Source organism: Panthera leo, chromosome B3 (genome assembly GCF_018350215.1).
Source record: "Panthera leo isolate Ple1 chromosome B3, P.leo_Ple1_pat1.1, whole genome shotgun sequence".
NCBI classification, from domain to species: Eukaryota; Metazoa; Chordata; class Mammalia; order Carnivora; family Felidae; genus Panthera; species Panthera leo.
The window spans coordinates 5,951,113-6,068,819 of record NC_056684.1 but is presented as its reverse complement, the minus strand read 5'-3'; the positions used below and the strand labels follow the sequence as shown (position 1 = coordinate 6,068,819).

General features: G+C 48.8%; 4 protein-coding genes and 1 long non-coding RNA gene across 25 annotated transcripts; 1 reads left to right on the top strand and 4 right to left on the bottom strand.

Moving 5' to 3' along the window:
• Positions 1 to 11,713: 11,713 nt before the first annotated feature.
• Positions 11,714 to 41,780, bottom strand: PLIN1 (perilipin 1). Of its 9 annotated transcripts, XM_042941006.1 has the most exons (12): positions 31,540 to 31,629; positions 29,633 to 29,766; positions 25,652 to 25,781; positions 24,798 to 24,925; positions 23,867 to 23,925; positions 20,912 to 21,116; positions 19,135 to 19,217; positions 17,548 to 17,812; positions 17,043 to 17,215; positions 14,901 to 15,089; positions 14,202 to 14,447; positions 11,714 to 13,195 (listed from the first exon to the last, which is right to left on the bottom strand). In XM_042941006.1, exons 5-12 carry the CDS (start codon positions 23,912 to 23,914, stop codon positions 12,836 to 12,838), a joined length of 1,569 nt encoding a protein of 522 aa, XP_042796940.1. In that variant the 5' UTR covers positions 23,915 to 23,925; positions 24,798 to 24,925; positions 25,652 to 25,781; positions 29,633 to 29,766; positions 31,540 to 31,629; the 3' UTR covers positions 11,714 to 12,835. The 9 variants fall into 9 exon arrangements, with proteins under 9 accessions (XP_042796940.1, XP_042796937.1, XP_042796941.1 ...); XM_042941003.1 differs by lacking the exon at positions 24,798 to 24,925; XM_042941007.1 differs by lacking the exon at positions 24,798 to 24,925 and having other exon boundaries at positions 25,660 to 25,781.
• Positions 27,320 to 41,774, bottom strand: PEX11A (peroxisomal biogenesis factor 11 alpha). 2 transcript variants are annotated; one of them, XM_042941013.1, is made up of 3 exons: positions 41,692 to 41,774; positions 31,540 to 31,655; positions 27,320 to 29,584 (listed from the first exon to the last, which is right to left on the bottom strand). In XM_042941013.1, exons 1-3 carry the CDS (start codon positions 41,745 to 41,747, stop codon positions 29,013 to 29,015), a joined length of 744 nt encoding a protein of 247 aa, XP_042796947.1. In that variant the 5' UTR covers positions 41,748 to 41,774; the 3' UTR covers positions 27,320 to 29,012. The 2 variants fall into 2 exon arrangements, with proteins under 2 accessions (XP_042796947.1, XP_042796948.1); XM_042941014.1 differs by lacking the exon at positions 31,540 to 31,655 and having other exon boundaries at positions 41,692 to 41,761.
• A 126-nt stretch (positions 41,781 to 41,906) lies between the features above and the next one.
• WDR93 (WD repeat domain 93) lies at positions 41,907 to 91,475 on the top strand. 12 transcript variants are annotated; one of them, XM_042940995.1, is made up of 18 exons: positions 41,981 to 42,134; positions 48,739 to 48,791; positions 49,682 to 50,026; positions 50,633 to 50,825; positions 52,440 to 52,504; positions 59,446 to 59,524; positions 61,231 to 61,346; positions 62,968 to 63,006; positions 70,558 to 70,642; positions 74,549 to 74,720; positions 76,163 to 76,233; positions 76,784 to 76,870; positions 78,152 to 78,271; positions 79,655 to 79,868; positions 81,594 to 81,657; positions 82,480 to 82,636; positions 82,958 to 83,156; positions 91,160 to 91,475. In XM_042940995.1, exons 3-18 carry the CDS (start codon positions 49,724 to 49,726, stop codon positions 91,254 to 91,256), a joined length of 2,061 nt encoding a protein of 686 aa, XP_042796929.1. In that variant the 5' UTR covers positions 41,981 to 42,134; positions 48,739 to 48,791; positions 49,682 to 49,723; the 3' UTR covers positions 91,257 to 91,475. The 12 variants fall into 12 exon arrangements, 11 of the variants coding, with proteins under 11 accessions (XP_042796925.1, XP_042796929.1, XP_042796927.1 ...); XM_042940993.1 differs by having other exon boundaries at positions 41,981 to 42,211; XM_042940991.1 differs by lacking the exons at positions 41,981 to 42,134; positions 48,739 to 48,791 and adding an exon at positions 41,907 to 41,941.
• On the bottom strand, positions 59,433 to 98,607 carry LOC122221611. Its single transcript, XR_006203330.1, has 4 exons — positions 98,529 to 98,607; positions 73,112 to 73,224; positions 61,057 to 61,308; positions 59,433 to 59,517 (listed from the first exon to the last, which is right to left on the bottom strand). It is a non-coding gene; the product is annotated as an uncharacterized LOC122221611 (long non-coding RNA).
• Positions 98,608 to 100,507: 1,900 nt separating this feature from the next.
• Positions 100,508 to 101,864, bottom strand: MESP1 (mesoderm posterior bHLH transcription factor 1). The gene is made up of 2 exons (XM_042940462.1): positions 101,160 to 101,864; positions 100,508 to 100,860 (listed from the first exon to the last, which is right to left on the bottom strand). Exons 1-2 carry the CDS (start codon positions 101,862 to 101,864, stop codon positions 100,786 to 100,788), a joined length of 780 nt encoding a protein of 259 aa, XP_042796396.1. The 3' UTR covers positions 100,508 to 100,785.
• Positions 101,865 to 117,707: the final 15,843 nt, after the last annotated feature.

Below are 117,707 nucleotides of genomic sequence, written 5' to 3'. Positions count from 1 at the left end.
CGAATTCTGGGGTCGCGGCGACCACCAAGGCGGGCCTGATTCTCCGAGCGGGAGAAGCCCGCCTGCTCATGCAATCTTACAATGCAAGTTGCAACAGGTGAGAAGACGAAAACTAACCAGGAGACTTTTTCGCTCCGCGAGGGGAGAGTGGATTTTCCAACTCTCGATTCTGAGTAACAGTTGGACTAAAGATAAGCTACTATTTGTTCATTAACTGATTCGTTCAGGTGCAGATCTGATCTCCTCCCGCCATGGCTGCCCCTCGATCCCAGCACTGCCGACGCCCCCCTGAAAGCTCAGCAAATCTCTCCCTTCCCCATCCTCGGGAAGCCTCCGCCCCGCTTTTATCCCTGATTTCACGACCCCTTCTCTAAAGCTGAGAAGGATCCATCCCCCTCCGCCATGAGATTCTGGAGACTGGGATGGGGGCCCACTCCACCCTGTGTGAACGGGCCCTGGCTGCACCTTCTGCACTCACACTGGAAACAATCGTTGCTGGGGCCCTTGTCTGCCAAGGCCCAGAGTGACCCAGACAGGGGGTGGATGGGTGAAGCCCCCAGAGAGCTGCTACTCAGGCCTTCTAGCGTGCCAGAGAGCAGGATGGAGCTGCCTCCGGGGGAGCCTCACCCAGGACAGGCCCTGACAAGGCCTGGCCCCACAGCGCTGGCTTGTAAGCCCCCAGTTTATAATGAGCAGGGGAACCACTGGTCCGCTGGTAGACCGCACTGGCACCCAGCCTCCGGTGCTGGATGGACAGCTGCCCCTGAAAGAGGCCACTGGGAGGTGAGGTTTGCTGTGGGGTTCTTAGCCAACCTCTCCAGTTAGGGAGCTTATGCTGAGTGAACAGCTCAAGGGAACCTTGCAGAGGTGTTGTTCATCCTGCATCTACCTGGGCAGGTGCTACCCGAGGCACTGCCCCCAAACAGCCCTTCCAGTGTGCCCCCCACCATCCATCCCATCACTCAAGCCGTCCTTGTCTCCTCCTCTTCTCTTGTCCAGGACTGAGCCCCTCCTTCCCCTCCTCTGTAGCTTCCAGTCCAGGCAAAACTCTTTGTCCTCTACGCCCTGGCCACCCAAGCTGCCACTATCCCTCACCTGGACCCCTGCAGAGCCTCCTCCCTGGTCTCCCTCCCATCTCTGTAATACCTGCCAGTTAAAATTATATTAACAGGGGCACTTGGGTTAAGCATCCGATTTCAGCTCAGGTCATGATCTCACGGTTTGTGAGTTCGAGCCCCGCATGGGGCTCTGTGCTGACAGCTCGAAGCCTGGAGCCTGCATCGGATTCTGTGTCTCCCTCTCTCTGCCCTTCCCCCTGCTCGTTCTCTGTCTCTCAAAAAAAAAAAAAAAAAGAAAAGAAAAAAAAAAAGAATAAACATTAAAAAAATTTTTTTTAAATACACATTTTAAAAGTTTTTAAAAAATAATAGAGTCCAAAATATGAAGGAGGCAGGTAAGAGAAGTCGATGTCTTGGAGGGTTCCCTTCCAACTCTTATTCTCTGTGTGTCTTAGTCCATTCAGGTTAATAGAACAAAATACCCCAAACTGGGCAGCTGATAAATGGCAAACATTTATTTCTCAAGCCTTGGGGGCTGGGAAGTCCAGGATCGTGGCATCGGAAGATTCAGTGTCAGATGAGGGCCCACTTCCTGGATGCCCCAGAGGGCCCACATCACATGGCAGAAGAGATTGAGCTAACTCTCTGAGGTGTATCCTATAAGGACATTGACCCCATTCACGAGGGCTCCACTTTCATGACCTGATCAGCTCCCAAAGGCCCCGCCATCAATACCATCACCTCGAGGGATAGGATTTCAACGTATGAACTTGCGGGGGGACACGCGCATCCAGACTCTAGCCCTACGATATACAAGCACATACGTATCTATTACACACACACGTATGATACACGTATTATCGCTGGTGCACTTTACCTGCGACACTGAGGTCCTTGAAAGGAGTGTGCCTTATTTACCTCTGTGTCTCTTGTCGCTGGCCCAAGGCCTGGCACCATCACTCTGTAGAGGTTTCTGGTAACAGTTATTGAAGAAAGGAAGGAAAACGTTTTCACATTAGCAGAAATACGGGTCACCGTGGCTCATGGTTTCCTGCTGTGGGCACAAAGTGACAGAGCGGTGCACAGGACATACCTGGAGAATAAAGGAGCATCCTCTTTGTGGCATCTTATGCTTTAGGAGTCAAGTCCCCCATCTGCAGACCGGGCGATCCCGTCCTCAGCTCAGAGTCCCTTCTTTGGTCATCTCCGTTTTCCTCTCTCAGTCCTGACCTCCGCCCCCCAGAAAAAGAAACCCAGCAGAAACGTCTACCTCCTCACATCAAACAAAAAAGATGCTTCTTCAGTTCTAAGTTTCGCATTTTTCTCACATTTTAACATTTGTGACATCGAGTTACACCTTGTAGTCATTGCCAAGGGAAACCTGGCAACAGGAGAGGTGACAGGTGTCTAAGTGCCACCTCAAGGAGAGAGTGTCTTCACCTCTGTGACCTCTGATGGATAGATTGCATTGAGAGCATCATGCATGGTTGAATTTTAATTAAAATCTAGAAACATATTTGTCACTTTAAATGTCGTTAGAAAAACTGAACCCTGATGCAGCAGTGACATTTAATTTATTATGCCTACAGAAGATTGCCTGTCATAGACAGGCAGTGTAATTAAAGGCTGCAGAGAGGGGCAAGTCTCTTTGGGTAGATCTATATTAGGAAGCCCTCGACCTCAAGGAACACACACCAGAACTTGAAGTGGCTTGAACAATAAGGCCGTTTCTTATCTCAGCTGAGAGATGGATGAGAGGGAGGAGGGCTCCGGGGCAGGCTGAGTCAGTGGCAACGTGACAAAGGACCTAGCTTATCCATTTCTCTGGCCATCATCACCTTCGACCATAAAACATGCAGAGGAGGAAGAGAGCACTGTATCATGAGCAGGCTCTTCGGATGAAGGGAGCTTTTCCTAGGAGCCCTAAGAGCAGGGTTCACACCTCATGTACCAAACAGCTGAGGGCTGCCCCCTGGAAGTAACCACCGGCAAAGGGGCAGACTGATTATGATGGCTTAGAATGTGCACCTGAGTCTGCATGGTGTTGGGAAGTGTGATGGTTCCCATCCTTTTATGTATTGGCTTGACTGGGCCGTGGGGTGCCCAGATATTTGGCAAAACATTATTCTAGATGTTTTTGTGAGGGTGTTTTTGAGTGAGATTAACATATAAATTGGTGAACTTTGAGTAAAGCAGATTGCCCTCCCCAATGTGGGTGGGCCTTGTCCAATCAAGTGAAGGCCCGAATAGAACCAAAAGGCTGACCCCGTCCCAGATAAGAGTTTTCCTGCCTGACTTTCCTTGCACTGAGGCTTTGGCTTTTATCCCACCTTCAGACTCAAACTGAGTCCTGAGCCTGCCAGCTTTTGGATTGGTCTAGAACTATACTATCGGTTCTCCCGGTAGTCGGGCCTTCAGGCTTGCACTTGAACAAACCATTGGCTCTCTTGGGTCCCAAGCTTGCTGACTCACCCTGTACGTATTAGGACTCGCCAGCCTCCATGACTGTGTGAGTTAATTCCTTGTAATGAATCTCTCTCTCCGTGTATATACATTTCCTATTGGTATATACTTATATATATACCAACAGACCTGTTGGATCCGTTTCTTTGGAGAGCTCTAAAGACAGGACGTCATCTGCCACCGTGTCCTAGATTCTTCAAAGATGAAGAGAGGCTGGTCAATGTGTCATGAACGTTCTTCATTCAGGTACCAAGCCTCTCTCCATCAGAAGCTGCCAGAAGATGTGGCACTTTCTGCGATATATAATTCAAAATATAATTCGATATATGCAATAATGTAATAAAAATTCAAGCATTTGGGAAAAGTAGGTGAACCCCCCCCCCCCCCCCCCACTTTCTCTGATATGCTGTAGAATTATATTGTTGGTCCCAACTATTCTAAAGCAGCTGGGGTCCTGAGCTGAAACGATACGGAGAAGCCTGTTACCAGAGTGGTCAAAACAATTCATTTAGGGGCACCTGGGTAGCTCAGTAGGGCGTTAAACTTCGGCTCCGGTGATGATCTTGTGGTTTGTGAGTCTGAGCCCCGAGTTGGGCTCTGTGCAGACAGCTTGGGGCCCTCTTTGGATCCTCTGTCCTGCCCTCTCTCGCTGCCCCAACCCCGCTTGTGCGCGCGCTCTCTCTCTCCTTCTCTCTCCTCTCAAAAATAAACATTAAAAAAAACCAAACGATTCATTCAGACTCTGAATGTGAAGAAGCTGGAGACTAAACTTGGACCTTCATGCACATAAATGTAACAAAGATTGGTAATGGTTGGCGAAACCTCATGTTTCAGAGAAGGAGGTACAGGGTTATAATTATAAGAATAGTTATTAAGCTTAAAGAAAATAAAATTAAAATTTTTACAGTAACAATTTGAGCGAATTTTGCGATGTCAGAGTTCACTGAAACTATCGATGTAAATTCATGACTTTGGAAAGATATACCTTCTTTCCAGCTCCTACTAGTGGATATGCAATGTTGTTTTTTGTTTTTTGTTTTTGTCTGTCGCCAATAGGCACATGGAACCATTGGATATTTGTGCCCCAGCGTCCAAACTTGGGCTCTGTCGTGATTTCCTATTCAAAGTAGTTGATTCCACACGTTAGGTCAAGAACTGGGATCATTTTTTTGCGGGCAGAAAACTCAGATGACTTTAAAATGTCTGTTGTACACCTGAAGGGAAAAAGGGTCCCAACTAATGGGGCCAAATTGTGACAATCTGAGCATCCGAGCAAAGGATAATTGTAGTCACTTGAGACAAGTCAAGTCTGTGCAAATTTCTTTTGTGGAAACTGACAACCTGGCTCTGTTATTTAAATGGAAAAACAAAGAGCCAGAAGTTGTAAAGACATTCCTACAGAAGGGCCAAGGGTGGGGTGGGGGTGCCTGCCCAGCCAGATATGAAAACATACTTTAAACTACTGTAATTCAGACGACGTGTTCATCCCACAGGAACAGACAAACGGAACGTGTTTGGAAACTTGATCTGTGGCAGGGCTAGCGGGAGGATCAGTGAACGAAAGCCCAACGAGGCTATACGTGAGCCAGAACCTGGTCTCTTAGCCCTATCTGGATGCAAGAAACAAGGAAACATCATTCAAGTTCAGGCGTCAGCAGGGCAGAAGCTCCCAGCTGACTTCCGAGGGGCACTCTTAACCTTCTCACAGCGTGCACTTCCACTGAGGAGAAACTAAAAATTCAAGAAATTAAGAAAAATATACAGGACCATCAGTTATCCGTGTGGAGGAAAGAAAATTGGATTCCTACCTCAATCATACAGCAAAATTAATTAAATGTAAAAAGCAAAACTATGGAAATATTCAAAGGAAATACAGGGGAATATCTTCATGACTTCATTGTAGGGAAGAGTTTTTAACACATAACTCCAAATCACAAAACATAAAAGAATTATGTTTATCCAGAAAATATGAAAAAAAAAAAAAAAAACCCCTCTAAAAACCAGTGAGAAAAACTACTAATAGAAGGTTGTTCTGGGATACCCGGGTGGCTTGGTCTGTTAAGCATCTGACTTCGGCTCAGGTAGTGAGCTCATGGCTCATGGGTTCGAGCCCCACATCAGGCTCTATTCTGACAGCTCAGAGCCTTGAGCCTGCTTGGGACTCTCTCTCTCCCTCTCTCCCTCTCTCTCTGCCCTTTCCCTGCTTGTTCTCTCTCTCTCTCTCTCTCTCTCTCAGAAATAAATAAATAAACTTAAAAAAAAAAGAAGGTCGTTCAATGTATGTCCACTTCAGTTTTTTTTTAATTAAAAAAAAATTGCTCAAAACTTTTGACGGATACTTCACAGAAGGGACACGTCACAAATACTAAATAAACATAATAAACGATGTTCAGTATCATTGCTAATCAGGGACTTAAATGCACAATGAGATGCTATTTTACACACTACCGATTTGTAAAAGTGGTAAACATAGACAATATCAAATGTTCGTGAGAATGTTGAGTAAGAACAAATTACAGTTGACGTTTGAACAAGGTGGGGCTTAGGGGCACCGACCCCCTGCCCAGTCAGAAATCCATGGGTAAGTTTTGGGTCCCCAGAAACATAACTATTAACAGCCTACTATTAACCGGAAGACTTACTAATCACATAATCGGTCAGTTGACCCAAATTTCGGATGTCATATGTATTATGTACTGTATTCTTATAATAAAGCAAGCTAGAGAAAAGGTTATTAAAGAAGTCATAAGGAAGAGAAAGTACATTTACAGTACTGAACTGTACTTATCAAAAATAAATCTGTGCATACATGGACCTGTGCAGTTCAAGCCCGTGTAGTTCAAGGGTCAACGTACTTGTAGTGAGAATATAAATCAGAACAAACACGTTGGAGGAAAATTTGGCAATATCTAGCAAACACACGTACCTTATGGCTTAGCAGTCCCACTCAGTCATATTCTCTAAGAAACTCATAAGAATGTTCATTGCCAAAATTATGGAATAGTAGAAATATAGAGGGGTGTCTGGCTGACTCAGTCAGTAGAGCATGTGACTCCTGGATCTCAGAGTCATGAGTTCAAGCCCCATGTTGGGCAGGGAGCCTACTTAAAAAAAAAGAATATGGAAATAAGCCAAGTGACTGTTGACAGGAGAGTGGTGAGGCAGAGATTGCATACCCCAGACACCCCCACCCCCGGGGTCCAGTTTCCATCCTTTTAAGGCCTCTGATTTAAAAAAAAAAAAAAAATTAATGTTTATTTTTGAGAGAGAGAGAGACAGAATGTGAGCATGGGAGGGGCAGAGAGAGAGGGAGACACAAAATCTGTGCCAGGCTCTGAGCTGTCAGCACAGGGCCCAACGCGGGGCTCAAACTCACGAGCTGTGAGATCGTGACCTAAGCCGAAGTCGGACACTTAACCGACTGAGCCACCCAGGTACCCCTAAGGCCTCTGATTTTTAATTAGATGCATAGCCACTCTGAATAAAGACTCTGAATAAAGACTCAGCCTCCTTTCCATCTAGATGTGGCCGTGTGACTATGTTTTGTTCAGTTACTTATAAGCAGAAGTCATGTGTATAATTTCTCCATCCCCCTTGTTTCTTTTCTGTGGCTGGAAAATGGAGTTGATGGCTGGGGCAGGAGCAGCCTTCTTGGCCTGTGAGACGACTTGAGGAAAGAAAATCACTGACAGCAGAACAATAAGATAGAAAGGCCTGGATTCCGGCCACTGGGGAGTGCGGTCCAGCGCTGGACCGCTCATCTCTGGGCTTTTACACGAGAGAGAAATAAACTATCGTATTTAAACCACGGTGTGCTGGGTTGTACTATTGTTCAGCAAATATTTGCTCCTCTCCCTCTTCCCCTTCCCCACTGGTGTGGACTTGGCTATGTGACATGCTTCGGCCAATGGAATATGAGTAGATATGATGCAAGCAGAAGGCAGTGATTTGTGTTGGGAGAGCATGCCCCAGATGGCCCCTGACCCTTACTTACCCGGGCTTCCTGAAATAGCACACCTAGAACAGATTTGAACCCATGCACAGCCCAAAGCCAAGTGCAGATGATCCACAGGCTGGAGCAGAGTCACTAGGAGAGCCACAGGGATGAGCTGAACCACGGTTGACCTGCTGACCCACAAACATAAGAATAAATGCACGTTGTTGTAAGCCACACTATTTAGGATAATTTATTGTGCAGTGTGTTATGGCAAAGGCTGACCAATACACGTTGTTATTTAGGGCTTTCTCTCTCAAAACTGAATCAATTCTGGGGCGCCTGGGTGGCTCAGTTGGTTAAGCGTCCAACTTTAGTTCAGGTCATGATCTCACGGTTTGTGGGTTCAAGCCCCGCGGAGGGCTCTGTGCTGACGGCTTGGAGCCTGGAGCTGCTTTGAATTCTGTGTCTCCCTCTCTCTCTGCCCCTCCCCCGTTCGTGCCCTGTCTCTCTCTCTCTGTCTCAAAAATAAACATTTAAAACATTTTAAAAATAACTGAATCAATTCCAATACAAATGACTAAATTACGGTATATTTAAATATACTTATTAAACATAAAAATGTACTTGTCTATTTGGGCTGCTATAACAAAACACCACAGAAAACAGCCTGGGTAGCTTATAAACAACGGAATCTATTTCTTACAGTTCTGGAGGCTTGGAAGTTCAAGGCCATAGCTCCAGCATGGTCACATTTGGGTGATGGTCCTTTCCTTGGCTCAGAGCCGGGGTGCCTTACTGGGTCCTCACACGGCAGAAGAGGCAAGGTTGCTCTCTGGGGCCTCTTTTACAAAGACACTAATCCCATGAAGCCCTCATGACCCTATCACCTCCCAAAGGCCCCACCTCCTAATATTCTCATCTTTGGGGGGTAGGGTTTCAACGTACGAATTTGGCGGGAGGGATACAATGAGACCACAGCAATAGTTGTACAAGAAAAAAATTTCTGGGGCTCCTGGGTGGCTCAGCCGGTTAAGCGTCCGGCTTCGTTCGGCTCAGGTCATGATCTCGCAGTTCGTGGGTTCGAGCCCCGCGTCGGGCTCTGTGCTGACGGCTCAGAGCCTGGAGCCTGCTTCGGATTCTGTGTCTCCTTCTCTCTCTGTTCCTCCCCTGTTCACGCTCTGTCTCTCTCTCTTTCACTCTCAAAAATAAAGATTTTTAAAAAAATGTTTAAAAAAAATTTCTAGTGAAAATGAGTGGCTCTCAGGAACTTCACTTTGAGCGGAAAAAAAAAGCAAGTCTCAGAAGAATACATATAATTCCACTTAAAGGTCAAAGCATGCAAAACTAAATACTGTTGGAGTGAGATATATGCATAGGAAAGGAATCTATAAAGAAAAGCAAGGGTATAGTAAACACAAAATTCCAGATTGTGGTTCCTGGGGGCAGGCCAGGGCGGGAATAGAGATGCCGCAAAGGACGTTCTGATGGTACTGCTTGCGTTCTGTCTCCTACATTGAGAGGTGGGCAGGGGAAGGGTCCTTCCTGCACTATGTGCAGCCTCAGCGCCCCCTTCGCAGACGGGGGATCCCCTGGAGGTTGCTGTCTGTAATAAGATGCCAGTGAAACATGCAGACGTTTCCACTGACTCAGGCCTTCTAGGAATGTTGGAAAGAACCTGACATTTTGTCTGTAACCGACATTTGGATATTTAAAATAATTTGATGTATGCATTCTATAAGTTTTGATTAAGTACAAAGTGTTTAAATGTTTAGGAAAATGATGCTCAACGCAATGAGCATTAAAGCCCAAGTTGTAGTGCTATTGGTCTCCAGACACAGAAGTCCTTTGGATATTAAGGTCCTAAATAATTATGGAAGATGAGGCGCCTGGGCTCATCCAGTTAAGCATCAGTTAAGCATCTCGGAGCCTGGAGCCTGCTTTGGACTGTGTCTCCCTCTCTCTCTGCCCCTCCCCTGCTTGCGTGGGTGCTCTCTCTCTCTCTGTCAAATATAAATAAAACATTAAAAGAAAAAAAAGCATCCGACTTCAGCTTAGGTCATGACCTCAGGGTTTGTGAGTTCCAGCCCCACATGGGGCTCTGTGCTGACAGCTCGGAGCCTGGAGCCTGCTTTGGATTGTGTCTCCCTCTCTCTCTGCCCCTCCCCTGCTTGGGTGGGTGCTCTCTCTCTCTCTCTCTCTCTCTGTCAAATATAAATAAAACATTAAAAGAAAAAAAAGCATCCAGCACATGACTTCAGCTTAGGTCATGACCTCAGGGTTTGTGAGTTCGAGCCCCACATGGGGCTCTGTGCTGACAGCTTGGAGCCTGGAGCCTGCTTCGGATTCTGTGTCTCCCTCTCTCTCTGCTCATGCTCTCTCTCTCTCAAGAATAAAAATATTAAAAAAAAATTTTTTTTAATTATGAAAGAAAGAAGTGGTAAATAACTGCATGGATAAATGTATTTTATGGTCTGTAACGGTCCTTTCTCCATCTCCAGATCGAGTTGAAGGTGCATTTCGTGAGCTGGAGAGAGGGGATAGGGGATAGGGCATTTCTCTGGAGAGGGGCCTTGGCATCCCAATGTGAAGTGGGGTGTTCTGAGGTCATGAACTACTGAAGATGAGTGTGCAAGAGCCTTCGCATCCATGTGCACAAGGAGGCTCGCCAGAGTGATGTCTTTCAGAACAGCGAAAAGTCCCACACCAGCCACTGAAGCACATTTCTTTCGTTTCGAGGAAATATTTTGCTCTCATTTGTCTCCAAAAAGTGTTCAGGAACCCCGAGAGCCAGGCTCTGGGTGGTTTGCTACCCAATCAAGAGGTTTTTAATGATAAAAAGAGACTTTTACAACTTAAACTGTTTGTTTCCTGGGCTATCCTGCCCCATACACTGGCCCCAGCACCCTGAGGGGTGAGGGGTGTGGCCTGGCCAGCAGCTGTGTTGACAGCTACTGCCTGGTCAGGGACCCAGCTCTTCGGGGTTGCTGAGAGGGCAGTTTTTCTGCTACTTGGGGTATGGCCTCGAAGGAGGAGCCACAGGACTATGGAGGAGTGGATGGTCGGAGTGTGGTTTCTGAAGCTCCAGAAAGAAAGTGGCATGGGCAGGGGGGGCCAGGACAGCTGGGGGTTCTCTCTACACATCCAGGCCTGAGGTCAGTGCTCCAGCAGCTGCCCCCGGGAGCCCTGCCAGGGCCAGGCGGGACTCTATCTTTCTAGCCCCTGTCCTATCAGCCTATTTATTTATTAAAAAAATTTTAATGTTAATTTTATTTTATTTTTGAGAGACAGAGCATGAGCAGGAGAGGGGCAGAGAGAGTGGAAGACACAGAATCCGAAGCAGGTTCTATCAGCACAGAGCCTGACGTGGGGCTCAGATCCACGAACGGTGAGATCATGACCTGGGCCAGAGTGGGACGCTTAACCAACTGAACCACCTAGGTGCCCCACATATCAGCTTATTTATAAGGGCCCCCCTTGCCAGATCACATTCCCTCCCCAGGGAACTGCTGGGGTGGTGTGGATTGCACAGGTGGGGTGGGTGCCAAGGCCAGCTCAGAGTCCTGGCCATGTCCACATGTGTATGTCACTGGCACTTCCATCCCCCACTCCGGGCATCCTCAGATTCCAGAACCATGGATCAAGGTCAACAACTCATTACACCAAAGCTCTGCCAGGACCCAGAGTCAGTTTCAGAAAGCTGGGCTCTCAGAGGTGCAACAGAGTGGGGGCCGAGAGGGTGCTCACAGGCCTGAAGGGAACCTATGGGGAATGTATATATGGACATCCAAAAGGACTGACAGAGGGGCATCGAGGTGGCTCAGTTGGTAAAGCGTCTGACTTTGATTTCGGCTCATGTCATGATCTCACAGTTCATGAGTTTGAGCCCTGCATTGGGCTTTGTGCTGACAGAGGAACCTGCTTGGGACTTTGTCTCACCCTCTCTCTCTGCCCCTCCCTTACGGGGGCACGCGCACGCACACACACACACACACACACACACACACACACAGTCGCTCTCTCTCTCTCTCTCTCTCAAAATAAATAAATACATATTTAAAAGGACTGACAGCTGCAGATGACAATAACAAGAAAAACTGAGTTTGGTTTGGAAGGTTACTTGGCATCATCTAACAATATTTAAAACGCACATACTCTTTTACCCAGCATGTCCTGGTTCCAGGTTATAAATTTCTCCTATAGATTATCTACACATCAGCATAAAGCATTTTGTATATAGACATTTATTGTAGCACTATTTGCAAGAGCAAAACAAAGGAAACAACCTAGAAGTCCATTATTAGGAAACTAGTGAAGTCAAAGATAGCACATCTATATCACGAAGCACTTACTGGATGGTCGTGAAAAAGAGCAAGGGGTATTTGTGATATGGATACAAAAAGATCTCTCAGATGTATTGTTACAGGATAACATCCCACAGCTGTGTGAACAAGGTGGGGAGTGTACAAAGTGGGCTTGCACACGCACAGCCTGTACCTGGAAGGATGCACAACAGACTGACAGCACAGTGCTTTTTGTGAAGGGGAACTGGAGAACTCAGTGAGGAAGACACACACCCTTTTGCAATATTTGAATTTTTAAATTGTACGTATCCATTCCCTAGATTTACCAAATACTGCCCTTTTCAAAAACAGGGCTTGAAATGAACCGTGGTCACAGAGCCCATACACACAGTCTGTCTAGGTTAGACTTCAAGGAGGTGAAAGGTCACCGTTGTCCCCCAGCACCAGGGCGCCAGCGGTCAAAAGGCGACGGAAGGGTGAACGCGCAGATGGAAGGAAGGCTAGAAGGACGCGAACGGAAAGGTGGCTGTGAGCCAGAAGGTGGCGCTACAGAGCGCAGGCCGGGGCTCAGCCTGGGAAGAGTAGCGGGTCCTCGGAAACGCGAGGCTACTCTTTACAGAAACGTACAACAGCTTTCGCACCTAATCGTTGCTCCCTTCAAAGGAGTCTGCGGAGAGCCCGGATACTCAGGGGGAGTCTCTGAGCTCAGGGCTTAAACATGGGTCACAAACTCCTGCTTACTATTGGTCTACGGATGCTGGATCTACATTTTGGAAACAAACGTCATTTGGCAACAAATCTGGTTAAAGAAGTGAGACATCGAGTCAGACAATCCTTTGGAAAAACAAAAACAAAAGGCATACAAGCAAAGCAAGCTGCCGCTCCGATGCTTCTTAAGAATAGGTTCTGACAGCTAAGCCCAAAAAAGGTGCTGGGAAGATGATGCCGCGGGAATGGGGCCCACTTGGAAGAAGTCTGCGCTCACTTGGAAGTTTGGGCTTTGTTTCTTGGCTGGAGAGCCCGCGGGGGCCTCGCCGCCGTCGGGGCCGGGGGCCGGGCGGACGGACGCGCGGGGCTCAGCTCTTCTTGCGCAGTTGGCTGTACTGCGCGCGGCCCAGGATGGGCTCCATGACGCTGGGCCGGAAGAAGCTGTCGCTGACCCTGCGCGCGGGCTTCTCGCGGGCCACCGCCGGGAAGACCGGGCGCGGCGCGGCGGGCGCGTCCGCCCTGTCCTCCTGCCCGGGGCCGGGGGGCGCCCCGGGACTACGCGCGGGCCGCAGGCTGCCGCGGGGCTGCGGGGGGCGCGCCGCGGGCTCCGGGCCCGCGGGCGGCGCCCCGGACGCCCTGCGCTCCGCCTCCCGGCGCTCGGCCTCCGCAGGCGGGTTATCGATGTCCCGGAATTCACTCTCGGGCTCCATCAGCGACAGCCTGGGGAGCTGAAGGCAGTCGTGTTAGGGCCCCGGCCTGGCCGCCGTCCCGGCGCCTCCCGCCCACCGCTTCTCTGGGACCCTCGCATCCACGGCTCCCAGGAGCGACCTTCGAGGGGGAGGGCACCGCCTGGAGTGTAGGACTGAGCCTTTAGTGCCCTGGGACACAGGCGGGGGGAAGGGGGGGCCCAGGGGAGATCAATGATGTCTTGCCCTCTCTCTCCAGTGGTCTCCACAGGCCAGACCCTTATGCAAAGCAGGCATCCCCTCCTCCCAGTTTCTGGACACCTTGAGCCTCCCTCAAGGGTCCCTCGGTGGAAAGAGAGTGGCTTTCCCACCTTTCCTTGGGGCGGAGTTGTGCACTAAGCATGGCCCACACGTTGTCCCCACCGGGGTCAGGGTGCCCGGGCCTGGCCCTGTTTGGGGCCCAAGGTGAACAGGCTGGCTGCCGGGACCCCTGGCCTGCCTCTCGAAAGCGAGTGACTCAGCGACCCCTGCCCCCCAAGCCTTGCTAGCCCCGAGGGGCCCGGCGCCTGGCTGGCAGCCATGGAGCCCACACAACCTGTAACTTGCTCTGGGAAGGGGCCCCGGGGACGCCCATGCAGACAGTACTGGTGTCTCTTGGTTTTTCCTGTTGCTGCTAGGTGCTAGGATTGGGATGGGGCGGCCACTGTGCCCTGGAACGTAGCCCAGCCCCCAGGGTGCCCTGGAAACCTCCCTCCAGCCCCTTCCCAGGAAGCAGCACACCCTTGCTTGCTGAGGTGAGGGCTGGGCCACCAGCAACCCCAGGCTGATGGTCAGAAGGGGGCATGTGGGGAAAGGTCTCAGGCCAGGGTCATGGGCTCTATACTCTTGGGGCTGGCAAGGGCCCCCAGTCAAGGCCGTGGTTTGTCAAAACGTTTCTGGGGCGCTGAGGATCCGGAGGACCGCCAGGGAGATTGGGGACGGGAAGGCCACCGCAGCCGAGTCAAAGCTGCTGTGTCCGTCCTTTCCAGGCCCCTGGGGCGGGACTCACCGGCACATAGTGTACCACCGTGTCCACCACGTTGTCAGTGACACCCTTCAGGGCGTCCGACAGGGACATGGCCCTCCCCTTGGCAGAGGAGACAGCAGGGGCCCCGGGGAGGTGCAGCATCCTGGCTGCCGAGCCCAGCACAGTTGCGGGCGCCCACATCACGGCCGAGATGGTGCTCTGGAGGGCCTTCTGCATGGTGTGGGCCACGCTGCCCAGGAGGCCTTGTGGGCTGGGCAGGGCTGCTACCTGCGGGCCAGAGCTAGGTCAGCACCTCCTGCAGCGGCTCCCCTGGCCCTCCCCCTCCCCACCACCCCCAGAGCTAGAAGGGAAAGAACGGGGGACACCAAATTGAAACAGCCGTAGGCTCTAGGCTCGTAGGCTCGGCTCTGCTCTGCCACCAGCTGTGTGGCCTTGGGCAGGTCACTTCCCCTCTCTGAACCCGCTTCTTCATTTGCAAAATGAGTCTGGCAGTCTCCCCACCTGCTGTGCCAGTCAGCTGAGGGAGGGGCACAGAGGCTGTGTGCAGGTGAGGGGAGCAGTGCAGGAGGCAGGCACTGCGTCTCTGAGCCCCGGGGGGGGGGGGTTGGGGTGGGAGGGGGGCAGAGACCCTGTTTCACCCTGTGCCTCTGCTTCTCGTCCCCTCACTGGGCCGCGGGACCCGGAGGCATCCTGGTCCCACTCAGCTTCCAGCCCCCTTACCTCACTGAGCTTGTTCTCCTCGGTGTCTGACTCCTCCTCCTCCTCCGTCTCTCCCTCTGTGTCCGTGTGGTCCTCGTGGTCCTCCTCCTGGGCGGCCGTGAGGCTGTGCAGCCAGGGCGCCCGCGCCTCACTCTCCCGCCGGGACACCACCTGCATGGCCGCGGACGCGCCCCACTGGGCCAGACTGCTCTGAGGGACGGAAGGCCGCGGGCTGCTGGATTCAGGGGCAGACCCCCTCACCCCCAGGGTCAGGCCCCAGCAGACTGTTCCTAAAACTTGTCATTGAGGGATAACTTCCATACCTGGAGTGCGCACATCGTTCACGTGCAGCTCGGTGAGGTTTCCTGAGCACACGCCTGTGTAACTACCACAGATCAAGACACAGACCCTTTTCAACCCCCCAGTCTCCCTGTGCCACCCACGCAGGCGGGTGGGTGGCACAGGGGGACCACATTTTGACCTCTACCACCATGCCTTGGTTTTGCCCATTTTTGAACCTCATATAAATGGACTCATCCAATGTGTTTTCTTTCACGAATGGCTTTTTATTCGACATCATGTTGTGAGATTCGTCTGTGCTCTTGCGCGTTCAAAATAGCTCCTTCTCTTCCCTGTGATAAGTCCGTGTACACATGCCATAATTTACACATTCTGCTGTTGATGGACGTCTGTGTTGTTTCCAGCTCTTGGCTAAGGATAAAGCCTGATAGGAACATTTCGATGTGTCTTTTGGGGGACATAAGCTCTCATTGCTGGGTGGGTCGAATCGATGGGTCTTAGGGGGTATGTGTGTTTAGCTTTAGCAGCTACTGCTTGGAGATCTTTAAAGAGTGAAAAAATCAACAGGGCCACAGTGTCCCATGGGCGGAAACAGACTTGGGCAGGTGGGCTAGTGTCCCCTTGAGGCACAGCTTGGCTCACTCTGGACCCTAGGGAGCTCCACAAACATTTATCATTCAACTCCAGGGGACACCAGTATGTCTTATGTGAACAGGGTGCCTGAGGTTGCACGGTACAGTAGGGTCTCCCGACTACACGTAAGGCTGGCGCACGGGTCCGTCTCAGCCCCCGCTGGGAAATGACCCCCCAGTACAGGGGACAGAAGGGAACTACCAGTCCTGTATCCCTACTGGAGCCACAGAAGCTGGCGCACAGCACGTTCTCAGCAAACATTAGCTTGAATGGATGATCCAGGGCTGATGAGCTTTTATTTTTTTTTTTATTTTTTTTTTTCAACGTTTTTTTTTTTTTTTTTTTTTTTTTATTTTTGGGACAGAGAGAGACAGAGCATGAACAGGGGAGGGGCAGAGAGAGAGGGAGACACAGAATTGGAAACAGGCTCCAGGCTCCGAGCCATCAGCCCAGAGCCTGACGCGGGGCTCGAACTCACAGACCGCGAGATCGTGACCTGGCTGAAGTCGGACGCTTAACCGACTGCGCCACCCAGGCGCCCCCTGATGAGCTTTTAAAAGTGTCACCCAAATGGTGGCTCAGAAATGGCTCTTTTGTTTGCTGACCTTTATGCTGTAATGTTGTTTGTGTTTCCTTTATTTTCCTTTATTTGGTCTTTGTTTCTTACGAAAAAATGCAGTCTATCTCTGCTAAAATACGCAGAGGTGGAGGGGGGTATGGTGGGGAGATAGCCCTACGTGCACCTAGAAAAGGAGGCTTTGCCTTAGGGCCAAGTAGGATGCAAATGAGAAGCCTCTGGAAAGGAAATTTTGAAATCTGGGGCGGTCAGGGATGCAGCCTGGCCAGGGCTCTCTCCCCAACAGAAGGAGCTTGGGGCCTGGATTATTTACAGGGGACACTCCCTAGTGTCTGGATAGCAGCCGGGGGCCTCTGCTCCCTCATAGGCAGGAGGGTCCACAGCAGGAGGCCCCCTAGGAGGATGAATTTGGGGGGCGGGACTCAGGGGGACAGGGAGAGACACCCTAGCAAGGCAGGCTTGCCCTTGGTTCATGTCCTGTCCTTTCTTTCCCCTTGCAGCCAGAGGACCGGCCCTCAACTGCCTTAAGGCCTCTTGTCCTTAGACCAAAAGTCCCAGGCCAGGCTGGAGGAGGGAATGTTCTTAGGACCAGAGGTGGAGTCGGGTGGGAGGGACCCAGGCTGGGGGTCAGCCAGATCAGGGCAGACACTCACCAGAGGTGCCACACCTGGGATCCACAGGGCCAGGGCGTGGCCCTGCTTCAGTGCGCGGGCTGTGGTCTGGAAGGTGTGTCGGGACAGGGTGTTGGCCAGGGCCCCAACCCTGCTCACGAGGCTCGGCTTGCCTTTGGGAGGCTTCTGGGCCTGCTGGTGTCCTGCAGCAGGGGCTGGGTTGGATTTGGGGGTAAAAGAGAGGAAAGCTGATCAGAGAGGGGCTAGGGAAGCTGGGCCTCTGTCTAGGGTTGGAAAGCGGTCACCCTGGTTCCACCACAAGTCTGCTAGTGACTCGGGTCACTCACTTGCCCCACTTACAAATGGGGAGAGGAGGCTATATTAGGATGGCTCCATCTAAATATCTTGCCAGAGCTTCCCTGTTCCAGAGCAGTGGCTGGGTGAGTCCTGGCTGCCTGTCGCTAATTCCCAGGCAGCATGGGTAGGCGCCTCCCTTCCCAGGGGGGTGGGGGTGGGGAGGTCTGCCAGCCCCCCTAACGATAGATACCTGACTCTTCCTTGGCGGAAGGGAGGAGGTACTCTACCACCTTCTCGACGCCACCCAGGGCCAGGTCGGCCCCTCCGGAGGCCAGCCGGCCGGCTCGGGTGTTAGCAGCATACTCAGCGGTGTCTTTGGCCACCCCCCAGGCGAGCTCGCAGCTGGCCAGAGCGGCCCCCAGGACCTTGTCCGAAGTGCTGGCAATGGGAACGCTGATGCTATTCCTGGCACTGCGAAGGCGGGTTGAGATGGTGTCCTTCAGCTCAGAGGCGATCTGTGGGAAAAGGGGGGAGGGGGGGTCAGGCCTGTGGGTCTGGTAGCCCTGAGCCCAGCTCCCAGGAAGGCCTCAATTAAAGGCCCAAGCGAGGGGCGCCTGACTGGCTTAGTCGATAGAGCATCTGACGCTTGATGTCAAGCTTGTGAGTTCAAACCCCACGCTGGGCGTTGAGCTTACTTAAAAAAGAAAATAAAGGCCCCGGGGACTGGCACCAATATCTGGGCCTCTTGAATACGCTGGGCTTTAAAGGGGAAGAGCTCCAGTTCTCCCTGTGCATGGATCTCCTGGCTGCTTCCCACCCCACTTCCGCCTGTCAAGATCCTCACCATCCTTCCCCCACGGAGGCCACCTCCTTGATGACACCCGTCTTGAGATTCTCATGCACACAAGGCACCTCCACTCCCAAACTCCTTTAATGCCTTCTCTGTTCTTCCCTCAGAACACCGCTCACATTCCCACCTGTGTTTATATTGCCTCAGAGATGTGGCTGCTCACCCTACCAGTTCTGTACCGAAATAATTGATCTTTCTCTCCTATTAGCCTGGGAGCCCTTTTGTGACAAAGGTGCCCTTTATCCGGAAAGATGTGAAGAGCACAGGCCTCTGAGCCAAGCAGACCCGCTCTCACGTGGCCTCCACTTACGGCTGTGCGGCCAGGGAAAAGTCACTAGCTTTCTCATCTGTAAAAAGGGGATCCCTGCCCTGTCCCAGAGGGCTGACAAGAGGATTAAATGGGAGGGCTCCACAAATCGTATCACGGCCCCTGGCACAGGGTAGGGCTCAGGAAATAGTTGTGGGATGAGTAGATAGTTGGTCAGTGGGAGGGAGCTTATCCCCAAAGCCCTTACCTAGCAAACGCCCAATGCACGTGTATCTAGGTAAAGTGACCTTTTCAGTCTCATGGTCCACAAAGGACTGGATCTTGAGGACATGGGACTGCAGTCCCGGGATCTGATGAGTGTGGCCCAGGATGTTAGGGGACTATAGTTAGCAAGTGGCCCAGTGTGGGTCCACCAGGTGTCATGGGGCAGGGCAGGGGGGGTGGTGGGATCGGAAGCAGTGAGACCCGCCCCAAGCTCCTGTTTGAGTTTGCCCCTGGGCGGGGCCTGCTTTCCAGGAAGGCTGCCTTCATTTGGCACCACAGGGAGAGGAGGAAGCCTGCTGTGTGGACTCAGGAGCCGGCAGCCACCCCCAAGCTGGAAAGACGCCTACCACAGAAATGAAAGACTGACAGTCATGGATCGTCACTCTGTGCCCTCTCCTCCTGAGCAGCGGGACAACGGAACACGGGGCACATTCCGGAAGAGGAAAGGGGCTCACCTTTTCAGGAGGGTACTGGAGGGCTGGGATCTTTTCCTCCAGGTGGTCCAGGCCTCGGCAGGCCAGCTCGTTGGCCGCTGTGACTGGAAGTGAAGGGCCATGGTGGGGTGAGCCGTGAGAACCTAGCAGTGGCCTCCGTGCCAGGGAAGGTGCCTCAGAGCCTTCAAAACCCCCAGCCCTGCTGCCTCCAGCGCATCTGGGAACCTGGGGCTCCCCTGCAGCCCCTCCAGTCTGCAGTAACTCCTGGAGGCCAGGCCCGTGTCTTCCCTCTGTGTAGGAACTCTGGAGTCAGGCAGGTCTGCACTCAAAGCCCAGAGCCTGCACCTGCAAAGTGTGGCCTCGGGGGAGTCACAACCTGCCCGAGCCTCCGGTTCCTCATTCGTAAGACGTGGATCCTACCTTGCAGGAGGAACTGGCAGAAACTCTGTGAATCACCAACAAATACTGGGCTCTCCCTCCCCTCCCTCCCCTCTCTGGGTGAACTCTGGGTGGGCACGTAGGAGGAGAGGGAAGGCGTGTGAGCAGGGGCAGCAGGGCCCTCCGGGGGCCTTGGTGGGAGTAGGGCGGGCACGGCTTCGTTCTGGAGGTGACCGACTCCTAGCCACGGCCAGCCCAGGCCCCAGACGGTCCTTGCCCTTCCTTCTGACCTCTAGGAGGAAGATGATCAGCAGCGGGAAGAGGGTCACAGGGAAGAGAAAGGAATTGTCCCCAGAGAGCAGGGCAAGTCCCAGGGGACGCAAATGCTTCTAGGAGATTACTGCCCAGGGGCTGCCGAAGATGTAGCCCTGCAGTCGTGACCATGGAGACGGGTTCTATATTCTCTCACATAATCTTTCACATATGCTTTCTCCAGATAGGTGACATTTCTTCACAAAATTCTCAAGCAGCAGAGAACCCAGATGACTTGGCCATCTTCTGATTGGGCGAAATGAGACCCAGGGAAATTATTTGAAGAGTTTGTAGGCAGGGAGGCTGCTGGCCCAGGGCAGAATCCTCAGACACCCATAATTCTCTAATCAGGATGGTGGAAGGTCCTAGACTTCTTGGTGCTGCTGGGATTTCCCTCAGCCCTGTCAAGAGCCCTGCCTTGGATGTTGTGATGAGCAGCGGGTGATGTATGGAATTAGTGAATCACTATCTTGTACACCTGAAACTAACATAACAGTGTATGTTAACCATGCTGGAATAAAAACAGAGAGAGAGCAAGAGAGAGAGAGAGAGGGCGCCTTGCTTTGGAGACTGTATTTACAAATAAGGCAGGACAATTTGAACAGGGGGGGTCTGATAGCAGGGGCCACATGGACTGTCACCGGCTGGTCCCATCAGCTCCTGGGCCCGGAGAGCTTCCTGTGCCCCCGCTCCCCAGGCCCTGCCGGGCCAGCCCTAGCACCTAGGGACCCTGCCTGTGTGTCAGACTCTACGAGTTCCTGCTGCCGCCAGATTTGGGGCCAAACTGGGTGTCTGGTCTACCACAGGCTTCACTCCCACCACGGCCCACACGGCTCTGCCCATTCCCCCCCCTGCCAACTCTCTGGCCTATCATGTGATCCCAGGAAAATGCCAACTTGGCGACAGACGAGACATGTAAGGATGAGAAGAGATGTATGTCCATATCTGTAGCTATTCTACGTCTGCATGATCTGTGTAATGGGATGTAGGTGGTAAGAAAGGCGGTCAGACAGACAAGAAGCTGCACAGACATGTCGGCAGACAGACGAGCGAGCTATCGATCGGACAGACTGACAGATGGTGGCCTGCAAGGGCCACGAAGACTCACACTGGGTGGACAGCCTGCGGACCACGGGCTCCATGCTCCAGGCCGCCAGGCTGCTGGCGCCCTGCACACCCTTCTCGTAGGCATTGCACACAGAGGCCACCAGGGGGTAGGCTTCCTTGGTGCTGGTGTAGGTCTTCTGGAAGCACTCGCAAGTGCCGCTCACCACTGGCAGCTGCAGGACCCGTTGCAGGACGTTCTCCTGCTCCTGGAAGAAGAGAAGGCAATCGAGTTGTCCCTCTGCCCTCTCGTGCCTCTCGGGAAGGCAGCCCAGGGTCACGGCGCCCACCGGTGAGGCTAGCCGGGGTCCAAGCGACCCAGGAGGAACTCAGGCCAGAGGGGGAACACAAGAGCCAGGCTGCTCCGCTCTCCTGGCCACAATCCAGGCTCTGGAGAGCTGCTGGGACATGGCCTCCCGGCCTCTACATGCCAGTCCCCGCCTTGGGCACTCTCCCCCTGCCCTCCCATGCCCCTTTCTGTCGGGCAAAATGCCACTCCCTCAAGACACGGCCTGAGGCTCACTGGTTCTGTGAGGCTTCTGACCCTCTTCCATCACGTCAGAAGCTTCCACTCCCTCCTGGCTTGTCTCCACACGCATCACATGGTGCTGCGATCATGTGTGTACCTGTCTCTCTCCCAGCCATCCGTCCTCTTTGCATCTCCAGTGCCTAGCCTAAAACCTGCGCAGTAATGTTGGCTGAATAAACGAATCAGCCGGGGCTGTACCTAGAAGGGGTGAGTTTAGATCGGAATCACGGAAGTTCAGATCTCCGGGAGCTTCTGCAGCAAAAATGCCTCCTTCCCATAGCCTCTCTGGCAGACTTGTCTCTAGATGTCTCCTTGGATGGGTCTTGCCCCTCCTAGAGCGGCCGTGGCCCTTGTTGGACAGCCAGTGCTGAGCTACAATGTGCCTTCACCCACTGCTCCACCCTCTGTCCTCTGGAACAACACTGAGCAAACCTATTTCATCATTCATGGGCTGGCCCTTCACATATTTGAAGGCAATATATATGTCTGCCTTTAGTGGTCCCTCCTCTGTGCTCAATAGCTCCAGATCCTAACTTAGCTTACCACCCTGGTCTGCTGGTCCCCTGCTTTCCTTCAATATATGCACTCACACTTGAAGACAGCATTCCAGATGTGGTCTGAGCACATGGGGTATAGTGAAACCGTCACTTCTTGTTATCGGGGAGCCATGTCCTTTCTAATGCGTGTCACCTACGCAGCAGTCACCTACACCGAATTAAACTGGAGGTCGCCTGGGACTCTCAGTGAACAAACACAGGTGCTTGAAAGAATGTGGACTCCAGTCATGCACAAGGGAACGTCTCCTCAGTGCCATTATACCCCAGGCACGGATCAGGGTGCTTTGGTGACAAGACCTCACTGAATTCTAACAGCGACCCTCTGAGGTCTAGCACTTTGCCTGCGAGGACACAGACACTCAGAGATGTGAAGTGACTTACCCGAGATCACACAGCTAGTAAGTGGCAGAGTCAGGATTGCAACTGAGGCCTGAAATGGCCTGTGATTTGCTTCAAAATATCGCAAGGCGGAGGAGTGAGCGAGCGTGTGGATGAGGCCAGACCGGCCACGGGATTGATGAGCGGCCGTGGCAGCTAGTGAGGGGTATTCTCTGCTTCTGTCCGCTCGCAGGAATGCTCAGAAACCGCCACATAGGAAGTGAAAAGAGAAAGCTCCCCCGTCTGACTCAGGCGTGGGGGCTCTCTCTGCAGTCGGATGTGTCCCTGTTACAGGGTTCTGCTCTGGAGGAGAGGACCTGGCCTCTCTATTTGTAGGCTGAGGTAGAAGACCCAGCAAGGAGACTCGGAACAGCAGGCCACGGCATTTCAGCTTTCATTTTGCAGGTGAGTTTGAAATTTGAACTAGACAAAGATTATGACTGCAAACGAGAATATTTTAACACTTGGACAGAATCTTCGGAGGTTGTTGTAGGCAGAGCCAAAGAGGGTCGATCCCGACCCCACTTGTTCATTTTATGCCTCTGTATTCTAGGATTTATTTATTTATTTATTTATTTATTTATTTATTTATTTATTTTAACATCCATTCATTTTGGAGAGACAGAGAGAGACAGGACGTGAGTGGGGGAGGGGCAGAGAGGGAGACACAGAATCTGAAGCAGGCTCCAGGCTCCGGCCTGTCAGCACAGAGCCCGACGCGGGGCTCGAACTCACGGACTAAGAGACCATGACCTGAGCTCAAGTCGGAAGCTTAATGACCTGAGCCACCCAAGTGCCCCTATATTCTATGATTTGATATAAAACTTAACGTGGTGATTCCAAGTGCAAAGGTTGGTTTAAATTAGGTCCCCTAATTGGGGACAAGATGGGCAGTATAGGGGTGCACAGTTTGTAAGCTTCATTGACTCTTTGAACTGTGCCTAAATCGGAGAGGCCTTGCACGGAGGCATCAGGTACACCTGAAGGTGTCAATCCACTCCGAGTTGCAGAGAAAACCAGCCTAGACACACAACTCTGGAAACACCGTTCCTCGGCCCCCTTCCCATACACAGCACAGGCTGTGCCGCGTGTAACTCAGAGAGGTGCCATTCGCACAGAACACACACAACGCCCCAGAGTTACAGAATACAGCGGCTCAGCGTCTCAAACGACACCCCACCTGGGTGGACAAAGCAGGGGCTTTTGCATCAGGGTTTAGAACTCAGTAAGTAGCTCCCTTCCCCTCCCTTCTTTACCTCTCAGCCAATATTTCTGTCCTTTCCTCCGAGGTGTTTAGTTTTCATTAGGCACTCCCCCGCCCCCTCCTCTAAGAGCCCCCTGCAAAAGGCAGTGAGGGTGAGAATAATGAAGACATAATGGTCAATGAAAGGTGAATATAATCGAGACAGATCTTGTCCTAAATCCCCTGAACCTGTCCTCCCTCCCCCACTCAGTGGTCCCCTCCTCCCTTCTCCTAAAGGCCCAAGTTACTTACGGGGAGGTCTCCATCCGGCAAGGCTGGGCCCTTGTTGATGGCCGTCATAGCTCTTCAAGCTGCAAAGCAGAGTGCCAGGTCCATGAGAAAGCTCTCAGCTTGACACTTGCAGGGCCAGTCCCCTACCTCTCATGACCACTGACGAGGCCCAGGCTGCCTAGGGGCTCCAGCTCCCTCAACAGAAGGCATCTGGTTGGAGGGTGAACGTCAAGGACTAGCGGCCCCTCCCTGGAGTCCCACTGGGAGGAGATGCCCCACAGCCTACTTGTCAAGACTGATGTTTCTTACAAGGGTTCAGGGTAAGAAATGAGAAATAAGGGTAGCTTTACGAGGTAAGAGGTTTTAGATGAAGAGGCTCCCAGATGAAGATCCGAAAGAGACTGAAAGAATAAGTTTCAGGTTTAGTCTTTTTTTTTTTTTTTTTTTTGGTGAAAAAGTTCTGCATTAATTCTGTTCTTTTTAAGCAAGCGTATCTGCCGGTCCTTCCCGGAATGCTCAACTAAGAAAGCAGTCACTCTTAAAACCAGCTATTTCAGCAGCGTTCTGGAAAAGCTAGTGCGCCAGGATATCTATCCTACACTCCTGGTCATTCACCTTGAGTAATCTCTCCCTCAGTGGTTTCCCTGCAGGCCTCTTCATCTTCAGTAAAATTCTCAGGACACCCTTACCCTCAGCTTCTTTCCTTTAACTCTCGGAAACAAAGCAGGTAAGGCAGATGTTCCTGGGCCCCTGCACTCACGCTAGCGGATGCTGCCTCGGTCCCACAGAGCCCAGGCTTCTGAGTGTCTCCCCAGAAGAAACCCTTCCAGCTGCTCCAGAGAAGCCTTGGGCAATGCTACTAACACCTCCCAGCTGGAGGAGGGCAAAGAGGAAGAGAACGTTGGGTCAGCCAGTTGTCATGGTTATTTGAGCCAGGGCCCCCTGAACGTACCCTAACTTCTGTAAGGAGATACGGCCAACTAGGAGGTGGACTGCAGAGCTGATGGAAATCCAGGCCGAGGCGTTATTATTCCAGAGCCATGAAAAATCCATTCTGTAACACATTTCTGGCCCCCGGTTCTCAAAACAAACAAAAAAACCACCTGTCTTCCAGAAAGAAGGTGTTGGAATATGTCATTAAACTCATGAATTCTAAAGGTCTATAGTCTTTGGTTCCTTTTTCAGAGTGTGCTGTGGGACTGTTTTCCACCCATTTCCCTCATCCCTTATTATTTACTATCAAGAGTGAATTTTGAACAGTAAGATTTAAACCTACGCAGGAACAGCGCTCACCCAAATGTACTACTCTCTCTCTGATACATTACTCTCAAGAAGAGGGCCAGAGCTGGGGGTTGACTCTTTGACAATCTAGCCTTTGAGGAAGCAGTTTCAACCTCTGTAAATTCCTAGATTTCAAGGAAGTTTATTGAATTCCACCCGGTCTAAGATGCCACCAGAATATGCTGTGGGAGAGCTAACTGGATTTTGCCGAGTCTGAAACAGTGTTGGCCAGGATCCTCTGACTTATTGAAGCATGCAAACAACCAAGAACTATCACCTCTCATCCCTTCCTTAGTACAAACCAGCCGGGGGCCCAAGTTCTAGCTCCTGGCTTCAAAGATGACAGAGTATGGTGGAAGCCAGTTTTCAGATTATCTAAGGGCCTCTTAAAATGGATATTGGTGGCGGTGGGGGGATTCCTGGCTGGCTCAGTTAGTCTTGATCTCAGGGTCCTGATTTCAACCCCCCTGTTGGGCTTAGAGCTTACTTAAAAATAATAATAAGATGAATAATGGGGGTACAAACTTATTTTCCTTATTGTTCGTCGCATTATCTCTGTCGAGGACTCTCGGCTAAGCTGTATGCTGTGGGCAACCAGAGAAGGGCAGGAGGTGAGGAGAAATGGAGCTTTCTCCATTGGTCATCAATTCTGTATCTGTGATATAATAAAGCAGGGAATGAGAGGTCAGGAAAGGGAGGAAAGAGTCACGCAGGGAGCCTCCAAAAGGAGTAATAAATATGCGGTATGTTCAGTACTTATTGATTTGACTGGGACTTCTATATTTAATTTTTTTACATCATGTTTTAAAACTTATTTTTGAGACAGAGAGCGAGAGAACACAGGGAAGGGGCAGAGAGGGAGGCAGAGGATCCAAAGCGAGTTCCGCGCTGACAGCAGACAGCCCAAAGTGGGGCTCGAACTCACGAACCGTGAGATCATGACCCGAGCTGAAGTCGAACGCTTAACCAAGAGGGCCACCCAGGAACCCTTATTTTTTATTTTTTAATGTTTATTTATTTGAGGGGGGGGAGGGGCAGAGAGAGAGGATGGGAGAGACTCCCAAGCAGGCTTTGAGCTATCAGCAGTTATCAGTGCAGAGCCTGAGGCAGGGCTCGATCTCTTGACCATGAGATCATGACCTGAGCTGAGATCAAGAGTCACTTAACCGACTGAGCCACCCAGGTGCCCCTGGACTGGGGCCTTTTAAAATAGAAGACAGTGATGGAGGAAAGGAAGCATTTAAAAATGGAAGCATTTAAAAACCTCGCCTCAAGGTTCAGGGCAATTCATCCATGAGGCTGTGTCTGGAGAGCAAACTGGGCCAAAGGGCAGTTCCAGGGCTTTGGAGCGGTGGCTCTGGGCCAGAGAGTACAGGGCTCTGTGCCTGCAAGCTCTGCTGACAAAGCTGGTCCTTTGGCCGCCTCGGCCGGGAGTGCGGAATGTGGGTGAGAGGGGAGAAGTGGTGAAAGGGCCTAGGATGGTCCCCCAGGAGCAGTCCATCTTCCAGCCACAGCTTGAAGACGCAGGTTTATTTCCTTTCCTCCTCCCCCCCCCCCACCTGCCCCCTCACCCCCCGACTTGAACACAGGGGCCTTGGTCCTCTTGTGCACAAGTGGATCCCCAAACTAAGCATGGTATTCAGACATTCGTTGTTGAGCTAATTCTCAGGGAACAATGTTCAGTTGTTCTGTGCGTCTATTAGGAATGAATGTCTTTGGTCTTCAGAATCCCTCATGAATGTGGAGGCTTGGAGGTGGGGATGGTTAGTTAGAAGCAAGAAAAACGCAGAGAGGGAGGTTCTGGGGTACCATTCAGGTTTTCACACATTCTAGAAGAGATGGCATTTCCCAAACTCCCCATCGCTCACGCTGAAGTGCAGAGGACAAAAGCAGCAAGCAGGACGCCACGGTGACAGGCGACCGCAGATTCGAGCCCCACTTCTCCAGGCAGAAGCCAGACCACCACCTGGCAGAGCTGGTCCAGAAGACCCTGTCCCGGAGGAGATCATCCTAGTGGTCTTTCAACCCAGACGTTCCAACCTAAGTCGTTCTTCACCCTCCTCCTCAGCCTGGACCTTCCAGGCGGGAGCTCCTTGTACCGGAGCCCTCTCTACCGTGTCCACTCTGATCGTCTCCGGATTGGCTTTCTTTTCGCTCTTCCTCATTCCCAGAACACATTCACAGAGTCAGGAGTCTGTTTTGTCTAGCAATTTATTAGACATAAGTAATCTATGACAGCAAAGGATCTGGACAAAGTAGAATTGGTTACTTAAACTTTTTACTTGCCCTGACCTAGCAGCTTTCATTTCTCTTAAAATTCCCCAAGTGTCTTCTCAAATCCCGTTATCTTGATCAATCACTTTAAAAATAAGAGAGCCAAGGACCTGAGTCTAGTTTTTAAGAATCTCATTCACATTCCTGGGAAATTTAGTGCACGTTTCTTTTCTCATTTCCGTTCAGGTAAGTGAAACGGCTCTACTGGCAGGACTGACACCGGCCTCCTGCCTGATGGCATCCTATTTTGCTATCTCACTGCCCTCAAATCGGAGGATCTGCAATCACAGCTCAACACCCAAGACGGGAAATAGGACACGAATAAACGGCCTTGTCACTGGTCCCTTATTGCTCTTTCCCACCCCCCAACCTCCCCACACACAGGAGGTCTGATTTATCATAGAAAATTATGGCATTCCCACATTCAGAGTATTCCCAAAAAGTTCTTAACTGCGTACACTTTGATGACAACGTAGCAGTGCCCAAATGATTATATGGCTTTAAATACGACAATCCAGCTGATAAATCTAGCTATAGTTTTAATTTTTATGTGAACCAATGACTAACAAAGTTCGAAAAAAGCCTTTTCGCACAGGATTCTGGAGAGTCTCACACTTCCACTCACCCAGGAAGGCAATGAAATATAATGGAAAGAACCCTGGACTGGGAGTCTGAAAGCCGAAACGCTGGCCTCACTTTTTTAGCCTCAGTTTCCTCATCTGTCACAGGCTACTACCTCCAGGCGCCCACCGTGACCTTCCATATTAAAAAAAGAATTTTTTTTTTTTAATTTTAGAGAGAGAGTGTGAGTGGGAGAGAAGGACAGAGGGAGAGGGAGAAAATCTTAAGCAGGCTTCATCCTCAGCATGGAGCCTGGTGCAAGGCTCGATCCCACAACCCTGGGATCATGACCTGAGCTGCAATCAAGAGTCAGATGCTCAACTGAGACACTCAGGCACCTCTCATGCACATTATTTTTTACCTCAGTCCTTTCTATGTGCTTCTGATTTTTGCTTACTCACTCACTACCTGAAGTCACAGTTTATACCACGAAGGTGGCTGATGCGTTTCTGAGTCTCCTTGTGGACAGAGGAAGGACAGGAGTGCAGTGATGCAAGGCCGTCAGCCCAGCCCCCTGCACCCTGGCATGGGGATCTATGCAGAGGCGGGGGGCGGGGCTGGTAACCGATCAGAGGAACAAGAGGCTCCTACTAGATCTGAGAGACAGCTGAGCAGCAGATCTACGGAAGTGAGGTTCTCGGCCCCAAAGTCACGGTGCATTAGTGTTCAGTGCTTTGGGCCTTTTCTAATTTTTATATATTCGGTAGACAGTAAGCTCCCGCTATGAGCACGAGAGAGGCTCAATAAATGTTAGATGAAAGGGAAATACTCGGAAATTCAGAAGTCACTCCAGCACTCTAAAAAACACGTGTAAATCTTCATGCAGTCCCCTTCTCCACTCTTGGCCCCGCCCTTGCTCACATCACTGGTCACTAAACGCTCACAAGAACCCGTCTTTAAGCACAGTCTGACATGGTCTGCGCCTCACGCAGATGTCCATCTTGAGACGGCGTCTTTTAAAGCAGGTGCCAGTCTCGAGCCCGAAACCGCTTCACTGCGTCTTCAGCTTCATGTGAGGATACGCCACAATGACGATGCCTGCTAGAGACGACACAAGGCCTCCGAGTCCAATGATGCCAGGATTGGACTTATAGATCCCCAACTGGTCCAAGGGGTTCAAGATATCGCAGAAGTTCTTCACCGTGTCCAGGAGCAAGGGAGGATGCTTCCGCAGAGACCGGAACAAGAGAAGGAGAAAGGACTGGAGCCACTCTGTCTCCTCGTCGGCCACGCTGTACCCCGGAGGGTCCTGAGGTGGTGATTTCTCCCTCTCTGCCCCGTCTCGTGCTGCCTGTTCCATCTGCAGGGAGATTTCGTACAGATCCCTGGCCAGGCTCAGCAGGAGAGAACAGCAGTAATGGCGGGCAGCCCACATTCGCCATTTCTCTTTGTTAACGTGCGAGGCGAGCCCTACGCTCCTCACCCAGAGGATGGTATCGCAGATGAAATAAACCACGCGGTTCAAGTTGGCTAACGTGAGGCAGAGGCGGGGCACCAGGGCAGTGGCGTGAATGCTCTGCTGAGTCGCCTGTATGGCATGGACCACGTTGCCCAGCCTGAACCCTGCAAGAGGAACCCGCAACAGTTAACAAATATTTAATTGGTATGTACCATGAAGGCAGAATCCCTGCCTCAGGGTGAGGGGCCAGCACTGGTGTCTTGACAGGTGGCTGCCATGTGAGGCTCAGTCTTTGTTCGGGAATAAGGAAGGACTTTACAGTACACGAAGGACACGGAAAATGATTCTGGAAGGCACAGAAGACAGTGACTTTAAATTTATCACCTCCATTCCAGTGGATACCTTAACAGTGGCTTACGATATACTTTAGGCAAGGTCAATCACGAGTGTGGATTGTGACGTCTGAATATTACCAGCTGTACGTCTTTAGGAGAAAAGTACTACGATCACAGGAAGTCTAGCTGTACCATTACTGCGACTATTATTATTATTTTCACATACGAAGCTTTAATTCACTGTGGGCATTTCTCTGACCCAGATGCCAGTATTCATTTGGAGAGTCTGATGCCTCAGATTTTACTTACTTTCCAGACAAAAGATTTGCTTTTTTATAAAACGCCGTTATCATCTTGCCATCTCTGTGGTTCAAACCCTCTTCAGCTCCCTACTGTCAAGAAGACAAAGTAGAGACGGCAGGATGTAGTGGCTACGGAAAGTGTTCCTAGTCGAATGAAATCAACCACTGTGAGGCATATCCTTATCTGAGCATGTAATTCGATGAATCTGGGATGTATCAATCGACAAGTATTTACCGAGCACCTGCTCAGAATGAGTTATGATCCTAAACGTTATGGACCATCCAAAAGAAGTACCTGTACCTTCATTAAAGGACTCTATCTTAGACTGAGCAAACGTTCACAAGTAGCTACCCTCAAGAGACTTACCTCAGAAGAATGCCTGGGATTACTGTGTCAACAATAACACAAAACAGAATATGTAATGAGTAATCCTGGGTTCCAGTTCTGGCTCTTGCACTAGCTAGCTGAATGACCTTGGGTAAGTCTTTCCTGCACCTCGGAGACTAGTGAGCTCTGACACACTAAAGAATCTGAGAACTTCTAATCCTACCCTTCAAAGCCATCCAGAAAAGCTCACCCTACCTTCCAACATCCCTCTGCTGGACAACTGAAGTCTTTTCTCTGTCAAACTCGTTTCTCATTGACCTTCCAATACAACAGTTTGCTCATGAACAGTTTTGAGCCTTCACGGAGGAAATCACCCTTCAAGAAGGCTCTCCTTCCCACTCTCTCTAGCCACACCTCAAGTTCCACCTCCTCCCAAACCTTTCTTTTCCTCTATCCTAGCCAATATATTTGGCACTAAATCTTACACCATTATTTACACCGTGTAATCTTAGTTCTTTCAGAAAGCTCAGAACTATACCTAAAGCAGGTGCTCCAAAATAACTGATCAACATCTGATTTCTACATTCCATTCTAACACCTCTGTCTACCTACTGTAGCAATATCTGATTCTCATCAAACCACTAAGATTCAGCCATGCGACTGTTATTAGAAGGATGGGTTTCCCAGTACGCTTTATTATTAAAGCAAATCAGATGAGTACAAAACACGGACTTCACTTTTGCCTTGAACGTGAAACCACTCCACAAACAGTCCGAGATCCACCTTAACCGTTTCCTCTAGTAATTCCTCCAGAGAAGAAGGGAAAAGGCAAGGAAAAGGCAAGCTATTCTGTTCTAGAGAACACAAAGGCCTTCCAAGAGCCGGAAGCTCATGTCAGGGATTGCCAAAACATTGTGTAATTCTAAGAACTACAGCTGAGCTAATACACTGCATGTCTGCAGGGTGTCTGTGAATGGTCTGCAGCAAAACTTCAATCTTCTTGGCCTGTCATCTCATGAGGGCAGCCTTACTGGTCAACCTCATCAAAAAACTTGATTGATTAGTAATGAATGATCTACAGAGTATTTTGTAAATGACAAGGTCTGACGATTCGAAACCAGGAGCCACTGTCCCTCAAGAGACAGGGTACTTACATTTACGGCCAGTGCTCACACTGGACTCCAGTTTCTTGAGCTTCATTACCACGTTCTCTTTGCCAGCTTTAGGCTCTAACAAATATCTAAGCAACATGCATGTGTACTGAGTGGCTCTGAAATGGAAAACAAAAAATGAGAATGATTGATAAACCAAATAAAATTTGATTCATGAAGCAAAGAAAGGAGAAATGTGTGTTGCTAAAAGCAAAGTTTCCAAGACAATTTCTCACATAAGCAGTTCTTACAAGAGCATAATTCTGCAACAGTGACCCCACAGGGCCAAAGGGTAGATACAGCATGTGATGCAAATGTGACACAAAGGTGATGAAAGGGAACTCTGCAGTTACGGTGAGCAGCCCCCCAAAACGCCTTTTGCTGGCACAGAGAAATGGATAGAGCCAAAGTGGTGAACTGCCCAAAAATCTCCCCCAGGTCAAGTCTGCAAAGATTCACATTCTTTATTTTCTCCTGTATAGTGACTTTTCAGATTCCTAAAATGAACTTTTTATCATGTAGTTAACCAAATACTTATCTAATAGGACACACACTCAAACCAGAACCAAATGAAAAGTTGTTTGCACACTGCTTAATTAAAAAAAAAATTTTTTTAATGTTCACTTATTTTTGAGAGAGAGACAGAGAGACAGAGTGCAACTGGGGAGGGACAGAGAGAGAGGTAGATACAGAATCAGAAGCAGGCTCCAGGCTCTGAGCTGTCAGCACAGAGCCCGACAGGGGGTTCAAACTCACGAACCATGAGATCAGTACCTGTGCTGAAGTCAGACGCTCAACAGCCTGAGCCACCCAGATGCCCCACATTGCTTAATTTTTTAGAAAAGGATCAAATACACACCAATACGTGAATAAGCCTAGATATATTTTTATGTTTGTCTTTCAAAACTAGTGTTTTATATATAGACTATTTAATACTAAATATTCAATAAAGTGATTATTGTTATGACTACAAATAATAATGCCTTACTAACACACGAGAAATTTTATATCACATAATCAAACATCTAAATGCATTTGGCAGCCTATTAACAAAGTAGGTGCCTGTTTCCTACAGTTCTGTAACTGCATTTGAATCCCTTTAGGCTACAAATATTATTCTCAATAAAAATGTGGCACATTTTCCAAAACGGTAAACTTGTTATTGAGGATGAAGTAAAAAGAATATCTTTTTGTCTCTCCTTTTTAAAGTAGCTTCCAGGGTGCCTGGGTGGCTCAGTCAGTTAAGTGTCTGACTTCAGCTCAGGTCATGATCTCACAGGTCGTGGGTTCGAGCCCTGCATTGGGCTCTGTGCTGACAGCTCAGAGCCTGGAGCCTGCTTCAGATTCTGTGTCTCCCTCTCCCTCTGCCCCTTCCCCACTCGTGCTCTGTCTCAAAAATAAATAGACATTAAAAAATTTTTTTTAAAGTAGCTTCCTGGCTAGAGGGCTCAAGCCAGTCACGGCAATGGGTCCCCCTTTCTCAGACCTGGTCGAAAAACAGGAATGCATCCAAAACCAAGGTAGTATTTTGTGAATGCCAGTTTGTTCACAGGAGCCATGGATCACCAAGGGCATCGGGAAATGAATACTAGAGATCTCAGATCTTACAGAAAAGTACATCCGAACAATTATTTTATTAACCAACCTCACTGATAAACCTTGCAGGGCACATTCCAAGTGCACTGAAATTGAAGGCTTCTATTTTAATGAAGCTCACATACAATGCGATCATTAAAAAAGCCCATCAAATGAATTACAACAGTAGTATGGGCTGGCCGTTAAAATGGTGGGCATTGGAATCAACTGTGTGGATTTAAATCTCAGCGCTGCCACTTAGGACCTATTAACCTTCTGCTTCGGTCTCCCTGTCTGCGAAAGGGGAATAATTCAGAGTATCTACCTCTTAGAGTAGTAATGAGGGTTAAATGAATGTACAGCTGTGATGCACTGAGAACAGTACCTGGCATAAAGTCAGCTTCCGAAAGTCCCAGTATTGGGGCTAGTCTTATTGGACTGTCTGTATTAGTACCTGTACACCCAGAAGAGAAGGGAATGCTGTCGAAACCTCAACCGTAACTATTCTTTTTTTTTTTTTTTTTTTTTATTGAGTAAGAATCAACCAAATTTCTAAAAGAAACATCATGACTTAATTAGGATTAAAGCACTATCTCTGCTTAGGATTTTCCGTAGCATGGCATGTATCTTAGAGGTGCTCTCCAGACTGTGCTCTGTTCCACAGTTCACAAAACTATTTCACACTCAGTGTCTTGCAGGGGCCAAGGGCAGGCTGCCCCAAAATGTGCCACTTTGCTATAATGATTATTTTAAACAATTCACTTAAGAAACAACGGTACAAGGACACTCAGCCCCTCCTCTGTCCCCCAGAAAGTAGGAAACACATCTCCCATGTGAAAAATACCCTCCCTCCCTGTACTAAGAAGTAAAAGACCTCCTCACTCAAAAAGAAGGCTTTTATATAAATGCTTTACATAGACTTTACAAAGGCATGAATTATTTCCTATTTTAGCTAAAAATCTCTTAAGGAAAAAAAAAATCAACCTGTATTCCTTCTCTGTCCCTCAGAGTTAAGACTCTTACCGTGTCTTCAAAATGTGAACACGGCCTAAGATAGCCTGAGACTGAAGAAAAAAGCAGGGGCAACTTTTTAAAATATAAGCTGCTTTGGGGGCACCTGGGTGGTTCATAGGTTGAGTGTCTGACTTCGGCTCAGGTCATGAACTCATGGTTCATGAGTTTGAGCCCTGCATCTGGTGAGTTGGAACCTCACATCTGGCTCTCCACTGACAGCTCAGAACCTGGAGCCTACTTCAGATTCTGTGTCTTCCTCTCTCTGTCTGCCCCTCCCCTTCTTGTGTGTTCTCTCTCTCAAAAATAAACATTAATAAAATAATAATAAATAAAATATAAACTGCTTCTCAAAAATAAACAATAAAATAATAATAAATAAAATATAAACTGCTTCCATAAAAAATAAAAATAAAATAAATTCTAAATAAAATTAAATTTAACTAAAAATTTAAATTTAAAAGCTTAAATAAAATAAAACTTAAACATTTAAATAAAATAAAATCTGCTAAAAAGAATATTATGCTCAGGCTCTAGCAACTCTAGTAAGAGACCAGTATGTCCCAAAGAGCCCACCATAGGAGGGGCACCTGGGTGGCTCAGTTGGTTAAGCATCTGGGTCTTGATTTCGGCCCATGACCAGCCATGATCTCGTGGTACATAAGTTCGAGCCCCACGTCAGGGTCTGTGCTGACAGTGCAGAGCCTGGTTGGGATTCTCTCTGTCTCCCTCTCTCTCTACCCCTCCCCTGCTTGCTCACTCTCTAAGATAAACTTAAATTTTAAAAAAATCTTTAAAAAAGCCCACTTTAGAAAAAACTTGGATACCTTCTCTATGCCTCTATGATACAAATTTTCTATCCCCATCCGCTTTAGGACCTAAGACCCATTCTTTAACATACAAACTTTAGAGGTGCTGGGTAGCTCAGTCAAACATCTTAACTCTTGATTTCAGCTTAGGTCATGATCTCACAGCTCATGAGATCTCACAGTCAAGCGCTGGTCAAGTGCTGTATCAGCTACTGCACTGTCAACGCAGAGCCTGCCTGGGATTCTCTCTCTTCTACCCCTCCCCCCTTAGCACACGCTCTCTCTCAAAATAAATAAACTTTAAAAAATAAATAAAATACAGGGGCGCCTGGGTGGCTCAGTCGGTTAATCGTCCGACTTTGGCTCTGGTCATGATCTCGCAGTTTGTGAGTTTGAGCCCCGTGTCAGGCTCTGTCCTGGCACCTCGGAGCCTGGAGCCTGCTTCAGATTCTGTGTCTCCCTCTTTCTCTGCCCCTCCCCTGCCTGCACTCTCTCTCTTTCTCAAAAATAAATAAACATTAAAAAAATGTGTTAGGGGCACCTGGGTGGCTCAGTCGGTTAAGCGTCCAACTTCGGTTCAGGTCATGATCTCACAGTCCGTGAGTTCGAGCCCTGCGTCGAGCCCCGCGTCGGGCTCTGTGCTGACAGCTCAGAGCCTGGAGCCTGCTTCGGATTCTGTGTCTCCCTCTCTCTCTGCCCCTCCCCTCCTCACACTCTGTCTCTCTCTGTCTCAAAAATAAATAAAAACATTAAAAAAATTAAAAATAAATAAAAATTTAAAAAAATGTTTTAAATAATAAAAGAAACAACTTTCAAGGAAAGTAAAATGTATGTTTTTGGTAAGAAAAAGTATGAAGAACGGAAATACATTTTTGGGGGGCAAAAAAATTTTTTATCCTAAAGTGAGGCTAATCATTTAAAGAGGGAAAACTTACGACAAAAATCTGAATATTAAAAAAAAAAAAAAAAAAAAGGTTGTAGAAAGTTTAGGGAAAAGGAACCTTTGAAAACAAATTTTATATGTGGTCAGTACTGGCTAAGATTAAAATAAACTTATCTAACAATGAGTTTTAAGGGGCACCTGGGTGGTTCAGTTGGTTGAGTGTCCTCTGATCAGGTCATGATCTCGTTGTTTGTGAGTTCGATACCCAAATCGGGTTCACTGCTGTCAGTCTGTCAGCCCAGAGCCTGCTTCAGATCCTCTGTCCCCTGTCTCTCTACCCCTCTCCCACTTGCGCTCTCCCTCCAAATAAATACATATTTAAAAAAAAAAAAGAGTTTTAATATCAAAAGTATACTGGTGCAAAATTAGAATTTTTCTCTTTCAAAAGGTAGAAGTTTTCAGAAACAAGTGTTGAGGATGTGGAGAAAAAGGAAGTCTTCTGCACTGTTGGTGGGAATGCAATGCAAAGTGGTACAGGCACGCACTGTGGAAAATAGTATGGAGGTTCCTTAAAAAATTAAAAATAGAATTACTATATGATGCAGTAATTCCACTACTGAGTATTTACCTAAAGAATACAAACACACTAATTTGAAAAGATATATGTACTTTTATGTTTACTGCATTATTTACAATAGCTAAATTATGGAAGCAACCCAGTGCCCATCAATAGGTTAAAGGAGACAAACACACACACACACACACACACACACACACACACACACACACACACACACACAATGGAATATCACTCAGCCATAAAAAAAAAAAAAAAAGAAATCTTGCCATTTGCAACAACCTGGGGGGAATCTAGACAGTATGATGTTAAGTGAAATAAGCCAGAGCCAAATACCATACGATTTCACTCATATGTGGAATTTAAGAAACAAAAGAGAGAGAGAGAGACAGAGAGAGAGAGAGACAGAAAAGACAAACCAAAACACAGACTCTTAACTACGGAAAACAAACCGATGGTAACCAGAGGGGAGGTGGGTGGAGGGATGGGTAAAATAGATGAAGGGGATTAAGTGCACACTTATCTTGATGAGCACTCAGTAATATATGGAACCATTGAATCACTATATTGTACACCTGAAACTAACATAACACTCTATTAACTATACTGGAATTGACATGAAATGAAATAAAATGAAAGGAAGAAGTTTTCTTAGGTTATTGGTTTGCTTTTTATAAGAAATTGTAAAGAGTTTTTTACCTTTCATGTAATCTGCCTAGAAAAACAAAGATTCAATGCTTTGTCTTTATCAGATCTTTGATTATTCAAAAAAACTGAGTCTTCTTAATACTAAAAAAGCTAAGTTTTGCTTACAACTATGTAACCCTTTGTATTTGTCTTTAAAATTTTTTATTGCCTGGGTGGCTCAGTCAGTTAAGCGTCTGACTCTTGATTTCGGCTCAGGCCATGATCTCATGGTTCGTGAGATCGAGCCCTGTGTCGGGCACTTCAAGGACAGTGAGGCCTGTGTGGACTGCAGGGAGCCTGCTTGGGATTCTCTCTCTCCCTGTCTCTCTGCCCTTCCCCTGCTTGTGCTCTCTCTCAAAAATAAATAAATAAACATTAAAAAAAATTTTATTGTCACTTTAGCTAAATTGATATTGTTTCATCATGATCTGTGATCTTATTTAATCAAATGTTTTGATATTTTTTGACAAACTTCCCAACATCAAATTCTAAAATCAAGTCTACAACTTAACTGAAATGTTCCAGAGGGTCCATGGAACATTTCAAAATATTTGGTCTCCTTTTATAAAAAGGAGCTATTACATTAATTAGGTTTATTTGTTGTGTTAAATTACATGAGAAGCATTGTCAAGTAAGTGATACTAAACCCTCTTAAATTACATTTGTATAGATATATATTACTAAGATATGTGTTCTAGAAATTATATGAAACTCCTAGAAATCTGATATGTACTGGTATAGAACTATCTTGAAGTGTTAGATGTCACAGAAATAAGTTTCCTTGTCAGTTGCACTGTAATGAACTTAAAGGGGTTCATGACAGGTCCCCCCAAAATGTACCCCTTTGGCATGTGGATTATTTTGAGCTGAAGGCACTTGAGACCCTGTGGGCTCAAGGGAAACTTCTGCCCCTTCCTTAACTACGTAGAATCCAAATTGAGGTTCTTTCCCAGAATAAGGGTGATTAGCAAAGATACATTTTATCTGAATGACCCTTATCTGAATGACCCATCTGTACCGTAGGGCAAACGTCAAATTACCAAACATCTGTTCTTACCACACTGTAAAAGTACATTCCTTTCCTCTGAAGCCCCAGACCCCTATCCCTTCTCCTTAGTTCAGAATGACATATATACCTCATCTTGCCTGCCTTTGGAATTTCCATGTCTACGTGGATCCCCATTATCAAATTTGATTTTTTTCCTGTTAATCTGTCTCATGTCAATTTGATTCTAGAAGGACCTCTGAGTGGACAGGAATTCTTGCTCCCTGACAAACTCTAAGCAGATCTGTAACCATGGCCATTTTTAATTCTTTTAGCATTTACAGACAGTTAATACTTTACTTGGATGCTTCTCCAAAAGCTTCCTGCAAATGCGTTTCATCTTGAGAGATTCATAAAAAGGAATTTTGACAAATGCAGGGTTCTGATAATTTTAAGATCATAAAACTGAACTGGGTAAGAATGTCTGGAACTAAAGGAAAAACTGAATTTAAGCAGATCAAGAATAACATAAACGAACTGAGGAGGATAATTATAAGTTTAATGACATTTTTGTTTGAAATACTGACTTTTAATGTTTTGTTTTTCCAGATTTAAGAAAAGTTTTTCTCTTAAGCTATGATTCACAACAATTTATCTTTTTCTCCCTGTCTGATCCCTCTAGAATTCAAAAACTCTCATTGAATTCTTATGTTTTTTTGACAACATATTTATTTGGGTAAGTTCAATGAGAGTTTGTTCTCCTTGCACAGGACATGGTTAGAAACACTGGTTATATTACCAAGGCTTTGACTGGAATGTCACATTTGGGAGACAGGCATAAATTCAGATATGGCTAGAAAGTTTTAAGGCACTAATGGTGATCATATGGAGCCAGTAAAGCCTTTTGGAAGAAGAGCCTAATACCTTGCTTGCAGGGCTCCCAGCAGGAGCCTCTCACCAGGTGAGTAAAGGAGGTCACTTCCTGGCGGGTGCAAGAACCTCAGGGTATTTGGGGGACCTCAAGAAGAGAATAATGAACTTTAACCTATAGGTATTACAGGTGAAGTCTGATGGCAAGTATTTGGCTTGGCTTCTGGCCTCAAGAGGCTGTTTAAAGTTCAACAGCAGATTTAAGTGTTTTTCTTCTTAATGTTTATTTTTAAGAGGGGGGGGGGGGGGAGGGAGACACAGAATCCGAAGCAGGCGCCAGGCTCCAAGCTGTCAGAACACAGCCCAGGGTGTGGCTCAAACTCATGAACCGTGGGATCATGACCTGAGCCCAAGTTGGATGCTCAACTGACTGAGCCACCCAGCTGGCCCTGGATTTAAAAGAGCCTGTGTGATTAATCACTATTTTTGCTGTACTTATGTAAATCATCAGGCCAAGTTTATCCAAACTAGATTCATTTGGCAAAGAAATTAGTCTTAATTTGGCTATCTCTAGTAAAATGAAGGTGATTATGGGAAAAAAAAAATGTCTCAGTAACACACCTCTGTGGATATTAGATTCAAATACAATTCATTATAAACTGGACTAGATCCTGATTTCCTTTTAGTTTCTTCCAATGCTTGGCTACAATTCTCCAAACTATTATTTTTGATATTTTCTATCTGTTTGACTTGAAATCATCTGATAACTAAGACCACGCTTTTCCCCGAAGCCCTGCAAACTGAGTATGAACAACTTGATGAGCACTTCAGAAAAAGCTCATACATAAACGATCTTCGTGCCTGGTGCTCTATGGGCCACGCGAAATGATCACCAGAGACACTCAAGTTACAAACCAAGAAACTCCACCAGATTGCCACTGCCTGCCCTCACTTTATGTAAACATGCTTTCGGCGTGACAACTAGAAACCCTCTGGACTGGCTACATTCAGGACTCAGAAACTGGTTTTACAACTTGATCCAATCACTGGTCATTATTTTTCTTTTAATTTCCAGAGAGAGGCCTTATTTATTACCCGGATAATTGAACCACAGGCCTAACTGTGAGAACACACTTGTATCGCCGCCTCCCGAAGTGAGTTTAACTAAAACGACCTATCCTCAGAACTAAGACACTGGTTCAAGCAGACGGGACAATTTATCAGCTCAACTTTTTTTTTTTTTTTTTTTTTTAAATTTTTTATTTATTTTTGAGACAGAGAGAGACAGAGCATGAACAGGGGAGGGTCAAAGAGAGGGAGACACAGAATCCGAAGCAGGCTCCAGGCTCCGAGCTGTCAGCACAGAGCCCGACACGGGGCTCGAACTCACGGACCGTGAGATCATGACCTGAGCCGAAGTCGAACGCCCAACCGACTGAGCCACCCAGGCGCCCCTCAGCTCAAGTTTTAAAGCAAGAAAACGTCCAGGGAAGTTTCAGAAAAGGGAACTGTAGAGGCCAAGGGTAGGCCACCCCAAAATGTGCCACTTTGGCATACAGATTAAATAAAAATTACTTAAGAAACAGCGGTTCAGAGACTCCTCTGTCACCCAGAAAGCCGGAAACACATCTTCCATGTGCAAAATACCCTCCCTGTACTAAGGAAGTAAAAGGACATCCTTGTCGCCAGAGATAGGGACTTCAAAACAGAGAAAGCTTCAGAAACGAACCTGGTTACTTTTTTTCTAACCCTACCAACTCAGCCTAAATTCTGTTTAGGATTCCCTCCTAACTGAAGTTTCCAAACACCTGCTTTCTTTATCCTGTCAATTCCTCATAAATGTATTGTCTCTGTGTCTCAAAAGAAGAAAAAAATCCCTGCCTTGGTCATTTCTTCAGGTCTCAATACCAGCCACTGTGCACACATCCTTGATTGTTTTGTTTTTTGATTTTTCCTCCTGTGAACCTGTTTTGTGTAAATTTAATTCTTTGGCTGGCTGAAAGACCTTGAAGGTAGAGGAAGAATTGTTCCTTCCCTACAATCTCAATGAGGTAGGCAGGACGATGATAAAAGATAAATACAATTTCTGTGTCTCCATAAGCGTTTTATGGGGTATTTGAAACCACAGCCAAGGGGTTGGCTTCCCTGGCCACAAATGCCAACCCAAAGTTCATCTTATAAAATTCCTGGTGGGGGGTGGCGGTGGGGGATGGGGAGATGGGGCAGTGCTGAGTGGCTCAGTCGGTTAACCTCCAACTTGGGACTTGAGCTCAGGTCATGATCTCAGTTTGTGGGTTCGAGCCCTGAGTTGGGGCTTTGCGTTGGCAGCCTGGAGCCTTGTAGCCTTTTTCAGATTCTTTGTTTCTCTCTCTCTCTCTGCCCCTCCTCTGCTTGTGCTCTCTTTATCTCAAAAATCAACATTAAAAAAAAAAAAAAAAAGTCCTGGCGGGGACACCTGGCTGGCTCAGGTGTAGCGGTGGAGCGTGGGGCTCTTGATCCTGGGGGGTGTGAGTTCGAACCCCATGGTGGGTGTAGTGATTACTTGAAAAAAAAAAAGAGGGCTGGGGGACTGGTCCACCACGGTGAGGGCCTCGGAGGCTGCCGGGAGGAGGCTCCGCCGGGGTCCCGCAGAGTGCCAGAGAGGGGCCGGAGAGCGGCTCCAGAAACGAACTCGGTCCCTCCTCCGGGGCCGAACCACACGGGACCAGCTCGGGTTGTGGCACCGGGAAGGAGTGAAGGCCGCGGGCTCCTGACTCACCTGAAGAGTCGGTCCCGGCCCTGGGTCTGGTTGGTGAAGCGGGTGAAGGCATCCATGACGCCCAGCCGAGGCCACGTGCCACCCGCGGCGCAGTCTCGAGTCCTCCAAGGTGTCGCCGGGTCCCCCGCGGGACAGATTGAGTCTCCCCGCCCCCGTGGGGGCGGACGCGCCTTCCGACCAGGGACTTCGCGGACTTCCGGTGGCGGCCGGAAGTGGCGGTTACTAAGGCGACGCCAAGCTGCCGGCGCAGGTGAGCGGAAGCTCGGCATTTGGGCTGGGGTTCAGCGGTTCCCCGCGTGTCCCCAGACGCCCTTTGATATCTAGGGTCTCCTAGAGGGGGGCTTTGCGGGACGGGGGGCCGTCTCCCCAGCCACCGGCTTTCCCGGAGACCCTGGGAACTCAGGAAAAACCCATGTGGCATCCTGAATGCAGATTCCCTTCAGGTTTTGCTTGGGGTCTTTGGGGCCGCATCATTTCCCACCTCTGTGCCTCGGTCTCCCTTGAGGAACAGCAGCTCCAGGTCTGGGGAAGGAAATGGTTAGAGCAGAGATAAGCCAGTTTGTGGCATGTGTTTCTAGCACGGAGAGCTGGGTAAAGTGAGAGAATTGTCTGCTAGGTTTCTTGAGTACTGTAAGAAGATTGCTACTTGAGGAAGTCCTAGAAGGGCTAACATGAACACAGTGGAGGCAGAAGTTAATTATGATGAAACTGCACCACTGAATGGCAGTTTTCTGGGGCCTGAAGATGTGAAATCCCACCCCTTCCATAGCAGTAATTTTATAATGTACCCCCTGTAATCAAAAAGTAAGGTGAGCTATTTTTGTAATCTTTATTCCCTTTGTCAGGCCTGCCCTTAACATTTGCAGGCCCCGGGGTAGGACTACAAATAGAGACCCACATACCATATGTTAATTAATTAATTAATTAATTAATATTAAAGATTTTATTTTTTTAAATTTATTTATTTAGAGAGTGGGGGAGGGGCAGAGAGAGAGAATCCCAAGTGGACTCTGTGCTGTCAGTGCAGAGCCTGATATGGGGTTTGATTTCACAAACAGTGAGATCATGGCCTGAGCTGAAATCAAGAACCTAATGCTCAACCAACTGGGCCACCCAGGTGCCCCAAAGATTTTTTTTTAACTAATCTCTGTGCCCAAAGTGGGGCTCAGACCCATGACCCCAAGATCAAGCCTCCTGTGCTCCACTGACTGAGCCAGCCAGGCGCCCCACACATTCCATATGTTTAAATATTTAAAAGTTTTAAGTCAAGGTAACCCAATTGTCACATTAGATATGTTCTGTTCTTCTATCTTGTCTTCTACCTTCTACCAGTGTCACATTCAGAAGTCTTGGGCTCCAGCAATAGCACTATTAGGAATTTATCCAAAGGATACAGGAGTACTGATTCATAGGAGCACAGGTACCCCAATGTTTATAGCAGCACTCTCAACAATAGCCAAATTATGGAAAGAGCCCAAATGTCCCTCAACTGATGAATGGATAAAGAAGATGTGGTGTGTATATATACACAATGGGATACTACTTGGCAATGAGAAAGAATGAAATCTTGCCATTTGCAACAACGTGGATGGAACTGGAGGGTAATTCTGCTAAGTGAAATAAGCCAGAGAAAGACAGATATCGTATGTTTTCACTCATATGGAATTCGGGAAACTTAACAGAAGACCACGGGGGAAAGGAAGGGGAAAAATAGTTTCAAACAGAGAGGGAGGGAGGCAAACCATAAGAGACTCTTAAATACAGAGAAAAAACAGGGTTGATGGGGGGGCAGGGTAGGTGGGAATATGGGTGATGGGCATTGAGGAGGGCATTGGTTGGGATGAGCACTGGGTGTTGTATGTAAGCGATGAATCATGGGACTCTACTCCCAAAGCCAAGAGCACACTGTATACACTGTATGTGAGCTAACGTGACAATGAATTATATTTTTAAAAAAAGGAATTCTTGGGCTGCTTGGAATACCTGGAAACACAGCTGGAATATGGTACTGTGGGGAGAGCTGGCCCCCTGGTCCTTTCCCACACCCCTTCTCTTCTCATTCCTGGCTGCCATTCACATCACTGAGAGGGGCCTTACATGCAATGTGTGGGTATTCCAAGCCACATCCAAGTTTGCCCCTGCCCCTGCCCCTGCCCCTGCCCCTGCAAATAGCCATGCCTTGGCCATCTTTCACGTCTAGGGGTGCACACATTAGCATCTGGGGCCTGCCCTCAAGAGAAAGCTGGGAAAGAAGTTTGTGCAGGCCTTGGCATCATCTGGGCAGTAAACTTCAGGGGTATAGGTACCTGAACACGGTCTAGACTCCAGAAGGGTGCATCTAGGCTCTGGGTGGGTGTAATCTCTTGGCCCCACAAATTACTCATCCTTTTCAGAGGGAAGTGCTTGGGAGAGAGACAGAAGTATCCTCTAAATTTATGTCCCAGGGTAGGGCAATACTGCAGGCAAATTTATTGAATGTTAGCCATGTCCCGACCACTGTGCTAAGCTCTCAGCCTAAGGTAAAAGGTTAATGGGGGACACGAGTAAATAGTAAACACAACACAATGATACATTAGATGATAAAGATGAGCACAGGGTGCTTCTAAACACAGATTTATATAGTCTGTTCTCCATACCTATAACTCTGCTTTTTCACAATATCAAATTGAATCATGTAGTATGTAGCTTTTTCTATCCGATTTTTTTCACTTCGCATAATCAGTAGTTTATAACTTTTTATTGTTAACTAGTATTCCATTGTATGGACCTACCATAGTTCATTAACTCTTCACGCACTGAAGTATGTGTTGTTTCTAGCTTGGGGCAATTATAAATAAAGGTGCTATAAATATAGCACAGATTTTCATATGAAATGTTAAGTTTTTCTTGTGTAATATGTAGGAATGGAATTCCTGAATCATAGGACGAGTGAATGTTCAACTTTGTGAGAAACTGCCAGACTATTTTCCAAAGTGGCTGTGCTATTTTGTATGCCCACTAAATATGGGATGTGACTGTCTGGGAGTTTATCTGTTTGCCTATTGATAAACATTTGTTGTTTCCAGTTTGGGGCTCCTACTAATAAAGCCATGATGAGCATTCATGTAGAAGCCTATGTGTGGATGTGTTTTCAGTTCCCTTATATCATACTGAGGAGTGGGATGACTGGCTATAGGGGTAGGTAGTATGTTTAACTTTTTTTTTTTTTTTAATTTTTTTTTTTTTACGTTTATTTATTTTTGGGACAGAGAGAGACAGAGCATGAACAGGATGAACAGGGGAGGGGCAGAGAGAGAGGGAGACACAGAATCGGAAGCAGGCTCCAGGCTCTGAGCCATCAGCCCAGAGCCCGACGCGGGGCTCGAACTCACGGACCATGAGATCGTGACCTGAGCCGAAGTCGGACGCTTAACCGACTGAGCCACCCAGGCGCCCCATATGTTTAACTTTTTAAGAAGTTACTAAACTGTTTTCCAAACTGATTGTACCATTTTACCTTCCCAACAGTAGTTGGAGGGATTCCGGGTCCTCCACATCCTTGACAACACTTGGTGTGATCTTTTTACCTTTAGGCATCCTAATACACATGTATTGTGCTTGTAATTTCCATTTCACTAACTAATGACATGGAACATCTCTTCGTGTGCCCATGTCCGTCGGTTATATCTTCTTTGGTTAAGTGCACAAACCTTTGGCCCATTTGAAAGAATTGAGTCATTTCTTATTACTGAGTTTTAAGAATGTGCAAAATATTCTGGACACAAGTAATTTATCATATATATGAACTGCAACCGTTTTCTCCCAGACTGTGGACTATCTTTTATTCTCTAAATGGTGGTTTTTGAAAAACATACACTTATTTCTGAAAGGTTTAAGTTACCCATTTCTTCTTTTATGGATTGTGCTTCAATGTCATATCTAAGAAATCTTTGTCTAACTGAAGATTGCACAGGTTTCCTCCATATTTTCTTCCAGAAGTTACATGGTTTAAAATTTTACATTTTGGTCTATGATCTACTTTGAGTGAATTTTTGTATATGCTGAAGGTATAGATCAGAGTTCATTTTCTTTTCCATGTGGATGTTGAATTGCTGCAGCATTATTTATTGGAAAAAAAAAAACTATCCTTTTCCCACTGAATTAGCTTTGCGTCTTTGTCAAAAATAAGCTGTCTGTTCATATGTGAGTCTAATTCTGGACTTTTTATTTGGTTTCACTGATCTATTTGTGTAGCTTGATGTCAATACCACACTGTCTTGATTACTGTAGTTTTATAATAGTCTTGAACTAGGTAGTGTTGGTCCTCCAATTCTGTCCTTTTTTTTCTAAGTTATTTTGGCTATTCTAGGTACTTTGCATATCCATATGAATTATAAAATGAGCTTCTTAATTTCTTAAAAAAAAAAAAAAAAAAGGCCAGCTGGGACTCTCATAGGGATTGTGTTGAATTTTAGATTTGGGAAGAATTGACATCTTAACAAAATTGAGTCTTCTAACCCACAAAGTATCTCAACCCATTTACTTAGGTCTCCTTTAATTTCTCTCAGCAATATTTTACAGCTTTAGGTGTACAGTTTATACAACTTTTGCCAGGTTTATCCCTATATAATACTTTTGATACTATTATAGTATTTTTTAATTTCAATTTTTGATTTTTGTTGCCAGTATATAGAAGTACAGTAGGTTTTTGTATATTGAACTTATATCCTGCAACCTTGCCAACATCATTTGTTAGTTTTAGTAGATTTTTTGGTAGATTTCATCAGGTTTCCTATGTAGATAATAATACTGAATAGGAATAAAGACAGCTTTACATCTTCCTTTCCAATATGGGTAAAACAGCTTCAGCGCCCCCCCAAACCCCCCTCATGCTATCCTTTTTTTAAATAATATTCTTCTTCCACCCATAACTCCTGGCAACTACTGCTCTGTCCCCCATTACTCATTTTGTCTTTTCTAGAATGCCATATAAATAGAATCGCTGCACATAAATTTTGAGACTGGTTTCTTTCACTGAGCATAATGTCTTTGAGATTCATCCATATTTTTGTGTATGTCAGTAGTTTTTTACTTTTTATTACCAAGGAGTATTCCATTATGTAGATACACCACTGTTGATTTATCCACTTACCCGGCGAAGGCTATTTGGATTGTTTTTTTATTTTTGGCAATTGTAAGTAGAGCCACTATAAACATTTGTGTACAGGCTTGTGTGTGAGTGTAAGTATTCATACTCCTGGAGTAGATACCCAGGAGCGCACTTGCTGGGTCATAGAGTAAAATATATGTTTAACTTCATAAGAAACTGCCAAATCCTTTTCCAGGGTGGTATCATTTTGTATTCCTGCCCACTTACTCTGCATCTTTATTAGTATTGTCAATACTTTTTTTTTTATTTTAGCCATTCTAATAAGTATGTGTAGTGATCCATAAGTTATTAAGAAGCGTGTTATTTTTGAGGTTTTGCATCTTTCTAAATCTCTGTTATTGACTTCTAAAATAATTCTGAGTGGTCAGAAAACACAGTTTGTATGACTTGAGTACTGTTAAATTTATTAAGACTTGGCTTACAGACCCGGATGTGATGTGTCTTGGTAAATGTTTCATACGTACTTAAAAAAGAAGCTAAACACTGCTGTCGTTGGCTAGAGTCTTCTAGAACACTGCTTCACTGCTCTCTCACTGGTGCTTTCCTTCAGGAAATCTGCTGCTCTCCTGTATTTTGTTCCTTTATTCACGTCTTTTTTTTTTCCCCCTCTGGCTGCTTTTCAAAATTTGTCTTTATCGCATCTTTAGTTTTGATCACGATGTGCCTTGGTATAGATTTCTTCATGTTTCATTTCCTTAGGACTTGTTTTTCTTCTTGGATCTGTGAGTTTATAGTTTTTATCATATTTAGAAATATTTTGTCTATTTCTACAGATTTTTTTTTGTTTCTTCCCTCCTTTGGGGATTTCAGTCATACATATTAGGGAACTTCAGGTAACTCCCACACCTCACTTCATTTTTTCTGGTTGTTTCTATTGCTGTATCTTCAAATTCACTAATCTTCTAATTTATTTTTCTCTGAAAGTTTGTGATTAATCAAATGTGTTCTTCATCTCAGACACTGTAGTTTTCATCTCCAGAAGTTCAGTTGGGGTGGGGCACCTGGGTGGCTCAGTCAGTTGAGGGTCCGACTTCGGCTCAGGTCATGATCTCGCAGCTTGTGAGTTCGAGCCCCGTGTTGGGCTCTGTGCTGACAGCTCAGAGCCTGGAGCCTGCTTCAGATTCTGTGTCTCTGTCCCTTCCCCACTCATGCCCTGTCTGTCTGTCTCTCTCAAAAATAAATAAACATTAAAAAGTTTAAAACTAAATAAATAAAAGTTCAGTTTGGGTTACTTTGTACCTTCCACATCTCTACTTGACTTTTCCTCTTCGTTTTTGAACATGTGGAATATATATATATATATGTGTGTGTGTGTGTGTGTGTGTGTGTGTGTGTATGTGTGTGTGTATATATATATATATATATGTATATATATATATATATAATGGGTGTTCTGGTTAGTTGAAGACTATACAGAAAGTCTTTTATATTCTGTTGTTATATATATAACTGTTTTTTCCCTGCTACTTCTAATAGCTGTGTTGACTATGAGTCAGCTTCAATTAATTGACTTTTCTCTTCATTATGGGTGTGTTTTCTTGCCTCTGAATGCCAGGTAGTTTTTTTATTGGATCCCAGACATTTCCTTCATTAGATGCTGGATATTTCTGTATTCCTCTAAGTATTCTTAAGCTTTGTTTTGGTATGCAGTTATTTATCAGTCGTTTGATCTCGTAACTTCTAAGACTAGATTGGCAATGCCAGAGCGGCATTTATTCGAGGGCTAATTTTCCCCGCTACTTGGCAAGACTCTTCTGAGCACTCCACCCAAAGCTTGTGAATTACGAGGCTTTCCATTCTCCCTGGTTGTTTCCACCAGGCATTACTCTTGGCCCCGTGGGAGCTCAGTTTACTGTCCCTACCAATTCTTTCAGGTGGTTCTTTTCTCTCCTATTCAGACACCTGGCTCCTCTACCCATGCGCCGGAAACATCACAGGTGTACCCTAGCAGGTGAGGAAAGATGACGGCCATGGGTTTTTACAAGACTTCCACGGCCCCCAGTGCTGACAGTGCAGGACCCCACTCTGCTACATGTTATTCATCTTAAAACAGACCCCATGTGCCACATTAAATGCCTTTATTTAACTATAATATTTGAAAGCCTTTTTTATAATTTGTACAGGTTTGTACAGAAACATGATGCCCACATGCAGGCTGGAGCCAGAAAGTTGCAATATTTTTGTGAATGATGAACAGTTTTGATTTTGCGGGGGTTTTGTCTGCTTTTAGTCAATTTTCAAGTCTCAAACATTTCTGTAGCCCCTAGAAAAATCTCACAGGCCCTGGGCACTGTGCCTACAGAACTCCTGGTTAGTAGCTGTGGGCTTAGAGAGAAAGGAGCAAATGAGACAGCAAGGGTTAGAAGTGCTTAACGGCATCTGGTCGGAGGTGAAAGAAACGAAGGAGAGCAGACGTGGCTCGCCACCCAGCTGGCCTGGGCACAGCCATTTGCAGAGATGGAAGAAGCAGGAGAACGTAGCGGGTAGGCTGGCTTCTAGTTGGCACTGAGACGGACGCTCTCTTAGCAGAAGGAGAAGGGCAACAAGAATACCTAAGTCCTCTCCCTGCACCATAGTGCACACACGTCATCTTGGGCCAGCCTGGAAGATGCGACTTGTCAATACCCGTTTCTGCTGCTCTCCTTACTAATATGAAAAGCATATATCCATACTGACATGATATCCATACTAATAGGAAGGGCCCTGTGTTAAATAAGGAAAGTGCCCGTCTCTAGAATAAACAGTCCCCATGGGCCTATTTTTGTGCTAGAAGGGATGACGTGCTGTCTTCTGGTAACTTGCCCTGTTTCTCAAAGTACCTTCGCTTGCTTCCTTTATCAGCTTTTCAGAGTTTCATAGAAGTTTCCAGGGCCGGCTTCTGTGATGTCAGCCCCCGGAGGAAGTCAAGTCCGTAAGATGAGGCTCTCCAGCTTTGTACGAAAGGTGCTGCTGGAGGTGCCGTCCCCAACAGAGCAGGACTGGCCTCAGGACGATGAAAAGGATTTTGCCTTCAAAGATTCAGAACAGGAGCTGGAATCCCTGCCTCAGCCTTACCGAATGATCAACAAGATGGTGAACCTTCTGTTTGACCAGGCTTGGGAAGTGATCATGAAGAGGGATGCGCTGAGGGAAGCGGAGCACAGCCGGGTCCAGCCCACCATCTACCTTCCGCTTGTAGAAAGCAAGGTACGGAACCGCCGACCAGGAGTCCCTGTTTCCCAGCTGAGTACTAATAAATGAAAACGCCTGATCCGGGGAAGGAATTCCTCCAAGGATCCTTCATTCAATAAGATGGGGGCATTTCTGAAAGATTATAAGCATGCTGTCGTTGATTAAAATGGGTCTCGTAATTGCTCCGGGGAAATGGATATTCTGGTTAGTTGAAGACTATACAGAAAGTCTTTTATATTCTGTTGTTATTTAAAAATACTTCTGAATATATTAATCACCCTTTTGCTTGATGGTTGAGAATCTGCCAGTGCCTCAGCTATAGCTCTTTCTGCAGTGTTCTACATGAAAAAAGTACAGGGAATGGGACCACTTGTCCACTCCTCAGAGGGCTCGTGGTCAGGGTTAGTGTTGTGAATGTGTACTTGTTTTCTCTGGCTCCTTTCCCCTAAAAGTAGAATGCTATGACTGTCTTGATGCTTGGCAAGATATTTAGATGAGCACTATTTGGGGTGATGCTATATCCAGGAAGGACCCACATGCCTCTCTGAAAAGTCAGCTCATATTCTTGCAGATGGGGGCAGCTGAAAAGCATTCCTTTCTTCTTTGTTTTTGTTTTCCCAGCTCAACAAAATGCCAAATTGTATGGCTGTTTCCCAAGACTATGTGTTCATTGGAGGAGCCAAAGGGTTCTCCATCTATAATCTGTACGATGCTAAACGACTGTATATTTGGGAGAAACTTAAGGTTGATGTCACTTCCATCTGGGCCGCAGATTTGGGAAGTGAAATACTTATTGCTCCTGTGGATGAAACGGGTACTCGTTCTTTTTATTTATTTTTTAGCCTAATTTATAAGTGTCTATAGACCGTTCAACTAAATCTCCCTTCCAGGTATGGGTGAGGCCAGACATGGAGAATTCTCCCTGACCACGTAGCATTGACTAACGTCTACAGAACAGGATGGTGTGCCAAGCACTATTCTAACGTTACACATAGGTTGGCCCATTTAACCCTCACAGCAGCCCTAGGAAGTAAGTACAGTTTATTATCCCTGTTTTTCAGAAGAGGCATCTGAGGCACTGAGGTTAAATAACTCACTTGAGGTAACATAGAAGGTAAGGGGTACAGGCAGGATTTGAACCAGCCAACGTGGACCCAGAGTCCCCACCCTTTGGGTACTCAGAAATCTTGCTGCTCATAGAAACCAGGGATTGGTTCTTTTCCCTCAGCTTGAGGATGAATCAGGCCTTCATGAGGACTACTGTATATGGAACCATAGAGAGACTTGGAGGGCCCTGTTTCTACAGGAGAGTGAGTGACCTGACCAGATTGGCATTTTAGGAAGGACACCATGGTAGCAGTCTGAAAAGTCAAAATGAGAGGCAGAGATGTGGTTTTGCAGTAGTTTGCTGGTCCAGGGTTGCAATTCTCTACTATTCCCAAATAAACCCATCTTTTGCTGCTTAAAAAAAAAGAAAAAGAAAAAAAGGGCAGGGAGGGAAACAAAGAAGAAGTGTTGCATTCATCGAAGAGAGAAACTATGAAGTTCCGAACCAAGGCACAGGCTGGTAAAATGAAAAGAAAAATGGTGCTGTGTTCATGTAAGATGTTATCACGGGGGAAGTGACGTGAGCGATATATGGGAACTCAACTATTTTCGCAACTTTTCTACAAGCCTAAAATTAGTTCAAAATAAAAAGTTTAAAAAACAAAAAGGTAAACATAATGGCAAAACTCGGCCAGCAGTGGAATATGCGTATGGGGTAGGTGAGCAGGGATGTGAGTGGGGAGGTGAGAAAAATGGTCCTCCTCTCTGCCTTAGATAATGGGGTGGATGATGATGCCATTCCTTGACAGCAGTCATAGGGGAATAAGGCCTCAGCGGTCTGAGCTGACCACGCGCAGCCCTGGGGCAGCAGGAAGGGGAATGTTGATACTCAGGAGGAGTGGGGCCTAAAGATGGGATCGCATCTATCACGCTGCATGTTTACTTGCTTTCACGTCCGTGTGACCCTCAGTGCAGTGCACTTGAGGGAAGAGAGTGTCTTGGCTGTCCCTGGGACATTTGTGGTCATGGAGCAGATATCCCTCAGATGTTTAGTGGGTCGAGTTAGACCTGCTTACAGGGTGGGCCCTTTGCCTTTGCCCTTCTGGATTATGGGTATTGGGGCAAGTTATGAGTGTTTTCCAGAGGCTTCCAGGACAAGAGGATGGGCCAGCGTCGGTAGGGAGGATCCAGGAGGGAGAACAGCCTGAACATGTCATGACAGGGGTGGAGGAAAGCAGGGAGACTGAGATCAGCAGGGGCTGTGGAGGGGCCAGGAGGAGGCCTAAGGACCCATGAGCGCACGATGAGAATTCAGAAAGTCAGATATAAAATTCCGGTTCTTCTCTGACTCAATGGTCTGTCACTGATTTTTCCATTTCAGGTATCGCTAGACTGTTTTATTTTTGTAAGGATGGTCTTTTCCTAATCAAAGCCATCAATGAAGTGGTAAGTTCCTGTTCTCTTACCTGTGGCTGGGCTAAGAGCTGTAGCAGATGAAGTTTACTTTTAATATGGAGGTGACGACAGCTGTCCTAGAGTAGAAAGATAGCGACTCTGGACAGAGCACCTCCTCTAAGAGATCCGATTAAAAGATGCCCCGCCATCCAAGGGCACATGCTGAATGCCTTGGATTCACTTACCATGTTGTCCAGAGAAGACGCTTACTAAGGAACTCCAGTCCAGATTGAGCACCAGACCGACACATTCAACAACTACTTACAAGTCCCTGAATTTTCCAGGCTGCTTCACATCCTGTTCCCTCTGCTGGGAGTATTCTCCTTGCCTCCCTGCCTACCATGTGCGCCTGTTAAATCTCCCTCCTTCCTTACATTTCCCTCAAGACCAGCTCAAATATATCCTCTGAGATACTTTCCCTCTTATGCCCCAAGGACCCGGTCTCTCCCTCCTCTGTCTACCCCCATACGGCACGACTTTCTGTCACAGTGTTTTCTCCACCCTCCATCCTATTTGTTTGTATGACCGCTTCTTCTCTTGGACATAACCTTCTTGAGGGCGGGGGACACTATTCACCCATGCCTCCCCTGCTCCTTGCATACTACCTGTATTCAGTGGGTTCTCAGAAAGTATTTTGTGACTCAATGAACCCACCGTAAAATTTTTAATTGCCTTATAAAAAATACCATTGTCTTATAAAGAATACCATTGATGGGCATCAAAGGAAGTCAGTGGGGAAGAGAAAGTATTTTCAACAAATGATGCTGGAATGCTAGAATAGTACGTGGGAGGGATGGGGCACCTGGGTGGCTCAATCGGTTGAGCGTCCGACTTTGGTTCAGGTCATGATCTCATGGTTTGTGAGTTCAAGCCCCGCATCAGGCTTGCTGCTGTCAGCACAGAGCTCGCTTTTGATCCTCTGTCCCTGCCTCTTTCTCTCTGCCCCTTCCCCACTCATGCTCTCTCTCAAAAATAAAAATAAACATCAAAAAAAAAAAAAAGTGGGAGGGAAAATGAACCTCAGCCTTACTTTATACCATATATAAGAATTAATTAGAGGTGTGCCTGGGTGGTTCAGTTGGTTGAGCGTCTGACTTCAACTCTGGTCATGATCTTGTGGTTCATGGGTTCAAGCCCCACGTCGGGCTCGGCACTGACAGCTAGAGCCTGGAGCCCGCTTCTGATTCTCTGTCTCCTTCTCTCGCTCTCTGCCCCTCCCCCACTTGTGCACCCGTGCTCGCTCTCTCTCTCTCTCTCTCTCACAAAATAAATAAATAAACATTTTAAAAAGAATTAATTTGAGGTGGATTATAGGTCTAAATGTAAAGGGTTCTTGAAGAAAACATAAGAAAATATATTTGCTACAATATTTCTTAGGACATGAAGAGCACTGATATATAAAAGAAAAAATTGGTATTGGACTTCATCAAAGTTAAAAACTTCTTATTCTCACAACAAACACAAAAATTGAAGTGGGTCATATGTCTATATGTAAAATCTAAAATCATAAAACCTCTAGAAGAAAACATAAGAGAAAGTCTCGTGACCTGGGGTTAGGCCAAAAGGTTTTAGCTACAACATCAAAAGCACAACATACAGGAAAAAACTGACAAATTGGACTTCATCTAAATTTAAAACTTCTTCTGTAGATGACACTGGTAAAAGAATAAAAAGACAAGCAATAGACTGGGAGAAAATAATTGTAAATCACAGACCCGAGAAATGACTTGAATCCCGAACACGTGATGAACTCTCAAAACACAAACTCGAAAATGAAGGATTAAAAACACCCAGCTTTTAAAATGGGCAAAGGATTTGAAAAGAAAAGACAGCTGACCAAAGAAGCTATTTGGAAAGACAGTAAGATGCTCCACATCCTTAGTCATTGGTGAAATGCAAGTCAAGATCATGATGACCTACCACTGTGCATGTATTAGCCTGGCTAAAATTAAAAAGACCGACCATACCAAGTGCTGACAGGGACACAGACACAGAACAGCTGGAACTCTCGTGTACTGCTGGCGGTCGAGTATAACGGTACAATCGTTGTGGTAGGTTTTATTTTTTTAACTAATTAATTAATTAATTTAATCTCTACGCCCAGCACTGGGCTGAAACTCACAACCCCGAGATCAAGGGTTGCTCACTGTACTGCCGGAGCCATTCAGGCGTCCTTTTGGCAGTTTTTTTGAAAAGTTAAACGTACGCCTACCATACAATCCAGGCATTCCACGCCTTGATATTTACACAGGAGAAATAAGAGCATATCTCCATACAGATACGTGCACATGACTGTTTGTAAGCAGCTCTACGCGTAAGAGCCAAAACCCAGAAACACCCAAAAGTCCATCAGCACGTGAGTGGATAAGCCAACTGCGGTATGCCCACACGATGGAATGAACTACTAATATTCAGGCACATGACGATGTGGATGCATCTTAAAATAATTACGCCGAGTGAAAGAAATCAGAAACAAAAAGAGTACATACTGAATGATTCCATTTATATAAAATGCTAGAAAATGCAAACTAAGGTAGTGATGGAGATGCACCGCCTGGGGTGTGGTGGGAGGAAGGTGGAAGGAATGATTACCAAGGGCAGGATGAAACTTTTGGGGGTGATGGATATATTCACGGTCTTGTGATGGTTTTAAGGGATATACATATGTTGAAATGTCAAATTGTACACTTTCAACGTGTAGTTCGGGGGGTGTCTGGGTGGCTCAGTCGGTTAAGCCTCATGATCTCACAGCCCCGCGTCGGTCTCTGTGTTGACGGCTCAGAGCCTGGAGCCCGCTGCGGACTCTGTGTCTCCCTCTCTCTCTGCCCCTCCACCTCTTGCTCTCTCTCTCACTCAAAAATAAATAAACATGAAACGTGTAGTTAGTATATGTTATTATATTTCTAATAAAGCTGTTTGAAAAGAATTAAAACTCCTCATCAAAAGATGTTATTAGAGTTCACTCTGTAGCAGGAACTAACTGGAGCCCTGAGAGCCTTGAGCAGCCCCCCTCCCCCACCACTGCCGGCACCAGCCCAGTGACCCTCACACCCCAGGAGGAGCCACCGCTGTCACAGCTGGCCCCGGACAGCATGAGCACAATCCCGAGCAGTGAGGCGGAGGCCCCTGCCCACACCACCTGCCGTGTTGCAGGGAGCACTGGCACCTGCTGGCGGGGACAAGGAGGTCATGGCAACGATGGTTAGGGAACAGTCAGATGGTTCCACATGGAGAACAGACAGGGTTTCATCAGCAGGAAAGACACCAAGGAGGATGTATTTGGACGGCAGATTGCCATAGAGAGTAACCCCAGGAAGGGTCCTTTCGGTGTAGGAGATGGCGAGACGGTGAAGTTTGGTACTGTTGGAGAAGAAAGTGTGTGAGGCAGCAGGTGTTAAGGCCCTGGTGGAATTCAGCACAAGACAGTACATCTGTAGGGGAACACAGCCACTGTGAATGCTGTCCCCGTCTACGGCTGGACCTCCATGCAATCACCAGCAGGATCCCACCTAGTGAGAGTGGGGGAAGGAATGAGGGGTCAGAAGGTGCCCCTGAAGGTCAGGCCCCGCAGCATTGGGCCCGGTGCAGGCAACAGTCCCTACCTGTGTACAGGCAGAGACCCGCCATACCACACCGACCCTCCTGCGCAGGAAGAATGGATGGAGGGGGTTGACAAGCAGGGCGCAGAACCAGGTACACCAGTGAGAGAATCTGTATTGGGGGAAAATCAAGATGAGAGCCAAGGTCAGCAGCCACCTCAACCCCGCAACTTCTGTTACTAATGCAAACGCCCAGAAAACCTAAGCCATAAGATGGCAGAGGGACAAAAGCAGCCAAGAATTCAGGTGAGACTTCCTGGTTCCCAAGGCGGAGCAGGGCGGGGCTGAGTAAATGCAGGCTTACCTACTCTTCCACCGCCCGCTTCAGTCCTCTGACAAGACGTGATCAGGAAAAATAAACCACCTGGATTACACCAAGATAAGAGGTGCACGGTGAAGGAATGCTTCAACAAAATGACAAGGCAGCCTAGGGAATGGGAGAAGGTATCTGCAAACGATACACCTGACAAAGAGTTTGGATCCAAAATAAACAACGGACTGATACAACTCAACACCCAAAACCAAATAACCCAATGACAAACTGGGCAGAAGACACGAACAGACATTTCCCTAAAGAAGACATCTAGACGGTCAATTGACACAGGCAGAGATGCTCAACATGACTCATCATCAGGGAAATGCAAATCGAAACCACAATGAGATATTGCCTCGTACCTCTCAGAATGGCTAGACTCAAAAAGACAGTAATAACAAGTATTGGCGAGGACGTGGAAAAAAAGGAACACTCGTGCACTGTGGGTGGGAATGCAAACTGGTGCAGCCACTCTGGAAAACAGTATGGAGGTTCCTCAGAAAATTAAAAATAGAACTACCCTATGATCCAACAATTGCACTAGTGGGGATTTAACCAAAGAAAATGAAAACACTAATTCAAAAAGATATACGTACCTCTCTGTGTTTCCTGCAGCATTATTTACAGTAGACAAATTATGGAAGCAACCCAAGTGTCCATCGACTGATGAATGGATACAGAAGATGAGGTATATATATACACACAATGGAATATTACTCAGCCATAAAAAGAGAATGAAATCTTGTCATTTGCAACAACATGGATGGAACTAGAGAGTATTATGCAAAGTGAACTAAGAGAAGGACAAATACCATATGATTTTGCTCATATGTGGATTTTAAGAAACAAAAACAAACAAAAAAGAGAAACAAACAGACTCTTAAATACAGAAAACTGATTGGTGGTTGCTGGAGGGGAGGGAACGGGGGGACGGGGGAAATAGAAAAGAAATGATTATGAAATCCCAGCAGTAAGGGGCAAACGAAAGATCAGAGCTGAAGACCTTGTTTTTCTACTGTTGACCAGACAACTGGAACTAGTGTCACTATTTATGCCAGCATCTGTTTTTTTTTAATGTTTATTTATTTAAAAAAGAATTTAAATGTTTATTGAGAGACAGAGAGAGAGAGACAGCATGAATAGGGGAGGAACAGAGAGAGAGGGAGACACAGAATCAGAAGCAGACTCCAGGCTCCGAGCTGTCAGCACAGAGCCCGATGCAGGGCTCGAACACACAAATCCAGAGATCATGACCTGAGCCGAAGTCGGACGCTTAACCAGCTGAGCCACCCAGACACCCCTGTTTGTTTATTTATTTTGAGACAGAGTGCAGAAGCAGGAGGGGGACAGAGAGAGGGGGGAAGGGGGAAATCCCTAGCAGGTTCTGCACTGTCAGGGCAGAGCCCCATGTGGGGCTCAATCTCACCAAATGCAAGATCATGACCTAAGCAGAAATCAAGAGTTAGATGCTCAACCGACTGAGTCACCCAGGTACCCCTGATTTTTATTTTTACCTGAAGATGTCTCTTTTTGGTAATACCAAATGGGTTTTTCAAAAAGCCTTTTTTTTTTCAATATACTTTTTTAATGGTTTTAAAATTGTTTCGTATCTAGCCAAGTTGAGATTTTTAAGCACCTCATTTTTAATTTGCAATAAAACATTACAACTTGATTTTTTTTCAAAAAGTCAACAAAATGCAAGCACCTGTTAATAAAGTTCTTTTTTTTTTTTTTTAATGTTTATTCATTTTTGAGAGAGAGAGAGAAGGCAGGGGCAGAGAGAGAGGGAGGCACAGAATCTGAAGCAGGCTCCAGGCTCCAGGCTCCAAGCTGTCAGCACAGAGCCTGAATAAAGGCCTTAAAAATAATAATACTTATCTTTGGGGCGCCTGAGTGGCTCAGTCAGTTAAGCATCCAACTTCAGCTCAGATCACGATCTCACGGTTCGTGAGTTCGAGCCCCACATCGGGCTCTCTGCTGTCAGCACAGAGCCCACTTTGGATCCTCTGTCCCCTCTCTGCCCCTCCCCTGCTCATCCTCTCTCTCTCAAAATAAATAAACTTAAAATATTACTACTACTACTACTAATTATCTTTGTTATTATAAAGATACAATTAAGAAAATTAAAAAGCAAGTCATAGACAACCATAAACATGGAGTCTCTCACCTGGCCTGAAATTCGAGTAGATTTCATACTAGGGTTACAGTCAGTCTCTACTTGCTATGGACTAAATGTTTGTGTCCCCACAAAATCTGGGTTGAAATCCTAATCCCCATTGTGATGATAGTGGGAGGTGGGACCTTTGGGAGGTGTTTAGGTCATGAAGACAGAGCCTTCATCAAGGACAAGGGCAAGGGATTAGTGCCCTTATATGAGGCCTAGGAGAGCTCCCTCAACCCTTCTGCCATGTAAGGACACACCGGGAAGGTGGCAGGCAGGAAATCTGTGAACCAGGAAATGGGCCCTTAGCAGGCACTGCATCGGCCAGGTTCTTGAAGTCCTTGGAAATCTTAGATTTCCAGCCTCCAGGACTGTGAGAGATAAAGGTTCATCGTTTGTGAGCCATCCAGTCTATGGTATTTTGTTATAGCAGCCGGAACAGACAGAGGCACTGCTAAGGTCCAGATGGAGCCTTTCTTCAAGTGGCTGACCAGAGTTTTCAGTAGAACTTACTTCATCTCATTTTGAATAACTGAGTGCTGGCGCAGGTCTTTAGAGTTTGCAGATATGACCAGGAGAACAGATAGTATGCAATCACCACAACCATCTGCAGTATTTAAAAAACCAGGAAATAAGTCCAAAAACGTTTAGGCAGAAAATCGAGTTCTGCTTCTTTACATATGATCTTGACCAACTCCTGTACAAAAATGGGAAATATGAAGCATTTCGAGACATCTTTTTTGTGTCACGAGCTTTAAAAGGACTCATGTTTCCTGGTATGAACCCCAAGAGACCCCGAAACACACTCCCGTCTGTCCTCAGGCTGAGCTCCCTCTTTCCGCCCCTCTCTTCTTCCCAGGACGATATCAGCAAGCAAACCACCTGTCTGAAGACGGAGATCTCCCATGGAGGCGACTTCGCAGCCTTCCTCCTACAAGGCAAGATTAACCAAAGGTGGTTGAGAAGGTTCAGATGTGTAGTCTCTTGCAGACGACCACCTTTTTTCCAAACGTTTTATTTAGAAATAATTTACAGAAACGTTGCAAAGATTTACAGAAGAGCTACAAAGATAGGTACAGAGTTCCCCTGCACCCTTCGCCCAGCTTCCCCAATACCGACATTTAATGTGACCATTTGTCAAAATTAAGCAATGACATTGGTACAATACTATTAACTAAAGTTTTTTTTTTCCCCCCAGATTTCACCAGTTTTTCCACTAATAGTTCTGTTCCAAGGCTCAGTTCAGGATGTCATATTATATTTACTCATCGTGTCTTCTTAGTCTACTCCCATCTATGACAATTTCTTGGTCTTTGTTTTTCTTGACCTTGACGCTTTTTTGAAGAATACCGATTAGATACTTTGCACTATGTCTCTCAATTTCAATTTGCCTGATATTTTTCTCAGGATTCAACTGGGGTTAAGGATTTGGGGGAAATGCCACAGGGGTGAAGTGCTCTCATCACTGTATATCAGGGTGTATGTGCTAGCGACATCACCTGCCTAACAGGTGTCTGCCAGATTCCTCCATTGATAAAACACTTCCCTTCCCATACTCTGTTAGAAGCAAGTCACTATGCCTGGACCACACTCTGGGGCAGAGGATTTAAGCCTCTCTACCTCTTTGAGGTAGGAGGATCAAAGAATTTGGAGGCATATATTGAAACCGCCACAGTAATGATAAACACGAGGCAACGCACGTATCCTGGGTCCCCTTAAAGGATGGCCACCAGTTCTAGCATTCATCTTGGATCCTACCTGCTGTAATCATTACTATGGTGATAGGACATATTTTATTCAAGTGACTGTTAGCTTGATTTTTAACTTTGGGCCTCTATTTATATTCTTGCCCCGGGCCCCTCAAATGTGAAGTGCTTGAGAGAAAGCGTATACTTCATAATGTTTTATGCATCAGAGGAAGCTTTTATACTCTTTAGAAGTTCCTGGGGCTGCCCCAACCAAGCACCACAAACCGGGTGGCTCAAAACCAAAGATATTTATTCTCTCACAGGACTGGGGGGCGGAAGTCTGAAATCCACGTGTCCAGATGATTACTTTCTAGAGGAAACACTGAGCCAGGTGCCCACACCATGGGAAAGCAAGCCTTCCCAGGTTGACAGGAATTCCGGATAGGAGCTGAGTGCGTTTCTATGATGAGTTAAAGCCCCACAGTCACTTCCGTGGGTTGTGACTTCCTCTAATATCAGCCAGAAGAACGCTCTTGAGCGATCTCTCCCAATTCTAGCCCTTAGCCATGCCCCTCTCGGTTACTGAGGCTGTTTATACCACCGTCCTCCCCAGACGGGAAAAACCGTAAGACAGAATGTCACTGGAATTTACCATTTGGAGCCTAGAAAACATGGGGACCGGCCAGAGCAGGCAGCTTGGTTAAAAAACGGTCATATCAGTGCTGTGAGTAGGAGGGGCCCTGTTTCCTTCAGGTGGCAGAGGCCCGTCGGGAGGGGCTCACCAGCTCTCCAGGAGCAAGGACTCGCAATGACATCTCCTTCCGTTTGTCAAAGTTGCCGTTCCGAGGGCTCCAGCAGGTCTCTGGGCCAGGGGTTCTGAGACGACAGGCCATCCCTCACAGGAGACTTATCGCCTGCTCGCGATTGCTCAACGGGTCCGTGGTTTCCCAATGCAGGAGCCGGAGATATTTGGCTGGATGTGTACAGATTGCCCAAGGAGTCTTGGCTCAAGGAAGTGGAGCACCCCCAACTTGCTATAGATCCAAAGAAGAAAGTCAGACAGTTGCAACTGGTAGGAGACATCTCCCTTTCCCACGGATAGGTTTCTCCCTACCCTTGACCCACATCCAAACTAAATCCTCCTTGGAATTTCAAGATGAAGGGGGCCCTACAGAGGCTGTAGGAGAGGACAGCAGGTGCTCCGGCCCACGACTCCAAAGTCGATTTGCTTTGGTTAAAACGAGATATTAAAAAATAGAGGTGTCTTCAGCAGTGGGAGCCCCACTCTGTCTCTGGTCTGAGAGTCGCCTCTGTACCAAAGCCGCTCCCAGGCATTTCGGGGAGGGGGTCATCTTTTATCCTGACTCCTGCTTCATTGGTAATTTTTTTCCCCATCTGGGCTGAAATAATCCTTTCATGCCTTGCATTCCACTGAATTTCCCAGATTATGGTATAAACAGGTTGTTCTTGATATATGAGAATACAGTATATATATTTTTCACATTATTCTTAGAAATCAGGAGCTCTACCATTTCAGGTTATTTATTTTTATTTTTTAGTTTTTTTAAAGTAATCTCTACGTCCAGCATAGTGCTCGAACTCACAACCCCGAGATTTTGAGTTGCATGCTCTACCAACTGAGCCAGCACAGGCCCCCACTTCAGTTTAATTATATGTGGACCTTGTGCTGTGTCTTTAAAATATAGTTCCTCAGTAAATATTATTCTGAGACCTGATCTGCTCATCCATCCAATATGCACTTACTAGTTTTTAACCAGCAACAATTATTAATTGGGTGAGCTTTTAAAACACACTGTATCAGGTGCAAAAGACTTATGAACTTATTAATATAGGAGAGTGAGTTTGAGACTCACATTCACCACTGAGTTCACTGAGTGGCTTCAAACAAATGCCTTTTCTCCCCAGTGAATGTCTTCAAAGAGGGGTGTAGTCCTGATCACTGGAAGAGTTACCAGCCCAGAGATCTTCCTCCTCTAAACTCTTACAGAATTTATTTCTCATACCTCTTTTTTGGCATTTCCCATATACTACCTTGAATTTTAGTTATCCTTTTGTGCATGAAAGTTTTTTTTTTTTTTTAATTAACTAGATGATAATTTTCTGGACTGTTAAGAACACACCTTCTACTCCTTATTAACCAACCACACAGTATCATACTCTGTATCCAAAAGATACATTTTTTTGAGGGCTTAATTTATTATCCAACTGGGAAAACTACCTTGGAAAGGGGATGTTTCTCACCATAATTCACTCAGTTTCCATAACTGAGAACCAACCAAATATCACCAGTCCCGGGGGTAGTCCTGGTACTGTGAATTACATGTAGAGTTGGTTAAATAAAATTGCCAACATCGCCAATATATTTTGCCAATCAGGAATATTCACTTTGACTTAGATTTTTATAATGGCTTCCTGACTGATCTCCTTACCTCTGTTCATTCATTTTTCCTCGTATCATTATTTCCAGTTTCCCCTACTACATTTTAAGATCTTAGACAGTAGGGATCGTGTGTTAAATATCCTGCAGGCCAGAGGACCACACAAATATCGGTCCTCTGTTTCTTTCTACAGGTCACTACTGCCAACAGTAACAGGGGAAGAAAGAGATTCAGAGGAGGTGGGGGGACGTACATCAAGCCTATTATGAATTAATTTCTCACTTTTTTCCTCAGAATACTCCTGATTCTGTGACTTCAGATAATTTGGAAATGGTAAGGAACTTTATGTATTTTTTTAATGTTTATTTTTGAGAGAGGGAATGAGGCAGAGTGTGAGCAGGGGAGGGCCAGAGAGAGGGAGACACAGCATCCGAAGCAGGCTCCAGGCTCCAAGCTGTCAGCACAGAGCCCAACGCAGGGCTCGAACCCACGAACCGTGAGAACATGACCTGAGCCGAAGTCGGACGCCCAACCGACTGAACCACCCAGGCGCCCCAATGGTAAGGAACTTCAAAGAAAATCTCCAGGGAGACAGATTCAAGTCGCATGCTATAGATTTTTATTTTGACTTGAAATTTACTTTAAATATTAAATATACTAGTGAAATGTTCCAACAGGGCACTCTTTTCAGATACTCTGTGACTTAATCTCATGCCTCATCCATGGAGAATTGTCCCCTATCCTTGAGGATAATTGACCCAAGTCAGTTGTCCAGAGATAGATTTCCAAGAAGACACAGGGGGTTAAATTTCAGGGCCCCTCACTTGTATGGCCCCTTCCAAGGCCCTGTGAGGGGTCTGACCAATGTGTTCACATGTATTTTTTTGTGAAATTAGCAAAAGTAATATTTTAACCAGTCACTTAGGACCACTGTCTGTTTTCACTCAAACTTCCCCTGTCACATTTCCCCCCATATTGGGTGGTATTAGGGTGGCTATGGGCATTTTGTGTTGAAAATTTTGTGTTCTTTCTTTTAGAGACCCCTAAAATGTATATACTCAGGTCCCATGAAACCCAATTTGCCCCTGCCAAAATAACAGCCCATTCCACCAAGCCAAGTTTCTTGGGGGGCTTCATCTCTGTATTGGGATACCTTAGAGAATAGAGTGGCTTCCCCGGGGCGGGGGGCTTCCCAGCTCTCCCTTTGAGGCCGAGAGCATACCATGCTTTCCAGTGTGTGTGTGTGGGGGGGGTGCAAACTAATGGAATACTATGGCATCTCATGTAATTTTCACTGATCTCTTCATATTTTTTTATTGGCCACTGAGGTTTTCTTTGAATTGCCTGCCTGTATCACTTGCTCATTATATATTTTCTTCCAGTTTGTTGTTTCCCTTTTTCCTTGGTTTATGTGCTTTTCTGTTGTAAAGAAGTTATAAGTTTTGATGCAGTTGGAGTTTTTTTTTTTTATACCCATCGCACGTAAGTAGGCTTTCCCTACCTCAAGGTTATAAATAAATTCTCCTGTGGTTTCTTCTAATAATCTCAGAGTTTCATTTTTGACATTTCCCTCTTTAATTCATAGGGGAGTGTCTTTTGTGAACAGAGTGAGGAAGGAGCCAACTTTCATCTGTTTCTTTTAAGTAGCCAATTGTCACACAAATATTTTTGAGTCATCTTTTCCCATTTGTTTTGAAATGTGACCTTTTATCATTCCTATTTTATTTCTATGTTCTTTATCCTATTCCATTAAAATACTCATCTGCCTGCACCAAGACCTTAATGAACTTTGGAGCAAAACTGCCAGGATTCTAATCTCGTCAATGCCACGTGCTAGCGGGGTGACCTTATTGTGTATTTTCTGTTCTATTTTCCATATTTTTGTTGTTGTTCTACCTTTGGGGAGAGCTCATCTGCTCAGTGTCTCCACTCTCTGAGTTTTTCATTTTTGCTATCATATTTTCATTTACAAGAGCCTCCCCCTTTTTTCTTTCTTTTCTCTTTTCTTTCTTTCATAAATGTTAATGACTTTCCTAAAAACATTTATGGTAATTTTTGATGTTTCTTCTCCATGTTTGGTCTATTTCCCCAAAGTTGCTTTTTTCCCTACTATTTGTTTTGGTCTCTGTCTTTCCAAACGGACACTTTCTTCACTTGGCTCTCTACTCCTATCTAAAGGTAGGGGTCACTGAGAAACTGACAGGAAGCCAGCCCTGTGGGCATGGGTGGGGCTTGTTAACCGGTTTTGCTAAAGGGTACCCCAGCTGGGCTGCAGTGTTGGGACACGCTCCTGTCTGTGTCTTGAGACTACAGGTTTCCCCTGCTGTCCTTAAGTAGAGCGTGCCTATGAAACACCTTTCTAAGCCAACATGGGGTAAAGTGAAGAAGCAATTACCACTAACTTACGTGGGACAACGTTTGAGCATTCCCAGACCCCCAAAATAACCTCTCTTAGGGTTGCTAATGTATGTACAAGATAAATCGACATGAAGCACAGATGCTCACAGACACCGGGGAAAGCTATGGTGCGCGGCGCCCACAGGCTGGGTGCGGCTCCCCGGGAAGGATGTGGGCGAGGCCTCGCTTACCGCTCAGCGCAGGTGCTACCTTTACTCTAACAACCCAGCTCTCACCTGAGTTGCAGAGGCGGTTGGGGAACATGCCTTGGGGTGTGGGAGGGGTGACCTCAACATTCAGTATGTAAACTTTAACTGCATTCTGTCTGCTACTTGCAGTTAGGGAGTCTAAGAGTTTAAAAGCGTCTTAAAGAGATTTTCAACCAATCCTGTTGAATCCAGAGACACCTGAGCTGTCATTTTCTTGAGTCTTTAGGGCCTTTGTGATGTGAATCAAGTGACTCCCAGGCTTTTTCCCCGGGTTCAGATCTTTCTTAGGTCTGCTAAATCATTTAGCCACCTGCTTCCCAAGTCCAAAATTTTCTTGCTTTTGTTTCCTTTTTATTCTCTTATTCCTTATGAGTTTATTTTTTTAATGTTTATTTTTATTTTTGAGAGGGAGAGACAGAGCACAAGCAGGGAAGGGTAGAGAGTGAGGGAGACAGAAGCAGGCTCTGAGCTGTCCGCACAGAGCCCAACGCAGGGCTCGAACCCACGAACCGTGAGATCATGACCTGAGCCGAAGTTGGACGCTTAACCGACTGAGCCACCCAGGCACCCCTATTCCTTTTTTAGAAAGCACCTTCCTGTCATTTTCATGGGGTTTCAGGAAGGAGAGGTGTTAAATGTTACCCGTTCACACTACCATCTATATTTTCTAGCTAGTTATTGCTGATCCGAGGCTGTATCAGTATTCATCAACTCATTTGCGCAAAGAAGTTGTAAGGATATCAAGTTTCAGAGAACTGGAAGGCACAAGGGAGGGTAGGCAGTGAAAACATTGTAGCCAGAACTCTACTACCACTACTCCTGACCATCACCGCCCCCCCCCGCCCAAGAGACACAGCCACCAAAGGTGATGCTGGGCTTTCCATGATGGCTCTGTCACTGGGCTCTCGACATGGCCACCTCCACTGTGAATAATTTCTCTCCTGCTTCTGGATCTCTGTGTCACTTCCTCAAGAGTCACAGTCCCAGGCAGGAGCACACAGCTGGTTGAGCCTTGGTCATGTGCCAACACCCTAACCTCCAAGGGACAGAAAGAAGAATCTGGTCCCTTCAGTTCCTTAGAGGGACACAGATTCTCCCAGACTCACACCATAGGTGAGTCCCCTCAAGGTAGAAAAGATGTTGAGGGCTGGATAGCCAAAATGATGACAATGGCCACCACACTAGTACATAGGGAAGCTATCGATTTTTGTATGTTGATCTTATATTCGGCCAAGATTACGGTGAGGTCAGCAAAACATAGACACTGTTGGGGTCATGCAAGTGTGGGGGTGGGCACCTAAGAGTGAGTGCCTCCTGAAAGTGCCTCACTTCCTTTATTTACCCTAGTCTCAGGACTGTTGGCCTTTCTACTGAAGTTCTAATGGTTTGCCAGCTGACACTGCTGGATTTTCTAGCTAGACAACCATAACTATAAATACTGACAACTTTTCCTCTCTCAAGTATTTATTTCTCCTATTTATTGTTCTTGCCTTGTTCTATGTTCTAGGATCTCTAGGAAAATGCTGAATAGTCATGGTGTGATAGACTATCCAGGATGTAACAGGGGTCCTCCAACTGTTTGCCTATTACGCCCGAAGCTTACTATAGGTGTTTGAAATAAATATCCTTTATCAAGATAAGCATGTGTTCTTCTAGCCTCCGTTTGCTAGGAGTTTGTTGTTTGTTTGTTTTTTAATTAGGAATGGACATTGACCAAATACTTTCTCCTCATCTTTTGAGAAGAGCTTTCTTCCTTCATCTGCTTCATCTGCTTTCTTCCTTCATCTGCTAAATGTAGTAGGTTGCATTAATAGATTTTCTAATGTTGAAACATTCTTTGTAAAATATGTTTTAATGTTTCTTTATTTTGAGAGAGAGAGAGTGAGTGTGTGGGGGGGGGGAGGGGCAGAGAGAGAGCGGGACAGAGAGAAACCCAAGCACCCTCCATGCTGTTAGCACAATGCCCGGAGCGGGACTTGATCTCAAGAACCGTGAGATCATGATCTGAGCTGACATCAAAGGTTGGACACTTAACCGATTGAGCTACTCAGGTGCTCCAAAACTTTCTTACTTCCATTCTTGGGTAATCCATGCTTGATAATAATTCATTTAATTATACTTCAGTGTGTTTTGCTAATATTAAAGTCCTAAATAAAATACCAGCAAAGCAAACTGATAGTTCTGTATTCATAGATAGTATCTAAATTCAAACATGAGATTGGCCTATAGTGGTGTTTTTTTTTTTTTCTTGTGGATTTCTTAACACAATTTTGTATTAGCGTTATGCTAGCCTTGTAAAGAAAGTTGGATGTCGTTTTTTGTTTTTTGTTTTTTGACCTCTAGGTCTATAAAAATCTTATGTTTTCAATTTCTTCTATGGTTATTAGTCCATCGTTTCAAAAACTTTTGAGCCAATTTCAGTCAGAAGTCATTTATTAGTGTAGATATATAACTATAGATATATGTAAATATGTTTCTCCTATAGTATGAAAATTAAAATCTGTCTCTTACATTATTCCCCTTCCTTGTTCATAATGGATCTAGCTCACTGATTTTTGTTTTGTTTTGTTTTGATGTTATCTATTTTAAGAGCGAGAGAGACAGAGCATGAGCAAGGGAGAGGCAGAGAGAGAGGGAGACACAGAATCCAAAGCAGGCTCCAAGCTCTGAGCTGTCAGCACAGAGCCAACGCGGTGCTCGAACTCAGGGAATGTGAAATCATGACCTGAGCTCAAGTCGGACGCCTAACCGACTGAACAACCCAGGCGCCCCCTAACTCACTGATTTTAACTTGCCAATATTTTGTTAATTTTACATCTGTGTTCATGAAGGATATTTTTTGTTTTCTTTCTTTCCCTTTCTTTCTTTCTTTCTTTCTTTCTTTCTTTCTTTCTTTCTTTCTTTCTTTTCTTTCCTTCCTTCCTTCCTTCCTTCCTTCCTTCCTTCCTTCCTTCCTTCCTTCCTTCCTTTAAGATTTTAAGTAATCTCTACACCCAGTGTGGGGCTCAAACTCGAAACCATGAGATTAAGAGTTGCACACTCTACTGACTGAGTCAGCCAGGTGCCCCAATTTTATTTTCTTCTAACATCTTTTGGTTGTAGTATCAGGATGATGCTGACCTCATATAATAAGTAGAGTGTTCCTGTTTTATTTTCTGGAAGAGTTTGTGTAGAATTGGTATTATTTCTTCCTAAAGTGTTTGATAGAATTTATCAGTAAAGCCATCTAGCCATGGAGTTTTCCTTGTGGAACTATAAATTCAGTGTCTTTAGTGACAAAGGGTCATCTCTTTCTCCTTCTTTAAGGTTTTTTTTTGTTTGTTTGTTTTGTTTTTTTACGTTTTTATTTATTATCAAGAGACAAAGAGAGACAGAGCATGAGCATGGGAGGGGCAGAGAGAGGAGGAGACACAGAATCCGAAGCAGACTCCAGGCTCTGAGTGGTCAGCACAGAGCCAGACGCGGGGCTTGAACTTATAAACCATGAGATCATGACCTGAGCCAGAGTGGGCCGTTTAATGGACTGAGCCGCCCAGGCGCCCACCTTCTTTAAGTTTTTATTTAAGTAATTGCTACTACCCCCAACATGGGGCTGCAACTCAAACCTCGAGATTAAGAGTCACACACTCTTCTGACTGAGCCAGCTAGGCGCCCTGGTTAGGTCTTTCTTCTTAAGCAAACTTTTGTATTTTGTGTCGTTTAAGGAACTTGTCCATTTTTACCTAAGTTATCAAATGTATTGACTTAAAGTGGTTAATATTCTCTTATTATCTTTTTATTATCTGTAAAACCTGTTTTGATGTCCTTTTCTTCATTTCTGATGGTGGTAATTTGTGTTTTCTCTCTTTTTTTTTTCTTAATCAGCTTGGCTAGAGTTTTGTCAATTTTATTAATCTTATCAAAGAGCCAGTTTTTTATTTCTTTGTCTCCACATTTTTGTTTTGTTTTCTATCTGACCAGTTTCCAATTTGATTTTTATTATTTCCTTTCTTCTGCTTACTTTTGGTTTAAGTTTTTCCTTGCCTTCTAGTTTCTTAAGGCAGAAAGCTAGGTCATGTATTTGAGATCTTCTTTTCTGATATAGGCATTTAGTGCTATAAACTTACATCTAAGCACTGTTTTAGCTGCATTCTTTATATTTTGATGGGATGTTCTCATTTTTAAAAATACTTCAAAATACTTCCTATTTGCTTTTTTTTAAATTTCTTGTTTGACCAATGAATTATTTAGAAGTATATTAGTGTCTAAATACTGGAGATGTTCCAGATATTTTTCTTTTTTTTGGTTTCTAATTTAATTCCATTGTGACTAGACAAAATACTTCATATAATTTGAAACCTTTTAAATTTATTAAGATTTTATGCCCAGAATATGGTTTATGTTGTTGGTCAGTGTTCTGCACGCACTTGAAAAAATGTGTATTTTGCTGCTGTTAGTCAAGTTATTTATGTCTGCTTTTCCTTCTATATCCTTACTATATTCTTCCTGATTATCTGTCTGTTCTATCAGTTATTGAGAGAGGAGTATTCAAATATCTAAGATTACAGATTTATCTATTTCTGCTTTCACTTCAATGAATCTTTGCTTTGTGTATTTTGAAGCTCTGTTATTAGGGGCATAAACATTTGGAATGTTATGTCTGCTTGATGAATTGACCATTTTATCATTATTCAGTGAATTTTTATCCCTGTTAATATTCTTTTCTCTGAAATCTATTATGTCAGATATTAATATAGCCACCCCAACTTTCTTTGATTAGTTTTACAAGACGGATTTTTACTATGCTTTTAATAGATTTGGTGTCTTTGTATTTAAAATTAGTTTCTTTTTGACAACATATAATGGGGTCTTACTTTTTTTTTTTAAGTTTATTTTTGAAAGCGAGAGAGAGCAGGGGAGGGGTGGGGGGAGGGGGGGCGGGGAAACAGAGGATCTGACAGCAGACAGCCCAATACAGGGCTGGCATCCATAAACCATGAGATCATGACCTGAGCTGAAGTTGGAAGCTTAACCAACTGAGCAACCCAGGCACCCTGGGTCTTACCTTTTTAGACAATCTGACAGTCTCTACCTTTTAATTGGGTAGTTAGGCCATTTATATTTAATGTGATTGTTCATACATTTGGATTGAAATAAATCACTTTGCTATTTACTTCCTATTTGTCACATCTGTTTTTCTTCCTTTCCCTCTGTTTCTGTCTTCTTTTGGGATGTGTTTTTAATGATTCTGTTATATCTCCTTTGTTGGCTTATTAGCTGTGCCTTTTCCTTCTTGTAGGATATAAACATTTGTTTTAGAGGAGACATTAAGTTGAGTCTGCCAGTTCACATAATGAGGATCAAACCACCCAAACCAGTTACAGGTTAGTATAATTCAACTAATACTCTTTTTATTTCTGATATTAATTTCTGTTTTTTTCTTTCTTTGCTTTCGTCCAAATTTCCCATCTTTTCTAGATATTAGCAGCAATATCTAAATTACAAGTATAGTTCTGAGGAGGAAATTTTTTTAAAAGTCATAAGCTCTGGGGGCGCCTGGGTGGCGCAGTCAGTTAAGCGTCCGACTTCAGCCAGGTCACGATCTCGCGGTCCGTGAGTTCGAGCCCCGCGTCAGGCTCTGGGCTGATGGCTCAGAGCCTGGAGCCTGTTTCCGATTCTGTGTCTCCCTCTCTCTCTGACCCTCCCCCGTTCATGCTCTGTCTCTCTCTGTCCCAAAAATAAATAAAAAAAAAAACGTTAAAAGTCATAAGCTCTGGGATCTAAGGACAAAAATATAAATGTTACAAGGACATAGGTAACTAACAGAATTGGAAAATCAGGAAAAACAGGCATCTAGCTGGAGTTCATCCATTTCTGTATTCCTGTGTTAATGCATTCATCAGGATTTGCTGAGTGCCAGTGAAGCACCAAGCACACAGATGAGTAAGACACCTTTTCCATACTCTAAAAGCTGCTGTTCTACCAAGGGAGAATAAGAGGAAAGTGGCATTGTAGGATATGATAAGTGCAGCAATGGGGAACATTTAGGACCATGAAAACATAGAGGAAAGAGTGACCAACTCTTCCCATGGAGGAGGCAGAGGGTTTATCAAAGGAAGGGACATTTGGGAAGGTCTTTTTTTGCTGGGGGGGTGGGGGGGGGGCGCGGAGGGAGAAGGACTTGAAGGACAAGTGGGAGTAGGTCAAGAGGAGCAGAGAAGTCCATTGTAGGCAGAGGATAGAGTATATCCTCTCAATACCTGCCCAGAACCTCAAAGATATATCTATAGGAATGTTCACTGCAGCATTATTTATAGAGGTAAAAGACTAATTAAATAAAATCTGGTACACTCATCCAAAGGAATACTTTACAACTTTCAAAAACAAAGAAGGAAATTCAAAAGGCCAAGAATAGCCAATTCACTCTTGTAAAAGAACACGATGATATGATTTGCTCCATCAAGACTTATTATAAAGCTATAGTAATTAAGACACAATAGAAAAATAGATAAGTGGATAGTAGATAGATAGAAATATATATAGAGAGAATATAGAAATATAGATAGAAATAGTATACAGAATATAGTAGTAGAAAAATAGATAAACATGATAGGCCAGAACAGACCAAGGCATAAATGGACACTTGATAACTGACAGAGGTGACATTACAGAGCAGGAGAGAAAGGATGGTCATTTCAATAAATGGTGCTGGCTGTCCATATGGAAACAAAAGTGAGACTTGACTCCTGCCTCCCACCATACACAAAAATAAATTCCAGACGACCCATAGAAGCAAATATGAAAGAGAAAACAGTAAAGCTTTTAGAAAATAATATAAGACAGTATCTTTATGATTTCATAGGGAAAGACTTTTTAAACAAAACACAAAAAGCACTTACAATAAAAGAAAAATTTGACAAATTTGGCTACTAAAATTAAGGACTTCTAGTAATCCCAAGACATCATTAAAAGCATGAAGGAGCAGCCACATAGTGGGAGAAGATAGTTGCAAAACACATAAAACTTAGGAATGGTCCCTACTGAGAATATGTAAAGAATTCCTACAACTTATTAAGAAAAAGAGATAATCCAGTATAAAACAGGCAAGAGTTTATTCAAATGGCTAATAAACAGATGAATGTGTGTACTCAACATCATTAGTTATCATGGAAATGCAAATTAAAACCATAATGAGCTACCACTCCACACCCACCAGGAGGGCAACATTTAAAAGAGGCGGGCCATACCAAGTTGGTGAGGATGTATCACAAGCAGGCCTCTCGTACACTACAGTTAGCAATGAAAATCGGCACAACCACTTTGGAAAATAGTTTGGTTTGATCCAGTGATGGTGACGATAATTTATACCCTGAGACCCAGCACTTACACTCGGAGGCAGTGTGACCGACCGTACCAGCTTGCTCGGGACTGAGGGGTTGGTCTACTGGGATGTGGGGCTTTCAGAGCTAAACCTAGGGAACTCCTGAGCAAACCAGGGTGAAGTGGTCAGCCTCCTCCTAGGTATGTACCTGACAGTGTGCAAGCAAATACGTACAAGGAGACATGTACGAGAATGGTAACAGTGACATGATTCTCCATAGCCCCAATCATGAAACAACCGAAATGTCCGTCAACAAGAGAACATGTATTCACTTGATGGAATACTATCAATAAAAAGGAACAAACTGCAGCCGTCCACAACCAAATGGACAAATCTCACAATATTAAGCAAAAGAGGGCAGACACAGAGTTAACTCTTCACGATTCCATCTGTGTGTAACGGTCAGAAGCAGGCCAAGCAGAGCTTTTTCGTGTAGATGCACATTTAGACAGCAAAGGTAAAACAAACTTACTGCAGTGCTTATGGAAAAGCCAAGAGAATGGGTGCGGCTCTCGCCAGGAGGTTGTGACTGGAGACGGGCCCCTGCGAAGCTTCCAGGGAGCAGGTGATGTTCTGTCTCTGGACCTGAGTGGAGACAGACATTTGCTTTGTAATAATTTATTAAGATATATATATTTAAAAAAAATTTTTTTTAACATTTATTTATTTTTGAGACAGAGAGAGAGCATGAACGGGGGAGGGTCAGAGAAAGAGGGAGACACAGAATCCGAAACAGGCTCCAGGCTTTGAGCCGTCAGCACAGAGCCTGACGCGGGGCTCGAACCCACGGGCCGCGAGATCATGACCTGAGCAGAAGTCGGACGCTTAACCGACTGAGCCACCCAGGCACCCCAAGATATACATTTTTTAATGCTCTTTGCTGAACGTGTTCTATTTCACAGTAAGAAAAAGGTTTAGTAAATGAAAATAAGCAACAATAAGGAAGGTCTGTAGCACTGAAAGGAAGCGATCTCCAAGCTATTTGTGAGTGGAAAATGCAAGGGGGCTGGTGTAAACTTTAGCTGGATCTGACTCAGCCGGAGAACTTGTGAAAACCCAAAATGCTGCGCCCCAGCCACACAGTTTGTGTTTCTGCAGGCTGGGGCTGGGGCCTGAGAATCTGCATTTCTAACAAGTTCCGGTTGAGCCCCTCAGATCCCTGCTCATCTTGGAACCACACTTGGGGGGTACTAGTGTATCCTGTGCTACCATTCGTTTATACAAAGGTGGTCTCCCTATAGGAACTTCTGTGAGAAATGAATAACAATGATTGCTTCCGGCCAAGGAGACCTGGGGCACTGGGGGCCTCCTGGGCACCCTCCATCTGAAAGCTGGGGTGGGAACCTAGAAAATAAATGACCCAGTTTTACTGTGGATTTAGGAACAGTTGAAAAAAGAAGGAAATGAAAGGTTTTCGGGGGGGAAGGGGAATGGTAAGAAAAGTGACTGGTAGAGAAGGGAGATGGTTGAAGGAAGGTAGTTGGATAGACGTCAACATAGGTAGAGGCCGGGACCGTCTGTTTCTGTGGGCCCTGCAGCAGCGGCTCAGTAGTGATGGCACATTTGGGGCCTTGCTGGGCTGGGAAGACGGCAACGGTGATCTAAGGTCTCTAGTGACCTTGTGAACTTTTCTTTGGCCTCGTTTGGGGATCCGGGCATCTGGCAACAGGAAGTGATGGTGAGGCTGGAGGAGGAAGAGGAGGGGGGAGGGCGGTTGCCCTTAGCCTGTGCTCGCTGAGCCAAGCCGCCTGGCGAGGAAAGAGGCGGGGAGAAGACTGAACCCTGGCTTCCCATGGATTTCTGAGGACTAGAGATTCTGCAGGCAACTGGAAAGTGTGGAGGAAGGAAGGGAAAATCAGGAAGGGGGAAGTCCCACGGTTTGACCAATTCTGGGATCTTTTCAACCTAGGTACCACATTTAAAAGCCCCCTGGAAGTCTTTGCAAAGATAGAGGACTGTTCCGGGCTGGGCTCAGGGCAGAACCACTTCATCAAGGACACTCAGTGGGAGCAGCAGGAGGCCATCTTCAAAGCCTTGTTCAAGAAGTACCTGGACGGAGAGTGCGGGGAGGAGCAGCTCAGGTGAGCAGGAAGGAGGCCCGGCTCCCTCCCCCTCCCTCGCCTCCAGCCGGAGTGGGGGGTGGGGGTTGGGCAGAGTGTCTCCTCTCAGGGCACACACAGGAATCAACCCAAGCACTTGAATTAAAAGCTGTTTCTGGTTTGGGAGATTTTCCCGAGAATTTCAGATTTTTTGAAGAGATATGTGGAGATTGTTCAAAGAGAGTTAGAACAAAGGCTGATCATGTGCATTTCAAAGAGGGAATAGACATCTATGGAGAGGAGAAGAAGTCGAGTTTGTTTTACAATCTTATGTATATCTTCTCTTTAAAAACTTTTTTCCTGATGGGGCACCTGGGTGGCTCAGTCGGTTAAGCCGCTGACTTCGGCTCCAGTCACGATCTCACAGTTTGTGAGTTCGAGCCCCACATCAGGGCCCTGTACTGGCAGCTCAGAGCCTGGAGCCTGCTTTGGATTCTGTGTCTCCCTCTCTCCCTGCCCCTCCCCCGCTCACGCTGTCTCTCTCTCTCTAAAATAAACATTAAAAAAATTTTTTTTTTAAGTTTTTTCCTGATTATCTAGACAACACAGAAGATCCTAAAGACAGAAATAAAAGTCGCCGCTATTCACATTTTCCTCCATTCCCATCCAGTCTTTCTCAATGTAATATATTAACGCAGAATTACTAAAATACCTTACTTTGTAACCTCAGGCAGCAGATGGGCTCAGGAATCCCCTGCTGTGACTGTAAAAACCGAGCCCAAGGCTTTGAAGGATCTGGTGGAGCTGGTTTTAGGAACTAGCTCTCTTCACAGCTCAGGAACCAGGAACATTCTTGCTTCACAGAGGAAGAGAAACCCCTCATCTTGCTGCCAAGCGCACCTTGAATTTTCTCACGTCAGGACACAAACTCCTAGGGCTACGGCCTCCTAGCAGCTACCTGAGCCCTGAACTGGGCCCCAGCGAGGTTCAGGGGCATGCTGCCTGGCTGCAGGCTCGTTGTTAACCTGCGGGTAATGTCTGTCTGTAGTGGGAGTCTATACCACAAGAAGCTACAAACTCTATATAGACCTCAGGAAATTGGTTTGTTCTTTTCTTAAGGACAGATGTATCAGCACACCCTGTTGGATTGCCCCCAGCATAAGGGAGCATTTGTTCACGGCAGCCAAGTCTGGTCACTAGGGGATCTTCCCCAAGGACAGAGAAGGTTCTTCTGGGTGCTGGGTGCCGTTCCCAGCCCGGGAGTGACTCCCGCGCCTCTGCCTGCCCTGCCCTGCCCTCACCAACTTCCCAGGTCTGCGGCCACCAGGGCCGGCACATCCCATGTGACTTAGCTCATGGCCCTGTATCCCTGGGAAGGTCCATCCTAACTACCCATTTCTGCTTTTAGTACCATGACTCTGCCAGGGTGTCTCCTTGCCAAGGAGCCTGCCATGGCTGACTCGTGTCTCTTTTTCTTCCCCCAGTATGGCCACGTTCCACTTCCTCCTTCCTGGCCGCGTCACCACCATGCCAGCGGACGTCAAGAGCCCCTCGGGTAAATGAACACGATGCAGGTGGCTGTCCTGGGCAGGTGGTCCACTCGGGGAGCACCCCAGCAACCCCTGCACGGTGGGAGGCGATGAGGTGGAGAGTAGGTCGCCGCTTAACGGTGTCTGGACGCATGGTGCCCCAGCCCAGACTCCCTGATAATGGAGGCCGTGCTGTCTTCAGGCAGTGACTCGCCACAGAGGAGGGTCTGAGCACATATCCTGCCAGGCTGCTTCTGAACATGAACTCACTGTGTAGAACATGCTATTTAAAACACTGACAGCCAAGAGGACATGAATTATCTAGACGACGTGAAAGCCGCTGAGGGGCAGCGTGACCGTCCTCCTCACCGGGGAAAGCGAGCTGGCCGTGGGAACAGCCCTCCCGGGGATGCTCAGCCCTCCTCCCCGGGAGGCTCACCCCTCTGCTGGGCGCTGCCCCTTAGAACGCACCACTTTTGACTTCAAACCGACTTCCGCTTGGGCAAACACCTTCCGTACAAACCCGGGGCTACCCAGCTGCCTCACGTGACGCCCCTTTCCTCTCTTCTTTCCCAGGGGTAGCCTGTGTCCTTGGCATACACTGGACCGGAAACCACAACTTCTTCCTCTATTCACTTAACCGAACTCTGAAGGATAAAGCCGGTACTTAGCTGCTGAGATGGGAGTTGCCTGAGAACGTGTCCTTCTCCAGCTTAGCTGAGAGCACGTGACTGACACGTCACTTTAGGGGACCAGAGCTGTGCAGGCAGAAGCAGGTGGCTCAGGGCCTGTGGTGTGAGCGCAAGGCTCTGTCTCTGGGCGGTCCCGTTTCTCCAAGAGAATAGGTCGATAGGGACAAAGCCCGGTCAGGTCCACAGGGCTCCTTTGGCAGCTGAGGCAAAAAGAGGCTTGGCATCAGGGGCCGGATTCGGCCCCGGCCCCGTGAAGGCCCGCAAGCTGTGTAGCCCCAGGCCAGTCACCGCGTGCCCCCAACCCTGTTTTCTCATCTGAAACACAGAGCTCATTCATCACACCATCCATCCCTGCTGACTGCACGTGCTTGCCGTGGATCGCAAAATCCAGAGGGTTTCTGTATGTGAAAGCTTTTTGAAATTGAAAGGCACTTAGGACCACCACTTACGTGGTCTTTTTTGGTTTTTACAAATTCTTGGAGGCAGTTACGTGAGCAGGTTCACTTTGTGGTAATTCCTTGAGCTGTACACGGATATCATTCTTTAGAATTGTACTTTAATGTTTGGGGCCCCTGGGTGGCTCAGTCGGTTAAGTGTCTGACTTCAGCTCAGGTGACGATCTCATGGTTCATGAGTCCGAGCCGTGCATCGGGCTCTGTGCTGACAGCTCGGAGCTTGGAGCCTGCTTCAGATTCTGTGTCTCCCTCTCTTTCCCGCTCCCTCACTCACGGTCTGTCTCTCTCTCTCTCTCTCTCTCTCTCAAAAATAAACATTGTTAAAAAGTTTTAAAAAGGGATTATACTTTAATGTTTAAAAGTGTACAAAGGAAGAATTTTCTCTCCTCCCAACGCCCTCTCAGGCAGCGTGGCTTCTAATCTCAACCTCTGTACTGACTGGCTCTGACCTTGGGCAGGTGACTTCTCTGCCTCAGTCTCCTCATCTGTGAAATAGGGTGCCAACAGGACTCATCTCACCAGACCCTTGCGAGAATGAACCGAAAGGGTGCACATACAGTGCTTACCACGGTGCTTAGCGCCTGGCAAGTACTCATTCAGTGTGAGCGTCAGTGCAAGAGGAGTGGGACTTGCTCTTCTGTCCTAAAGAGGTAGCATTGCAGAGAGCCCAGCGGGTACCCTTGCCCGTGTGCCAGCCGGGCAGACTAGTCCGGGCCGTGAGCTGTGCGCGTGGAGGTGGTGGGCGGGTGCAGCGGCTGGGGCAGGGGCGGCCGAGTGAGTGCCGTCCTCCCCGCTAGACCCGGAGGGCGTGTGGCCCTGTGCTGCACCCATTGCTGTCTCTCAGCTCAGCTGCTGCTGTTCCTACCTGGTGCTGGCCTGCGAGGATGGCGTGCTCACGCTGTGGGACCTGGCAGAAGGTGAGCACCCCCCCCGCCCCCGCCTCTGCCTAACCCCTGGATTATGAGACCCCGGGGAGCTCTGGAGTTTCCTGCAGGCTCTGGGCCTTCTGGTAGTTACTCTGTGTTCTTAAGTCAGTGTGGGGAGCCGGTCCCGCCTTCCCCTCATTCATTCAGTCACTTATTGAACACGATAAGTGCTGACACTTCCCAATCCCCGTGCACTGGTTGAGCGCTCGCCCCGTGCCCCGCACTGGAGCGAGTCCTGGAAGTAAGACTGTTAGTTACCTCATTATCACACTCCAGGGAGGAGGTGTCTCCCAGCACAGGATGTGACGGTAGGGCAGCCCTGGCCCTCCCCCACCCGCCCCCAAGTTCTCAAACTAAGTCTTCCTGCTCTCCCACCCCCACCGCGGTCAGCAGGAAGCCCACTGCTATTGAAGCTAAGAGACCTGTATGGTGGCCAGTGCAAGACCAGTAGCCATGCTGGGTGGGTGGCACCTTGCTAGAGTCCTGGAGTCCCAGGATCCCGGGTCCAGCTCTGCAGGTGCAGAAAATCAGTGGTGTCTAGTTTCCCTAAGTCGATCGATCAGCCTCTGAGGGAAAGGCTCCCTCTGACCAAACTCTTTTAGAAGTGATGACTGAATCGCTGGGTTTGTCATTGTACAATTGGATGGGTGTTTCCTCTGAGAGTAGAGGTGGGCAGGCTTCCCAGCCAGCACGCTGGTGAGAACCAGAGAGAGTGCCCTGTCTACTGGCCATCTCGGGGAGCCTTCTGTCAGGTCAGTGAGGTGCCTTCCTCCCTTGGCTGTTTCCATCTGAAGGATTCAGTGGTGGTTTCCGTTTAGCCGGCACTCGGCCCACATGGTGGGGAGATAAACATCCCTACGCGCCCTCTTGAATTTTGGTTCCTCACCCAGTCTTCTTACAAGAGTGAAAGATACTTAAAGGGCTGAACAATGCTCATAATTTCACATTCACTTGCTCAATAGGTTGTTGTCATTTGTCCGGATACTGATACGTCCTGGATATCGTTTGACTACACACATATACACCCTTCTCATAAAAAAGCCCTTCTCAGAGAACCACCTTCTCTCTGGTATACCTTGACCCACCACGGTCAGCTGTGGTTCCGTACCTGGCAGGGCACTGTCCCTTCTGTCCCAGCACTGACTCTGGCCCCCTCCCCGGGGCTCTTCCCCGTCCCCCACCCCCCTCCATACTTAGAAGGGGGGGCTCTTCTCTCCCACTGGGCACTGGGGTTTTCTGGCTTCACTTCCAGAAGGCTCTCATTGCCGGATCTTGCCTTCACACCCCTCATATGCTTGTTGGTCACAGACCCTGCGCCCAGGCTGCATCAGCCCTCCCCCTTTCACTGACCTGCCTGTGCCATTGTTTTTCCAGGTTTCCCTCTTGGGGTCGTCGCTCTTCCCAAGGGATGTTCCTGCCAGAGTGTTCACTTCCTCAAATACTACTTAGTCCACCAGGGACAGAACGTGTATCCTGAGGGGCCCTTGAAATCCCACATGAAATGTGTGGTGCTGTGCACAGATTCTTCTGTCCATCTGGTGACAGCCAGGGGGACCCAAGAACCCACCGTCAGTGTGCTGGTTGAGAGGTCAGTGGCTTGAGCGCAGGACGGGGCAAATGACCGGCCAGCCGAAAGTGAGCAGCTCCCCAGCTGGAGTCCACTGGCTCTGTAGTCAACACCCTCCCTGTGAGCTCCCAAGTCCCCACCGTCTTTTTTATGTGCACGTGTAAAACTTGTCTCACAAAATTGTGCGACAGCACAAATGACAGCTTTCACGTCATTTGTCATTTCTGCCAAAATCGCCTTTTATCAGTTTCCTCGAGGCTTTCTTTCTTTTTTAAATTGTCTCAAGAGTCTCTTTCTGAAGTTGTGAAAATACTTCATGCATGCAAATGAGCTATACAATATATACATGTGTATATTTAGGATATAGCTATATATACACTATGTATAGTATATATGTACGTGTATATGTATTTGGGTGTTTATATATATACACAGAGAGAGAGAGAGAGAGAGACAGAGAGTGGGCAGTGGGAGAGAGGGAGGGAGGGAGAAACTCCCCTGTACCCATCATGAACCTTCAGAAATAGATCATCTCCGGGGCGCCTGGGTGGCTCAGTTGGTTAAGCATCCAACTCTTGGTTTCGGCTCGGGTCATGATCTCAAGTTCATGGGTTCGAGCCCTGCATTGGGCTCTGCTTTGACAGTGCAAAGCCTGCTTGGGATTCTCTCTTCCCCCCTCTCTGCCCCTCTCTCTCTCTCTCTCTCTCTCTCTCTCTCTCACTCTCTCCCTCTCTCAAAAATAAACAAACATTAAAAAAAAGAAATAGATCATCTCCAATTCAGTTAAGGCTGTGTGCTTGTCCCTGGTCATACCCTTCTCTCCTCTCCAGAGGTGACCCCCTTAGTAATCGTCGCTGTATATAACAAACCATTCCACAACTTGATGGTTTCAGAAAACAAGTCAATGTGTAGCCCCTGATCTCGCAGACCAGCAATTTGGGCCAGTTCTTCCACTGGCCTTGCTTAGGCTCTGGCAGCTGGGCTGGGGGCCGGATGGTCTGGCACAGCCTCACTTGCATAGGTGGCAGTGGGGTGGCCGTTGGCCAGGACACTTGGTTCTCTTCCCTGTGGTGGCTCCTGCGGGCCGTCTCAGCCTCCATCGCCCCACAGCCTAAGGGGTCCCCTCAGCAAGCGAGGGCAACCGCAACGTACACTCTCCAAGCTTCTGCTCACGTCACAGTGGACGAAGCATGTCACGTGGCCACACCCGCAGTCAGGCAGTGGAGAAACTGACTCCACCGTTTGATGGGAGTCGCTGCCAAATATCACGGCCGATTTCTTTTTCAATCGACTGTGTCATTTTCCAAAATTCATCATCCATTCCTTCGCTTTCCTGTAAGAATTAGCCACACGCATCTCCAAGTAACGCATTGTTTAGCTGTGCCTATTTGGGAAATTCGTAAAGGGACTCCCATGCTCTGTATCCTCCAGCTTGTTTCTCGGGGCTGTTTATTCCGTAACTTGCTCTGCAGCCTTGTTCGGGAGAGTCGCACATGTCGGTGAATGCAGCGCGGGGTCTGTATCTTCCCGGCTCTACTGCATCCCATCGTGTAATAAATATATCACAGCAAGGCATTCTCCTACCAGCGGGTAATGCGCCTGTTCCCCGCGTCTGCTACTATGAACCATCTCTGACGTGTCTCCCGATGCTTATTCACAAGAGTGTCTCCTAGATGCGTGCCAGGAGAGGATAGCACAGCCTTAACTCCTTCCAGGACGAACGTGTATGTGTCTGGTTCCCCACAGGCCGGTAAAGTACCTGGACGAAGCCATCTGTGCAGTGGCCCCAGTCCCAGCCTTACCTGGCATGGTAGGTTCCTCACGCCCCTCACTCCTCTTCAGCAAGCGTGTTCGTTTCCCCTTCAAAGACTGTTTGTTGAAGGCCTGTCAAGCGCGAGGCACTAGACTAGCTTTGGGGCGCACAGGGACGAAAGAGCAAGCCGCCGCCCTCGCAGATCGCACGGTTCAGCTGGGAAGACAGACGAATCACCGCGCAGCTGCCCTGGAAGACGAGAGAGGCTGTGATGCGCTGGGCCCTGGATGCCACAGAACAGAGACAGGGGTCACCACCTCAGCCTGCAGAAGTCAGTGGGGGCGGGGGGCTGCTTTCGGGAGGAAGTGACAGGACGGGGCAGAGAAGGTGAGGTCGCACTCTCAGGTGTCGGAGTGTGAGGGGCGGGGAGGTGGTGTGGCAGCTGGAGGACGATTCGATCAGGCGCATCTAACAGGTTCACCTACAGGGAGGAAGGAGCCAGGCAGGAGAGAGGCCGGCCTCCGAACCCGGGCCAGGAAGGGCCGTGGGATGGAGCGGGGTCTCCGAGGATGGGGAGGAAAGCATACGTGTGCAGAGGGCGGCACTGCGTCCGGCCACGTGGAGGGCCAGCTCCCGGACAGGGATGCTGGTGAGCCAGAAGAGAAGCCCGGGCAGGAGTGGGGAGCGCCACCCAGCATCAGACACGGCACCTGGAAAAGGGCCTGTTGCTGCTGGGGACCCCGGAGAAGTAAACACACATGTTTCTCTGCTCCCCGAGCAAATCCGTTCTCTCTGTTGCTGGCCTGGATGTCCAGCTGCCTCTCTTATTCCAAACGGGGGTGACAGAGAAGTCCCCGTTGCCATCCCTTTGCTTCCCAGGTGCTGACCTTTTCCAGGAATGGCTCTGTGCAGCTCATGGACGTGGCCAAGCCCCAGATCATCTGTGCCTTTGCTCCACCCAGAACCTACCATCTGGCAGTGCCCTGGACGCCTATGTTTGTCGTGTCTTTGCACCGCCCGTGTTTCCTGCTCCGAGGTATGGGAGGGGGGCTCTGGGGGCTGCTATTTGCCTGACCTTCTCCCTCCCTTCCCAAAGCACGGGGTGATGCCCCCAATCTCTTCCCTGCTCTTCAACCCTGCACCACAGGCCAAAAGGACACTGCTGCTTAGCCCCTCACGAGGCACTTAGCTAAAACACAGGATTCCAGAGAGACTCCTGTGACCCCCTTCAAGGGAGCCCCTCACAGCTCAGCCCTGACAGCCCAGCCTTTACCAGCAGAGAGCTGCCCCCAGCTGCCCACCCAGCCCACAGAGAAGGTCATCCCTCTACAGAACGCTGTGTTTTGTTTCATCTCAGGAGACCATCCTGACGAAATTGAATCCGATGACGCCAAGGACATCCAGAATTCTATTTTCTGTTTTAATCTCGAGGCCTACCCGCTCCTGGAAAACATCTGCAACCTTTGCACCGTTCCTCAAGCGGACATGACCGATAGCATGGCCTTCGCCCAGGTGCTGCCCTTGGAGAAAAGATGCGAGAGTTTCCTCCAGGAGAGGTAGAGTCCCGGGTCTGCTTCCCATCCCTGCTCCTGGGGTTGTCTCTGGGTTGAGGACTAGCGGAGTGTGTTCGATGGTCAGATCCGTCCGGCATTTCGACTGCCCCTTCTGTGGGGGACCCTGCCATATCGTAGCCCATGAGCCACACTCCAATTTCCCGTTTGGGTTGGCAGGAAAGGGAGCCCCGGATTCAGGCTGGTAAAGAAGGACTGCCTGCCAGTCGCTATTTTCTCCTCGTCAAGACTGTCTTGTCCTCCTGCTTTCTGGATTCTTTGGTTTTGTAAAACTGTATTTGGATGATCAGACACCAGTCTTGGGAGACAGGGGCTTAAGTCATGGGCCAGGTTCGGCCCATTTGCTATGTCTCATCATGGCTGCTTGTGTGCTACAACAGCAGACTTGAACAGTGGTGACAGAGACCACACGACCCATAAAGCCGGCCTCATTTACTATCTGGCCCTTTATACAAACTGGTCGCCAGCCCCTGGTCCAAGCCCCCTTGGCTTTAACCGTCGTCTGGACAAACGGTTTGGCCACGCATCTCTCCCCTTTCTGTGACCCCCAGGCCCGTGGGGACTCTGCCTGTGGCCCTTTCTGCTGTAAAAGCATAAGGAGCTGTGCTCTGTCTGCTCTGGAGAAGCAGGTGTCTCTTCTAATCCATCCGCCACTCATCTCGGCGGTTTGCAAATTCTTGCTGATGGTTTCTGGCATGATTGCACTTTTGGCAGGAGGAGGTTACCAGCGGAGCCCTGGATTCTCCTGGGGGTGGGGGTGGGGGGACTTCGGTGGCCCCTTCCTTCCAGGGTCTTCAGAGACTCTGTGATCTCTCCAGTCCCCACGATATCCCTTTACGACCATTTCCCCTTTTTCTATTTACTCTTGCCTCAAGAGGAAGGAAGTGGAATGGCCAGGATACTCAGGTTTGAAATCCAATGCCACCCCTTCCTAACTGAGAGACCTCGGGTGAGTGCCTTCACCTCCGAGAGCCTCAGTTTCCTCCTTTGTTCAAAACCGGTGTGTTGAACACCTGCAGTGCGCCAGGCTGGACACTTTGATGGTGCCCAGCCCTCAGGTTTTGTGGGTATTCCAGAGATAATACACGTCTAGTGCTGGGCATTGGGTGGTCGCTCAGTAAATGGTAGGTTCCAGAAGGATGCTGGGTTACTTCCAGTTCGTGCCTGGGGAAATTCTAAACACCACCGCAAGGTGGCGCCGTGAATCCCCAAGGCTGCATTTCCCTGCTGCTTGTGGTTCTCCGGTTGTGGGGGTTCTTGGGGGGCTTTCAATATCTCCTGGAAGGAGGCAGCCCATTCATCAGGAGAGGCAGATGGTCTGTGGGTCTCGGGGGGAGGACAGTGAAGGAGGGGTCACTGGGCATTTCCCCTGATTAAAGATTAACCAAGAGCGTTTGGCTGTTCTTTACATGGCAGTTTCTTGCTTTGACCCTTGACGGCTTGACTTATTCTGAGGAGACACAGCTGAAGAATTGAAGGGTGAGGCATCGTGATGTCTGCAGCTTACTTTGAAGCACAGACCAGGAAAACATTTAGAGAGAGGAAGAGAAAATGTTAACAACCAGTGAAACCCAGGAAAATACTCACAGAAAGAGACAGACAGACAGCCAGGCAAAATGTTCACCATCGGTAACCACAGGTGCAGGTTCACTGTACTGCTTGCAACTTTCATGTAGGTTTGAAATTTTTTTTTTTTAATTTTTTTTTTTAACGTTTATTTATTTTTGAGACAGAGAGAGACAGAGCATGAACGGGGGAGGGTCAGAGAGAGAGGGAGACACAGAATCCGAAACAGGCTCCAGGCTCCGAGCTGTCAGTACAGAGCCCGATGCAGGGCTCGAACTCACGGACTGCGAGATCGTGACCTGAGCCGAAGTCGGCCGCTCAACCAACTGAGCCACCCAGGCGCCCCAAAATTTTAAAAAAAAAATTTTTTTTAAACGTTTAAATTCATTTTTGAGAGATAGAGTGCAAGTGAGGGAGGGGCAGAGAGAGAGCGAGACACAGAATCCGAAGCAGGCACCAGGCTCCAAGCCATTAGCACAGAGCCCAACGCGGGGCTCGAACCCATGAACTGTGAGATCATGACCTGAGCTGAAGTCGGACGCTTGACCGACCGAGCCACCCAGGCGCCCCAGGTTTGAAATTTTTCCAAACAAAAGATGGAGAGAGGTTATGAAATACCGTTTACAGTATAATCCTGATTTTGAGAGAAGTCTGGAAATGTATACACCAATATAACAGGAGTTCTATTTGGGTGATGATGTATGTGATTTTTTTTTTTTTTGTATTTTCCCTATTTGCAGCTTTCCTACCAAAACAAAACAAAACAAAACAAAACAAAACAAAACAAAACATTCTCTTGGAAAATTTTAAAAACTGGTTAAAAAAAAAAGTCAAGAGTATGAGTTTAGGTCATAGCTATGGTGAGGTTGTACTCCTGGGTCATGGTGTAGAGTTTCCAGAGCTCTTTCCTGATGAGGCCTAGTGAACTCCGTGTTTAAGGAGACTGTTTCCATTTCTGCCTCGCAGTTTAACGCCCTCTTTTACTGGCCTGGAAAGGGTGAGGCTGGACCTATGTGTCCAGCGCCGGGCGGCTCACCTCCTGCCTGGCAGCAAGAGGCCCGGCCAACTCAGGCCGCCCTCAGTCCCTGACTGACATTTCCAACCCTCAACCAATGTATGAGTGGAGATCGGTACTCGGACACCTGCAGAGCCCCACTCAGCCCCTGAAATCTGCTTCAAGCACACTACGACCATAACGGAGCACTTCCCCGTTGTAAAAAAAAAAAAAAAAGTTATTATTTCTGATAGAAGTTATACACGCACTTGTAGAAATCTGGAAAACAGGACAGCGCAGAAAAGAAAATGTAAACCACCCACGACCATCACCAAACCCTAGCCCTGCTGTTAATATGTCAGTGCATTTCCTTCTGGTTTTCCTTTTGGTGTTTTCACTAAGTTGAGGTCACGTTCCGAGTTCAACTTTTAAATCTGGCTTTCTGTCACTCCAGAATATCACTTAATTCTTTTTTAATTTTAAGAAAACCTTCCTTATAAATATGCCAATGTCATTTTCTGTGGAAAGGATGTGTCTGCAGGGCATTTCTCCACTCCCCTGTGGTCGGGCCTGCTCTGTAAAGATGGTCCTTTCCACCCTGCCCCCTCCAGTCTGTGTTCCTGTAGGAATGGGACTCACTCTACTACTTTCCCAAAGTCTTTCCTCCCTGTCGGCAGAGCTTAGCTCTCAGGTGTCATGCCTGAGCCCCTCCCTGGGGTGGCCCCCATAGCCAGGAGGGGGTGGAGAGGACTGCCCTCCCAGGGAAGCTTGTCAGGGAAGAGTGCTGGAGTCCTTGGGGCTGATCAGGTGGGGGCGGGGGGCTGAGGGGGGGGGGGGTGGCCAGGGGCAGGGCCTGGGGCTGACCCAAACCATGGGAGGTTGGGAACAGAAAAGCTCAGAGAAGTTGTCACTGGGTCCTGGGACCCAGCAGGAGCTGGGAGGGGTCGCATCGTGTGGTTGGGGCCAGCCCAGCTTGAAGGAACTTTTACTTCGGCCTGATCACAGTGTTTGAATTATATCCCTTGTGGCGACCCATTTTCCAGATTGGGTCCCAGCAATAAATTGGGAAAAACTGATTTAAAGAAGGCTTTTCCTGTTCTACTTGCTCTGAGGTCTGCTATCTGGGACTTTCCCAAAAGTAGCCCTCCACCCCCCCCCCCCCCGGCTCCAACACTTTATTTTGAAAATTTTCAAACATACAGCAGTTTTGAAAAAAAAAAAAGTCACTGAACATCCATATACCCACAACCTAGATTCTGCCATTAACATTTTCCTATTGTTGTTTATCCCACATATCCATACATGTCCCAAAGGTTTTAATCTCATCTTGTTTTTCCCTATTTACTCCTCGTGTCTGAAACCGCTTCCATTGGCCCTAAAACTAGGTGAAACTTCAAGGCAGTGGGTTATGTGGCAATCGATTCAGAGTTTCAAGCTTGCAATCATCTGTCCAAAATGTTTTTGCAAAACCTGCCCCTGGGACTTTTATAAATAGCCAGTGTGAAAGGGAACCTGCCTTTGGGGCTTTAAAAGGAGGCCAGCTAGCCACAAATATGCATCCCCACCCCCCACCCCAAGGCCTGGCTTCTGCTCCCGTGCAACTTGGGGCTCCAGGCACCGTTTCCACGTTCGAGTTCTGCCATCCCTGGCTAGGTCAAACTTGATCACAAGACAGAAATTTCTGGACACCAGGAAGCAGACAGAGTGTCCCTTCCTCTCTCTGTCTCTCTCTCCCTTTATTCCTTATGGAATACAAAGCCAAGCAAGATTCAGGTTCAACCACCCACCTGTCTGCCAGAAGGCGGGCTTCTGGGTCCACAGGGCACCTGGCCCTCTGGGCCAGGGGCTGGGCAGGCAGGAACTGACGGCTCATGGCTATTTTAATTAGGGAACGAAGGACACTGAGCATCTTTCTGTTATATATACTGTACATTTCCCTCACTCCTTCCCTGGCTTGCCCCGGATCTGTTTCCTATGCGTGAGTTCATTTTCTTTTGATTTTAAGAGTTCTTTGTCAATGTGCTGTGAATAATTTTTCCCGGTTTGTCTTTGGGGAGGAGTATTTGGAGTTGCTCGCCCAGCCAGACAGAAGTTTCAAGTGTCCAGTAGCTGGACTTTTCTGCCTTGTCCCTTAGGCTTCGCTGAGGGGCAAGTGTAAAGGGCCTCAAATTCGGGGTGCAAGCTCTACAGTATGACGAGGGCACAGACAGGGGGCTCTAGCTGTGCGACGGGGCGGTCCTCAGCGTCTCCGAGTGTAAAGTGGGTGACAGCTGCATCTCCGCATAGGACGTGGCCTGGCACACGCTGGAAGTGTTAACCAGGCTGAGCATCTTTACCACGAGATCATCGAGAAAGGCCTTCTCCCCACCAGCATCATGTTCTGAACGTCATCCCTGTTGTCTTGAACACACGGATGACTTTATTTTCAGGCTTCCTTTTAAAACTTGCCCTAGTTCCATCTATCCAGCTGCCTCTTGGACGGTTGCTCTTTTTTTTTTTTTTTTTTTTTGAAGCAATCTCTATACCCAACGTGGGGCTCAAACTCACAAACCCTAGGTCGAGAAGTTACAGTCTCCAGGGCACCTGGGTGGCTCAGTCGGTTGAGCATCCAACTCTTGGTTTCCGGCTCGGATCATGATCTCACAGTTCATGGGTTCGAGCCCCATGTTGGGGTCCAACCCGACAGTGCAGGGCCTGCTTGGGATTCTCTATCCCTCTCTCTCTTGCCTCTCGCTTGCTTGTGGTCTCCCTCTCTCTCTCTCAAAACAAATAAATAAACTTAAAAAAAGAGTCACACGTTCCACCGACTGAGCCAGCCAGGTGCCTCCCTAAAGATTTTAAGTAATCTCACACTTAATATGGGGCTTGAACTCACAACCCTGAGAGATCAAGAGTCGCACGCTCCACCACCTGAGCCAGCTGAGCGCTCCTGGATGGTCCCTTATTGAATCCATGTTGTTTTGACCTCCTGACCCCAAAATTTCACGCCCACTTATTTATCAGCAGCAGAAGTATTATTATAATTAACTTTACTGAGCACCTACTGTGTGCCAGGGCTATGCTAAGTGCTTTGCAGGCATCATCTTATTTTTTACTATTATTTCCCCACTGCACAGCGAGAAAGCTGAGGCTGATGAGGTCGTGCCACCTGCCCCGGGTCACCAACTTGTAAGCAAAGGAGCTGGGTTTGAGCACAAGCAGTGTGGGTTCAAAGCCCGAGTTTGTAACATGCACACGCTTTTCCTCCTCCCTGCCCATCGCTCTCACACGCAGGCAAAGACTTCATTGCAGCCTGGACAGCATTAGCAAAAGAGTGGAAACCCCGAGTGTCCAATAGGGGAAAAAGACTGTGGCAGATCTGGGAGTGCCTCCTGGAAGCAATTTCTGGGATACGGTTTCATTGCAAACAGCAGGGTGCACAACAGTGCATGGCACACTTCCATTAAAAAAAAAAGATTATACACATGTCTACGCTTGTATGTGTATACGTAATTTCCAAGGATTTACAAGGAGCCGTTAATTACCGTTGCTTTGGGAACAGAAAATAAGGATCTGAGGAGAGAAGGAAATTGCTTCTAACTGTATACCCAGTTGTATTCTTCCATTTTTTTAAAAAATCAAAGTATAGAGTACTTTTTCAAGTTAAATATTTTAGGGGCGTCTGGTGGCTCAGTTGAGTTGAGCGTCCAACTTCAGCTCAGGTCACGATCTCACAACCCATGGGTTTGAGCCCCACGTTGGGCTCTGTGCTGACAGCTCGGAGCCTGGAGCCTGCTTCGCATTCTGTGTCTCCCTCTCTCTCTGCTCCTTCCCCACCTATGCTGTCTCTCTCTCTCTCTCTCTCTCTCTCTCTCTCTCTCTCTCAAAAATAAACAAACATTAAGAAATTTTTTTTAATAAAATAAAAATGTTTTCACGCATCGAGTATCAGATACATCTCCACGTGGATGTTCCTTGGCAGGTAGAGCCTCAAAAATCCAAAGCTGCAACCATGGTCTTTCTCCCCGAAAGTAGCCCTCCTCCTGCTTGCCCTAAGTGGTTTAACATCCTCTGTGCCCTCAGGCACCCAAGGCAGAAACCCAGACAGCAGGGGCACCCCTTCCCCAGAAGGTAGGCTTCCTCCCCCCTCCCCCCCCCCCACAGCGGCCATCTCCGCACAGGCAGAATGAGGGGTGAATCCTGGGCTGCCCTGCTTTTCCTGTACTGAATGCGCATTTGTTACTTAAAAAAAAAACAAAAAACTAACATCTTGTAAAAGACCCAACTCGAGGGTCTTCTCTTCCAGGAGCTCCCCAGGCAAGGTGGATGGATCCCTCCCGCTTCCCTCCATTCGACCTCTGTGGCACTTAAAACGCCTCAAATTACAAATGTCCTTCCCCTCTGTCACCCTGATGGAGCTGGGGTGGGGGGGAAGCAGGGCTGTTTCAGCCACTTGGATCTTTCCCGCACTTGCACCCTTGCCTGTCACTAGCGTAACTAAACCAGTGGGAGTTCACTCCGTGGTGAGCCACACAGACAAACTACAGCAGGTGAATTGTGGCACAAGGGAAACTTTATTCGCAGCGGATAAGGACATCACCGGGAATAACTTTCAAAAGCCGTGACTCTCAGAGCAGGGGCGGGTGGGTTCCTGAAACTGAGGGTTAGGGAAGCCTTGTCACTGTAGGCAGGGGCGGGCATGAGGTCCTGCACACGCCCTAAGGAAACACGTCTACACATATGCTTTGTATGTCACGTAAATGAGACGAGCCCCCCCTCGGTGCAGATTTTAGTATTATGATGAGGCAAAGGTCACCGCTGGTCCCTCCCTGGGTCACTGCACGGTCCCGTGTGCACAGGCGTGAGCCGGGGGTTAAGTTCAGACTGGTCTGGTTGGCCGGGCCTCCAGAACTCTGTCTGGGCTGTCAGTCGTTATTGCCGGCGGGGCGGTTCTGGTTTCCTTCTCGGGATGTTATGCCCTTCGGGTCTTTTGCCTGAGTTAAGAGAGAAGCTGGAAAGAAGAATTTAAGGAAGAATGTGGGACAAAGGTCAGTGAGTTTGAGCAGGTGGGCAGTCAAGGTCGGGTCTTGGGAGTCTAGCCGGTGACACTCGATGCTCTAGCGGCGTCTACTCCCTGGAGGTGTGGGCATTCGGACGTGGCTAACGGTCCACGCGCACAGGCCGTGAGTCCCCCGTGGTACCGCGCCTTCCGTGGGGCGCCTCCCGCAGCACGCAGGCCCCGTCGTCACGCAGTAAAGGTGTTTCAAGTACTGGCCGTGCACCGGGTGGAGCCCCGAGGACACAGTCGTGCCGCAGACGAGCCACTCGGAGAGGCTCTGAGATTAGCACAGGGCGGTCAAGGTCTGCCCCGGGGACCTTGGAGCCGGGCGGCAGGGGGGTGACGAGGCACAAAGCGGCTTCCTCTCATCTCCACCTGTGTGGCCCACAGGTTCCAGAAGCTGGAGAAGAAGGTGAAAGAGCAGGAGCACTGGACCCGGCTTCGCAGGTACTCCCTGCTTCTCCAGAGAGAGACCTCCAGGAAGTGACCGGGCTCTCTGCAAGGTTGGCGGCAGGCAGGCTTCGCCTCAGGACGCTCCGAGGCCAAGAGACAAGGTGACAGAGGCCCCCAGGGGCCTAGACGGGCAGTCTGGGACCTCAGCAAGGGGAGAGGGATGATCTGGGGAGCCTCCAACCCTAGGCCGCTTGTCAGAGCCCTCGGGTGGGCAGATGTCACCCCAATAAACAGTGCTATTGTTTCCAGACTCCAAAGTCGCTGTGGTGTGTGTCCTTTTGTTCCCACCCAGTCCAGACCCCAGCAAGGCCCAGTCCTAGGCCGTGTGAGGGACCCTCGCCTTCTAAGCCCAGGAGAGCCACTTTGCTCAAATGACCAAGACCCCAGGCCACCCCAGCTGCTATGTGGCCCTCTTTCTCCCCACCCACTTCCTCTCCCTCTCTGAGTTGGCTCATACACAACCTTCCTGGAATTGCTTCTGAGAGGCTGAGGAGGATCAGAGGTTGGGTGACCGCCTGGGGTCACACAGGTCTGAGAGGCGAGGTGGCAGGCAGGAACTGTGGCCTGGGACCCTGGGGTGGGGGGATGCTTCAGGGTGGGGTGGCTGGGGGACAGGATGAGGGCAGAGAGGTGCCTCTCTTTTCTGGAAACTGCCCTTCCCAGGAAAACCGGCTGGAGGGGTCCCCGCAGCTCAAGGCCTATGCCTGCCTCTCCGAGGACACCGTGTGGTGTCTCTGAGAACTGCAGGTGGTTGACATGTCCCAGCCTCCCCGTGGTCAACTGCACGCGGGGTTGGTGACAGGCATCTCCTTTTGTGTCCCCATCCATCTCCTCCCTTGGGACACACATGCTCCTCACTGTCCTGATCCCTCCTTCACGGCGCTGGTACTGACCGGCAGCACGTCCCTGGATGAAGAGGTTCCCACCTGAGGCGCTCCGCCCCTCACTCTCCTGCCCGTGGAAACAGAAACAGCAGCAAAAATGACCTTTACACCAACGGGTCCTGTTCCTCTAAACAGCAGGCACTGACTCCCTTTTGAGATGAGGGAGGAAAACTCAGGATGATGGCCTTGGCCTCGCACACCCCCTAAATGTAACAGAGGACTAACACTGATGGGGCACCTGCTGTGATGTGTCTGCTTTACAAGTACACCTTGTGAGATGTACAGATGATCATTATCCCCGTTGTACAGAAGGAAAATGGAGGCTCAGGTCACTGCTCGGAACAGCCCGTATCAAGTCCTAATGGGCTTTTCCAACATCAAGTGTCAGAGACCCAGCTCTCAAACGAACTTTAGGGTTGGCTCACGTAATGTAGGACGTAATGCTTTCTGGGGAGCCGGGTCCAGGTGCTGAGTAACAACAGGAATCTCTCTCCATCTCTGTTTTGATGCCCTTTGCTTGGGTGGCAACATGACTGCCAACAGGACCCACAGCGAGTGTCCCTTTCTTTTATTTATTTTTTACTTTTTTAAAGTTTAATTTTTTAAAATGTTTTATTGTATTTATTTTTTAAATTTACATCCAAGTTAGTTAGCATATAGTGCAACAATAATTTCAGGAATAGATTCCTTTACCCATTTAGCCCATCCCCCCTCCCACACCCCCTCCAGTAACCCTCTGTTTGTTCTCCATATTTAAGTCTCTTATGTGTTGCCCCCCTCCCTGTTTTTATATTATTTTTGCTTCCCTTATGTTCATCTGTTCTGTGTCTTAAAGTCCTCATATGAGTGAAGTTCTATGATATTTGTCTTTCTCTAATTTCGCTTAGCATGATACCCTCTAGTTCCATCCACATAGTTGCAAATGGCAAGATTTCATTCTTTTTGATTGCCGAGTAATACTCCATTATATATATATATGTATATAAATTATATATATATAAATTATATATATATAAATATAAATCTTCTTTATCCATTAGTCCATCGATGGACATTTGGGCTCTTTCCATACTTTGGCTATTGTCGAAGTGCTGCTATAAATATTGGGTGCATGTGCCTCTTCAAAACAGCACCCCTGGGGGCACCTGGGTGGCTCAGTCGGTTAAGCGTCTGACTTCGGCTCAGGTCATGATCTCACAGTTCGTGAGTTCGAGCCCCGCGTCGGGCTCTGTGCTGACAGCTCAGAGCCTGGAGCCTGCTTCACATTCTGTGTCTCCCTCTCTCTCTGCCCCTTCCCTGCTCATGCTCTGTCTCTGTCTCAAAAATAAATAAACATTAAAAAAAAAAATAAAAAAAACAGCACACCTGTATCCCTTGGATAAATGCCTAGTAGTGCAATTGCTGGGTCGTAGGGTAGTTCTATTTTTAATTTTTTGCGGAACCTCCATCCTGTTTTCCAGAGTGGCTGCACCAGCTTGCCTTCCCACCAACAATGCAAAAGGGATCATCTTTCTCCACATCCTCGCCAACATCTGTTGTTGCCTGAGTTGTTCATGTTAGCCATTCTGACAGGTGTCAGGTGGTATCTCATTGTGCTTTTGACTTGTATTTCCCTGATGATGAGTGATGTTGAGCATTTTTTCATGTGTCGGTTGACCATCTGGATGTCTTCTTTGGAGAAGTGTCTATTCATGTCTTTTGCCCATTTCTTCCCTGGATTACTTGTTTTTTGGGTGTGGAGTTTGATAGGTTCTTTATACATTTTGGATACTAACCCTTTATCTGATATGTCATTTGCAAATATCTTCTCCCATTCCGTTGGTTGCCTTTTAGTTTTGCCGATTGTTTCCTTCACTGTGCAGAAGCTAGTTTTGCTGATTGTTTCCTTCACTGTGCAGAAGCTTTTTATCTCGATAAAAAGTTCCAATAGTTCATTTTTGCTTTTGTTTCCCTTGCCTCCAGAGATGTGTTGAGTAAGAAGTTGCTGCGGCTGAGGTCAAAGAGGTTTTTGCCTGCTTTCTCCTTGAGGATTTTGATGGTTTCCCATCTTACATTGAGGTCTTTCATCTATTTTGAGTTTATTTTTGTGTATGGTATAAGAAAGTGGTCCAGGTTCATTCTTCTGCATGTCACTGCCCAGTTTTCCCAGCACCACTTGAAGAGACTGTCTTTACTCCATTGGATATTCTTTCCTGCTTTGTCAAAGATTAGTTGGCAATACATCTGCGGGTCCATTTCTGTGTTCTCTATTCTGTTCCTTTGATCTGAGTGTCTGTTTTTGTGCCGGTACCGTACTGTCTTGATGATTACAGCTTTGTAATACAGCTTGAGGGGCGCCTGGGTGGCTCAGTCGGTTAAGCGTCGACTTTGGCTCAGGTCATTATCTCCCGGTTCATGAGTTCAAGCCCCGCATCAGGCTCTGTGCTGACAGCTCAGAGCCTGGAGCCTGATTCATATTCTCTCCCTCCCTCTCTCTCTCTGCCTCTACCCTGCTCACACTCTGTCAAAAATAAATAAACAATTTAAAAAAAGTGTCATACAGCTTGAAGTCTGGGATTGTGATGCCTCCTTTTTTGGTTTTCTTTTTCCAGATTGCTTTGGCTATTCAGGGTCTTTTCTGGTTCCACACAAATTTCAGGATTGTTCTAGCACTGTGAAGAATGCTGGTATTATTTTGATAGGGATTGCATTGAATATGTAGATTGCTTTGGGTAGTACTCACATTTTAACAATATTTGTTCTTCCTATCCAGGAGCATGGAATATTTTTTCCTTTGTGTGTGTGTGTCTTCTTCAATTGCTTTCATAAGCTTTCTATAGTTTTCAGTGTATAGATTTTTCACCTGTTTGGTTAGATTTATTCTTAGGTATTTTACAGGTGTTGGTGCAATTATAAATGGGATTGATTCCTTGATTTCTCTTTCAGTTGCTTCATTGTTGGTGTATAGGAATGCAACTGATTTCTGTGCATTGGTTTTATATCCTGCAACTTTGCTGAATTCATGGATCAGTTCTAGCAGTTTTTTGGTGGAATCTTTAGGGTTTTCCATATAGAGTATCATGTCATCTGCCAAGAGTGAAAGTTTGACTTCCTCCTGACTGATTTGGATGCCTTTTATTCCTTTGTGTTGTCTGATTGTTGAGCCTAAGACTTCCAATACTACGTAGAATAACAGTGGTGAGAGTGGACATCCCTGTGTTGTTCCTGACCTTAGGGGGAAAGCTCTCAGTTTTTCCCCATTGAGGATGATATTAGTGTTGGGTCTTTCATATATGGCTTTTATGATCTTGGGGTATGATCCTTCTCTCCCTACTTTCTTGAGGGTTTTTATCAAGAAAGGATGCTGTATTTTGTCAAATGCTTTCTCTGCATCTATTGAGAGGATCATGTGGTTCTTGTCCTTTCTTTTATTGATGTGATGAATCACGCTAATTGTTTTGCAGATATTAAACCAGCCCTGCATCCCAGGTATAAGTCCCACCTGGTCGTGGTAATTTTTTTAATGTATTGTTTGATCTGGTTGGCTAATACCTTGTTGAAGATTTTTGCATCCATGTTCATCAGGGAAATTGGTCTATAGTTCTCCTTTTTCGTGGGGTCTTTGTCTTGTTTTGGAATCAAGATAATGCTGATTTTATAGAAAGAGTTTGGAAGTTTTCCCTCCATTTCTATTTTTTGGAACAGCTTCAAGAGAATAGGTGTTAACTCTTTCTTAAATGCTTGGTAGAATTCCCCTGGAAAGCCATCTGGTCCTGGACTCTTGTTTTTTGGGAAATTTTTGATTACTAATTCAATTTCTTTACTGGTTATGGGTCTGTCCAAATTTTCTATCCCTGTTTCAGTTTTGGTAGTGTATAGGTTTCTAGGAATTTGTCCATTTCTTCCAGATTGCCCATTTTATTGGCATACAATTGCTCACCATATTCCCTTATTATTGTTTGTATTTCTGCAGTGTTGGTTGTGATCTCTCTTCTTTCATTCTTCATTTTATTTATTTGGGTCCCTTCCTTTTTCTTTTTGATCAATCTGGCTAGGGGGTGATTTTTCGTTAATTCTTTCAAAGAACCAACTTCTGGTTTCATTGATCTGTTCTACTGGGTTTTTTGGTTTCAATAGCATTGATTTCTGCTCTAATCTTTATTATTTACTGTCTTCTGCTGGTTTGGGGTTTATTTGCTGTTCTTTTTCCAGCTCTTTAAGGTGTAAGGTTAGGTTGTATATCTGAGACCTTTCTTCCTTCTTTAGGAAGGCCTGGGTTGCTATATACTTCCCTCTTATGACTGCCTTTGCTGTGTCCCAGAGGTTTTGGGCCGTGGTGTTGTCATTCTCATTGGTTTCCATGTACTTTTTAATTTCCTCTTTAACTTCTGGGTTAGCCCATTTGTTCTTTAGTAGGATGTTCTTTAGTCTCCAAGTACTTGTTATCTTTCCAAATTTTTTCTTGTGGTTGATTTCGAGTTTCACAGCGTTGTGGTCTGAAAATATGCACGGTATGATCTCGATCTTTTTGTACTTGTTGAGGGCTGATTTGTGTCCCAGTATGTGATCTATTCTGGAGAACGTTCCATATGAACTGGAGAAGAATGTATATTCGCAAATGTCCCTTTCTCGATGGTTCCAGCAAAGTCCGGAGCCTGCTTCTCACTGGCCCGAATGTGGTCTCATGCCTGAACCACTCGGTGCTGACTGTGCGGGCCTGTGTCACGTGCCCATCCCTGGAGCAATGCAGAGGGGGTGCCCACTGAAGCTAAGGAGGGGAGAGCACTGTCTGAAGAAAGAAAAATGCCAGACCTCAGGGGAAGAAGGCAGGAGGGGTGCTAAGCTTGGCCAAGACCTCAGAGGTGGCCCTGTCCACTCTCTCCAAAGTCACGTGTTGCCAACACCAGGCCACCTCCCCATCTCCTAGTGTGTGTGGGGAGGGCAGGAAGGGGAGAGGGGAGCTGGGGCATTCGAAAGAAGCCTCACAGGCCAGGTCCAAGGGAGGGAGGAGGGGGAAGAGAGGAGGGTGGAGGGCAGAGGGCCTGGCAAGGCTCCGGGGAATGGGTGGAAGGGGCCTGAGCCGCGCTGAGCTGGGGACCCACGGCTCTAGCCCCACTCGGGGCTGGTGCGCCAGCGGTCCCCAAAGAGGAGCTTGCCCACTGGGCAAAGGGGTGAGTGGAAGGAGCACCCAAGGCGCAACATTTGGGAGGCAGGGCCCTTAGGGTTGTGCAAATGCAGGGATGACATGTGGGGGTCAGGGTGGGCTCCTGGCCTCACTCCGGGGCAAGCGGGGCTTAGCGGTTAGGGCTAGCTTCCCTCCTCAGCCTGGGGCCACCTGGTTCTCCAGATCCAGGCCCTTGCAAAATCCTGGCACATCCACATGCCCTTTGGATGGACCTGCTTATTTGGTACCGCGTGGCCAGAGGGACACCGGGCTGGCCCTCCTCCAGACGCACCAGCCACCCACCCAAGGCAGGGGACCCCCCCTCAGTCCTACGCCTAGGACCTTAGGACGGGCCCATGCAGACAACTCATGACCACCTCCCCCTTCCCCGCCCCGGGGGTCCACACTGTGACCCCTGCAGCCTGTCCTTGAATCAATGTCTTGAATACAGGGCCTTCCGCTTAGCTGCCCCGCCTTAGAACCTGGCCCAACCAGCACCTACACAGTACAGTTTCCCCAGCGGGAGCAACATCTAGGCTCAGTAGGCAGAATGTTCGCTGCCGGCAATGGCACTGGTGGCCACGGTGCAGTGGGGCCTTATTTTACACCCCCAGCCCCTCCGCCCCCCAACACACACGCTTGCCCGCCAGGACTGTTCCAAACACCTGACTGGTCAACTGCCGCCCACCGATGTCCCCGTCCCAACGGCCAGGTACTAGCTTTGTGAAAAAATGCCCTGTTTTCTGTGCTTTAGTGTCCCGATCTGTTAAATAGGTATAAGCGCACACACCTGCCCGCCTCACCTGCGGCGACTTGAGGTTAGACGGTGAAATGAAAGCCTTTAACACAGAGCCCGGCTCGGGTAACCAACCGCTCTGCCCTTCCGACCCGGCCGGCCGGGACAGCAGCTCTTCCGAAGGACGCAGCGCCGCGGGCCAGCGGCCCCGTGGGGCACCCCGTGCCCACGCCACGCTCCGGCTCCCGCCTTCCAGCAGGCACGCGCCCCCGCCGCGCCAGGCCAGGGCACCCTGGCAGGGCCCCGGGTGAGGTGCCACCACCTAGCCTCCGTCCCAGAGACAGGCCGGCGTTCAGCTGTCGCCTAAACCGTGCGCCCCGGGGGAGGCACACAGGCGCCGCACTCACATCCGGGTCCCCAGCCAAAGCGGCCACCCACCCTCCGCTCCGGCGCGTCGGCTAGCCTCTCCCTTCCTTAACTCTCCCACCAACTGGCCACTTGTCACAGGTGCTGAGAACCGAGCGAGCGCACGCTGTCACCTACCTGGACGGTGCTCACTGACGTAGGCCTTGGGACGCGTACACAGGGCCTCCTCCCGGGGGCGGGCGGCGCCGGCCCAGCGAGGGGGCTCGGGCGCAGGCGCAGGAGAGGTGGGAGGAGCCCCCTTCCCATCCGCCGTCCTCCGTCTTATTAGCAGAGACGTGTTAATGAAAATTCACACCGAGGTGCTGATAAACAGTGGGCCTCGCCGGCTCCGAGAGGGAGGAGAATGCTCTCCGCAGGGGAGGGCGCTGGCCGATGAGCCCCACTTATCTGTGAAAAGACTTGCTAATAACTTTAATTCCCCATCCGAAACCGCAGGGCCTTTGCCATGCAAACAGATTTTCTAAACTGGGTAGGGCCCCTGGAAAAGACTTCTCGCTCTGCTCCAGTTAGGGTCCTGGGAGGGGAGAGCAAGATGAGGGGCGAGGTGTGGGAAAGGGGGTGATCAGCGGAGGTGTGAGGTCAGCCCCCCTGCAGGGCCTCCGCTTTTGGATCCCGCTCTGTGCGGCCAAATGCCGGCCAGGGTGCGTGCGCCTGGACGCCTGGACGTCACAGCGGTGCCCCCGGCCACGCCGAATTCCTGCCCCTCCCGGCCTGGGCCCGAGCACTGGAACTGATCTCTGAGGTGGTTTCAAAACAAACCTATCCGTACCGACGGATAAACAGATAAACCGTGGTATATCCGTGCAATGGAGTTCACTGGGCAATAAAAAGAAATGGAATACTGATGCACCTAGGCCACACGGATAAACCCGGAAAACGTTAAATGAAAGAAGCAGGGCACAAAAGGCCTCTATTGTGTGATTCCAGTTACACAAAATGTCCGGAACCGGCCAATCTATGGAGACAGAAGGTAGATGCCTGGGCTGGAGAGGGGTGGGGGGTGGAGGGGTGGGTGGGGTCAAGGGGAGCACCTGCTAATGGGCACAGGGTTTCTTTCCCCGGTGATGAAAATGTTCTCGATTTAGACAGTGGTGATGGTTGCATTACTACGAATATACTAAAGTCACTGAATTATAAGGTTGAATTTCATGGTATGTAAACTATATCTCAATAAAGCTACTATAAAAAACAAATGCTAAGGCCTGTGTTTCAAAGTTGCTTGGCAGGGAGGGGAGAACTTGGTATCCATAGAGGGCTGGGGGACCCTTGGGCAGAGGCTACATCCCCTAGCCTCACCTCAACTCCCCCACAAGGCTTGACTGCTTACCAGACCCCTTGAGCCAAGCCAGGCCCCTTCTGGGTCAAGGCTTCCTTCTTCCCCATACACCGCATCCCTGATCTGAACCCAGCGATGCAGACACGAGTGTGGTTCCAGGTTAGCTATGTGGATTTGGAGGCAACCCCATGAGCCTCTCCACTCTAGCTAGGCCTCTGGGAGGTCACAGTTAACTCGGGACTGACTCATAAAATGTTAATGTCCCTAGCCCACCTGGAAGAGAAAGCAGAGTGAAGGGAGATAAGAAAATCCCAAGGTCCAGGCCACAAAGCTCCAGTACAGGGGAATAAGGACTTGGGATGCATGGACTGAGTCCTTGGAGCTGGTGTCCTCTCAGACCCCAGAGCTGGCAAAACCTGACCAGGGAGAACTTGGGATTCTGAATTCATACCGACCCTGAGTGCTGACCCTCAGTAAAATCGTTATTTGGGTATAAAATGTGTAAAGGACCTGATGATGCACAGTAAGTACTAAGAAAACGTATTTTCTACAGATACTTTGCTTTTAATGCACCTCCCACCAGGTTCAAGGAAAAGGGGGACAGGCTCCACTGCTACCACTTTCTCACATACAGCATCTTCCCGCTCCAGGCTGGCCTTCCTGGAATAGGACAGGCTAAGCCAGGGCAAAGGGGAAAGGGTCTGGGCCTTTGTGCTTTGAGGGCTGAAGATTGCCAGAAACTCTCTTAATTCTCCTAGGTTCTTCTTTGGAGAAGGGGAGGGAGCTTTGTGTCCATGCGAAGGAAGAAGAAACGGTCAACTGACACCAGCACAGTTTATTCACAAATAAATAAATACATAGTAGGCAGGCGCCCCCTGCCTGCCTCCAAGGGTCAACCTGTGGGTCCCTCCATTGCCGGAGGGGCTGGGGAGAGTTGTCTTGGGTGGGGACGGGCTCTTGCTCTCAGGAATGCCCATGCCAGTATCGCAGGTGCCCTCTCCTAGGAAAGGGAGTCTGGAGAGGGACCGTTTTGAAGGTGCTGAAAGCCAAAAGGGCCTCGATGCTCACAGGGCGCCAATTGTACGTCGTCACTTCGACTCAGGCCGGCGGCCACTCCAGGGGCGAGAGGGGCATCCAGGTCTCCAGCAGGGACAGCACGTCGCCGGGAAAGAGCTGGGGGGAGAGGGTATAGAGTTACCTTCAGCGCTGGCCGCCACGCGTGGGTGTCCGCGCTCGTAGGTTCCACTCGGGCACAAGAGCCTGTCCCCTGCGTGTCCTCTCCCTCCCCTCGCCGCTTGAGCGCCCCAGGCACACTAGCTACGGTGCTCGGGACAGCAAGCAGACACGGCCAGGCTGCCGGCGGGGATGCCGCAGGAGGCCTGTGAGCGGCGGACGCGGACGACAGGTAGCAGCACCCACGATGGCCCCGTGGGTGGGGGGAGAGAGTCCCGCGCGGGGAAGGAAGTACTAACCGGAGACGAGGGGCTCGGCTCCATTGCCTGCGATTCCGAACACGCCGCCTCGTCATAAAGCACTGTCGGGTCGCGCGGCTGCGGCGCCGCTAGTTCTCCGAGACAGGCCGGCGGGGACCCCCAGGACGCGGAGGGGCTGGCGGCTGAGCCCAGAAGCTGGGCGCGCGCCTCCACCTGCACCTGCGTCTGCGCGGGGCCGCCGTCGGGGCAGAGCGGGCAGCCCCGAGGCACCGCCGCGTCGCTGCGCCGCCGGCGCCGGCGCTGCAGGCCCTCCTCGCTGAGGCCCAGCACCGCCGACAGGTGGCCGATGTAGCGGATGGCCAGGCGCAGCGTCTCGATCTTGGTGAGGCTCTGGCCGGCGGGCGCCACGGACGGCGGCAGAAAGCGGCGCAGCTCGTGCAGGGCGCGGGCGAGCGTGCGCATGCGCAGCTTCTCGCGCTCGCTGGCGCTCTGCCGCTGCCCGGAGCCCAGGCGGCTGCTGCGCGCGCCGCGCCTCCCTGCGCTCCGGGCTCCGGCGGCCGCGTGGGTGCCGGGCGGTCCGGGGCTCAGCTCGGGGCTGCCGGCCGGGACGCTGCCCCAGGAGTCCGGGGACGAGGCGGGGGAGCAGCCGCAGTCCCTGTCGGAGGGCGGCAGAGGCCGAGGCGGGCCCCAACCCGGGAAGAGGAGCCAGGACTCGGAGAGCGGCGGGCACAGGGACTGGGCCATGGCGGCGGCGGCGCATCTGCGGACCGGCGCCCGGCGCCCGCTTTATCCCGAGCCCGAGGTGTGAAGTGGCCCCTTCCAAGCCGCATCAGCACTTCAAAGCGGGCTCGGGTCCTGGAGGGGGCGGGGCCGTACCCTTTGAACCAACGGGGGGTGCTGAAGGTGCGGGCCCCTTGGCCGCCCCGGGTCGGCCCCACCTGGGCCCTCGCATGGGCACCGGAGCCAGCCACTGGGGCCTCTTGCCCGCGCTGCCTGGCGTGTTGGGCCAGCCCAGCAGGTCAGAGGAAGCGCGGTCCGGGGAACTGGAAGTACAGTACCTGGGCTTGGGGCTGCCTTCACCTGTTGGGACCTTATGCAAATTCTTACGCTTTCTTGCAAATTCGTTCCCAGTTTGTATAACGGGAGCCTTGAGGCATACTGCAGCCAGGTCTGCAGAATGAATAGGATGGGGACCCGGAGTGGGGCCCTGATCCCTGCTAGAGGTGAAAGGAGCAGTAATCCGTTTCTCCTCTGAGGCAGACCGGTCCTGGACATGGCCTTACCTGGTGGTGGTGATCGGGGGTGGGGGGACGGAGGGAGCACTATGAGGAAACTATCCCAGGCAAATCCAACAAGCTGGCCAAGTATGGCCACGTTGCTGGACCATGTGAGCTGAGGGAGGGGAAGCCTCAGGCCCTCTAGGGCACCTTCTCCCTGGCAGGATCAAGGGCTTGGCAAGCTGCCACCACTGGCCACCAGTTGGCGTCCTACCATTTGGGGGCAGGTATATCAGGTTTTGCCATCGAAACGTGAGTGGACACGACATAGAAAAATGCACATAACAAAATTCATACCCCTCCGTAATAAAACTTCTCAGCCAACTAGCAATAGAGAGGAACCGTCTCAACCTGATAAAAGGCATCCACAAAGAGCCCACAGCTAATATCATAGTAAATAGTGGAAGAGTGAATGCTTTTCCATAATGTTGAGAACCAGGAGGGGATGTCTGCTCCTCCCCAGGCCTATTCGACAGTGCGCTGGAGGGCCTGGCTGTGCAAAAACAGAAAAGCATACAGATTGGAAAGGAAGAGACTAAACCGTCTCCACTTGCAACAAGACTGTCTACGTAGGAAATCTCAAGGAACCGATACTGCCTGCCTGATCCCTCAGGAGTTTGAGTTTATACACCTTGTCATGATAGCTACTTCATGCACAGATGTCTGTTGTTCACCTAGACTGTGAAGTACCTGGTCCATAGCATGTCTTCAAGAGAAGCGGTACATAGGGTCTCTTCCAGTGTGAGGGGTCTAACATTTTGCATCCCCAATGCCTTCCAGCCCTGTGACTGCCGGGTGAGCTGGTCTGTAGCAAAGAAGGCCAAGTGGTTTAGTGGCTTCTCCCTGGGCATCTCTGCCCCCCATCGTCCCCTGCCCTCGACTCGTTTATCTTCTCCTGCCCTCAGCTTCTTCCAGCACCTTCTACACCCCCTTCCTCTGCAGTCTGTCCCAGCAGCCCCAGAATGCTTACGCCCATGGTCACATCCAGGAGATGCAGTCCCAACCCATCCCTGGGGAGAAGGGGAGCTGCCGTAGGACCCATTCCCAAGGAGAGTCTGGTCCAGGAGAGCCCTCCTCAGCTTGAAGCTGTCAGTAGGGTCTGCTCCTTTTGGACCCTGCTCGATGGATGCCCTCCTGGGGCTCCAGATCCAAGCTAAGAAGCTGGTATTGCAGCCCAGTGGCTGGGCTCTTTTGATCCCACCGGACCCAAGGGGACAAACAGTTGGGACTTGGTAGAGTATGTTGTGCACTCAGGCGAGGGGCGGGGGTGGGGGGGGGTGGGGTGCAGAATAAAAACCCGTCAAGCAGGAGGGATGGCATCTGAGAGGGCTCAGAGCCTCTGCTGCCAACCTTCTGAATGTCAAAAAAAAAAAAAAAATCCCTCCAATCCCCACAGAATTCTGATTTTCATTTTGTAGCTAATTGAGGAAACTCAGCACAACCCAAAACTCCTAGGCAATCAGCCACCCTTTTGCTTTACTCTCATCTCTGAAAATACAGTATGTGTGTGTGACCGGAAAGTCAAAAGCTCAACAGGTAATGAAGGGTATAACAAAGTTCATTACTATCCCCGCCTCTGAGGCCTGCCATTCTGTGTCCAGAGGAAACCACCGGTGCCGGTTTGTTATTGTAAAAGCACAAAATCAACCAGACATGTTTTGGACAACAGGCCGTATGTGTGGGAGGCAGACTGTTGCTCCTGAAAAAACGCAGCTCTGTCTCCTGAGGATTCTCACATCTGGGACCTGAGGTTTGACATCCCTCGGGCACCTGCCCGGGAACCACCAAGAGGTCTGGAGGAGGGGAGGACACCGTGAGCGGTGCATGGCAGGCTGAAGGAGGGCTAAAAAGGTCCCGGGGCCAGTGTGGAGTCAAAGAGCCCACAAAAAGGGCATGAGAGAGGTGGGGCAGATGGCAGGGTTCCACCCCCGACCCCAACCTTGGCGTCTTCAGCCCTAAAGGCTGCCACCTGGGAGTCCCTCCCTCTCCTGCTGCCCTTGGGGTGTCCAGGCCCAGTTTGTACAAGGGCCACGGCCAGTGGGCCTGATGAAGCTAAGCTGGGGAAGAGGAGGGACCCCCCCCCCAACCTGGGGCCTGGGCTCCACCACCTCCTGTCAGTCGCCTCCCTTTTTCCTCTCCCCCCATCACCTTTGATCTCCTTATCGCCAGCCTCTCCTGTGGGTTCATTTGGGAGCTGCCCCCGTTAATGAGTTCTCCGGGCTGCAGGGCCCACACGCCCTCCCGCTGGGGTGAGGACTTCACACCTCTGGGGCCTGTGTTTTGACAAGTGCCGGTGCCAGTGGCTCCCCGCTCCCCTGGCCCGAGCCTGCCTTCGCCTGCCAACGTGTAAGGCTGGGAAATGAGGCCTCGGGGCAGCCCCACTGAGCAGAGGTGAGAGTTCAGTTGCGGTCCTTGGCCCGGGTGGGGGCGGGCAGAGCAGGGCGGCATCCTCCCGGGCGGGGGGCCGGGGTCTCTCAGCCTTCCCGCTAGGAACCAGCCCGCTCCTCAGGCCCAGCCTGGGTCCTGGACACCGCTCCCCCCCCCCCCCCCCCACCTCAATGCCCTCATTTCCCGGCCAGCCCTTCTGACACAGGAGTGCTAATCAAAGGTGCTATGTCAATAGCCCCTTGGAGCCCCTAATCCCTGGCCCGCCGGAGCCAGAGGCCCCAGGAGAAGGAAGCAGCCCCCTGTACCGCCAGCCTGCTTAGCATCAGCAGGCGCATCTCCTGGGAAGCTCCTAATTCAGGTGCCCCTGCTTGCTGAGATCTTCCCACCACACCCCAGCACCCACCGGAGGCAGCCCCTTCATTGTTAAGGAGCTGCCACCTCCAGGCAGCCTAGAACACCCCTCTGGAGTGTGGCCAGTGTGGGTCAGAATAGAGTCCCCGTCCTGCCATGTAGCACCTGTGTCATGTGGGTAACTCACTCTCCATCTCGGGGCCCACACAGCTTCTGCCTCTGGGCCAGGGGGTAATGCCTGCTGTGCTGACATATTGTAAGGATCGGATCAGAGTATACGGACGGGGCTTTGGGCAACACCCACGGGCACGCTTGCTGCCGTCACTGGGGCCTGGCGCTGTGCTGGGGCCTGGCCGGGTCACAGCTGACAACCACGTGGCGATGTGGGGGTCTCTGCCTCCCTTTGTATGTGAGGGAATGGGCGTAGGGAGGTTGTTCTAGGTCACGTGGCTAGCAGGGGCAGAGCTGGGGCCCGTTTGCCTGTGTGTGGGGCCAAAGCCCGGGTTCTCTCCTCCCCACCACCTCTCCTGTCTCTTCTGGAAGACGTGGGGGCCCCCTACCTCCCAGAGGCAGCCCCAAGAGTGAGGGTGCTGGCGTGGGAGGAGATTCCCCCAGAGACCTCAAGTGCCCACAACATCTTGTCACAAGTCACAGGGACCATGGGAGACGTAAAAATAAAAAGGTTTCCACACCCACTCTGGACCTGCTGCACCAGAGCTGGAGAATCTGGGTATGAAAAGTACCATGTCCGGGGCGCCTGGGGGGCTCTGTCGGTTAAGCGTCCGACGGGCTCAGGTCATGATCTCACAGTTCATGGGTTCTAGCCCCGTGTCAGGCTCTGTGCTGACCGCTCAGAGCCTGGAGCCTGCTTCAGATTCTGTGTCTCCCTCTCTCTCTGGCCCTCTCCTGCTCGTGCTCTATCTCCGTCAAAAATAAACAAACACTGGGGCGCCTGGGTGGCGCAGTCGGTTAAGCGTCCGACTTCAGCCAGGTCACGATCTCCCGGTCTGTGAGTTCGAGCCCCGCGTCAGGCTCTGGGCTGATGGCTCGGAGCCTGGAGCCTGTTTCCGATTCTGTGTCTCCCTCTCTCTCTGCCCCTCCCCCGTTCATGCTCTGTCTCTCTCTGTCCCAAAAATAAATAAAAAACGTTGAAAAAAAAAAATAAACAAACACTAAAAAGGAAAGAAAGAAAAGTACCACCCCCCCCCCCCCCAGAATTATGAAGCTCAGCCACTTTTGAGAAGCAGTGCCCTATAGTGGCGTGGCCACCCCCACCCCAATCCAGAGAGTGGAGAAAGCACTGGGAGTGTCCAGCCCCCCATCATGGTTCCTAAACCCCCGTGGGTCATGGGTGAATGTGGCTGCGGCCACCTGGAGCCCCAAAGCAGTCAGGGGGCTCAGCAGGAAGGCCCCCGACTTCTCCGCCACCTCCCTCCTTCCCCAGCAGCCTCCCAGCTGAGGCCCCAAGGCTCCCAGGGAGACCCTTCCAACTAAGATCACCCCCTGTCCTCACACCTTTAGCTCCCGGAGCCTCAGAGTTGGCAAGCCATATGGAATAGATTATTCCGGACCTGAGATAATCTGATTATCTTGGTCATGGATCAGCTGGATGCTCAGCCAGTGGAAGTCACAGGAGGCAAAGGGGTGATGAGGAGGGAGGGGGTGGCAAGAAAGGAGAGAGATTTGGCGGATTCCAGGAGAGACTCAAGGGGAAGTGGCAGAATCCGCAGTTCTGGGAGCGGGGCTGAGGGCGCAGGGGGAGCAGACAGTGCCTCCCTCGTAGGGGAGTCACATTTATGCTTCTTTGCTTCCTCTGGGAAAGCGGAGGAAGATGGCAGCTTTCTAGGATAATGTGGGGAAATCAAGGCATAAAGGGGTTAAGGAGGGGAACCGGCCCAAAGCAGAGATGCAGACATGTGGGTGTGGGGAAGCCTGTCACGTGACACCTTGGTTTCCCCAACTGTAAAATGGAGCCAGGACTCTCCACTGCCTGCCCTGGTTGGAAGGTTCCCTTCCCAGGCCAGAGAGTTGACGTCTGGGTGGACAGTTGGGGACCAGTGTCCTCAAATTCCCAGCCACTGCCAGCAGAGGGCACTGCCCAGCCGCCTGGGATTTGGGGATCTGAGCAGGGCGGACCTGCCGGTAACAAGCCTTTGTTCTAGGGCCAGGGTCAGGCACCAGGAACCAGAGATGCAGGGGCTGACTTAAGAAGTGGGTGAAGCCAGCTCAATGCCAGTGTGATGGGCTGTGGAACTCCCAGATATGCCACTTGCCCTCTCTGGAGCCCTGCCTGCTCATCTGGTCACTGGGAAAAACGTACAAGTGTGCAGAGAAGCAGAGGGACAGAGCCCAGAGGAGTGAGGAGAAGGGGGACGGGCCAGGAGGGAAGGGCCCAGGCAGGGCTCGGGTCCCCCGGCCTTCCCTATACGCTCCTGGGAGCAAAGGCTGAAAAAAGACCACAAGCCGCTGGAAACTCTAGGCCGCGGATGCCTTGGGCTCAGTGCCCTTGCTGAGTCCCCGATAAGGATTTGCAGGTCTAGCTCAGCTGCTGACCGAGGCCATGTCCAACACCAGCCCCTCCAGGAAGCACAAGATAGACCTCCCTCCAGGCAGGATGGACAGTTCTGGGGTTCCTTGTAACCCCACCCCTACCCTTGCTGACCACTCACAACAGTGTGGTGAGGTGTCAGGACTGCGACGAGCCCCCCACCAGGTCACCGGGCGGCTCGGGCCCTCAGCCAACTCAGCAGGAGAAGGAGGGTACCCCCCCGAGGCATCTGACATCAGGCCCAATAAAAAGCAGAGGGGAGGGGGGCGCTTGGGTGGTTCAGCCGGCTAAGCCTCCGGCTCTTGATTCTGGCTCAGGTCACGATCTCATGGTTTGTGAGTTGGAGCCCCATGTCGGGCTCTGCGCGGACGTTGCAGAACCTGCTTGGGATTCTCTCTCCCGCTTTTTCTGCCCCTCCCCATTGCAGGCACGTTCCCTCTCGCTCTCAAAATAAACTTAAAAAAAAAAAAAAAAGAAAAACAGAGTGGGGGCTCCTAGGACTGAACTGAACACCTGGCCAGCACCTGGGGGAGTGAGCCGACTCCGGGCAGAGGATTCTTTGCCAGAGGCGGGGGGGGGGGACAGGGACGTCCCTGGACAGAATGGAGAACATCTAGGGGGAGGGGACAGAGCTTAAAGCGACCAGATAACTAAATCACACAGAAGGGTCTTACCTGGTCAGTACAGAGGACGTGCTAAAGACTGAGGGAAAGGATGAACTCAGTCCTCTGTTCTCGAGGCTCCCTCAGCAAGAGAAATCCAAGATCAGCCCCTGGCCTGAGCCGAGGGAACCTCCTTCCCCCCTGGAGATGGTGCCCCAGCCCGGGAATGCACTCGCAATGCCCGGCACGGCATGGCACAGGTGGCCGGGCTAGCTGGGGCCCCCAGCCGGGCCGGCTGCCCAAAACCACGTTGGCCTCGACAGCCCACCTCTGGGGCCTCTCCGAGGCCAGCCTGCAACTTCAGAACAGCCTCAGCACACCCTCCACCAGGCGGTTTCCCTGGCGGGCATTCATTCTGGTTAGAAAAGGCTGCAAGGCGCCCATGAAGACCCGCCGCTGGGTGGCAGAACCAAGTTCCAGAAAAATCCATCCAGTAGGACGCCACCACCGATCCACGCAAAAACAAGAGAGAACACAGATCTAAAAAACAACCCCTGCACAGAAAGTCATCGAACGATACCGTGCGTGTTCGAAGGGTCTACTGTGCGCACGTGTGTACGTGCACAGACAAGTCTCACACAGTAGGAGTCTCAGCCAATCTGTGGGTGACTACAGGACTTACTCGGTGGGCGGGCGAGGACAGGTCTGGGTTCTGGGAGGTGGTCAAGGGAGACTTTCATCTCATCTGGAATGCTTAATTTTTTCACAAGGAGTTTGCATTCGTTTATTACACGTGCAACTTATCTTTTTTTAAAAAAATTTTAAAATGTTTTTATTTATTTTTGAGAGAGAGCCAGAGTGCAAGTAGGGGAGGGGCAGAGAGAGAGGGAGACACAGAATCCAAAGCAGGCTCCAGGCTCTGAGCCGTCAGCACGGAGCCCGACGCGGGGCTCAAAGCCACGAACCGCGAGATCATGACCTGAGCCGAAGGTGGACACTTAACTGAGCCACCCAGGCGCCCCTTACACATGCAACCTAAAAATAATTTTTAAAATCTAGGTATCAGGATGTCCCTGTGTGGAAAACTGTAAGGCATCTCAGTGTGCACCAGGGAACTTCTCGGCTAACCTGCTACCACCACATCATGGGAGCACTAGGCGTGCCCTAAACATCTCATCGCAGAAATACATCTACTGACGATACAGAGAATGTGGATACGTTAGTGAGAAGAGTCGGTCACAAAACCACAGGCTCTCTTCATACCCAAAGAACTTGGAAGCGGGCACTAGAACAGGGATTCGGACACCAACTTTTGTAGGAGCATTAAGGCACAAGAGCCAAAAGGTGGAAACGACCCAAATGTCCAGCAACGGATGAATGGAGAAACAGAATGTGGTCTGTACGTGCAATGGAGTATGTTTCAACCGCGAACAGGAATGAAGTTCAGGCACACGCTAACCCATGGACAAACCCTGAAGGCATGAAAGGAAGCCATACGCGGGGCACCTGGGTGGCTCAGTCGGCTAAGTGTCCAATTCTTGGTTTCGGCTCAGGTCATGATCTCGCGGTTCGTGAGTTCGAGCCCCGGGTCGGGCTCCTCACTGACAGTGTGGAACCTGCTTGGGATTCTCTCTCTCTCTCTCTCTCTCTCAAAATAAATTAACTTTTAAGAAGTAAAGTAAGTCAGGCACAAAGAAAAAGTACTGTATGATTCCACTTCTGCGAGGCACCTAGAACAGACAGATTCATAGAGACAGGAAGTGGTTGAGAGGTTACCAGGGACTGGGGGTAAAGAGAGTTCTTCCTTGATGGGTCCAGAGCTTCTACGTGAGGTGATGAAAACTTGTGGAAAGTGACGGCTGCCGAACACTATGACTATAATGAACGGCACCGAATTGCACACTTGAAAATGATTAAGATGGCAAATTTTATGGTAAATATATTTTACCCCAATTAAAACAATTTTAAGTACTATACACACAGAACTGTTGACTTATACACTTTACACAGGTCAACGTATGATGTGTGAATCAAATCCCAATAAAGCTGGTATGAAAAAGAAAACATATACCAGAAGCTTCAAAAAATGGAAAAACTAAAACAGAAAAACCCCCGACACGCTTTCTCTTGATGCGTCTATGTCTATGTTCACGTACTTGCAGGGAAGCCTGGAAAAGGACAGGATGCAGGGGCAGGGTCTGTGCTAACCTGGGGCCAACCTAGTGTTAACCTGGTTCTCTCTGGCAGGATGCAACCAGGGGCCTTTTAAAATTCCCTTCTTTTTGGGATGCCTCGGTGGCTCAGCCGGTGAAGCGACCTATGAGGCTTGATTTCAGCTCAGGCCACGACCTCACAGTTCACGAGTTCAAGCCCCAAGTCGGGCTCTGCACTGACAGCACGGAGCCTGCTTGGGATTCTCTCTCTCCTTCTCTCTTTGCCCCTCTCCTGGTCTTTGTCTCTCAAAATAAATAAATAAACCTGAAAATAGAATAAAATTCCCTTCTTTTTGATTGTCTGCATTTTCTCACTTTCCTGAAATGAGAATGCATTGCTTTGATAATTAAAGAAAAGGAAGGAAGGAAGGAAGGAAGGAAGGGAGGGAGGGAGCAGAGGGAGGAAGGGAGGAAGGAAGGGAGGGAGCAAGGAAGGAATGCTTTGATAATTAAATGAAAGAAAAGGAAGGAAAGAGGGAGGGAGGGAGCAGAGGGAGGGAGGAAGGAAAGGGAGGGAGCAAGGAAGGAATGAAGGAAGGAAGCAGAGGGAGGAAGGGAGGGAGGGAGGGAGGAAGGAAGGAAGGGAGGGAGCAAGGAAGGAATGAAGGAAGGAAGCAGAGGGAGGAAGGAAGGGAGGGAGGGAGGAAGGAAGGAAGGGAGGGAGGGAGGGAGGGAGCAGAGGGAAAGAGGGAGGAAGGAAGGAAGGAAGGAAGGAAGGAAGGAAGGAAGGTGGGCAGGGAGGGAGGGAGGGAGGGAGGGATGGAGGCAGGGAGGGAGGGAATAGAGGGAGGGACGGAGCAGAGGGAGGGAGGAAAAGACTTTGCAGAACCACCCAAACCTGTTTGCATTCCAGCAGGTGGGTCTGAGCCCCCTTATGGCTTTGGGGGCCAGGAGGCTGGGTCTTCCCTCCCAGGGACCGGGCGGCAGGACTGTGCACCACTCACTCTCCCACACTGTCCTTCCCCAGAGCTGCGGGACCCCAGGTGACCGCTTCCCCCCAGCAGGGCAGGCAGGCGAGACTTCTCCAGTCCCACATGCTGAGTGCATGTCCCAGCAAGGACACCCATTTCACAGATGAGGAGACTGAGGCTCAGGTGGGGACCAGAGCCCAGGCACGGCGGGAACCTAGGCCTGAGCCGCCTCCGGGACCGAACCAGGCAGTTCTGGGGCTGCCACAGGCCCTTCCACACCAGCCTCCGTGGCCTGGCCTTCTTGTTGGAGGAAGAGTGGCAGGCCCACCCCTGTGCCCCTGGCCCGCTGGGCAGCCCTCCAGCCCTCCCGTGCTTCCCCTAGCCAACGGGGCCGCGTCCTCCCCGCCAACCTCCACATTCTCTGCCACTGGCTCCTGGGCCCAAAGGCCGCAGCTCCAGTCAGCCCTCACCCCGCCTGACTGCTGTCGCCCGACTGGCTTCCTGCCTCCGCCTCTTCACCCTCCCCCTCCTCAGGACTTCTGTCCAAACTCCCCACTCCGGAGGCCTTTTCAATCCTGGCCAGCTCCTCCCACCGCTCCCCTCGGGGCTCCAGCCCACTTTCACGGTCCACACCAGGGCTGCCTTTCCCCTCCCAGGCCTGGGCTCACACCTGGTCCCTCGGTTAGGATCCCGGCACCTCCACCTGGAGAAAACCCACGACTTCAGGTCCCTCCCTTCCTCCTGGGACCTGCCCTGATCACCTGGCCACATAGTGCCTCTCCGTGGCCCCGGGGTACCCGCACCCAGGCCACCACAGACTCGGAATTTGCCTTTCGCCTCCTCCAACCTCTGAATCCCGGAGGGCAGGTCCCTCCCTGGAGCCTCGCTGATGGCACGGTGTGTGCCCTCTGCTGGTCCGAATCCTGACTCTGGGGACTGAGGCAAAGGAACTGATCTCTCCGGCCCGGCCCATCTAAGCAAGGGGAGAACAGCAGGCCGACAAAATTATGGGGTTTAAGCCCTGAATGGGTCCCTCACTGCAGGCACAGTGTTGGGCACTGGACAGTGTGTGGTGCTCAGAAGACCAGGCGGTTCTAAGGTCCGGTCAGGGTGCCCTTGCCCTGGTGGCTTCAGTCTTGGGCCTCCCGGTGACACCGATGGCACTCTGCCTGGCAGGCCGTGTCAGGCACCAGCCCCCGGAGCTAGGGGAGAGGACTATCTGGGCAGGTGGACTCAGAGCTCATGTCTTCCCCCCTCCCTCTCTCCCCCTCTCAGGGACCTAGGCCCCGCCTTTCCCTGGGCCTCCCAGGGTGGGGACCTGCAGCCCCCGCCCCCAGCCCATAAGGGGTTTCGGGGTTGCTGAGAGGACCGCTGCCAGGCTGTTTTGGAGGCCCCTGAACACCCTCGTTCCCAAGTCGACACCTTCTGCCCTGGGGGAGGCGGCCTTGTGTCAACAGGCAGAGAGGAGGTGTGAAGGCAGCCACGGTGACCGAGGGAGAGGCCGGGCTGGTAATGAGAATACCACACTGTGGCTACAGGCCCCACGAGCCCTGCCTGCGTCCTTCCCTCCCACATTCCCACAGCCTGGACACCCCCAGGGCCCGGAAAGGACTCGAGGGGGAGGAAGGGAAAGGAGACCCATAGAGTCCAGGCCTTCCCCGGGCTCTGCTCTGGGTCCCTGGGTCTGCTCCTGGGGGCCCTGCGCTGCCTGTCCGGGGAGAAAGAGCAGGTGCAGAGCTTCCAGGAGCAGGGCCGGGGGTGAACAAACGGTGAGGCCCGCGCGAGGCCACCAAGAGCAGGCTGGACCACAGTCACTGCCCCCGCCCCAAGGCCGTGAGCAGGGCCAGAGCTGAGTGAGCGCGTTTGCTCAGGCCTGGGCCGCGGCCCTCCTCATCTGACCGGTGGCCCGGGGCAAAGCCCTGGGAAGTCCACCGGGGAGGATGGGACGGAGGCCTCAGTTTCCTCACCTGCGTAATAAGATCATTGACACGGATACCGCCTGCCTCAGAGCGTCAACCTGGCCGGGGCCATGATGGCCTTGTGGTGCCAGCCCAAGACGGGGCCCGGCTGAGCCAAGGCTTCAGGCCCAGAGAACAGGGGTGAGAGCATCCGGACTACCGAGGCACCTGGGAGGCCTCGTTCTGTGCCTGAAGGGGCCCCTACGGCTGCCCCCACACAGCCCAGAGTCCTGAGGCAGCGGCCCCATCTCCTCCCTGATTCCCGGCCCCAGCTCCTGAAGTGCCTCAGGGATTATCCCATCGAACCCCGTTTAGTGGGGCTGGTCAGTGTCGGCAGAGGCAACAACAGCCATCCACTCCAGCTCCTGCACGCGCCCAGCACGTACTCGGCTGGCTTCTCCTTGATCACCTCCACCAACCGGCCGCTCACTCCCTCATAAGACAGCAGCTCTGATCTTAGAAAGTTCTTCAATCTCCCTGGAGTATTCCCCCTGCAGGCACCTGGGGACAACCATCACGTCCCTGAGTGGTTTTTTTTTTTCTTTTTGGACAAAACATCACTGAGTCCTTCAACCCCCCCCCCCCCCACCGGCTTTAATCCCCCTCGCTAATCTTGGCCCAATTACTCTGGCTAGGGCCCATCCTGCACAGAAAATAGGAGGCCATCGCCTCCTTGGTTGAAGACCTCTGTTTCTTGCAAATGCAAATGGGATCACATTTGCTTCTGGTGCCCTTGATGCCTGGAAGGCAGTGACTACGATGCCCTTTCCACGTGTGCCGCTGGTCACACGACGCCGCCTGGCCCTGAACGGGGACGGAGGACACGTGGAGCCCTGTGGATCCCTCCTTATTAGATCCAGCCTGTCAGCGTCTCTTCATTACCTAGTTCACTTGCTGCACTTGCCCCAAATTAGATCAGTTCATATCTTCATTCAAGATCATAGCGTTGCCCTTGACGAGGCTGGGAACAGAGTCGGTGGCACATCGCTGGAGACCTTCCTCCAGGTGGTCACCCATCCTTCATCTGTGGGAACACTGAATCTGTTGTGAATTCGCTTAACTCTCATCCAGCTCACATGGCCCCATTTGTTGTTGACAAGGATATCCCAGGCACTTCTTTCTCATGTGCACAGGAATTATGCGTGGCTGTTCATACACGGCCAAATGTGAACAGCTTAAGACAGGCTGGTGATTTGTTTTCTCTCACAGTAAAGAAATTTAGGGATAGACAGTTCTGGGCCGGTATAGTGTTTCTGTGTGATCATCAATGCCTCAGGCTTCTTTCTGCTCCATCATCCTTACTGTATGACTTCTGTCCCTGGGATTGCTTCAGTGTCACGAAATGGTTGCTGAACCTCCAGTCATCACATTTTCCACGAAGAAAATATAAGCGGGTAGAAATGTAGGAGTGTACCTCTCTACTTTAAAGAGCTTTCCTAGAAGCCCCATTTAATATTTCTACTAACATCTCATCGGCCATTCCATGAATACGGGAGGCTGGGAAATGTAGTTTCTTACCGGGCACATTGCCACCCTCAACAATACACAGTCCTCTTATTAAAAATATATACAAGGATGCACCTGGGTGGCTCAGTTGGCTAAGCATCCAACTCTTGGTTTCAGCTCAGGTCGTGATCTTACGGTTCATGAGATCAAGCCCCACATTGGGTTCTGTGCTGACAGCGTGGAGCCTACTTCAGATTCTCTCTCTCCCTCTCTCTCTGCCGCTCCCCCCGCTCTCTCTTCTAAGTAAATAAACATTTTTAAAAAGATACAAGAATAGAGGCTGTACCAGACGTTGTGTGTACAACTAGAAGTGTCTACAATACTAGGGAACACTACTGACCATGTTTCCCTGATCTAGCCGCCACCTCCTCCTATCAGGAGGGGCTGAACCCGGGGCCAGTAGCCCACTGAGGCCCAGAAGGTAATCGCCTTATCTAAGAGCGTACAGCTTTAGACGTCCCTCCTTTTAACATGAGAGTCAGATGAGGAAGACAGAAACAGAGCTGGCTCAATGGGAGGACGCCGTGGAGCACGGCCCAGACCCAGCTTGTTCGCCGAGCACCTGGGGCAGGCTCCTGCACAGAGCGGGGATGCTCGAGGGTCCCAGAGGCAAGCTGGACAGGCACCTGGGCCAGGACCCAGCCACCAGGAGGAACAGGTTCAGATGCTCCGTTTCCTAGCTTTAGGGGGGCTGGTTGGCTCCAGCTCCAGGCATCTGAGCTCTCCCGTTCCCTCTGTACTACAGCTGTGGTGACCCCTGCCACAGGCCAGGAGCTGGAGTGCCCTGCTGAGGATGACCCCCACACTAGGTCCACGGAGAAGGGCTGGAGAGGGAGGAGGGGGACGGGGTGGGGTGCACTCGGCCTGGTGCAAGAGAGAGTCTCAGGAATGGAAGGAATCACCTTCTTCTAGGGTTAAGACTAAAAGATATCCTTACCCACACCCCGGCCTAGTCCTTTGCCTACTTCCTTCTGTTGCCCCTGAACTTGCTATAAGCAAGATTTATAAACGTAGGCTCTGTGATAAGCTCTATGACACGCATTATGTTTATTTATCTCAACAATCGCTCTGGAGATCAGAATCCCCACTTCCCAGATGAGAAAACTGAGGCTGAGTAAATCACCCAAGTTCTCCCGGCTTATAAGGGGTGAAGCTGGGACTCTAAGCCAGGTCAGTCTGATTCCACAGCCTGGCATCCTAACTATTAGGCTACATTGCCTCCCTGTGCTTAGGTGGAGGCCCAGTGCATGGGGTGGTGGCGATCCCCCCACTTTGGCATCCCCCCTGGGAGTGGGGCTGGCACACAGTGTGTCCCTGTGCTTCCAGAGCCTGGCTGAGGGGCCTGGTGAAGAGCCAGGGCCCCGTCTTCTAGAACTTACGCTCTGACATCCCAGTCAGCCTGAAGCCTGGGCTCTGGGGCTAGCTCAAACCAAGACAGGAGGCCAGGCTACCCTACAGAGGAAAGGATAGTAAGCAGGGCTCTGTGCTGGCAGTGGATTCTCATTATTCACCAAATCCTTTCATAGGAAATGCCTCTGGGCTGGCTCTAAGGGGGTGGGGGGAGGAGGACTCTGGATATCCAGAACCTTCCAGGAGCTCACAAGGCTAATCCACCTCTCCACATCTACCTGCCTGAGCAAAAGGGCAGTGCTATTTGGCAAAAACTAAAAACACTTGACTAAAAGGGCACCTGGGTGGCTCAGTCGGTTAAGCATCAGACTCTTGATTTCAGCTCAGGTTATGATTTCACAGTTTGTGAGTTTAAGCCCGCACAGGGCTCTACGCTGATGGTGTGGAGCCTGCTAGGGATATTCTTTCTCTCTCTCTCTCTCTCTCTCTCTCTCTGCCTGGTCTCTCAAAGTAAATAAATAAATAAATATAAAAATAAAAATAAAAACACACTAAAGATGCATCGATAAGGGCCTGGCTGGTGCACACATGCCATTGAGTATTATAGAAATGTTAAAAGGAGTGAGTCAGAAAGCTCAGTGTCAACAGCACATTAACCTGAAAAACTTCAGAGTCTGGATCAAGAAATATACATGAAACCATATGAATTTTGTTTACAACCGTCAACCACCTGCATATCAATTCCTTGATAGTACACTCTGACAAGCTTTTTTTAGTACTGTGCAGGCTTGGATGAATAACGACTTATTCTAAATGATTTGCCATTATTTCGACCTAGAAAGTGTAGAACTGGCTGTTTTCTTTTTTTTTTTTTTTTTTTTTTTTTAATTTTTTTTTCAACGTTTATTTTATTTTTGGGACAGAGAGAGACAGAGCATGAACGGGGGAGGGACAGAGAGAGAGGGAGACACAGAATCGGAAACAGGCTCCAGGCTCCGAGCCATCAGCCCAGAGCCCGACGCGGGGCTCGAACTCACAGACCGTGAGATCGTGACCTGGCTGAAGTCGGACGCTTAACCGACTGCGCCACCCAGGCGCCCCAGAACTGGCTGTTTTCTAAGTCTCCGCTGCCCTTAGGAAAAAGTATTATCATTTTTTTTTTTTTTAACTTGGTTTAAATCCTCTTGAGTCATGAAATATTGCATAACTGCCTGCTTCTTTCCAAAGAAAGCCCGTGTGGATTCAAAGCCACTGTTAAGTGATTCAGCTTCTTCCTGTGCTATGGATGAATTAAAATTTTCCTTTCCTCCTTCACAGCAGCTAGAATAAACGAAACACGAGTTGCCTTGACCAACATTATTCAATGTCAATTACTATTTCATCATCATGTTGCATAGATTGGTAATTTCGGCCTATTTTCCCTAATATTTAATGTTTATTTTTGAGAGAGAGAGAGAGAGAGAGAGAGAGAGAGAGAGAGAAC

Bases quoted from the DNA above. Each gene is read 5' to 3' on its own strand.
- WDR93 (XM_042940991.1), top strand. From the start codon at position 49,724: ATGTCAGCCCCCGGAGGAAGTCAAGTCCGTAAGATGAGGCTCTCCAGC. The intron at 63,007-70,557 runs GTAAGGAACTTT...TCCTTCTTGTAG, and splicing joins CTTCAGATAATTTGGAAATG to GATATAAACATTTGTTTTAG. The intron at 83,157-91,159 runs GTAGAGTCCCGG...TGTGGCCCACAG, and splicing joins GAGAGTTTCCTCCAGGAGAG to GTTCCAGAAGCTGGAGAAGA.
- MESP1 (XM_042940462.1), bottom strand. From the start codon at position 101,864: ATGGCCCAGTCCCTGTGCCCGCCGCTCTCCGAGTCCTGGCTCCTCTTC. The intron at 100,861-101,159 runs GTTAGTACTTCC...CTCTCCCCCCAG, and splicing joins AGCCGAGCCCCTCGTCTCCG to CTCTTTCCCGGCGACGTGCT.
- PLIN1 (XM_042941005.1), bottom strand. From the start codon at position 23,914: ATGACGGCCATCAACAAGGGCCCAGCCTTGCCGGATGGAGACCTCCCC. The intron at 17,216-17,547 runs GTATCTATCGTT...AATCCAACCCAG, and splicing joins TTCCGCCAAGGAAGAGTCAG to CCCCTGCTGCAGGACACCAG. The intron at 15,090-17,042 runs GTGAGTGTCTGC...TCCGTCCCTCAG, and splicing joins TCCCAGGTGTGGCACCTCTG to AGCAGTCTGGCCCAGTGGGG.
- PEX11A (XM_042941013.1), bottom strand. From the start codon at position 41,747: ATGGATGCCTTCACCCGCTTCACCAACCAGACCCAGGGCCGGGACCGA. The intron at 31,656-41,691 runs GTGAGTCAGGAG...TTTCCATTTCAG, and splicing joins GGCCGGGACCGACTCTTCAG to AGCCACTCAGTACACATGCA. The intron at 29,585-31,539 runs GTAAGTACCCTG...TTCCTCTTGCAG, and splicing joins TGTGAGCACTGGCCGTAAAT to GGTTCAGGCTGGGCAACGTG.